Below are 126,448 nucleotides of genomic sequence, written 5' to 3'. Positions count from 1 at the left end.
TAGTCGCTCAGTCGTGTCCAACTCATTGCAACCCCATAGACTGTGTCATGCCAGGCCTCCCTGTCCATCACCAACTTCCGGAGTTTACCCAGACTCATGTCCATTGAGTCGGTGATGCCATCCAACCATCTCCTCTGTCATCCCCTTCTCCTCTAGCCTTCAATCTTTCCCAGCATCAGGGTCTTTTTAAATGAGTCAGTTCTTCACATCAGGTGGCCAGAGTATTGGAGTTTCAGCTTTAGCATCAGCCCTTCCAATGAACACTCAGGACTGATCTCCTTGAGGATGGACTGGTTGGATCTCTTTGCAGTCCAAGGGACTCTCAAAAGTCTTATCCAACACCACAGTTCAAAAGCATCAATTCTTTGGTGCTAAGCACAATGATGTATTACATTAATTGATTATCTGATGTTATACCCATATTTGCCTTCCTGTGATAAATCTCACTTGGTCATGGTGTAGAATTCTTTTTATGTGTTGCTGGAGTCAGCTAATATTTGGTGAGATTTTGTTTTGTTTTGTTTTGCTTTTATTTTACTTATTTGGCTGTGCTGGTTCCTCATTGCTGCATGGGCTCTTTTCTAGTTGTGGCGAGCAGGAACTACTCTCAGTTACAGTGCATGGGCTTATGGTGGTGGCTTCTCTTGTTGCCAAGCACAGGCTCTAAGGTATGCAGGCTTCAGCTGTTGTGGCTCCTGGACTCCAGAACACAGGATCAGTAGCTATGGCTTAGTTTTTCTGTGGCATGTGGTATCTTCCCAGACCGGGAATTGAACCCATATCTGTTGTATTGGCAGGCAGATTCTTTACTACTGAACCACCAGGAAACCCCTGTTGAGGATTCTTATGTCTCTATTCATAAAGATATGGTTGTTTTGTAGTTTTGTCTGTTTTTGTAATATCTTTGTCTGCTTTTAGTATGTAGGTGATACTGGCCTCATAGAATTAGTTGGGAAGTGTTTCCACCTTTTTTGTTTATTGGAAGAGTATGAAGAATTGGTGTTCATTCTTTTAATGTTTGGTAGTGTTCATCAGTAAAACAGTTTGGATCTGGGCTTTTCTTTGTTGGTAGTTTTTTGTTTACTGATTGTATTTCATTGCTTATTATGGAACTATTCAGATTTTCTGTGTCATCCCGAGTCAATTTTAGTACATTGTGTCTTTCTAGAAATTTGGTCATTTCATTTTTTTTTTTTTTTGACCATTCCATCTTAAGTTGTTCAGTTGGCACAGAATCATTCATAGTATTCCTTTAAACTTTTTTTTTCCTGTAAGATCAGTGGTAATTCCAATGGGGGTAACTTTTATACTTAGTTTTTAAGCCTGTAAGTTTGGGCAGGTAACAAATTGAGAAGAGGAAGAGCAAATTCAGAAAGAGAAAGGGGCATGGGCAGTGATCGGGAAGTAAGCAAAAACATGACATGTTTGGGCATCTGTACATAGTTTTCCATGCCTAGAGTCTATAGGCATACTGCTACTGCTGCTAAGTCACTTCAGTCATGTCCAACTCTGTGTGACCCCATAGACAGCAGCCCACCAGGCTTCCCCATCCCTGGGATTCTCCAGGCAAGAACACTGGAGTGGGTTGCTATTTCCTTCTCCAATGCATGAGAGTGAAAAGTGAAAGTGAAGCCGCTCAGTCGTATCTGACTCTTAGCGACCCCATGGACTGCAGCCTACCAGGCTCCTCCATCCATGGGATTTTCCAGGCAAGAGTACTGGAGTGGAGTGCCGTTGCCTTCTCCGAGAGTCTATAGGCATAAAGGGTACTAATAAGAAGTTAAGCCAGAAAAGTAACAGATAGTGGAGGATAGCGTCTCTTGGGCTGTTCTTGTCATTTGTGCATTATCCTATAGGCAATGAAGCATTGTTTGTTTTGAGCAGGTGAGTGATATGATCAAATATACGTATTGGAAAGATAATTAGCAATGGAATGGACATGGATTAGAGGATTGGGGTGGATTGGAGGTAGGGAAGCCTGTCTTTTTCTTGCCTGCTTAACCAAAGATTGCAGAAAATAATCAGCTCTGTCTATCATTCTGATATTTTTTTCCCAAGTCCCTTAAAGCTCATTAGGCCCACACATAGTCTGATTTCTATACTAAAATTTCATTTATCCAGCTAATTAGCTAGTGTATATATAAGTCCTTCATTCTTAACCATTTTCCATTTCTGTTTAACCACTTGCAACACTTCTATTTCTTAAAATGCTTCTATAAAGAAAGGAAAGAAAGAAAAGTTTCCTTAAAGAAAGAAAACTTTCCTTTCAACCAGCATTCTGCTTAAATTGTAAAACCAGTCCATTAACACTCCTTTCCTATGTATTTTCTCTCTATTTAGGTAGAAGAATATTGTTTTTATACTCAAATAGAAGATAATGTTATTATTATTTATATAATTTTATTTTATTAGATAATTTGGGGAACTAGTTCATAATTTTTCTCACATTTGGATGGTGAAAATGAGTTTCCAAAACATTTAAAATATACATCATTTCATATTTTAAAATATTTGAGAATATTAGAGTCATAAAGAGGTTAACTAGTTTAGCCTCATTATTTTATAGATGTTTTCATAGTTTTTAATGTCTCTATATTTTTTCTTTTCATTCAGTATTTTTTATATATAACTACATGATGGAGTCTAATGTAGACCTAGTTTTTTGTGAAATTAATTTAAAAATTTCATTTCTCAATTTTAAAAGAAGAATTCGAAGTGTTAAGTTGCTTTTTAATAGATTTTTTCCTGTAGATTAATTACTTTCAAGTAATTGAAAAATGTTGATGCACTTGACTCTTCAAAAGTTAAAGATGGCCTTCAGAGTTTTTAGGTATATTTTCTTTCTTTGAGAGTTTCCATCTTCTTAGCATGAAGAAGAAAAAAAAAGATAGTTCTTTATAAGCCCCATCCAGCTTCATGAGCTTATATGTGAACCACCTGTATTAAGATCTTCTCTAGTTCTTCTTACATCTGTTTATTCAACATCCTTTCTATGTTTCCATCTGCTCCCTGAAGGCAACAAGCTTAGAAGTATCTCAGAATGAATTCCGTGTTAATCCATTTATAACATTCTGTCAGTGTAGCATTCTGCTTTGTACTCCCATTTAATGAAAAGCTTTTCCTTTTTGTGTGCATGTAAAAGTATCCTTCTAGTTGTTTTAAAGTCTTTTGAAGATCTTGTTGCTGACAAGGATATGGTAATATTTGCATTTTTAATTTCTTTTACCAGAATGGGAGACCATGACTGAGAACGAGGAGGTGACATCCAAGTTGAACATATCTCAAAGAGCAGATTCTCAGAGAGGAATATCAAAAAGATTTCAAGGAGGTGTTCCATATCTTCTTGACTTTGAGGAAGAGTGTGAATGGCAAATTTTTTCAAGTCAGTGGAGAAATGAAGCAAGGGAAAGAGATACACTGAAGAAAGGTTCCCTATGTGAACGAGACAAGAAAAAAAGGACTCCACCAGAAAAACGAGGCCAAAAGTGGAAGGAATTTGAAGAAAGCTTGGCTTCAGATTCAGCTTTTTCTGAAAGTTTAATAGGTGCTGAAGGAAAGAAGCTGTATAAATGTGATATGTGTTATAAACATTTCAATAAAATCTCCCATCTTATAAATCATCGGAGGATCCACACTGGGGAGAAACCTCATAAATGTAAGGAGTGTGGAAAAGGCTTTATTCAGCGCTCAAGCCTTCTAATGCATTTACGAAACCATTCTGGCGAGAAACCTTATAAATGTAATGAATGTGGGAAAGCCTTCTCTCAGAGTGCTTACCTTCTAAACCATCAGAGAATCCACACTGGGGAGAAACCTTATAAATGTAAGGAGTGTGGAAAGGGCTTCTATAGGCACTCAGGCCTTATAATACATCTAAGACGCCATTCTGGGGAGAGACCTTATAAATGTAATGAGTGTGGCAAAGTTTTTTCTCAGAATGCTTACCTCATTGACCACCAGAGGCTCCACAAAGGAGAAGAACCTTATAAATGTAACAAGTGTCAGAAAGCTTTCATTCTGAAGAAGAGCCTCATTCTGCACCAGAGAATCCACTCTGGGGAAAAACCCTATAAATGTGATGAATGTGGAAAAACTTTTGCCCAGACCACTTACCTGGTTGACCATCAGCGGCTCCACAGTACAGAGAACCCATATAAATGTAAAGAATGTGGAAAAGTTTTCATTCGAAGCAAAAGCCTCCTCCTACACCAGAGAGTTCACACAGAAAAGAAGACTTTTGGTTGTAAAAAATGTGGGAAGATTTTCACTTCTAAGTCAAGTCTCATTGACCATAAGAGGATGCATAGCAGAGAGAAGCCTTATAAATGTACTGAATGTGGGAAAGCCTTCACTCAGAGCGCTTACCTTTTTGACCATCAGAGACTCCACAATGGGGAGAAGCCCTATGAATGTAATGAATGTGGGAAAGTTTTCATTCTGAAAAAGAGCCTCATTTTACATCAGAGGTTCCACACTGGAGAGAATCTCTATGAATGTAAAGACTGTGGCAAAGTCTTTGGTTCTAACAGAAACCTCATTGACCACGAGAGACTCCACAATGGGGAGAAGCCCTATGAATGTCGAGAGTGCGGGAAAACCTTCATTATGAGCAAAAGTTTCATGGTCCATCAGAAGCTCCATACACAAGAGAAGGCCTACAAATGTGAGGATTGTGGGAAGGCTTTCAGTTACAATTCAAGCCTGCTCGTACATCGGAGAATCCACACCGGGGAAAAGCCTTTTGAATGCAATGAATGTGGAAGAGCTTTCAGTTCTAACAGAAACCTCATTGAACATAAGAGAATCCACAGTGGTGAGAAACCATATGAGTGTAATGAGTGTGGCAAATGCTTCATTCTGAAGAAAAGCCTCATTGGACATCAGAGGATTCACACAAGGGAAAAATCGTACAAATGTAATGACTGTGGGAAAGTCTTCAGTTACCGCTCAAACCTGATAGCCCATCAGAGAATCCACACTGGTGAGAAGCCTTATGCATGTAATGAGTGTGGGAAGGGCTTTACTTACAATAGAAATCTTATTGAGCATCAAAGAATTCACAGTGGAGAAAAAACCTATGAATGTCATGTATGTAGAAAAGTGCTTACCTCTAGTAGAAATCTTATGGTGCATCAAAGAATCCATACTGGAGAAAAACCTTATAAATGTAGTGAGTGTGGAAAAGACTTTAGTCAGAACAAAAACCTTGTTGTACATCAGAGAATGCACACTGGGGAAAAACCATATGAATGTGAAAAGTGTAGAAAATCTTTTACTTCTAAGAGGAATTTAGTTGGCCACCAGAGAATCCACACAGGAGAGAAACCATATGGGTGTAATGACTGTAATAAAGTTTTTAGGCAAAGAAAAAACCTGACTGTACATCAGAAAATTCATACAGATGAAAAAAACTGTGAATGTGATGAGTCTGAAAAAGAATTCTCTCAGACTTCAAACCTTCATCTTCAACCAAAAATCCATTCTTTGGAGGATTTTCGGTCCTATTCTCTTGGGTCCAAATTCTCTTGGGTCCAAAATGCCAATGAGTCCAAGATCAAGATTCAGAAAATCTAGTATTGTGTAAAATGGAATACCATCCCTGCCTCTGTAAGTGACTGTTGGATAAATGGCAGCATAGGGTTTTTATAAGGAAAAAAAAGTCATGATTGACCCTTTTGTAGACAAGTGTGTTGCATGAGGCAGAAAGTTAATCTAGACTTTCAAGACTATGAAAACATAAGCCAAATTCTAGTTAAAAGATACTCTGTTCCAAATCATTTCTTATGAACCTATAAAAGGACCTTGAAGCACTTAAAGATTCTGAAGAAACTGAATTATGATTTATAAGATATAATGAAGATGTTGTAAATGATGGCAAAAATATCTTTGTATTAAAAAGTGTATGTTTTGAAAAGATACGTATATTTGGTACATCTTAAAGATAGTATCACTGTTAGAGAATGTCTATACAGACAGTGTGATTAAGACATACAAAACATGAAGTTGGGTGGGTAGGACTGCTCTTTGAGGACAATTTAAGTACACTGGATTTGGAATCTGAAAACCTAGGTTTGGATCCTGGCTCTTTCACTTACGAGCTCTGTGATGTTATTAAGTCAGTCTCTAAGTCTCAGTTTCTCTGTCAGTCAAATACTGGCATAACCCCTACTTCATAGAATTGTTTTGAGCATTTAGTAAAAGGATCATGTGACAGTACTTTATGAAATAATTTAATTGTCAATAAAATTGGATAAAAGAGATATGGTCAAAATCTGGAAAATGGCATAATGTAGTGTTTGTTCATCAAGTTAATATTAGGACTTCATGAACCTCAAAAGTTTAATTTTTATAGTAAGGAAGTATGGTGGATGGTTAACTTTGGAATTTAGTACTCTAAAAAAACTTTAAAAACAGCTTTTTAAATGTTTAAGGGAGATAATATATAATATACCTAGTTTGTTTTTATGGAAAAAAAATATTGGCTTACTAAATAATGTCTGGCCATTAATTTGATGCCAAGAAAAAAAAGTTTATTTTTTCAACCTTTGGATTTTAAACCTAGTGGATGTAGAGTGTCAAAATAGAAAGACAGTCCTATGTCACTTGCCTTGCTGACCGGGAAAAATCCTTAACCTCAACCTCAGAGCTGATTATCTCTGCTACTGTCATTCTCACTTCTAATCAATATTTCATTGGTAAACATACAAATGGCTTGTTACTCAAGAGACAACATTCTATCCCAGCACTCAACTTACCACATAAGTTTTTTTACACAGCCAAGCCCTTCAAATCTCTGATTATACCAATTCAGAATCCATCTCTGAGTGGTCAGGCCCATTTACTCCCACTGAACCAATCATTATTCATTCTGTACCCTTTTGTACATTTGTAAACTTAATTCTTGTATTCTTGGTTTGGTAATTTTATGTTGTAATTCTCAGAACGCCAGTTCTGTCACTGAAGTATAAATACCTTAATATTGGGATTTTGTTTTCTGATACTTAGCAGCATTGCAGTGGTGTGTTGATTATAGTAAGTGTTATGAATTCAACCCTGAAGTTCTTTGAGGGCTGGTTCCTTTTTAGACTGAAAGGACCAAGAGTGAAAACTGGAAGGGGCCTGAGTTAAAAGTCTGAAGGCCTTAAGAGTCAGATTCTGCCACTTTTCCTTGGACAAATGGTTTCATTTCTTGGAGCCTTGGTTTCTTCATTTGTTAAACAGAAGGAAGAATATCTACCTCCCTAAGTTTTTATGGGGTAATGAATATGAAGATGCTTTTTGTCCATACTGAAGAAAAATTACCCCCATTATGTAATAATCACAACTACTTTAACAATGAAGAGATCTGGCATTTACCTCTTAATCAGTTTAACAAAATGTAACATTGCTGAGACAACTCACATAATGTGCCTCCCTCCACATGTAATGCGATAAGCCAAAAGTATAACCTGAATTCATCAAGCTTCTTAGACCTGATTGCTAGTTTACAGGAAATACAGGAAGCAAAGGAACAAGATAAAAGACATCATAAGAAACAAGTTCAGAATGCGGCATATTGTCTAGGAAAACTGCATTGTTGGAATCCCCTGGCCGCCCAGTGGTGAGTCCTCTGCTCTCATTGCGGAGGGCGAACATTCAATCCTTAGTTCAGTTGGGGAACTAAGATCCTACAAGCTGGGCGGTGCAGCAAAAAAAAAAAAAAAAAAAAAAACCACCACTGCACTGGATTCTTCAAAGATGATGAAAAAGAGAAGGGAGTGATAATAATTGTTGATGCTGGGTGAGTATTGAGAGTTTATTGTACTACTTTTGTATATGTATGAAATTTTCCATAATGAAAGATACAACTAGTGGAGGGGAGGGGGGTTTAAAAGATACTAAAGAGCGAGGATGAAAAGGCATTACACACTGGGAGAAAATGTCTGCAAATCATATATCCAACACAGAATTTGTATCTAGGCTAGATAATTCTTAAAACTCAGCAATAATAAATAGATCCAATTAGAATATGGGCAAAGGACATGAACAGGTATTTTACCAAAGTATAAATTGGCAAGTGAAAAGATACTCAACATCATTAGCCACTAGGGAATTGCAAGATACAAATCTGTACAGCTATCAGAAGAGCTTTTAAATATTTTAATGCTAAATGCTGGCAAGGATGCAAAGGAACTGAATCTATTACATTGCCAGGAATGAGAAATAGTACAGCCACCATGGGGAATAATTTGGCAGTTTTTTATAAAACCAAACATGCATTTACCATATGACCCAGTATTTGCACTCTGAGCATTCATCTCAAAAAAATGAAAACTGTTACACACACACACACACACACACACACACACACGCCTGTATGTGATTGTTAAAAGCAGTTTTGCTAGTAATAGTAATTTGTAATAACTCATCAAATATCCTTCAACAGGTGGTTAAAAGAAACTGCCATATATCTATACCATGGAATACTTACTACTGTGCAGTAAAATTGAATGACCTATTGATATCTGCAGTGACTCAAGTGCATTCCAAGAGAATTATGCTGAGTGAAAAAATCCAATCTCAAAAGGTCGTATACTGTATGGTCACATTTATATAATACTCTAAAATAACAAAAAAAGTATAGGGATGAAAAAAACCAGATTAGTGGTTGCCAGAGGTTGGGGATGGAGGGACAGAGCAACAGAAGAGAGAGGGGTTGCCCTTAGAGAGGTCTTGGTGTTGGAAACATTGTGTATCTGAATTGTGATGGTGGTTCCACAAATCTACACGTGATAAAATGACAAGTACACACACACATTGTACCAATGTCAGTTTCCTGATTTTTATCTTAAATTATAATTATGTAAGATGTACCCATTGATGGAAACTAGTTGAAGGTTATTATTATCTTTGCAACTCCTGTGAATCTGTAAATTCATACTAGAAAGCAAATCTAAACAGCCATACCAAATATAGTGTGTGAAGCTGACTTGGAAAAACAATTAATGAAGTCTATATTTTAGGACAGTTGAAAATTTAAAAATGACTGATAATAGATGATATTTGGGAATATTTGTTAATTTTCCTACCTGTAATGATAGTATTGTTAGTGTCAAGATTCTTATTAAAGGATACATGTAGAACTATTTGGAATGAGTATTTTGATGTTTACAACTTTAAAAATGTTTTCCAGTATGCATAGAGAGAGAAGGCAAACGTTGTTTAGTTACTCAGTAATGTCTGACTCTTGTGACTTCATGGGCTATAGAAGCCTACCTGGATCCTTTGTCCGTGGAATTCTCCAGGCAAGAATACTAGAGCGGATTGCTATTTCCTTCTCCAGGGGATATTTTGGACTCAGGATCTGATCCTGTCCCCTGCAGTGGCAGGCAGATTCTTTACTACTAAGCCACCAGGAAAGTCCAACGCAAAGAGAGTGAAGTGTTTTTGTTGAGTACAGGCATTCACTGTACCATTCTCTGTACGTTTGATATTTCCAAAATAAAACATTAGGGTCAAAATGATCAGGGCCTTCTACAGATGGATACTCTGTAGCTTCAGGCTCCCAGCTGCTCTCCTCACTTCATTGCTCTTGCCAGGCGTAGGAATGCCCCTTGCCCTGAGGTTCAGGGTCCCTAGTCCACCTGCACTCTTCCTCTAAGCTTGTTCTTCCATCCCTGATCCGTTGCGAAATTGGACACCCAACGAGAAGACAGTACCTCCGAGATTCCTAGAGAGGCTGGTCTGGCGACTTGGGGAGCCGGAAGCCCATCCCCAGGCACTTCCTGTCCGGTCATTGTTCTTGTGCCGGTAGGCGCCGGGGTCCAGGCCACCCGCCTTCTGCTCCAGAGCTCGCGAGCTCCGGCCGTGCTTCTGCTCCGCGCACGGTGAGCGGGGGTGGTGTGGCCTGGGCGCGAACGTCGGGGGCGCGGGAGGGTCCATTCCAGGGGTATGCCCCCCTCGCCCTCCGTTCAGGGATCCCAGCACTGTCTGTCTGTCCCGGGGCGGCTCCGCGCCCCGGCACTTCGGAAATCCGCTGTTGCCTACCTACCGGGGGCCTAGTCCCGGGGTAGGTTGGACACGAACCGCCCCAGGGGCCCGGCTTATCCCAGGATCTGGGCTGTGTGGCGTCTGGAGGTGGAGGAGATGGGTTGCCACGATTGGAAATAGGGAAAGGACGTTGAAAGAAAGCCCATGATAGGAGACTGTGCTGTCTAGGGCTGGAGGCCAGTTAGAATATCAGCAGTCTGATATCAATGCCCAAAGTAGGCGATCTTGTGTATACACGGGTGAAACGAGTATTAAGGACCTTCCTCCCTGATAAAATTCAACTAGTCATGGAAAGAAGAATTCTCCAGAATTAAGATTTGTTGCAGGACTGAAATATTGCACTACTCAAGAGATGCAGGGTATGGAATAAGTTGCCAATAAGTTTAATGCAGAATAAAGTATATGATCACTTCAGTAGTAGCAAAAGAGAACTTAATGAAATTTAGCACTTTTCTCCTAATAAGACACCTAAAGGGAAATAGGAAAATTTCAGTTTCTCCATAATCAGTTATAATGGTAGATTAATACTCACAGATTAAGAACAAAAAAATCTGTTGGCTTGGCTGTGATACTGGGGAACTGTTAGTTCATGGTGATATGATTTGTTTCAGTCCTTTTAGAAAGCAGTTTGACAATATATGTCACCTATAAAATCCTTTGGTTAGTAATCCCTCTATTCTAAAGGAATAATTCAGCAGCAGAAAAAACTATTTGCATGAAAAGAATCTTAAAAATTATGTTAAGAAAATAAACTGGAAACAAGGTTCTTTTACTAAAGCAGTGATTAATAAATAGGGGCTGGTTTAGTAAATTATAATATTATGGTGGTGGTGGTTTAGTCGCTAAGTCGTGTGCAACTCTTGGCGACCCCATGGACTGCAGCCCACCAGGCTCCTCTGTCCATGGGATTTTCCAGGCAAGAATACTGGAATGGATTGCCATTTCCTTCTCCAGCAGATCTTCCCAACCCAGGAATCGAACCCAGGTCTCCTGCAGTGCAGGCAGATTCTTTACCGACTGAGCTATGAGGGAAGTCCTATAATATTATAGGTATTATATAATATATAGTATTTATATTGTTTTTAAATTATGTATATTATAATATTTAGAGTACCATGCCAGAAGGAGGTGGCATTGTATGTACTTAACATTAAAACATTTACCATCTTAAGAGTGCTGTTTTGTCTCACAGTTGAAAGAAATAGAAAAATATAAAAATCAAAGGAAGAGGACCTTAAAACCACCTGTGATTACATCACCCAGAGATAACCTCTCCTAACATGGTGGTGTCTAGTGCTAAGTTGCTTAGCAGTAAGTCATGTCCAACTCTTTACGACCCCATGGACTGTAGCCCACCAGGCTCCTCTGTCCATGGGATTCTCCAGGCAAGAATACTGGAATGGATTGTTGTGCCCTTCTCCAGGGGATCTTCCTGACCCAGGGATTGAACCTGCATCTTTTATGTCTCCTGCATTGCCAGGCGGGTTCTTTACCACTAGTGCTACCTAGGAAGCACAGTTGGTGTCTTTTTCTTGAGAGTCTTTTGTTCATACTATTGTTCTTGGTGCTTAAAACAAACAAAACAAAATCTTTGCATTGTAATGACCCTTCTTAAAAAAAAAAAAGCCCATGGTGATAATTGTGAAAATATGCATCCCCTAAATTAAAAAGTTCAAGTCATAATTGTCAGTATGGTTGGAGGTTTTCCCTCAAAATAAGTATTTTAAATTCTTCAATATACAGTGATTATCTCTCTGGAGATGAGCAAGGGGTAATTTTTTTTAATCATTTTCTGTTTTTTTAAGTTTTTACAATTATATTAACTGTATAATCAGGGGAAATCAATAAACATTACATAAAAGTGTTTGTAATGTGATCATTATGGAGATAAATTGCCTATTTACAGTCCAACTCCTTCCATCCTGTTGAGGAATAGAGCAAACCCTGTGCTGTAGTGGCTGCTGCCTGGACACTGGTAACCTGTGGTCTTTGTGGCATCCAGGGAAACCTCTGCTCTACTAACAGTGTTTTCTGATTTCCCAGTAGATACTACTCATCATGTCCCTGGGAGGAAACTCAGGAAGAAGCTTTTGAAACTTAAAGATTAGATGGGGCTTGACTTCTGCTGGGCAACCCCCAGCCATAGGAATTCTGCTGAGCAGAGACGATGACCACAGAATTGAGAGAGGCTGTGGCCCTGGCTCACTGGGGCCCAGTGACAGTGAAAAAAGAGGAAGAAGAGGAGGAAGGCTTTGTGGGCCAGGCATCCAGCCAACAAGTGCACTCTGAAAACATCAAAGTCTGGGCCCCTGGGGAAGCTCCTCAGACATGCCTCCCTGTGTCAGAACAGGAGGAAAAGGTAAGCAGTGGTCGGGGAGGAGAGAGGGAGGATGGTCCTAAAGATTGCACATGATTTCAGGAGGGACCCTGTCCTTCCGCTTCCACACCTAGAGTCTTATTTCCTGGTGAGGGCTCTGGCCTTTAGTCTTTTGCAATTTAATTGAAACATACTATTCTATTGATGTTGACATTCAGTACTTTATATAAACCAGTGCTTCTCAAACTGTGCTACAGTTTGCAATTAGCTGGGGAGTTTTTTTATGAAATCATGATACCTATGTCATATCTCATGTAAGTTAAATCAGAATCTCTGGGGAGGTGGGCCCCAGATCTCTGTATACAAAAAAAAAAAAAAAAAAAAGCTCTTCCAGTGAGTCCAGGCATGATTTGATAACTCTTACTTGTACTTCTCAAACTAATATATGTAAGAATCACCAGGGGTTGGGGTCAGGGGATATGAGGTCTTGTCAAAATGAAGATTCTGATTCAGGAGATCTGGGGTATTGGTCAGAGACTCTGCAGTTTTCACACACTCCCAGTGATGGTGATTCTGCTTGTCCACAGACCACAATTTGAGTCGTGAGGCTGTATGTTTTCAAACCTACACCTCACCATGACTAGCTGTATGAGGGCAGAGGTACCCCAAAGACTCTCTGTAATAATATGACCAGAACCTTGCTTCTTTGATCTTTAGGCTTTAGGAAGATCTACTCTGAAAAATCTCCCCATGTCTTGTCATGCACTCACTGACAAGTTAGGTTTGGGCAGTGAGATGAAGTCAAAGTGATAGGGGAAAAGGTAGCAGGCTTGCTTCTCTGCCTAACTCACCTTGGGGATTAGGGAAGACTCTCTGGCTTCCTTTTCCCTTTTTTTAAATATTTGGTGTTTTTCTTTCTTTCTTTTTTTTTTTATGGCCTTGAAGAATAGGTGCTTATGTTCTTGTCCTCAAAGTTATGATCATACCACCTTCCACCGACAGTCTCCTCAGAAACCCACCTGTGCCTGCTTGTTTCTAGGGTCAGAACATGTTCTGGGACATGGCTGTAGTCCTGAAACCAACACAAGAGGCACCTGCTGCTTCAACCCCAGGCAGCTCTTCATTACCAGGGACTCTGGCCAAGAGCGAGCTACTGGACACTCATGGGAACATGGCCTGTCTAGGTGAGGTCAATTCTCTGATTCAGAATCTGACTGTTGAGGTTTCTCAAAATCTTTTCAGAGGCTGCTGGTGTGGTCTCCTAGCCTGAGCAACAGAGAGTACTGAGGTGTTGAAGGTGTCAGGGAGAGCTGGGCAGAGGAATACTGAAAGATGCCTATGCATTTGTCATAGGAAATGGCTTGTTTTGCACACAGTTTGAAGACACCACACCAGGCAAACACAGGTAAACTCCAAATTTAGTTTTTTAAAAAATAATTTTACATATTTATTTATTTTTGGCTCTGCTGGGCCTTCTTCCTGCAAAGGCAGTGGCTTCTCTGTTGCAGATCACAGACTCTAGGGAGCATAGGCTTTGAGAGCTGTATAGTTGTGGCGCACAGGTTTAGTTGGTCCTCGGCAAATGGGATCTTCCCGGATCAGGGGATCAAACGTGTCACCTACTTGGCAGGCAGATTCTTTACCACTGAGCCACCAGGGAAGTTCTCCAAATTTAACTTTTGATTACATTTATTGTTCAGCAAGTTTCATATCTATGCACACATGTAGACACATGTCCTCTCCCTATGCTTCGTGTTTGTTGTAGCTTGGTGAGCCTGCAAGAGAAGCTAACTAAGATAAGAAGGGTCACCTTTTGTGGTGATTTTTTGAGGTGTTCCATTTTCATAGGTCTTTGTGGACTTTCTAGAGGATTTTGAACACTTGTGTCAGCCATGATGATGTCCAAAGTCAGTCATGATGGCTGACTTACCACCTGGTTCTCCAGGCTGGGACTCAGGATATGCCTGGCTAGCAGTGGTGGAAGCTTGTGAAGTAGGGACATGTAACTGGGTCAAGTGTGTGGTCACCATAAGTCCTGTGTTGTGGAAGCAGTCCCTGCATGCCTGCCAAGGCCCCTCTGGCACTGGCATGCTATGAGTCTGCCTGGCCAGGGCTGTGGCTGAATATTCTGAACCCTCTCTCCTCCCTAGCCAGTTCCTCAAGCATTTGCAAACCAAGTCCCTTTCTTAAACCAGTGTTTTGGGGAAGGTTAGGACGGCCACCTTTCATATTCCTGTGTCTTCTTTAATTCCCCAAACTCTCAGTAACTTCTGTTTCCTATCTTTGCTTTCTGTTCTAGTCCTTCTGGCACATTCCCCTTATATCACTGCTTTTCTGTTTCCCTGCTTTATCAGACATTCGTGGTCTGAACTCCAACAGCTGCACCCATCCACTAGGAATGGCCACTGTTTTCTATTTTTCTTTTTTTTGGCTGTGCGGGTCTTTGTTGTAGCAAGTGGGCTGTAGGCTTTCACTAGTTGTGGTGCACCAGCTTCTCATTGTGGTGCAAGGGCTTTTCTTGTTGCAGAGTATGGGCTCAGTGGTTGCCTCAAGGGCTTCTCTACTTGTAGCATTCAGGCTCTCTAGTTGTAGTGTGCAGTCTTAATTGCCCTGTGGCATGTGGGATCTTAGTTTCACAACCAGGGATTGAACTTCTGTCCTTTGCATTGGAAGACTGAGTCTTAACCACTGGACCACCAGGCAAGACCAGACAACTATTTTCTTTCCCTGCTTTTCCCAGCCAGGACTCACCTTTCTGCCAGCCATTTCTGTTGTTACAGGTAATGGCGAGAACACTGACTTCTAGCCATTGAGGGGGGAACCCCAGTGTAGTTGCTGCCATATCTCTGAGAACTCTTTGACCTTGAGCAAGTCCATTCTTTTTCTGAACCTCCATTTTCTGTTCTATGAACTGGGGTCTGTTCATTCAGTAAATATAAGATTTGTTGAGGTACTGCTTCCTGTGTGCCCAGCTGTGTAACAGGTGCTGGACATATAGCAGTGAGTGAAAACAGCCTTGCACTTTTTTAGCTCCCATACAAGTGAAGGGAAATACTTTCATCTTGATAATAAAATTGTATAGTATACATGAAAGTACTTTGGAAATTTTGATGTGAATGTCTGAGAGTTTTATTTACAGTTTGGTGTGTACTCATTAAAATTGAATTTATTAAGGTTTATACATTAAAATAAAAAAATTTTTTTTTTTAATTTTTTAGCCATACCACGCAGCATGTGGGATCTTAGTTCCCTGCCTAGGGATCAAACCCTTGCACCCTGCATTGGAAGTACAGAGTGTTAACCCCTGGACTGCCAGGGAAGTACTTAAAGTGTATATATTTAAAACAAGTTTTTAAACTTTTTAGTATAACTTGTTTTTATTTCCTTTGTACATCTGGAAAAATTCAGAAGATGGGGCTTCCATGGTGGCTCACTGGTAAAGAATCCGCCTGCCAATGCAGGAGACACAGGTTCGATCTCTGATCCAGAAAGATAACTATTGAGCCTGTGCTCTAGATCCCGGGAGCTGCAGCTACTGAGTCTGTGCACCCTAGAGCCCATGCTCCGAAATAAGACAAGCCATGGCAATGAGAAACCTGAGCATCACAACTGGAGAGTAGCCCCCGCTCGCCACAACTAGAGAAAAGCCCAAACAGGAGCGAAGACCCAGCACAGCCAAAAATAAATAAAAATATTAAAAAAAAAAAAAAAGAAAAGAAAAAGGAGAGGGGGATTCCCTGGTGGTCCAGTGGTTAGAACTCCCCGCTTCCACTGCTGAAGGCCCAGGTTCGATCACTGGTCAAGGAACTAAGATCCCAAAAGCCATGTGATGTGGCCAAAAAACCAGGAAAGGAAGAGTGAAGAGGTAGTAGGGGAAAGAGATAATAAGGAGAAAGTAAGATAAGAAGGAAGAAAAGAAGATATAAGAGCAGTTTTAAACTACAGGGAGAAAAATGGAGTAGAGTTTAAAAAAAAAAATCACAACAGTAGAAATAGATATAACCAAAAAAAGATTAGCTTTTCAGGGTTTTCTGTTGTCGAAGTCAGGGCTTTGTTGTATCCAGGGCTCAGCCATTCTCTTTCTCTGACACTGCCCTTCCTGAGTGACTGTGCTGGAGTTGCATTACCATGGTCTTAGCCAGCAACCAAACTGGACTGTCCCCTTGCCCAGTATTGCTCTGTGCCTTAAACATCCCCATGCCACCCACTCCCTTCTTGGTTGGAGAGTTGCCCTGGTCTGTGCCAGTAGGGTGTCTGGATGCTCGATTCCCCTGTGCAGTTGCTCATGACCTGCAGCTTACAGCTGAATTCAATATACTTCCCCATCTTTATGAATTGACCATCCTATTCTTTTTCTAGATCTTAAAAATCTGAAACTTACATTTTCTGTTTTTGTTTGTTTGTTTCAGGTGCTGAAACCAAAAATCGACAGTTATTGGTTCCAAAAATTGAAATATGTGATGAAACAGAAAAATCCTTCATCGTTTCAGGAAGAATCCAGAAAGTTGACCCGCAAGGACCCAAGTTAGGAGAAGCCTGTGAAAATAGGAACATGTTAAAGAGGCAAAGAATAAAGAGGGAGCAGAAAGATTTTGGACAGGTGACAGTGAAGGACTGTCACCTCCCTGAAAACCTCAAAGAAGAGGAAGACCAGAAGTGTCCCAAAGCTGAGGAGCGATACACCCTCAGTTCTGGCTCTGTTAAAAATCAGAAAAGCCAGCCTGGGCAGAAACCTTTTACATGCGGCGTGTGTGGGAAAGGCTTTAGCCAGAGCGCAAATCTCGTGGTGCATCAGCGAATCCACACTGGGGAGAAACCCTTTGAATGTCACCAGTGTGGGAAGGCCTTCATTCAGAGTGCAAACCTTGTTGTGCATCAGCGAATCCATACTGGACAGAAACCCTATGTTTGTTCAAAGTGTGGGAAAGCCTTCACCCAGAGTTCAAACCTGACTGTACATCAAAAAATCCACTCCTTAGAGAAAACCTTTAAGTGCAACGAATGTGAGAAAGCCTTCAGTTACAGCTCACAGCTTGCCCGGCACCAGAAAGTCCACATCACAGAAAAATGCTATGAATGTAACGAGTGTGGGAAAACGTTTACCCGGAGCTCCAACCTCATTGTTCACCAGAGAATCCATACCGGGGAGAAGCCATTCGCCTGTAATGACTGTGGCAAAGCCTTCACCCAGAGCGCCAATCTTATTGTGCATCAGCGAAGCCATACTGGGGAGAAGCCATATGAGTGCAAAGAGTGTGGAAAAGCCTTCAGTTGTTTTTCACACCTCATCGTGCACCAGAGAATTCACACTGCAGAGAAACCTTATGACTGCAGCGAGTGTGGGAAGGCCTTCAGTCAGCTCTCTTGCCTTATCGTGCACCAGAGAATTCATAGCGGGGACCTTCCGTACGTGTGCAACGAATGTGGGAAGGCCTTCACGTGCAGCTCGTACCTGCTTATTCATCAGAGGATCCATAACGGGGAGAAGCCATACACATGCAATGAGTGTGGCAAGTCCTTCCGGCAGAGGTCGAGCCTCACGGTGCACCAGAGAACCCACACGGGGGAGAAGCCCTATGAGTGTGCCAAGTGCGGTGCAGCCTTCATCTCCAACTCGCACCTCATGCGCCACCACAGAACCCACCTCGTGGAGAGCACATAGAGGGCAAGGGAGACCTCCAGGTGCCGATCCAAACCTCCCGCTCCCCAAGTCGGATAGAAACCTCTTGGCTGTTTCCTCCTCGGCAAAAATGAAGCCTGCTCTGTCCTACAAAGTTACGGTTTTGGACTTGCCTGGTGGTCCAGTGGGTAAGACTCAGCTTCCAGTGCAGGGAGCACGGGTCTGATCCCTGGTCGGGGAAGTTCCATATGCTCTGCAGCCAAAAAAAAGAAAAAAAGCAACAGTTTTCAGGAGTGCAGCACAAAACACAAGACAGACATTTCAGAGGCTAGTTTAAAGAAAATGAAAACGAAGGCCTCAAGGCAAGGATTTTATGTTTAACAGTACTCCAAGTGATCATATTGTTTGAAGTGGGATGTGGCCTTCTTAGAAACGGGTCATACAGAGCTCCGTGATAAAGATCCTTCTGGGGAAAAGGATTTTTCACTTAATTTTGTTTTTGAAAACTCTGGTAATTTTCCTGGGCAACATGCAGGTTACTGGTGTGTCTGACTGATGGAATTCGGGAGCTTTGAACCTTGTGTTCTAGTATTTTGGGTTTAAGCAGTGACTCATGAAGGAAACCACTTGGGGTAGCAATTCAACAACTCTCACCTATGAACATGATAAGTTTTCCATTCCCTGGGTAATTTTTTTTTTTAATTAAACAAAAAACTGTCTGCCACTCCTTAAATGGATGGAAGTAGGAACTGGTTGTTTCCCTCATGGTCTGCACCTCATGACAGTTGGAATGGTAAAGCTCTGGAGACTGCTGATGAGTCTCTTCTGATCATTTCCCAGCCTGCATGGCAGTCACTTGAGGATGGATGGAGACTGCACAGCAGAGCCACCGAGACTGCTGGGCTGTGTTCCTTTGAGAAGATCAACAAGTCTTCTAATAACAACCCTGGTTACCATTGCATTCCATTTGAGTGAGACGCTGCTAACAGACCCCTTCCCAGATAAGAGAAGTCACAGAATAAAGCTGGAGGCATGCCCACTTTGTCTGTTCTCATTCCGCCCAGGCCAGCCAGAGGGCTCAGTTTGGGCGTCATTGTCACTTTCTGAATGATCTGGTCATTAGAAGAAATAATGGAGCCCTTGTAATTCTGAGAGGACCCAAGAGGAAAATGAACAGAGAGGGAGGGGGCAGAGTGGAATTCCTAAGATCTTAATTTGTGTTTTTTTAGAAATTCAGAGGTATTGGCATATGAAAACTTTTAGGAGGAGGAAGAAACTGGCTGAGGTAAGATACCTTTGTTACCATTTGAGCCTTTATTCCTGGAAAAACAATTTCTACAACTATGCAATAGGTAGAGTCATATAATAATATTGCCTTGTGTTCATACAGAACCTGATTCCTTGTGTACCTTCTTGTGTAGAGTCATAATACCTGGCACTTATATCATGTTTTCACAGAGATCGTTACCTTAATCCCTGTTACACTGAAAGAGCTGTTTGTCCCCCTTACCTGAGAGAGGTCATTTAACCAAGACTAAGTAACAAGCCTGTGTTCAGACCCAGGTCCTAAATCCAGGTTCCCTTTGTTCTGCCCTGTTCATTCTGTCTTGCACATGTAACCCCACCTGAATCTGTGGCAGAGTCTGAGAAAGGGGTAGATAGTCTCATTTTTAGGTGAAGAAGCAGAGCTGACAGATTTGGGGGTGTGCCTTAGAGTGACCAGCAAAACAGCAAATTTAAGATAGGGTTTGAGTCTCTTCTCTTGATTCCTGGGTCTATCTCCATCCTACTTTCAGCATACAAGCATTTATTGTAAATGTTATACCTAGTGAGAGCACTTGGGGGCAGCTCTTGTGCGTAAGTCCATGCATTTATTGTCTCATTTCTACAGGACTAAATATTAGTTACACAGCATTCTGTAGTTTATAGAGTACTTTGCCATACAAAAGGCATACACAAAAAGCTTATTAACTTCTTAACTTGTTTTCCCCTTTAATCAGTCTTTCATCAAAGTATGTATGACTTCTCTTCCATCAAGTCAGTGATGCCATCCAGCCATCTCTGTTTTAGGCCTCAATATTTTTTAAAACTTTGGAAGGGAGTGAACCACTGCAGACAAGTAAAACCTGCAGGTCACAGATGTGTGTGATCAGAGGTGGAGGGGAACTCTAGTATAAGGCAGTGTTCTGCTTCAGCAGAAAAGGACACTGACTACATCGGCTTCTGTGCCTCTAACGACCCTTGGCTGCTGAGACTCTGTGACCTGACTCACTGTATTTGTGTTTCAAGTGAATATACCAAACAATTTATTTGTATGAGTGAAACAAGTTCTATATAACATGCTTTTCTGTTCCCCATTCTACAAAGTGACTTTTTACATTTTTGTTTGTATTTCATCTCCAAATCTGGGTTTCCACAAATCACACCCAGGTTCAGGACTCCTGGTCCTACACAAATTACGTGAGCTTAGTAGGTTGCACCCCACTCCAGTACTCTTGCCTGGAAAATCCTATGGACAGAGGAGCCTGGAAGGCTGCAGTCCATGGGGTTGCTGAGGGTCGAACACGACTGAGCGACTTCACTTTCACTTTTCACTTTCATGCATTGGAGAAGGAAATGGCAACCCACTCCAGTGTTCTTGCCTGGAGAATCCCAGGGACGGGGAGCCTGGTGGGCTGCTGTCTATGGGGTCGCACAGAGTCGGACACGACTGAAGTGACTTAGCAGAGTTGGTTGCTAAACAGATCAGATCCTTCCCCACCTCATAACAACTTTCCCTCCCAATTCAATTCCAACCCTCAAAATAAATTACCATCTACTTTTTCCAGTAGGGTTTCTGGTAGGAGAGGAGTGACTACCCTTTGTTATGAAACGTGGCTTAGGTTGTCCTTTTCCTTGGGGTCATTGCCCTTCTTGTTTTTTTTCATGCAAACTTAGATCTCCCACCAAAAATCGAATCTTCCCTGCAGTGGAAGCTCACAGTCTTAACCACTGCACTGCCAGGGAAGTCCCTTCATCTCCCTTCTTCCTAGGCTGGTCTTGCCAGAAGTAGATGTGAACTCTGAAGCCCCATTTTCTTAAGTTGCTGAGAACTATCAGTCTTTCAGCTCTCAGAGAGCTAGGCCTAACAACGAGCATTAAGGGTAGAATGCAGAAATCTGTTTTTACCCTTAAGTGAGACCAACAGATGTATGTTACATGGAGCAAAGGGATGCAAAAGTGAATCATGTACGGGTGCTTTGGGGGCCTGGGGGAGAGATTCCTCATCAGCATACATGCACATAAGCACACACAGCCCCCTCTCAAACACAATTGGCTGTGAATCCTCCAGGCTCAGGAAGCTAGCCCTTCCACCATGCTGTGGGTCCCCTCTCTAGGTGGCTGTCCTCCCACTTCTGTCACTGTCCCACCTTGTGCCTAACCTTTCTGGGGTCACGGTCCATTTGAGAATCTGGTGGAGGTTGTGGATCCTCTTTAGGAGAAACTAAGATTGCACGCTCAGTTTTGCGTTCATTTGTGGAGGCATATAAACTCCCAGAGGCCAATCCGAGAATCCTTTGGGGTCTCAAGTCACACCTGGGGATGTACTATGTAATCACCCACACCTGCTACAGAATGGTAACTTTATTTTTTGGCTGTGTGTGACTTAGTGGGGTCTTAGTTCCCTGACCAGGGATTGAACTCCAGCCCCTGCAGTGAAAGTGCTGAATCCTAACCACTAGACTGCCAGAGAATTCCCAGTGACATTTTTCAAAATTAACATCAGACTACGGAATCTCTAGGGATGTTGCCCAGACACATAACCTTTTCAATCTTGCTCCTCCTGGATTCCCCCCCTCCCCCCGTCAGCAAATGGTGGCATCATCCAACACCCAGACCAGAAACCCAGGAGCCATTTCTGGCTTCCAGTGTATCAGGCATTGATGACAAAAATAGTTGTTATGCACTCTCTTTGTGGCAGACATGGTGCTAGGTCCTGGGGTACCAAACCAAGCAAGGCCTGCGTTTCCCCCTTTTCATGTCTCTCACTGGAAAGCTGGATCCCTTAACATGTTTATTTACCAAGTTCTTTATCATCTCTTTCCAGCCTATGGGTTTCGTTTCTCAGGCACCTTTACTGCGGCCTGGAGGCAACTTGCTCTCGTGGTGCCTGTGACCTCTCATCACCACGCCCCACAGCCCCCTTCTGCTTTGCCTAATATTTGGTTTCTTTTAATATTTGGCTCAGGCCCATCTCTGGAAAACCTCTGACCTCCCCATGGCCAAGAAGTATATTTACAAGTCTAGAAGGACATGATACTTGTATCCAGAGTTTTACTTTGGGCTTTAAAGTGAAAAGCATCTGGATTCAAAATTGTGTGTATATTGTGCAGTTCTCATAAAATGTTGTTACATACACTGTATACTCTTTAAAAGTATATAGATAAAAGACATGAAGGAAATATTAAAAAAAAATTTACAAATGTTTAAGTGACTTTTTTGGAGCCATACAAATGGTAAATTTCAGAGCTTGGGCTCAAACCCAGGTCCTAGGGATAATGGAATTATAGGTGATTAAAATTTTTTTAAATAATTTTTGTATTTTTTATAAGGAACAAAAATTTTATAATCAGGAAAAATATTTATTATAATCACAAACTTAGTTTTATTGTATTAACTATAAACAGTATCTCTAATTCTCCATTTGGTAAAATGTGGGATGTAGAATTTGGTAGAATGTGGGATGCTCCGTCTCCTCCCCTTGTCCACCTCTCTGCCTCTGAAAGTGTCAAGTCTGACAATTCTTAAATTCTGTTCTGTAACCATAGTCATTTATGCTTTGTTTATTGATTTGTTCTGAAAGTTGAAATAAACAGCATGAATGTTATTATGACTGTATACATGTTTCTGCAGATGTAAGTAATTTATTATGATTCTGTTTTCTTTTTGGAGCAGCATTTTGTTTTTATTGAAGTTTCTAGTTGTCTTTCTTTTCCCCTTGTGCTGGTTGCTTTTAACACATCCTCCGTTATTTCCAAATTCTCCATCCAATTAGACGTTCTTTGAGTCCCCCTTTCTCCTGTATATATCCCTTCCAGAGACCTCCAGCCTCCTGTTTTAGTCTGTCCATGATGTTTGTTTGTTTTTAATTAAAAAAAATTTTTTGGCCACACTACGTAGCCCATGGGATCTTAGCTCCCTGACCAGGGATCAAACCCATCCTCCATGGAAATGCAGTGGAAATGCAGAGTCTTAACCACTGGACCACCAGGGAAGGCCCGGTCCTTGGTATTCTCTATGCCTACTATGCAGTTGTTACACTGGTACATAGCATCCTAAATTCCACATCTACCTTCTATTTACACTCTCATTTCACTGCAGAGCATCAAGTCACTTACCAAAAAGAGTATGTGGAAGGCAAAAGAGTATGTTGGGTGCCTACGTATGTAAAACAACTTTTCCTGCCCTCACACTTGCTTGGTAGTTTGACTGGCTGTGAAATTCTAGGTTGAAAATTTACCCCCAGAGCTTGTAGGCATTGCTTCACTGACGTATAGAATCCGACATTGTTAATTAGATGCCTGATTGCAGTCTGATTCTTATTTCTTTGACAATCAATAGAACTCACATTTTTGTGATCTCTTTCTCCACCCTTTTCAAGCTCTTAAAGTCTCCTGTTTATCCTTGATATACTCCATTCCCTAATGGACTCAGATTAAATTTTTCAATCTAGCGACTCAAGTACTTCTAGGAAATTTTCTCATGTTATTTGTGACAGTTTTCCCTTTCCATATATTTTTTTTTCCTATTTTCACTGTTTTTGCAATTCCTGTCAATCAAATGTAACTTCTGGATTGATCCTCAACTACTTACTATATTACTTTCATTTCCTTGTCTTAGATACCATTTTCTGGGAGAGTACCTTGATTATTTTTCAACCTTTCTAGTGAGTATTTTGGCAGTAATTAATTTGTAAGAGCCTTTTCTTGTTCTCACGTTGTTCCTTTTGTGTAGCATACTATTCTCATTTTACAGATGCCTCTTAAATCTGAGTATTCTAATTAGAAGGATTTTCCTTAAAGTCTCTTCTGTCACTGAATTGCCTCACCACCTTCATTCCCCTGCTCTGGGTCCTTTTTACTTTTTGTTTATCTTGTTGACTCTCTGGAGGATTTCCTCAAATATGTTGTGATTCTTATACACTCAGATATGAACATGCATATATTTGTGTGGTGTGGAGGCAGGTAGTAGGCTTGGCTCAGTAAAAGGCTTCCCTCTTGAGTGGTTGGTAGGAAGAGGTTGTTTCCCTGAAGACTAAATGCCAGGATGCAGACATCTTTTGGCAAAAAATCATCTCATGTTTTTGTCTGGGGTTTGGATAATGTAAGTGATTCTCTAGAGTGAGAGACAAGGGGATCAAATGTTACTGCAGGTTTTCAGTTTATGCTCTTATTTTTTTATTCTTTAATTTTCTTTTTTTTTTTTTTTGCGGCACTGCACTGCATGCATGGATCTTAGTTCCCCAACCAGGGAGTGAACTGCCCCCCCCCCCGCCCCCTCCCCCGCAGGGGAAGCTTGGATTCTTAGCCACTGGACCACCAGAGAAGACCCCTGATGCACTTATTTTTAGCCCTATTCCACCTTACCCTTCATTGAACCAGGGGTTTCCAAGTCCCAAGTCATCTGGAATTTGGCAGGTAGACAGCTGCCTCCTTTCACTGCATTGCCCTCAACAAGTATTTCAAGTTGTCACTCCCTCCATCTAATTTTATTGTTGATGAAACCACCATTTTATCCATTTTCTATCCTCTAGAACTTTGTTTCCCTGTCCCATCATTGTTGTTCATATATTTTAAACCATTTTAACTCATTATTGTTTTATTGGAAGCTAAATGATTTAAAAAAGAATGTTGATAATCCTTTGATACAGTAGTACCACTTTTAGAAAACTAAAACTAATTATTTTAGTTTTTGACAATGGTTTATATACTTGTCAGTGTTAATATTTTACAAAAAATGAAAACAGTCCAACTGACTAACAATAGTAGAATGATTATATGTGGTGGAATGTTCTGCAACCACTAAATATCATAATTTAAGGAATATTTAGTGATATGATAAAATATTTGCAATAATATTAAGTGAAACATGCAAAGTATAAAATCCAGTGGTGTGTATAGACACTTCATTTTTCTTAAATATATTAATACATGCCTAGAAAAGACTGGAAGGAAATAAATACCTGAGGTATTAACAGTGGTTAAATTTTCCTGCATTGTCTATATTTTCTACAGTGAGCCTAAATTACTTACATGATCAGAAGGGAAAATTTAAGAAAAAGATCATGGCTTATTTGGAGTGGTAAGATGTTCTTTTGGGGTGTGGAATGGGTAGTGGGGAACAGCAGAATAAGAGTCAGGGGAAATACAGTGGTCAGTTACCAAGGACCTAATGCCAGGCGAGGGGATTCAGCTGGAGAATATGTATAACCCCAGTGTTTGTGACATGCAGTTAAAGCTGTGGAGAGTGGAGGCTGGGCTGGTGAGGGAAGAAAGGCCTCTGGAGATCATACAGACCACTTCTGTCAGAGTCCAGGAGAGACCCTGGATTCTGACCCAGGCAGCAGCAGGGGCCAGAGGAGAAGACAGATGGAATGAGCAGGCCTTCGGGGCACGGAGGATCAATCCAGGCTTCCACACCCTGTGACACATAATCTCTGACAACTGGGGCCTAGCCCAGACCCGAGAGGTCCTGGTTTCTGTGTGCCTCTCTGGGGCTGCCCTGTGTCACCCTGGGTGTGAGGAGGCAACCTAAGTCCTAGCAGGCTACTTGGCTACCCAGGTCCCCGTGCTGGGCCAGTAGCAAGGTTGTAACTGCTGTTAGTTGGAGGGGTTTTCTGTGTGCTAGGCACTCTGCTAAATGCCAAATGTTTTTTTTTAATCTCATTTAGACTTCACCTGAGGAGGGAAGTTCTCTTATTGTCTACATTCTCTTTATTTATTTTTTTTCTTTGAAGTAAGTTTTTATTGGAGCATGGTTGCTTTACAATGTTGTGTTAGTTTCTACTATACAGCAAAATGAATCAGGTGGGTATACATATGCCCCCACTTTTTTGGATTATCTACATTTTCATAGTCAGTAGTCACAGTCAGGATTAAGATAACTAAGGCTAAAGGCCATTATCTCCTCACCCAAGCTATCTTCTCAGTGTGCCTCCAAGAACCCCTCTCCTCATCTAAAAGTGCTTTATTTAATTAGAACAACAGTGCTTGCCTGTGGTAAGAAGTTCGGTGGTACAAGAGCAGACAATAAAGAAGTTGTGTCCCTCCCAGCCCAGAGTACCCCAGTACGTGCATCACAGAGATAACTGTTGTCAATTTCTTGGGGATCCTCCCAGACATGCATTTATAGTCTTATATATTCCCCCCCACACACGCACACACACGACCTTAGGATACTTTTTTTTTTCTTAACTCAGTGTGTCTTGGAGATGGTTTGTTTGCCTGTAAGTTCTAATTCTTTTTCACTGCTGTGTGATATTCTGTTATATGGATGTACTGTGATTCATGGAGCAAGTGCCCTACTGGTGGTCATGTAGGTTCTTTTCTATCTTTTGCTTTTACAAACAATGCCATGATGAATATCCCAGCATACTGTCCTTTATCAATTTATCCTGCAGACAAAATTGTATGCATACAACTTTGTCTGCAGGATAAACTGATAAAGGGTATGTGCATTTGATATTTAGATAGAAATTGCAAAAGCAGTTCCCAGTATGTGTGAAAATGCCCACTTCCCTGAATCCTCTATGATACTATTGTTGTCTTTTCTGCTCTGATAAATGAAAAATGCTCTCATATTTTAGTTTGCATTCAGTTAAAGTGAGGGAGAAGGCAATGGCACCCCACTCCAGTGTTCTTGCCTGGAGAATCCCACGGACGTAGAAGCCTGGTAGGCTGCAGTCCATGGGGTCGCACAGAGTCGGACACGACTGAAGTGACTTAGCAGCAGCAGTAACATGAGTGAACCTGAAAATCATGTCTTGTGTTTAAAAGTCATGTGTATTTCTTTTTGTGTGTGAATTCCCTGTACATGTTCTTTAAGCATTTTTTTTTTTCTGTTGGGTTGTTGACCCTCTTAAGAATTTATTTCTAAAGTGAAAAGTGAAAGCGAAAGTTGCTCAGTCGAGTCCGACTCTTTGTGACCCCATAGACTATACAGTCCATGGAATTCTCCAGGCCAGAATACTGGAGTGGGTAGTCTTTCCCTTCTCCAGGGGATCTTCCCAACCAGGGGATCAAACCCAGGTCTCCTGCACTGCAGGCGGATTCTTTACCAGCTGAGCCACAAGGAAAACCCTAAGAATTTATTTCTACCAATTCTGTAGTAAAGAAATGACACTTCTCATCTGCCATATGTGCTGCAAGTATTTCCCCCAGTTTACAGTCAGTCCCTTTACTGTGATCTTTGCTGTTTGGATATTTACCATTTATTGTCAGATCAAAGACTTGCCCTCTTAAAGATGCTTCATTCTCCCATGATTTCACCTAGTCCTTTCAGACAGGTTCATTGGAAATCCATTTTATAGTAGGGACCGAGTTGGGTCCTGGCCCCACAGCCGGCCGCTTTTCCCCGGGTTCCAGCAGGAGGAACCGAGCGGGAGAACCGCAAAGATGGTGACCCGGCCTCGCTTCCTGGAGCTGCGGGGCAAGAGCCTGCAGCCTGGCGCCTGAGGGTCCGGGATCTGGGTTGGACTGGCTGGCGCCTGGGATACCCGGAGGTGAGGGTCTCACTGGGGAGGGGCAGTTGCAGAGGGAAGAGCGGGAAGGGGCGGGGTGAGCCAGCAGTGCAGAGGATGGAGGGGAAGGAGGGATTGGCAGTTTGGCCAAGGGAGGATCTGGCTATAGTCAGGCGCTGGGAGCGGGTGTGTTGGGAAGGAAAGCGGAGAAGAGGCTGCAGCCTGAGGTCAGCTACTGAGAGGAGGAGGCTGCCACCGGGGAGTGGGCGCTGTGCTGGGAGCTGGGGACGGGGCCAGGGCAGGCAGGAAAAGAATAGGTATGAGGGTGGGGAAGAGCAGAGAGAGAAGGGAGCGGGGCGGCCTAAGGAATAGACAAGGTGGGAGGGTGAGGGGAATGGGTTGGAGAAGGAAGGGCTCGTACCAGCGCAAGGACAGCTTCCTCCAGACCCTGGGACTCCGGTCCTGCCGAGCTGACTTCTCTCGCCTCGGGCCGCTGGAAACAAGTCAGACGTGCCACTGTGGACAAGATTATTTTCCCAAAGTTCCTGACAGTATGCTACTCTGGCCCTGCTGCTCACTTACCTCCAACCCAGGACAAATCCCTAACTTCTCTGAACGTAAATCCTCTCTTCCACTCAGGGTTAGGCGGTTGGGATGAAATGAGGCGATTGAAAGGGATTTGTAACCCTTTATTTAAAGGCTGCCTGGTTGCAGAAGCCTGCCATAGTTCTGTGGATGTTGTTTAGTCGCTAAGTTATGTTCAACTCTTGCAGCTCCTGGGCTGTAGCCTTCCAGGCTCCTCTATCCATGGGATTTCCCAAGCAAGAATACTGGAGTGTGTTGCCATTTCCTTCTCCAGGGGATCTTCCGGACCCAGGAATCAAACCGGAGTCTCCTGTGTTTCCTGCATTGGCAGGCGGGTTCTTTACCACTGAACCACCAGGTAAGCCCATTCCTGTGGATAGATGTGGGTGAGAGAGACCAACCCTAACTTGACTGGGAAAACATTTTTACTTTTACAGTTCAACATGGAGTACAGTGCCAGTTGACTCCCTCATGCATAGACGTCAATGGCAGGAGCTGCTGAGCCACTGTTCTTTTTTGTCCCCTGGTGGTGGTGAGCCCTCAACTGGGCAGACTGGGGCCAGCAAAGCCCTTAGTCAGGCTCAGTCCTGCCTCTCGAGCTGGTCTGGATTTACCATCACCGCTGCTGGGAGTTACACCAAATCTACTTGAAGCTTGAGAGTAAGAAGCAGAGAGGTCTTGGCTGTTGAGAGGAAACAGGTCAGAGGGAGGAGATGTGAAGTTATAACTCAGTTCCCAAAAGTTAGAGTCTGTTTAGATGCAGTCCAAGGAACCATTATGCTGAGGAAGGAGCCAGCATTTATGGGCTGTCCCCATTGCCTATAAGCCAAGGGAAGGGGAGAAGGTAGGGCCAGCATTAAAAAAAAAAAAAAAAAAAAAAACCTACTTATTTGGCTGCCACAGGTCTTAGTTGAGCACACAGGATCAGTTGCAGCATGTGGGATCTGGTTCCCTGACCAGGGATAGAATTTGGGTCTCCTGCAATGGGAGGACGGAGTCTTAGCCACTGGACCAGTAGGGAAGTGCCACGAGTTATCCTGTAGCAGATGCGATGTATTACTCCCTTGCTGAGATGGCCCGTTCTGACACCCACCTAGTACTTTTTCCAACCCTAACGCCCCCATCTACAGTTTTCCCGAGGCATGAGGTGGTCACTGTATTCCGGGCAAGGCAGTCTTTCATGGGACAAGCCCTCCACTGGGCTTGGAGGGAAACCGACGGGGATCGCCTTCTACGAGGGTGCTATCGAGAGGCTCCTCTCAATTCCTAGACAGCCGAGGGCTGCGCCGGACAAGAGCCGCCGGGCCTCTGATGACGCACTACCGGCCGCGCCGCTGTTCTTCCGGCCTCGGCAGGTGACTCTAACCCCTGGGTCTCCGTGTACCTCACGGACAGTGGTCGCTGCCCTGTGGGGAGCCCCGGACATCACGGTGAGCGGGCGGGACCCAGGGGAAGGGAAAGACAGACACCGCACGCCTCTCGGCAGTGGCGGCAGCCCTGGTTTATGTGGAAACCCGCCCGGGCCTCGTTCTCCCCGAATATTTGCGTACCGGGACGGCCCCGAGCTCCTGGCAGCCCATCCCCGCTTGCAGCTTCAGCACTGCACTCACCAGGGCCTGGCACACAGAACACGCCTAAGAAGATGATGGCGTGAATGAGTGAATGATGATTGAGTAACGGATAAATGACCGAGACCTAGGACCCGAGTTCGGAAACGAAATCCTGGGGGTCAGAGTTCTCCGTTTGGGTACAGCTGTTTCCCCCAAAAGTCCTGCAGCTCAAACTTAAAAAAAATTTGAAGGGACTTAAGAGGAGAAAGCAAATAGTGTGAAACCCACTAGCGAGAGAGTTTGGAGACCTGAGCTGTAATTCCCTGGGATACCGAGCCGGTTTCTTGATCTCTACTGTTGAATTGTCACTGCCTTCTTTTCTCTACAAAGCTCATTTGACAGTATGTACTCTGAAACGTTTATGTCTAACAACAAAAGTTTACTATCCATTACTTGCCAAATATTACGTAGAATTTAGAGGCGGGACTACAAGAGTGAGTGACCTCGGAGCCTTGCCAAGTGGGAAGTCACTTCCCAGTGTAGTACTGGAAGATATATATGTGAGCAGACCTGTGATAATATTTTAAACCTCGTTTATTTGGCAGTTAACGAATACCAGGCACTGTTTGAAACAGTTGTGCATTTATTTAGCCTTCACAACATCTAATTTTCAATGAGGAAATCGAGGTCCGCAGAGAATAGATGACTTATCCGAGGACGCACTGCTATTAAGGACCCAACGCTGCAGAAAATGTAGGTCCAGGGTGCTTTTGCAACCTGGAGGAATACTTTACTTGGGGCCAACAAGCAAATCAGGAAGGGCTTCACAAAACAGTACATTTAAGTGTGGTGTTATGTAAGGAATTGTGGTTTCAGTTCTTGAAAAACACCTGGCTTCCCAGAATCCTTCAGCCGCTTCTAGAGGAGTAGCAAAGTAGCAGCAGGGAGAAACCTTACAAGACATGAGGAGGATGCTAGGTCCCTGTAAATTTTAGCAAGATGAAGTTTTTTATATATATATATATGTATATATATATATACCTGTTTTCCCCAAATATGGATTAAGTTTGATCCTTTTAGCATCTTAAAATCATGAACAGATATTTCACATTACTTATTTGTGTAAGCATTCCATTCTGGCCGACTTAGAAGCCAGGTGTCAGCCAACTGTGACCCATGGGCTAAATTTTGGTCTACCACCTGTTTTTGTTAAAAAAAAAAAAAAAAAAATTGTTGAAACAAACAAGCTCACTTGTTTACATATTGTCTAGTTCTGTTTTCAAACTACAAAGGCAATGCTTGCCAACTTTTGATTTAGACAAACAGCTTAGATGATCCACAACTGGAGAGTATATGTAACAGACTTGTCCTTCTCAAACGTGATATTTCTGAACTTATGTTGAGTGCTTGCTATGTGGCATATATTTTTATAAGTCCTTTATGTGAACTCATTTAGTCAAGGGTTTCACAGAGCGTTGGAGCTGGAAGGACTTGGAATATTACCTGATTTGTCACCTTTTTCAGATAAATAGCCTGTTCACATGGTCTATGTCTTGAGTTTCAGTACAGCTCACTTTGCCACTTTGATCTTATTCTGAATGGGAAACCTATACCATATCCATTAGATGTGGCATTTTTTTAAAAAGAGTTTTTTTGGGGGGGCGGGGGATTAAAACTCTGAGCCAGATCTTTCACTTTAAGATATTTTTTGGATTATGAAAGTAATTCATGTTTATTGCAGGACAAGTGAAATATGTAGAAGAATATAAAGGACAAAATAAAGTAACCCATTAAATGACCTAGAGATCAGTTGTTGACATTTTGGAGGGTCTTCTACTGTCCTTTTTTATGTGTGTATTTTGTGTATATCTGTGTAGTTGATAATTGTTTCTGATTATTGAATGCTTACTTTAGTACTGGTATATATGTGCATGTTTTTTGTTTTTAGTGTTTTGTAGTCTCCTGTTTTAACATATGTATTCTCATGAGTATTCTTTGAAAACATGAGTCTTAGTAATTTCATAATCTGTTATATTGGTATACCGTCAATTTTTACTTGCCTGTATTTTCTTAAAATTATAGTAATAATGTGATCCTTGCACATAAGTCTCATCTCTGATTATATTTTTCACTTTTTTCTGTGATTACAGAGTTATTTATTTCTACAGGAAAACTTTCAAGCATTACAAAAAGAAAGGCCTTAAGACAACAAAAGTTTCAGACTTCTCTGGTGGTCCAGTGGTTAAGACTCTGTGCTCCCAACCCAGGGGCCAAAGGTTCAATCCCTTGTTGGAGAAGATCCTGCATGCCCCGTGGCGCAGCCAGAAAAAAGAAAAAAGTGTCCCATAATCTTATTCCTCAGAGATGATCGTGGCTAACAAATTGATAGATATTGTGAGAGATTTAAGTTATTTATTTATTTCGGCCATGCTGTGCAGCTTGTACGACCTTAGTTTCCCAACCTGGGATTGAGCCAGGCCCTCAGCAGTGAAAGGGCAGAGTACTAACCACTGGACCACCAGAGAATTCCTTAAGTTAGTTTTTAAAAAATAAAGCAGAATATAAATAATTGAGGAAATATGGGAAATAGAGGGGGGAAAATCATTCATAATTCATATCCCCATGGTGATGATTAATTTTCTTTTTTGGTCTTATTCATATGCATATTTTAAACATACATATATGATGCTACATTTGTATCTGAAATTATGACATATTGATAAATTTGAGGATCTTCTGAGATACATTGCAGGTGTATATAGTATACACCTGAGAATTTTGAGACTGAGAATTTTGTTCTGAGTTCCTGTACCTACAAAATGGTGATCATGGTGTCCCAATTGACACTCAGCATACAACTTTAAGACCTAATATATATAACTGGATTATCTCTAGAAAGATGGTACCAGATTACATTCCCACCAGTCGTGTGTGAGAGGCTCTTTTCCTGACCTTTGCCAGTTTTTGAGTTTTAGCATTAAAGAGAAATTTTCCAATTTGATATAAAAGTTAATTCTTCATTCTTTCAGTTCTCATTTTTTTGATTACCATGAAGGTGGAGCTTTGTTTTGATATGTTTATTGGCTTTTTGTAATTCTTGGAGTATTTGTTATACTACCCATTTTTCTGTCAGTTCATCTTTTTTCTTTACTCATTAATAAGAATCTTTTTATTTATCAGGTCCATCTACTTTTTGATGTGTAAATTTAAAAAATACATTTTTAACCCTTTACTCAATTTAGATTTATTTTGGTATGTGGTATGAAATAGGAATCTCACTAAGTGTTTTTTCCAGATAGTTAAACAATCTCAGCATAATTGGGGAGAGATCGATTGTTTATGATTAGAAATGCCAATTTTTATCATATATTAAATTATTTTACATATTTCTCTTAGGGGATTAAGAGTCTATAAAATCAAAAGCCAGAGTTTAACTTCCTTGTAAATGTGTAAACTCACTGTTAAGGTTTCCTAATTACACTCTCTTTTTTTTTAAGCTGTGCCACACAGTACGCAAAATCTTAGTTCCCCCACCAGGGATCAAACCCCCACTCCCTGAGTTGGAATGGTGGTCTTAACCACTGAACTGCTGGGGAGATCCCCTAGCTATATACTCTTGATGATTTTATCTGTTACCCCCAGAATTTCAATTACTCTCTTTATGACAAAAATTCTAAATATAAGTTTTCTTCCCATACCTTTCTCCTCTAATATCCATGTATGCCTGATATTTCAAACTGAGTGTATTTTTTCCCTCCCAAACCAGTGTTCCCACTCTCATTAAAGGTTACTGTCATCACTCAAGCTTCAAACCAGCAAATTGTCATTAACCTTTTCTCCTTACATCTCCCTCTAATATTCCTTTTGTCTTTTCTCTTAGTCAGCCCAGTCTCCTTATTGGACTGCTGTAACAACCTCTCAGGGGTACTCCAGCCTTCACCTTGCCTCCGACCTTCCACCCCTGTACACACTTCTTTTCTTGTACTATGGACAAAAGGATGTGTGTGTGTAATAGCAGATCTAATCATGTCACATCTTTTCAAACCTTTTCCGGTCCTTTTTGTGGCTTCCTGCCCAGTTTAGGGTTAATTCCTTAAAATGACCTGCAGGATTGTATTTGCTTGCCTCAGGCTTCATGGCTCATTTCTAGTGTTTCATACTTTGGCCTTACTAGATCTCGTTCATTCTTCTGAAGCATGGGGCTTGATTCCTTTTATATACTCCCTTTCATTTCTCTTGATATCTTCTTTTCCCTCTTCACCCATCTAATCCTTACTTATCTCTTCTTCAGTGAGGCTTTCTTTCCCAGGTTAGATTAGGTCCCCTTTGCTCAGCATTCCACAGTGCCCAATATTTCTGCTTTGGCTCAGACAGTAATGCATCTGTCTACAATGCGGGAGACTCGGGTTCGAGCCCTGGGTTGGGAAGATCCCCTGGAGAAGGAAATGGCAATCCACTCCAGTACTATTGCCGGGAAAATCCCATGGACAGGCGAGCCTGGTAGGGTACAGTCTATGGGGTCTTAAAGAGTCAGACAGGACTGAGCGACTTCACTTTCACTTTCACTTTATTTGTAACTACTGGTGTAATTTCTTTGTTGAGCTGTGACCTAAGCTCTGGGTGGGCAGGGTCATGTCTGACTTTTTCTCCACTGTCTAGTTCTGATTATACCCAGACCCCACTCTACCTCATGAATATCTGTAGGATTCTGCAGTGTGTCCACTTTATGTCCCTGTTATGGAAGAGGATCAGGAGATCCCATCTAGAATCCTCCTAAACCTCTAAAACTCAACACTGAGGCACAGACCTTGATGAGAAGGCCACAGAGCTGGTCTTATTAATTACTTCACCAGACATCCTATTCTTTCATGTTTTCTGAGGTCTTCATTATGATAAACCATCCCCCTGCCTTCTGTTTTTCTTGAGATGTTTCCAGTTTTACTTCTCACTTCAGGCTTATAGGGAGAGAGATTTTTTGATGAACAGTTACAATTTTGACTTTCCAAAAACCAGAAACTTTCTACTATTTTTGCAACTCTTTGTAAGTCAAAAATTATTTCACAGAATGTTTTTTTTTAACTGCAGCCTACAGTTTTATATTGAGCTGTGCCTGAAGAAAAAATTTTTCACTGATAAGACACCTTGAAGAAAGGACAATCAGTGTATCTCTAGATTGTATCAAATAGAGAGAAATCCCTAACTACTATCCAGCTCCTTGACATATAGGGGAGGTGGGTGGATCAGACCTAATGCATTAGCCTTGCTATGAGGCCATTTCCCCCATGTAAATTTTGATTATATTAATTACCTTTTCTTTAGATTATTGTATAATGGACTCATTGACATGGATATTCCCATTCATAGTTATTTTTATCTTTATAAATAACATTCTGATGTATTTATCAAGTGCTTGAGTATTTCCTAATATGTTAGTCTGTCTGGCTGTCACTTGAACAGCTGACAGATAGAGTTTGTGAATCCAGAAAGCTGGAAGCCATCCGTAACACTTGGTGATGCAGGCACATTGCTATCCTGACAGGTTTTGTGTGAGTTATCAGATAGTATCCTCAGACAACAGCTCTTTCTCATTTTTCTGTTTACTGGGACAGTGATATCCCCTCCCCCACCTTTTTTTCCTCTATGAGCAGGGCTCCACTTCCAACCTTGAAGTCTTTTACAATCAAAGCAAAGAGAAGATTTGTGGATGTTGAATATGCAAGGAGCTGAAGAGAGAGTGATTGGAAGAGAGATTTGTCCAGGTGAGTGAGCAAGTGTTCACCAGTGGAAGAAATAGGAGGGCTTTGGAAATTTTACAAGAGAAACTGAATGAAGCTCAGAAGAGAAAATTGCCCTCTCTTTTGGGATGTTGGGGTGAATGTGAGTGAGCATCTCTTGGGGCCAGCTTTTCCCTGGTACTCATTTGATCTCATTTCCACTATTTGGCTCGTTTACATTCTCTCACTGTTTTGCCCTAATCTTAGTCTGTTATTTGTTTGTCTTTTTCCTTTTATCTCCCTTGTCTCTGATTGCCTCACTTCCTTGGTGTCTGCAGCTACCCATTTCTCATTAATGATCATCACCTTATCCTGGTGCAGATCTCTTCCACCGCTTATAATTCTGAATTACTTGCTCACTTGCTCTTATTGACCCTTACTCATAGGCCAGTATTAAGGCCTGTCAAAATGAGGTCCCTCTAAGTTAAGGGACTTCCACTCTGCCCTACACAAGAGACATTTACTGTGGTGGTTTTTTTCAGGTTGGATGAACAAGCCTGCTCCAGAGCAGAATGGCACTGATATTGAGTTGCCAGGGGTAGCATCAAAGAGATCCCGAGAGGATGAATACCAGGATTCTACATTTGAAGAAAAACGTATATATGAGAACATGAAGGAAAACCCTCCCAGAGAGGCTCCTGGACCACGCTTTTTCCGAGAAGGTTTTGGAGCAATAACTTTTATCCATAAGGAAGCACCTCCAGAAATGATTAGCCAGGAATATCATTTTGAGAGAGGCTTGCTTTTGACCTCAAGTCTTGTTACACATCTCAGGGTTTCTACAGAAGAGAGCCTACATAAATGGGAGACAAGTAACATACACACCAATGAGATTTCAGGCCAAAGTAAATGTTTGACCCTCTCTACACAGAAAAAATCTTGGAAATGTGGTGAATGTGGAAAAACCTTTACTCAGCGCTCATCCTTTACCCAGCATCAGAGAACTTATACAAGACCCTACACATGTGAGGAATGTGGGAAAACTTTTAGTCGTAGCTCATTCCTTATTCGACATCAAAGAATTCATACTGGAGTGAAACCATATGCGTGTGAGCAGTGTGGGAAAACATTTAGATGTCGATCATTTCTTACTCAGCATCAGAGAATCCACACTGGAGAGAAACCATATAAATGTAACGAATGTGGGAATTCCTTCCGCAATCATTCACATCTCACTGAACACCAGAGAACTCATACTGGAGAAAAACCTTACAAATGTAATAGATGTGGGAAGGCCTTCAGTCAGAACACACACCTCATTCATCATCAGAGAATTCACACTGGTGAGAAACCTTATTTATGCAACGAATGTGGCTCTTCTTTTCGCAAACACTCAAATCTTACACAACATCAGAGAATTCACACTGGGGAAAAACCGTATAAATGTGATGAGTGTGGGAAAACTTTCCATACAAAGGCAAACCTCTCTCAGCATCAGAGAATTCATACTGGAGAGAAACCCTATAAATGTAAGGAATGTGGGAAAGCCTTTTGTCAGAGCCCATCCCTTATTAAACACCAGCGAATTCATACTGGAGAAAAACCGTATAAATGTAAGGAATGTGGCAAAGCTTTTGCTCAGAGCACCCCACTCACTAAACATCAGAGAATTCATACAGGAGAAAGACCCTACAAATGCAGTGAATGTGGTAAAGCTTTCATTCAGAGCATTTGCCTTATTCGGCATCAGAGAAGTCACACTGGAGAAAAACCCTATAAATGCAATGAATGTGGAAAGGGCTTTAACCAGAATACCTGCCTCACTCAGCATATGAGAATTCATACTGGAGAGAAGCCCTATAAATGTCAAGAATGTGGGAAAGCCTTTGCTCACAACACATCTCTTACTGAACATCACAGAACTCACACTGGTGAGAAGCTCTATAAATGTAGTGAGTGTGAGAAAACCTTCCGCAAGTATGCACACCTTAGTGAACATTACAGGATTCACACTGGTGAGAAGCCTTATGAGTGTGTTGACTGTGGAAAATTCTTTAGACATAGTTCAGTCCTTTTCAGACATCAGAAACTTCACAGTGCTGAATAAATCTGGCATTCGTGTGATGGTTTCTCTAGGGAGAGTGCTAGGAATCTGGCCTAGGGGAGAGGCACAGGAACAGTTCCTAGAGAGAAGGATAAAGGAGACTTGGACACCATACTCAGAAGAATATTCCCAAATATGGAGGTGGGAATTTGGAGAATACAGAGCCTACTCCAGGTGGGCATCTGGGAATACAGGATAGGAAGGAAGTTCCTACTTTTCAGAGAAATCTTGGCTCCTTGCCATTCCTCTCCCTAGGGCACTCTAATAGCTGGAGGTGCCATTTATCAAGTTAACACTGTGTTTCCCTTATTACACTCCTGCCTTACCTCCCCAGCTTGTCACCTGTGTTCACTGCTCACTAGGCTGGGTTGCCATTCCAAACTGGTGCTCAATGTGAAAGTGGCAGCTGTTCTGAGGGGGTGCTGAATAGCCTCTAAATGACCGAGGTGGCTATTGTGGGAAGGCTGCCCATCTGTGGACGTGGCCCCATGAAGGTTAGACAGAAACAAATGAAAACAGAGTCATTATTCATTTATTTATTCAATAAATATCAGGATATATGGCAAGAACTGGGCTGATCGCTACAGGAATGGTGAAGAAGACTTTATCAGGGTGAGGGAGATCTGTCCCAATCCTTTAAAGCTAGAGGGTCACTTGGGGCTAAGAAGGAAATAAGTCAAAGCTTTTCTCAAATGCTGTCAGTTTGTGGGAAGGAAGTCAGATCTGCTCAGAGGGTCACAGAGAGGAAGACCTATCTTTTGTCCCTGTGGAATTATTGGCTTACCCAGAAAGGAAATGGTTTTTGCTGGGTTACCAGTGGTAAGAGGCCTCAGAGCAGGAAGCCTGCCTGTGACTGAGCAAGCCACCCACATATTCCTGACCTGGACTAGGGCATATTCCTGTCCCTTATCAGTTTGACTGGGCGACTAGTACACAGGGACCAGGGGATAGGAGCCCGCTAGGATCAGCTTGGGATTTGGTTTGTTAGCCCTTAGGGTGAGAAAGCATTCATGATAAAGGAAGGCAGCCCCTTTCAGGTTGGCTGGACTTGGGCATTGGTGGGCCAGTCCTTAGAGAAAGCTTCAATGATGAAGTCACTGTACCGGAGAAGGCTAGGTTTTGTGTAATCATGGCATTGGAGGTTTGTTTTTTGCTTTGTTTTGACTGTGCCACTTGGCACAAGGAATCTGAGTTTCCTTACCAAGATCGAACCCGTGCCCATTGCAGCGGAAGCGTGGAGTCTTAACCACTGGACCATCAGGGAAGTCCCAGCACTGGAGATAATCATAGATTCATGAGAGTCGGATGTTTGTTTTTATTAGGACTTTATTATTCCAGGATGTTTAGCATTCTTTGTGAACTAGAGCTATCTAAGGAACCCTTCTCATGGGATGCATTTGGAAAGAATTCTAAAGAGAATTACCTCTTTCAACGCTGAAAATCAAGATAGCATGATTTGCCATGACTGATGGCATTTTATTTTTTGAGTGAAAAGAAGGGCATGTTTCCCCTTTACTTCTCCATTCTCTTTCTTGTTCTTAACTGCTACCCAGAGAGTCAGCTGTGGAAGATTATATGAGGATAGCCTTTGATTGGTATTTGAAATAGTTTTCTATGCTCTGAAGTTTATATAGTTTTAAAAAATATGACCATTAAACACAACTAAAGTAAGTTAATTCTGGAATGGTTCTTTGGAATTCAGCATTGATTTTTTTTTCCCAGAGGAACTGTCTTATAAGCATTAGTAACTACCAATAATGGGAATATGACAGAAATAACGTACTTTCCCCTCTCCAGCTATAAAGATAATGTTCTCAAACCTGCCATAGAGCAGTTCATAATTGAATAAATTAATGTCTTAGGGGAAAAAACAACCCTATGAAAACTGTATGCTCATGGAAAGCAAATGTCTGTATTTTTTCAAACACTAAAGAATTCATTGCTAGCACATAGTAAATGCTCAGTAAATGGTTATTTGTTGAGTTAATATATTTTAATCAAACTTCGCTTACCAAAAACTTTAGGAACTTCTTGACATTTAGAGTGATATTTATATACTGCCATCTTTGGAGTCTTGACTGGAGGTTAGAGAGGAAAGGGAGAGTTTTCTTGAGGAAGAAGTCAGAAAATCTTAAGGGTGAAAGATGCCTCAGTTGTTAGAAAGATTTTCTAAAATGGAATGGACAAACCAAGATTTTAATCCTCAGGCTAAGAAAATCTGGTACCATTTTTACTTCCTGGAGAAGCAGAAAGAAAAAACTCATCAGCTTTACCCTCATCCCATATTCTCACACATGCAGATATTTACTCCTGACTTTGTGTCAGTTGCTGGCCCACCATGTATCAAGTCTCTCCAGCTTGGCCTCAAGCTAGCTTCTTCCTCAGCCTTCCCTCATATCCAATCAACCACCATATCCAGTTGACTTATAACTCCTAAACTAGGAAGCCACCCCCACTGATAGTGCTTTATCCAAGCTCCCTGATTTATTTCCTAGGCTTTCCCCCCATTTTCCCAACTAGTCTTGCAGTTTCTTGTACCACTGGGCCATCTTTCACATGTCTTCTGGATGGTCTTTGCAAGACACAACTGTGGCAGCTCTGTGGTTCTCTCTGAATAAAGTGTTAGCCTCCAGGGGTACCTGAGTCTCCTCATCTGGCCTGTGCCTGTGTCATCATTTCAGAGGGCATTCCTTGCACGTTCTATTCCATGGTGCAAATTCCTGTGACTCATCATCATTGGACTCTAGTTTGGCACCTTTGCACATTCTCTTCCTATCGCCTGCTTCCCTTCCCTGCTTCTGCTTGCTTGGGAGGCTCTCATTTGTCACTTGTGAATGTACTCAGGCAACACCTCTTCAAAGCTGTCCCTGATGTCACATGTTCTGTATGTCTGTACTTTTTGGCTTCATCATTTTATGTATCAGGTTATAATGGTTGATAGCTCAGTTGGTAAAGAATCCACCTGCAATGCAGGAGACCCCAGTTCAATTCCTGGGTCAGGAAGATCCGCTGGAGAAGGGATAGGGTACCCACTCCAGTATTCTTGGGCTTCCCTTGTGGCTCAGCTGGCAAAAACTCTGCCTGCAATGCAGGAGACCTGGGTTGGGAAGATCCCCTGGAGAAGGGAATGGCTACCCACTTCAATATTCTGGCCTGGAGAATTCCATGGACTGTACAGTCCATGGGGTTGCAAAGAGTCAGACACGACTGAGCAACTTTCACTTCAGTTTATAATGGCTAGTTTACAAATCTTTCTCTTCCCACTGTCAGCTCCATCAGGGCAGGAGGCATGTGAAATTTATTCATCTTTGTATCCACAGTTTCTGGCCTTTAGTAGGTGCTCAGTAAATACCTGTTGAGCTCAACTAAAATTGAGTCAGACAATCCTCCATGCCCAAATGCAGGTTGTGACTTAAGTCCACAGTTACTAGCAGAAAGGTACAGTGAATACAAGAGTATGTCATTAAGTGTTTGCCAGAAGTAAGAATTCTGAACCTTCCCCCAAGGTACAGAGTGTGTGGTCCACTCTGATACAGAGAGGATCTCATAAGCAAAAGTAATATGTAGCAAAAAATTTGGGGGGGGGGGTGCTGTTACAAATTAGGCATTTAAATGTCCCATTATAGTTTAACAAAGTGTTTTCAGATATATTGATGTCATGGTCAACAGGAAGAGGAAAATGCATGCAGGTGTAGAAGCGCAGCTATGTGAACTGGAATATCCTTGTGGTAAGAGAGAGAAGCTGAGCAGTGATGCTGGCTTGGCAGGAGAGTAGTTGAGCTTGAAAATCCGAACACGGAAGACCTTGGGGCTCTGGAATGATGAAGAATTAGAATGTGTTGCTTATATTCAGTGTGTCGAAATGTAATTTGTGACTTTAGAAGAACATGAGATGAGGCCACATGAGATCCACAAAATGAGAGAAGGGAAGACAGAAGGATGGTTGAACTTGCCTGAGGTCACACAGCTATTCTCAGGTGAAATTGAAATTCCAGTGTCCTTGCTTTTCCCTCTGATTTCTCTTTATTGTACCTCTGCTCCATGATGCCTCTTTCCTTGTGTCTGTTATGCCCTTATTCTGAGAATGGGAGAAGCTCACTGTAGATCGAGAAGCTTTTTGGCCTGTAGAATAAGACCTTATTGCATGTAAGTAAGGCGGAGAAATAAGTTCATTCTGCATTTTAGCACCATCTTTTCCCCTACATAATGCAGAAATCTAGTCTTGACCCCGGTAGCTCTAGTTTCACTTTCTTGCAGCTGCTGGCTAGAGCAGGGCTAAGGTCATCTTAGTTCAGTGGGATTTTTTGGTGTCCATTCCTCCAATCCATTTTCCACCTCTCATTGAAGAAGCTCATCACAAACTGCAGTTAAGCCCCAGATTCCTGTTTCTAGTAACCTGCTCTGCCTGGGGCACCCCACTGCAGGGTTAGTTTCCACCCAGCAGAGCCTCTTGATAGAGATTCTTTGAAGTCTAAAAGGGAAAAAATATGTAGGCTTAGGATCTCTGGCATGTGGAATGTTAGGGCTATGGAGGAAGAAGATGCTATTTGATTCAAACGAATTGCTGAGGCTGAGACACTGGGTAAAAAGAAAGGCAAGCCCAATGTTGTTCTCTGGCCTGTCAGCTAACAGTTCTACAAAGGGTCCCCTTTTAGCTGAAGATAGCGATGGTTTCAGTCTGGCATTTCCACTCCTGTTTTCAGCATCATAAATGGACTCCATTTTGTGAAAATGGTCCATCTGGGAATTTTTAAAAATTTATTTTAATTGGAGGCTAATTACTTTACAATATTGTCCATCTGGAAATTTGAGCAGGTAACTCTGTTGCATCTCATTCACTTAACTGCTTCCTGAAAGCTTACTACTGCACACTAGGGATATGATGGTAAGAAGTGTTAGTCACTGTTAGTCACTCAGTCGTGTCGGACTCTTTGTGACCCCATGAACTGTAGCCTGCCAGTCTCCTCTGTCAATGGTATTCTCCAGGCAAGAATACTGGGGTGGGTTGCCATTCCCCTTCCAGGAAATCTTCCTGAAGGACTCGAACCTGGGTGACAGCCCTATTTACCTGAGCTTGCAGATCATTGGAAATGCCTGGAAGTGGGTCAGGTGCCCTGCTGCCCATGGCTTCATTCCTGGAATATGTAAATATTGCCTGAATGAAGATCAGCAAGATCTAAAGTTTCTCAGAAGGGGGGCAGGGGTGCTACCTTGAAGGCAGGAAAGTCCTGTAAGTCATTGCAGTCAATGGGGCTTGGAGCTGGGATTAACTTCATTTAATCCTGACAGCAACACTATGAAATTTGGTATCTTTGAAATTAATATCTTTCTAAGTGAGGAAAGTGGCACAGAAGGGTAGGTAACTTGACCAGGTTCACACAGTGAGAACCTGGGACTTCAAGGCAAAGCAGAGCTCTTGTCTTTTGGCCAATTGTGGATTAAACAGCCGAAGCAGTAGGGTGTTTTTGGTTCCTCTGAGGAGACCAAGTATCTGACGGTTGAGAATGTGTAGCAGGAATGGTTGAAGCCAGGTTTAAGGAAACTTTCAGAAAACCTTCAAAGGATGATGACCTGGAACAGAATTTTGGGGAAGGGGTGAATTAACCTGGGGTGAGAGTTCCCAGGGATGACCCCGACTCTCACTTGACTTCAGCATCCTTATTAGGGGAAGAGGTATACTGAGGTGCGTTTGCGACTGTTTTGGGGCGGAGGAGGAAGCCCGGCGGCTTGCCAGGGAGGAGACGGCTGCATTTGCTGGTGCGGCGTATTGGCGTCAGGCTGGGCCGGAGCGCAGGCGGACCTGCGCCTGGGAACCCGCAGACGCGAGAGGGCGAAGAAGTGCGGCGGGCGGTGCCTCGCGGTTCGCTTGGTGAGCAGATTTAGCCGTCCCCGGCTGCGGCTGGTCCCAGGAGTTGAGCTGGCCTCAACGCCTCTTCTTTTCGGGCGAGCCAGGCCTTTGGAGCACAGGCCGGGGGGTTGGGACCGGCTCCCTTGGAGAGGGAGGGACGAAGGCTGTACCAGAGCCCTGGTCTGGGAGGCCGGGCTCCATTTATTTGTACTTGAGTGAGCGAACTCGTGGGTTACTTCCGTTTTCTGTCTCCTAGAAACGAATACTATCCCTCGTTTTGCCACTTCACAAAGTTGTGCGGGTTGAATAAGTGAATGTGCAAGTTATCTCTTTCCTTTCAGTAAGTTTTTATTCCTAATAGCAACAGGGTAGGTGCTGTGTGAAGACCTCCAGACTCAACAGTTTAACAGCGGGTACTATGTATTGTCGGAGAAGGCAATGGCACCCCACTCCAGTACTCTTGCCTGGAAAATCCCATGGACTGAAGAGCCTGGAAGGCTGCAGCCCATGGGGTCGCTGAGGGTCGGACACGACTGAGCGACTTAGCAGCAGCAGCAGCAGTATGTATTGTATGCTTATCAGCCGGTATTATTCTAAATACGGTCCATGCATTAAATCGTTTATACATCATCTCAACCCTATGAAGGTAATTAGCAGCTCCATTTAACATTTAAGAATGGAACACATAAAAGGTAAAGTAACTTACCCAATACCACTTGTTGGCTAATAACTGATGGAATGTGGATTCAAACCCAAGAGACTGCCAGCTTCGAGCTCATGTTATATACTTGTCTTCAAAGTTTAGTGGAGGGAGATGGAATGTAATCAGAGTGTTAAACACAGAATGGAAAGTACTACAGTAGATATGTGTGACATTCTTTTAGAATGTTGAGAAAGTGCCTTGGAAAGATAAAGAAAACTTTTCTAGAGGAAGTAATGTGGTTCATACTTGACCTGAATATTAAAATTGTTTAGAGGTGGGAATTAATCTAATTAGAAATTTGAAGGTAATTAATTTGTTCGGTGTCAAGAGGTGCTAGTGGATTGGGACAGATTAGACTGGAAATCCTGTCACTGTCTTCTGATACAGTATTCTTTCCTTTTTCTTCATAGGGGTTCCTAAAACCTTTCCTCTTAGGTGAGATCCCTAACATCTTCCAATAGGCTTCCCCTGTCTTTTGTTGGAGATTCTGCTTCACACTGAGACTGTCTTATTTTCCTGAAATTCATCAGCCTCTGATTGTGAGACACTTAAGTGCTGGGGTGTTGTCCTGTTGTTCACTTTGTAAGGCAAGTGCAGAGAAAAAGAAACGAGCCGGGCAGTCACGCAAGAAAAAGAGATTTATTAGAGGGAAAAGAGGATGACTGGCTCTTAAGGAGAACCAGCATTCTCCCTTTCTGATGGAGTCCTTCTTATACTTCACCAATGAAAAATTCTCTGAAGGGATAGTCATGTAGCCAGAGGTCTGGAATCTGGTGGTCTCACAGCTTTGAGAAGATAGACTCCAGTGAGATAACAGGATGACATTTGGGCAATTTGGTCAGTCTCACAGATCACCTGATTTATTATCTGTTTTCGAGGTTGACATAACAAGCTATCTAATCAATGAGACCCCATGTGGGCCCTATCACACTTAGCCTATTTGTTTATTTATTTTGGCCATGCCAGGCAGCATGCAGGATCTTAGTTCCCTGAGCAGGGATCAGACCCATGCTCCCTGCTGTGGAAGCCCAGAGTCTTAACCACTGGACTACCAGGGAAGTCCCTCAGCTTATTCTTAACAAGAGGCCATCTCACTGCTTGACAAATAGTGGCTGCTCACTTAGTACTTTTCAAATAAATGAATAACGAGCTTCAATCAAAGAGGGAGTGAAAGGGCTTGATTTGAGATTTTTGCTTTTTCCCCATCTATCTTTGGAGTCAAAGGATCACAAAATGTTGGTACTAGAGGAAGCTTTAAATATTTTTTTTTTCCACAGATTAAAAAAATCTAATTTTTCATTTCACAGATTTAAAAAAAAAATGAAATCACAACTGAAGTTGAGTGACTTGCTTCAGGTTAGCAAATGAGATAGTGGAAGAGCAGAGACTAGAACCCAGACATTTTGATTCAGTCTAGTGCTTGTCTCATTGCCTTTCACTATTGCCCCACAGTCTTTGATTTTTGAAATCAGGGACTTCTCCATTAGGTTTGGAGTGTGTGTATGGGGTAGGGTGGGGGATGTTGGTTGGTGGGCTCCAATCTTATTCCTGGTGGAGAAATTTTACCCCAGGATGCTTGGTCCTTAAGGGCACCAGCCCTCTTTTTTTGTGCATTGTGACCTCTCCCTGACTTTTCATCATTAGTGATACTCTCCCAGGAGAATGACATGCTTTCATTTAGACTTAAAATAGTCATTTTGGGTATGGATGGGATATTCCTGGATTCCCCTGAATCTAGAGTATGAAAGAAGTAAAGTAAGCTAACAGTTTATGGGTAGTCTTTCTCGTCCCTCTGCACCTCAGATTCCTACTCTTCCTCATGGGAAGTGTGTCCAGGAGGCAAACCAGTGTTGCTTGCATCCCTAACAACTTGTCTCTGGGTAAGTGAAATCTAACTAGAGCCCAGGATGGGTTGCTATGGGAGTGTTATGGGCCATCATTAGGCAGACTTAAGGTGGAAACCACCAAGTGACCGCTAAACCTAGACCTTGCAGACTGAAAACACAGAACTCTCCAGAAATGGGACCATCTTACTCAAATTAGCGTGAGAGTGGCTCGTTGTGAAAGAAGGCTCTGGAGTAATTGGTTACAGGATAGATCAGAGTGTGCAGTAATTTATTATCATGGATACTTAAACTCAAGTCAGGTGGAACACCCTGAAACCACTCACTGAATTGCTAAGTATGATGGTCTAATCATGTAGTGGTCAGAAACTGATAGTAAGGACATCCCTGGTTGGTCCAGTGGCTAAGATGCTTTGTTCCCAATGCAGGGGCCCCAGGTTCCATCCCTGGTCAAGGAAATAGATCCCACATAGTGCAACTAAGTTTCCATGCCACAGCTCAAGATCCCACATGCCAAAGCTAAGATCTGGCACAGCCAAATAAGTAAATAAAAAGAAACTGATATAAATTATTGGAAGACCCATTGTAAAGGTGAATTAAATGTTTCCCCAGAGGGTATGCAATGGGTTCCTGGCTTTGTTTGGAACAAGAGCTAGAGTAATCACAACCATTGTTATTGGCCATCAGAAGGCAATGTGGAGCCTGGGTATCTGTTAAACTTAGTAAGAATAGTTCTAGGTGAACTGGATTTTTAGGTAATGGGAACTCTGTGAATAGATACGACTATTTATTTCCCAAAGAATTCATTCTAGTCTAATATGTACACGCAATACATGTATACGTATGTGTCTATGTGTGCTCTGAGAGATCCTAGAAGAAAAATGTCAACAGTTTCTTTTGGATGGTAGGGTTTCAGGTAATTTCATTTTTGGCCTAATCATTTTTTATGATATGTTTCATTCTATATAATTAAGAAAACAAAATGATTTTTGTTTGGGGACAATAAAATTAGAGGAAATAAAGATGTGCTTAGAGTTTTGGTTTTCTATTTAGCTGTGTGAACCACTTAGAGTTTATTTTTGTGTTTAGTATGTCCATAATGGAAGTTTTATACAGCAGATAAAGATAAATTCACACAAAATAGTCACTTTATTAACAACCATTGTGGTACAAGACTGCCCAATCAGATCAGTCTCTGACCATAAACCATTTAAAAAAATGTATTATAGTTGACTTACAATGTTATGTTAATTTCAGGTGTACAGCAAAGTGATTCAGTTATACATATACACATATTCAGTCTTTTTCAGATTGTTTCCTCATATAGGTTATCAAAGAATACTGAATAGAGTTCCCTGTGCTGTAGAGTAGGTCTTTGTTGGTTATCAGTCTTATAAATAGTAGTGTGTGTATGTTAATTCCAAGCTCCTGATTTATCCCTTCTGCCCACGTTTCCCTTTTGGTAACCATACATTTGTTTTCAAAATCTGTAAGTCTGTTTCTGTTTTGTAAATAAGTTCATTTGTATCATTTTTTTAAAATTAGAGTCCACATATGAGGATATCATATAGTATTTGTCTTTCTCTGTCTACTTTACTTCACTTCAATTCAGTTTAGTCGCTCAGTCGTGTCTTTGCGACCCCATGCGCCAGGCCTCCCTGTCCATCACCAACTCCCGGAGTTCACTCAAACTCACGTCCATCGAATCGGTGATGCCATCCAGCCATCTCATCCTCTGTCGTCCCCTTCTCCTCCTGCCCCCAATCCCTTCCAGCATCAGAGTCTTTTCCAATGAGTCAAATCTTCACATGAGGTGGCCAAAGTACTGGGAGTTTCAGCTTTAGCATCATTCCTTCCAAAGAAATCCCAGGGCTGATCTCCTTCAGAATGGACTGGTTGGATCTCCTTGCAGTCCAAGGGACTCTCAAGAGTCTTCTCTAACACCACAGTTCAAAAGCATCAATTCTTCAGCTCTCAGCTTTCTTCACAGTCCATCTCTCACATCTATACATGACCACTGGAAAAACCATAGCCTTGACTAGACGGACCTTTGTTGGCAAAGTAATGTCTCTACTTTTCAATATGCTATCTAGGTTGGTCATAAGTTTTCTTCCAAGGAGTAAGCGTCTTTTAATTTAATGGCTGCAGTCACCATCTGCAGTGATTTTGGAGCCCCCAGAAATAGTCTGACACTGTTTCCACTGTTTCCCCATCTATTTCCCATGAAGTGATGGGACCGGATGCCATGATCCTCAGTTTTCTGAATGCTGAGATTTAAGCCAACTTTTTCACTCTCCACTTTCACTTTCATCAGGAGGCTTTTTAGTTCCCCTTTACTTCACTTAGTTCATCTTTAAGTCCAAACATGTTACTGTAAAAGGAATTATTTTGTTCTCCTTTAGGACTGAGTAATATTCCCTTGTATATGTGTATCATATCTTCTTTATCCGTTCCTCTGTTGATGGACATTTAGGTTGCTTCCATGTCTTGGCTATTGTAAATTGTGCTGCAGTGAACATTGGAGTGTATGTACCTTTTCCGATTATGGCTTTCTCTGTATATACCCAAGAGTGAGATTGCTGGATCATATGATAGGCCTACATTTAGCTTTTTAAGAAACTTCCCTACTGTTCTTCATAGTGGCTGTTACCAATTTCCATTCTCACCAACAGTACAGGAGGGTACCCTTTTCTCCACACCCTCTCCAGCATTAATTGTATTTCAATGATGACCATTCTGACCAGTGTGAGGCTATACCTCATTGTAGTTTTGATTTGTGTTTCTCTAGTTAGTAATGTTGAGATCTTTTCATGTACTTTTTGTCCATCTGTAATTCTTCTTTGAAGAAATGTCTATTTAGATCTTCTGCCTATGTTTTGATTTTTTTTTTGACATAGAACTGCATGATCTGTTTGTGTATATTGGCCATTATGACTGTAAACCATTTGTGCAGATATACCAGTGTATACCAGTTGACTCTCAGCCCCAGTAGATCCATATGTATAAACATGAAATGATCTCAAAGACATATTCCTTAGTGAAAAAAGCATCAAATTGCATAGCAGCATCTAGAAACAATTTTATTTATGTAAAAAAATCAAATGCTATATATGTGTAAAAAATATGTAGAAAAAAGACTACAAATTATCTCTGGGAAGGAGATGGGTTTGTTCTGGTAGAGTGGAGTGGTGATGGTTATACAAATTACAGTTTTATCCTATATACCTTCGTGTTATTATAATATTTTAAAATGAGGATACATTCATGTGTAACTTGTATAATTAAAATAGAAGGTGGCCTCAGGAAATAAGAATGTGTTTGTGTCTCCAGACCATCTAGAGAAGAGATTGCTCTGATGGTGGGGTGCCTGAATATTTGTTCTCTGATTCTGTGCAGCTTTATGAGTGCATCAAAGTTTGATGCTATTAAGATTGTCTAAGTAGTCCACTCTTTCTCCACTTCTGTGCTTCCTGAGGCGTGTCCTGATGACAATTTGGTTGTCATACAGTTTTTCTATAGTGGGGAGAATGAATTAACCAGCTGGATGTTAAGCATAAAAAATTTTCACTGTAAACTAGTAAAGTGACTTTGTGTTTGCTACATCATTCTCCTTGTGAATTTGATTAGTACATGTCAGATAATGAAGAATTTTTTTGGCTTCAAAGGTGAGGGCCAGATCCTGGTTGTAGTGAAGTTACTATCCAGTAGGGTCTTCTTCCCTAAGGACCACCTCTATCTTATTTTTCTGTAAACAAAACAGTGGTATATTAGTTTCTTTCATTGAGCAGAGCTCTAGTTTCCAAACCTATGAGATTTCCCAATTGTATGTAGGGGGAGAGCAGTGGATGCTGAATGTTTTGGAGAGAGAGAGGTCCAAAGAGACATTATCAAGGTGAGTGAATAGGGAAGGATTGGTGAGATGGACCTAGCAAATGTTACAGCCTGGATGACCTTTGAAATCTTGACAGAGAAGCTCTTCAGTTATCACTAGTCTGTGAAGATACTACTTATAGGCAACCGAAGGAAACATCATTACTTTTCACCCATTTTTTTGAGGACTAGAGACTAGGTGAGTAGTAATTTTCCCCAACACTTAAGTTACCCAAGATTCAGTTCAGTCCAGTCTCTCAGTCGTGTCCGACTCTTTGCGACCCCATGAATCGCAGCACGCCAGGCCTCCCTGTCCATCACCAACTCCCGGAGTTCCCAAGATTAGTATCTTATTATTCTATTTATCAGTCTGGATAATCCTAAATTACTGGATCAGGTTTTACTATTTGTGTGTTTCAGAATAAATCACAATAGGGAAGTTTACAGATTTCCCAAGACCTGTCATTATTTAATCTCTTTCTGCCAATCACCTATTCTAATCCCTGCTCCATCATTGTAATCTTCCTCTGTTATTGACAAGAGGATAAAAATCAGGGCTTTACAATGCAGGTCCTCTGTTCTGCACGTAGGATATTTTCCTTTGTGAATTTTTTTCAGGTGAGAAAACCAAGCCTGATGGCACAGTGTTAAATGACTTGAAAAGATGTGGAAGATCCGAGAACCTGGTCATCTGAGGTTTGCATTAGGAGAAGTTGAAGATGCATGCTGAACAAGGACTAGGAGGGGAAACTGTGAGGAATGACTGGGAGGACACCACAGGCACACAGACCTTTTACAGGAGAGCAGTGTTACTCTAAAGACAATCATCTTCGAGAAAGTACCTTGTAAATATTATGAATTTGACAGAACATTTCTTGTAAACTGGAGCCTATCAGACTCCTTTTATTGTTACACACAGCATGAGTTCCAGCCAGATTTCACTGCACATGAAACATCAGAGATTTAACAGGTAGAAGAAACCTTCAGAATGTAGTGAATTTGGGAAGTGTTTTACTCAGAGATCATCTCTTACCCAGCATCAGAGGATTCACACAGGAGAGAAGCTCTATGTATGTACTGAATGTGGAACTTGTTTCCGTAAACAGTCAAATCTTACTCAACATCTTAAGATTCATACAGGAGAGAAACCTTATAAACGTAATGAATGTGAGAAAGCTTTTCAAACAAAAGCAGTGCTCATCCAGCATCTGAGAATTCATACTGGGGAAAAAAACCATATAAATGCAGTGAATGTGGCAAAGCCTTTTATCAGAGTCCATCCCTTATTAAACACCTGCGAGTTTACACTGGAGAGAAACCCTATAAATGTGATGAGTGTGGCAAAGCCTTCAGTCAGAGTATATGCCTTACTCGTCATCAGAGAAGTCATTCTGGAGATAGACCTTATAAGTGTAATGACTGTGGGAAAGCCTTTAATCAGAGAGCATGCCTCATGCAGCATTGGAGGATCCACTCAGGAGAGAAGCCCTATACATGTACCAAATGTGGTAAAGCTTTCACTCAGAACTCTTCCCTTGTTGAACATGAGAGGACTCACACTGGAGAGAAACTTTATAAGTGTAGTGAGTGTGAAAAAAACTTCTGCAAGCAAGCACACCTTAGTGAACATTACAGAATTCACAGTGGAGAGAAACCTTATGAGTGTGCTGACTGTGGGAAATCCTTCAGGCACAGCTCAGCACTTGCGCGACATCAGAGGCTTCATGCTGGAGAATACACTCGAGATACAACCAGGGTGAAATATGAAAACAAATTTTTTTTCAAATTTCTTAGGAGATTAGGATTCAGCACTAGCTTAGCACTTGCATGACATCAGAGGCTTCATGCTGGAGAATAAACTCGAGATACCACCAGGGTGAAATATGAAAACAAATTTTTTTTTTCAAAATTCTTAGGAGATTAGGATTCAGTCTTTGGCTGGGATGAATATTTCATGTGTTGCACAAGAGGCAATTGTGTCCTAAAAGTTAAGAAAATAGAACTAGACAGTCTTGAGTTTGAGGGCTTCTCTGCCACTTAATGGGTGTCTGACCTTACCTGTCTGAGCCTCAGTTTTTTCCATCCCCCCTAAAAAATAATGATGATACTTACTATGGTTATCTTGAGAATAAAATGAATTGTATATAATAAATAACTGCCGTTAGTTGATTTTGAATGATAGATGTTCCAGAAGTTAATAAATTTGTTATTGAAAACAAAGTTCAACACCCTTTTTCTTTTGGTTCCATAATGTATTTTTTCTAAAGAATATTCTTGTAATTGGTCTGTGATTTCATACTTAATCTACAGAAGGCTATTTAAGCTATGATGTGAAGATTTAAATAGGAGAACACGTTTAAGACCAGTTTTTCCTTGAAAAAAATTCAAATTTAATCAGAGAAGGAAGAAATTACTGAGATTTGAGTGAACATTTTGGGTACTCTAAAGAGCTTTATGTATAGATTTTTAGATCCATTGTATGTATGCTGTGCTAAGTTGCTTCAGTTGTGTCCGACTTCGCAAACCTGTGGACTGTAGCCTGCCAGTCTCCTCTGTCTGTGGGATTCTCCAGGTAAGAATACTGGAGATACAGAGATATGCGGATGGGAGTGCCTCACAACAATGAATGGCTTCTTAAAGCTCAAAGGGGAAAGAGAAGTCGCTTAGTCGTGTCCGACTCTTAGCGACCCCATGGACTGCAGCCCACCAGGCTCCTCCATCCATGGGATTTTCCAGGCCAGAGTACTGGAGTGGGGTGCCATCGCCTTCTCCAATGAATGAGTCTACCTATTTGTAAAAATGTGACTGATGAAAACAGTGCAATCACTAGGTTATCACACTGTGCGAGTTCAGTTGTCAAGAGGGAACAACTCAAAGGACATCACACAATCTATAAACCAGCTGGAAGGAGCCATCCAGACTTTGCCCTGCTGAACCCTTTCTGGGTGATGATTAGACAAGTCCTCATAGATGATATACTGTGTGCAGAAGCGCTGATCAGAATCAGGTTTGGCATGGTATGCGACTGTATTGATGGTTTGAGTCATGTCAGTGTCTGGCTTGGGCTTTCTAATGAGGATCTGGCCACCACCAGCAGCTCAAAAGAAGCAAAGAAATCAAAGGATACTTTTGATTGTGCTTCATGCAATACTAATAAGCTGCTCAATGTAAACAAGCATATCTGACACTAAAATGTACCCTTGTAAGAAAAGTAGGAGCTGTTTTCCAAATTCCAGAGTCAAGAAAAAAGAGAAAGGAACTTGATTTCCTTGAAGTCAAATAGGTAATGTCAGAGTTGATTTTCAGTCTAGATCCTGGTTTTTATAGTACCAAACTCACAGGTACTTTTCCATCACTGAACCTTTCCATTATGTGAGATGCCAAAATTGTGAAAACCATTAAAGAAAAAAAGGGGGGGGTATTTTTTTCAACTTACAGTAGTGTGTACTTACTGAAACACAATTATAAGAGTGGAAAATTAAAATTATATGCTTTTATCAAATAAATACACTAAAATAATAGTTACTTTAGTATATTTATTCTAGCCTTTCTTCTCTGCTTAGTTTTTCTTTCTTTCATTTAAAGAAAGTAACTGGGGGATTCCCTAGTGATCCAGTGGTTAGGTCTCTGCATGTCCACTGCTGTGGGCCCAGATTCAATCCCTGGTCAGGGAACTAGGGTCCCACAAGCTGCATGGCAAGAAAAAAAAAGTAACTATGATCATTGTGTTATATCTTGCTATTGATTTAACATAAGAATTTAGCCATACTATTAAAGACTTCCTATAAACCTTGTTTCAATGGCTGCCTAACATTTTACTGAATTATTCATAATTTAGTGACTTGTTTCTCGTTTGATATTTAAATTAATGCCAATTTTTTCTTATAAATCCACTCGTCCACTTAGTGCATTGCCTGACACATGGTATGTTCTCTTGTTAGTAATATTATTAATTCACTGGTGACACATGTTTGTATATAAAGCTTTTTCATCATTTTAAGTTATTGCCTTAGGATTTAATTTTATTTTTAAAAATTTCATTAATTTTTTTGACTGGATGATACAAGCTTATGGTTTAAAGTTTTAAAAGTACAAAAGAAAATAGTGAAAAGCCTTTTTGCCAGCCATTCCAGATAACCAATATTATCAGTTTCTTGTTTTCCTTCCAGAGATAGATGATTATAAGCAAGGAAATATGTTTTCTTCCTTTTTTGGAAACAGACCTTTTTTTTTTCTCCTTTTGGCTGTACCATGCTGCATGCAGATTCTTAGTTCCCCAACCAAGGGTCAAACTCATGCCCCCTGCAGTGGAGGCATGGATTCCCAACCACGGAGTCTTACCCATTAGACTACCAGTCAAGTCCCTGAAAACAGACTTTTAAAGAACAGTTTTGGGTTCACAGCAGGACTGAATAGAAAGTACATGGAGTTCTGATACATGTAAAATCTCCCCACTCCCAGTGTCCTGCATCTGGGTGATACAGTCGTTACAGTCATGAACCTACATACCATGAACTAAAAGTTCACAGTTTTAAGTTAGGGTTGACTCTTTAAAAAAAAAATTGAAGTATAGTTGATTTACAATGTTGTGTTAGTTTCTGGTGTACAGCAAAATAATTCAGAAATATATGCACATATGTGCTCAGTCACTCAGTCATGTCCGACTCTTCTGTGTCCCCTGGACTGTAACCCACCAGGCTCCTCTGTCCATGTGATTTCCCAGGCGAGAATATTGGAGTGGGTTACCATTTCCACCTGGGAAGGCCACATTGTGTGTGTGTGTGTGTGTGTGTGTGTGTGTGTGTGTGTGTGTATAAACGTATATACACATATGTATGGGCTTCCCAGGTGGCTCAGTGGTAAAGAGTCCACCTGCCAATGCAGGAGACTTGGGTTCAATCCCTGGGTTGGGAAGATCCTCTGGAGAGGGAAATGGTAACCCACTCCAATAGTCTTGCCTGGGAAATCACATGGACAGAGGAGTCTGGTGGGTTACAGTCCAGGGGACACAGAAGAGTCGGACATGACTGAGTGACTAAATAACAAAAACAACACATATGTATATACATATTCTTTTCCATTATGGCTTATCGCAAGATATTGAATATATTTCCCTGTGTTATGCAGTAGGATCTTGTTGTTTATCCATTCTATATATAATAGTTTGAATCTGATAGCCCCAAACTCCCAATCGAACCCTCCCCCTTCCCCCCCTACCCCCGCCGCAACCACAAGTCTGCTCTCTATTTGTTTCTGTTTTGTAAAAAAGTTCATTTGTATCATTTTTTATTGGATCCCACATATAAGTGGTATCATATGATACTTGTCTTTCTCTGTCTTACTTTACTCAGCATAACAATCTCTAGATTCATCCATGCTGCTGCAAATGGCATCACTCTGTTCTCTGTTATGACTGAGTAATATTCCATTGTCTGTATGCACCACATCTTTTTTATCCATTCATCTCTTTTTGGACATTTAGGTTGTTTCCATGTCTTGGCTATTATGGTTTTTCTATGAACATAGGGATGTGTGTATCTTTTCGAATTATAGTTTTGTCTGGAGTGGAATTGCTGGATCATATGGCAACTCATTTTTAGAGTTTTGAGAAACCTCCATACTGTTCTCCATGGTGGCTGTACCAATTTACATTCCCACCAACAGTATAGGAGGGTTCTCCTTTCTCTGCACATAAGGGTTCTTAAGAGTCACGCATCCTAAGGGCTTGGATAAATATATAATGACATGTATGCACCATTATTGTTTCATACAGAATAGTTTCACTGCCCTAGAAGTCTTATGTGCTCCACCAGTTTATCCTCACGTCCTCCCCATCCCTGGCAACCACTTATCTTATTGTCTTTATAGTTTTGCTTTTTCCCAAATGTCATGTAGTTGGAATTGTAGTTTTGTAATTTTTGAATTAGTTATTTTCACTTAGTAATATGCATTTAATTTTCTCCATGTCTTTTCATGGCTTGACAGCTCATGTCTTTTTAGTGCTGAATAACATTCCATTGTCTGGATGTACCACAGTTTATTCATTCACCTACTCAAGTATATCTTGGTTGTTTTCAGAGTTTGGCAGTTATAGCTGCAATGAACATCTGTGTTCAGGTCTGTGTGTGGACATAAGTTTTCAAGTTCTTTGGGTACATACCTTGGGGTGTAATTGCTGGATCACATTTAGTTTTGTAAGAAAGGGCCAAACTGTCTTCCAAAGTGGCAATACCACTTTGCATTTCCCACCAGCAATGAAGAGAGTTCCTATTGCTCCACATTCTTGTGAGCACTTGGTGTTGTCAGTGATCTGGACTTTAGTAATTTTAATATGTGTGTAGTGGTAGCTCATTGTTTTGTGTTTCAATAACATACAAAGTGGGACAGCTTTCTATGCCTATTTGCTGTCTGTACAGCTTCTTTGGTGAGGTATCTGTTCAGGATGTTTCCTCATTTTTAATTGGATGTACAGCTTCTGTTGCATACAATTTTATAGAGAACTATCTCCAGGAGGTAGACAATACTGCCGCAGTTGCACCAGAGACCCAGCTTGACTTGTTGACCCAGGGAGAGGTAGGGGCAATGGGAAATGGACTCTCTGATACCGTCTCCTCAGGGCACCAGGTAGGAGGGGAAGAGTGTAGTGGTGCACGGCTGGATTGGTGTAGGGAGGAGAAGGCTGGGAATGACTCAGTGTCAAGGTGGTAGGACAGACAGTTTGTGTTCTCAGACCTGACACTGCAGGTTCAGAAGGACCCAGGCACTGGAGAGAATGGAGGCTGTGATGGGATGAGTAGCACGAGAAGGTATGACTAGACTTGGAGAATTTGGGGAATCAGCTATATGGATACAAAGTTCAGGGTCCCATCCTGCAGCTGACAAAGTTGTTCAGCTCTCCCCAGCAGCTCCTGGGACCAGGACTGTGCTGTCACTGTTGCCAGTCTCTAAGGAAACATTCAAATCAATGATGATAACTAAATGGCCCTTCTGTGCCAGCTTCTGGGACCACATATGCCTAAATCACATTAAACTTGGGGCTGCCATTAGCCTAGAATGATTGTGAGGCAGTGGAGAGTTCCTAACCTGACACTTGGACAGATGCCTTCTGTCTAGCCTTTCTCCTGTCTGAAAGACCTCATGTATGTCTCGGGAGAAGCAGTAGGTTGGTGCGAGTAGATACAGTGAAGAGACTGTTTCCATAGCAGTGTGAGGCTCTGAAAGCAACAACCTCTGGAGAGACAGGGCCCAGGACTGGGGAAAGGGTCACAGAAACGGGAGCCTGCTGCCTGATTTGACTGTATGGGCCTGGTTATCTTGAGCCACATAGTCAGATATAATTGCATTTTGCACTGTTTCATGTTAAATATAGAAACATCTCTGACCTTTACAAAGTAGGACAGACTTCCTCATGAGCTGCAGGACTCCTAATGAGTTAAAAAATTCCTGTCTACCTCAGTAATACCTAAAACTGTACTGTCCAATATAGTGGCCGCTAATTACATGTAAATACTTTGGCTTATGGGATTTTAGTTCCCTGATCAGGGATTGAACCCCAGTCCTTGGTAGTGAAAGTGCTGAATCCTAACCACTGGACCACCAGGGAATTTCCTATATGTAAACTAATTAAAATTAACAGAAGGAAAAGTTAAGTTTCTCACTCTAGCCACATTCCAAGTGCTCAATGGACCTGTGGCTAAGGATAGCAAAGCTACTATATAAAACATTTCTGTTACTGTGGAATATTCTATCAAACAGCTGGCCTTGATGTTTGGCTTTCCTTGGCCATAAACTTCAAAATATTTTTTGGAAGCTGATACAGATTTATTGCCTTTTAATTTGAAGAGTAAGCATATTAAATTAACCTACCATTTATTATAAACATTGTTTCATAGAAGAAACACCAGAGATAAGAAACCTATAATCTCAGAATAAAGGACTTCCTCAGAAGAAAGTATACGTGTGTGTGTGTGTTAGTTGCTTAGTCGTGTCCAACTCTTTGCAACCCATAGACCACAACCCACCAGGTTCCCTCGTCCATGGGATTCTCCAGGCAAGAACACTGGAGTGGGTTGCCATTTCCTTCTCCAAAAGAAACTATAGAAAGAAAGTGAAGTCGCTCAGTTGTGTCCGACTCTTTGTGACCCCATGGACTGTAGCCTACCAGGCTCCTCCATCCATGGGATTCTCCAGGCAAGAACACTGGAGTGGGTTGCTATTTCCTTTTCCAAGCAGAAAGTATAAGCTGGCATCTTTGCACTGACACTGGCAGAGAAGCTCTGGTGTCTGTATTGACATTCTGTGCTTTGTCAGCTGCTAGGATTTGGGTCTCTTCGGTATTAAGACTTGCGCTCTTTGAAAAGGGCATCAGGAAGGCCGTAGGGGAATCTTCCTGGCTTTTGGAAAGTGATATGCCCTTCTCAGTTCATCATTTCAGGAAGTCATGATGTCAGTATACTGGTGATGTTACTTTGATCATTTAGATAATGTGGCACCTGCCTGGTTCTCCACTCTAAGTGACTAGTTTTCTTTTTGTAATTAATCAGTCTCTGGTGGAACTATACTTTGATACTATGCAAATATTGTTTTTCAGCATATTTCTGGCAAAAAAAAAAAACTTCTTTTTTCCCTTGGCTGTGACATGTGGCATGTGGGATCTTAGTTCAGGATCCCTGAAAAGGAATCGAACCTGAGCCCCCTGCAGTAGAAGCATAGTCTTAACTACTAGACCACCAGGGAAGTCTCTAATTTTGATATCTTTTGATGAATCTTGCCAACACCACGTGTTGGTTTTCCATGGCCACTGTAACAAACTGTCACAAACTCACTGGCTTAAAAGAACAGAAATGTATTCTCTTAGAGTTCTAGAAGTCAGAAGTTTGAAATCAGTTTTGTTAGGCTGAAGTCACAGTGTTGGCAGGTCTGCTCTCTCTCTGAAGACTTCCGGGGGCATCGTCTTCTTACAGCTCCTGGTGGCTGTGAGCATTCTCAGCCTCTCTTTGTAGTTTCTTGTCTATGTCTAAATCTGTCTGCCTCTCTCTTATAAAGAGATGTGTGATGGTTTTTAGAGCCTATCCAGATAATCCAGGATTCTTTATCTTGAGAACCTTAATCATACCTGCAAAAACTTTACCACATAAGGTAACATTCCCAGGTTCCAAGGAATTAGGACCAAACTCTTTGGAGGCTACCATTCAGCCCACTGGAACTTATTACTGTGGAATTTGCCAATTTTTTTTTTTTTTGGTGGCCACACTACATGGCACATAGGATTTTAGTTCCCCATCCAGGGACCAAACCAGTGTCCCCTGCATTGAAACTGGAGTCTTAACCACTGGACCACCAGGAAGAACTGTGATTTTTGTATTCCCATCATTCCTCCTACACTGATTAATTAGGATTCCTTTGCAAGGAAGACCTATCCCTTCTCTTCTCCTTCCATCCTTTTGACATACCCCCATTATCCCCTGAGGACCTCCTTACTTTGGGGCACAAGATGTTCCAGGCTTCTTTTGTTAACTAACTTGGATGCACTGAGTCTTAGCTGCAGCATGCAAACTCTTAGTTGCAGCAACTAGGATCCAGTTCCCATCAGGGACTGAACTTTGGTCCCTTGCATTGGGAGTGTGGAGGCTTAGCCACTGGACCACTACGGAAGTTCCCAGGCTTGTCTTTTTATTAATAGGTTTCCTGCCTCAGCCTTGGGATCACATTATTGGCCTAATTGTCTAACCTGTACATATGGTCCATTCATGAGAAGCAAGGAGGCACTCTGGGGCTGGTGAGGGGAAAGGATTATCCTCTCCCCTCTGGCCCCAAACTCACTCATCTTTCTCAGAAAACTAGATTCTGCAGTTAACAGGACCCACTGTTCTTAGAAAGCAGTTTACGGAGGTCAAACAGTGTTGTGAAGGCTGCTCAGCATATCTCACCTGCCACTCTACCTTGATCTTGGGCTTTCTTCAGATGTGCTTCCTGGCTGGTACCACTTACATTGTCAGAAGTATCACCTACAGTCAGGACTTCATCAGTATGATAAATTTTAAAATTTAAGATCTTTTAAACAGTCTTCCATGTTACTTGTTTAAATTTTTGGCTTCATCTCCCTTACTATAGGCTTTTATCAGTATTTCTCAAATTTGAGTGAGCATCAGAACCTTCGAGTGGGCTTGTTACAGAGAATGCTGGGCCCTACACCTTAAATTTCTGGTTCTCAGGCAAGGCATACAAATTTGCATCTTTACGTTCCCAGAGGTGCTGATGCTGCTTGTCTAGGATCTATACTTTGAGAATCACCAGCCTATTGAAAAATTAGAGAAACAGTCATTCTCATTGTATTTATTATGCTCTTAATATGTTGGATACTGTTCTGGGTACTAAAGATACAGAGATAAGTAAGACAAGGTCCTTGTCCTCAAGACTCCCACCTGTAGATCCTAAGACATATTAAAATTTACAGTAATTAAAGCAGTGGGGTGTTGGTACAAGAATAGATATAGCAGTGATACAGACTAGAAAAACCCTGGTTTATATAACAAGTTGGGTACACATTAAAGATAGCACTGCAGAATGGCTTTGGGACTAGTCTGTGTAACTTACAGAGCCTATTTCAAGACTTGTGAGCCCACTCACTTGAATCACTTTTGAGACTCTTTACATTAGGTCTTAAAATAACTGAAAGACAGATGTAGCACCAAATTCATAACATGGAAGCTCTGAAATTCCTAATTTCTGGCTGGTGAAGAATGGGATCTTGATAAGTCTCCAGATGTGGTGGACTTGCTGTAATGAGGAAAATTTTTAGGTAACATGAAAAACAGTTGGGCTTCCCTGGTCAGAGAAAATGCTGGTTAAATAGAACTATTAAACACCATTTTCAATATATCAAATTGACAAAAATATAAAGGTGCCAGTCCAATGGTGGTGCAGTTACCAGAGATGAGGTGATGTGGCTTCTTGTAGGTGGTATGAATAAAATGGTAAAACTACATAGAAAGCAATTTGAAAGAAAGCATCAAAAGCTTTAGAAATATTCAAATACTTTGATCCAGTAATTCTGTTTCTAGCAACTCATTCTAAGGAAATCATCAGAAATACACTTGGAGGTTTCTATACACACACATTCTACCATTGTATCATTAGGCTGCGTGTCACAGAAACCCGACTGAACTTTAACTGTGGAGGTGTTTATCCTCATGGATCAGTAAGTCCAAGGCTGGTACAGCAGATCCTCCAGGCATGCCATCATGATCCAAGCTCCTGGAGTCTGTCCAGTGTACCAGCTGGAACAAGTGGCTGTCTTTTTCATGCCCCCAAATGGCTCTGGAACTTCTTGGTTGCATGTTTGTGTTCCAGGCAGGATGGAGAGAGGACAACCGTTCATGCTTGCCAAATCTGTCCTTTTGTATCAGATACATAGGAAGCAGATTTCCACTTGTACTTTTTTTTTAAATCATGTAACAACTATAGTCACCATGTGATACAGTAGATCCGAACTTGTATCACGGTCCCCTGTATTAGATCCTTGCTCAAGATCTACTTGTATCTCTTAATTTATCGGAGCTATCACAAGGCTGTCCTTAGCAGGAGCTGGGGAAGTACTGGTAACTAGGCCCATGATCATTTCCCTCATCCAAACTGAGGTTCTGCTGAAGAGGACGATAAAACATGGGACCTGTTTAATTACAAAATCCTCTGTAGTTATTAGTGTCAGGATTTTGATTTTTACTGACCTGGAAAAATACTCATGATACAATGTCAAGTGAGAAGCAGGACAGAGAACATACAGAATACAGTAAAAATTTGGTTACAAAAATATAATTTACATACACACACATCCCACATCAGGAAATAAAATGTTAGTGGTAGTTAATGTTAGAGAATTAGCAGTTCAGGTCAAAAGGGTATTGATGGATAGATAGTTTTTATCTTGCTGAACGTTTTCTGAATTTTCTAAATTTTCTTCAATGAACTTATATTACTTTATAATAGGAAAACAGATGTTATTTTCTAAAAATCCCATATGTTTTTAAAGAAGTCCAAAATATGTATTTATTCATTTTCATCTTCATTGTCAAAAGAAAGGAGGCTACTGTTTTTTATTTGCTTTTGTGAGTTCTTTTTAACCGAGTCCTGCTTATTTATTTCATCTTCTTCTTTTGTCTTTTTCTTTTTTGAGCTTGCTGATAAACCTGAATGTTTTTCGTCTGAGGAACGCTTGACTGGTTTTCGATACATAATTCTTCCATCAGCTGAAGGTGGCTCTTCATCTGCACCAAAAAACAAAGTTAAAACACTTTCTTTCTCTCATTATTTTGACTTTAATGGAGAGTCAGATGGCAAGAAAATCTCATACTGTATTTATGGATGTCCTTGAGTCAATTCAGCCTGTTCTTCTCTGCTCCCTCTAGCTATGTACCCACAACACATGCAGTCACTTAATAAAAAACCTAAAGAAACTCATTTACTGAAGTATACTGTAATATTGGCAGTCCCCAATTCAAAACAATCAGGAGATACACACACACGCACATATTTTAAACTTTTTATTCTGTATTGGAGTACAGCTGATTAACAATATTGTGATAGTCTCAGGTGGACAACAGAATGACTCAGGCGTACATATACGTGTTTTCATTCTCCACCAAACTCCCCTCTCATCCAGGCTGCCACATACCACTGGGCAGATACTACTGTCCTTGTTGGTTATCCATAATCATGCTGTATTTTTAAGTATTTTGAAACGTGATTGTTTGAAACTCCAGCATTTCCTCCTAAAGCAATGTAATAAAAACTTACAAATAATGAATAAAATGCTATATAGCATTCCACACTTCAGGCACTAAATAGACCTCTGCTGACTAGTTTGTAAACCTAACCAGCTATTTAAAAAAAAAAAAAAAAAAGGATGTTTTTACTTAAATTTGCGTTTAATCCTTTTAACAACCCAATAAGGTGGCCACAATTATTGTTCCCATTTTACTGATGAGGTAGCTGAGACTGAGAGGTGAAATAACTTGTTCAGAGTCACAAATCTGGTAAATGAAGTTTGAACTAGGACTATCTCCTTCAAACATACCATCAGTTCAGTTCATTTCAGTCGCTCAGTCGTGTCCGACTCTTTGCGACCCCATGAATCGCAGCACGCCAGGCCTCCCTGTCCAACTCCCAGAGTTCACTCAGACTCATGCCCATCGAGTCAGTGATACCATCCAGCCATCTCATCCTCTGTCGTCCTCTTCTCCTTCTGCCCCCAATCCCTCCCAGCATCAGGGTCAGCAAACTACTTCAGTATTCTTGCCTTGGGAACCCTATGAACAGTATGAAAAGGCAAAATGATAGGATACTGAAAGAGGAACTCCCCGGGTCAGTAGGTGCCCAATATACTACAGGAGATCAATGGAGAAATAACTCCAGAAAGAATGAAGGGATGGAGCCAAAGCAAAAACAATACCCAGCTATGGATGTGACTGGTGATGGAAGCAAGGTCCGATGCTGTAAAGAGCAATATTGCATAGGAACCTGGAATGTCAGGTCCATGAATCAAGGCAAATTGGAAGTGGTCAAACAGGAGATGGCAAGAGTAGACGTCGACATTCTAGGAATCAGCGAACTAAAATGGACTGGAATGGGTGAATTTAACTCAGATGACCATTGTATCTACTACTGCGGGCAGGAATCCCTTAGAAGAAATGGAGTAGCCATCATGGTCAACAAAGGAGTCCAAAATGCAGTACTTGGATGCAATCTCAAAAACAACAGAATGATCTCTGTTCGTTTCTAAGGCAAACAATTCAATATCACGGTAATCCAAGCCTATGCCCCACTCAGTAACGCTGAAGAAGCTGAAGTTGAATGGTTCTATGAAGACCTATAAGACCTTTTAGAACTAACACTCAAAAAAGATGTCCTTTTCATTATAGGGGGCTGGAATGCAAAAGTAGGAAGTCAAGAAACACCTGGAGTAACAGGCGAATTTGGCCTTGGAGTATGGAATGAAACAGGGCAAAGGATAATAGAGTTTTGCCAAGAGAACGCACTGGTCATAGCAAACACCCTCTTCCAACAACACAAGAGAAGATTCTACACATGGACACCACCAGATGGTCAACACACCGACATCAGATTGATTATATTCTTCGCAGCCAAGGATGGAGAAGCTCTATACAGTCAGCAAAAACAAGACCGGAGCTGACTGTGGCTCAGATCATGAACTCCTTATTGCCAAATTCAGACTTAAATTGAAGAAAGTAGGGAAAACCACTAGACCATTCAGGTATGACCTAAACAAATCCCTTATGATTATACAGTGGAAGTGAGAAATAGATTTAAGGGACTAGATCTGATAGAGTGCCTAATGAACTATGGATGGAGGTTCGTGACATTGTACAGGAGACAGGGATCAAGACCATCCCCATGGAAAAGAAATGCAAAAAAGCAAAATGGCTGTCTGAGGAGGCCTTACAAATAGCTGTGAAAAGAAGAGACGCGAAAAGCAAAGGAGAAAAGGAAAGATATAAGCATCTGAATGCAGAGTTCTAAAGAATAGCAAGGAGAGATAAGAAAGCCTTCCTCAGCAATCACTGCAAAGAAATAGAGGAAAACAACAGAAATGGAAAGACTAGAGATCGCTTCAAGAAAATTAGAGATACCAAGGGAACATTTCATGCAAAGATGGGCTCGATAAAGGACAGAAATGGTATGGACCTAACAGAAGCAGAAGATATTAAGAAGAGATGGCAAGAATACACAGAAGAACTGTACAAAAAAGATCTTCATGACCCAGATAATCATGATGGTGTGATCACTCACCTAGAGCCAGACATCCTGGAATGTGAAGTCAAATGGACCTTAGAAAGCATCACTATGAACAAAGCTAGTGGAGGTGATGGAATTCCAGTGGAGCTCTTTCAAATCCTGAAAGATGATGCTGTGAAAGTGCTGCACTCAATATGCCAGCAAATTTGGAAAACTCAGCAGTGGCCACAGGACTGGAAAAGGTCAGTTTTCATTCCAATCCCAAAGAAAGGCAATGCCAAAGAATGCTCAAACTACTGCACAATTGCACTCATCTCACACGCTAGTAAAGTAATGCTCAAAATTCTCCAAGCCAGGCTTCAGCAGTACGTGAACCATGAACTTCCAGATGGTCAAGCTGGTTTTAGAAAAGGGAGAGGAACCAGAGATCAAATTGCCAACATTCACTGTATCATCAAAAAAGCAAAAGAGTTCCAGAAAAACACCTATTTCTGCTTTACTGACTATGCCAAAGCCTTGACTGTGTGATCAGAACAAACTGTGGAAAATTCTTCAAGAGATGGGAATACCAGACCACCTGACCTGCATCTTGAAAAACGTGTATGCAGGTCAGGAAGCAACAGTTACAAGTGAACATGGAACAACAAGCTGGTTCCAAATAGGAGAAGGAGTACATCAAGGCTGTATATTGTCCCCCTGCTTATTTAATTTATATGCAGAGTACATCATGAGAAACGCTGGGCTGGAAGAAGCACAAGCTGGAATCAAGACTGCCAGGAGAAATATCAAACATACCATACCATTATATAAAATGATTTCATACCTAACGTTAAATTGGTGGGAAAACCAGCTTACTTTCAGACATACCTGCTCTGGCAGCCTTTATTTCTGCCTTAATTTTCATGACTTCTTCAGCTGACAGATCTCCCTTTTTTAAAACCACCACTTGGGGCTGTTCATCTTCTTTGTCACTGTGATCACCATCTTCTTCTGGGAGCTGAGGCTGGATTCTCTAGGGAAAAACACAAACACAACATTTAAGTTCTGACCCTGAACTAAATACAACCACTGTCTCTGTGAGAAACTAATCAGTAGAGTGAGAAGAGTAAGCTTATTGACTAAATGTGCTTGGCAGTGAATTTTCAAGTTAACTCTTAAGAATCTAAACCTCGCCAGAGTAGGGAAGAGGTCCACCTGCCAGTTATTCTGGGGTGCCTATCCAGGGGAACCAGTTTCCATCCCAGCAGGACCCCAACTTGCAGTTCCTGATGTCAGGGGCCCTCTGTTCCATGTCCAGTCTATTCAGGGAAGTGCTGGGCTGCGCCAGTTCTTGCTGCTCTTCATCAACCCTTTTCACTTCCATCTCTTCTCAAAGAGTAATGAACAAACAAAAAAACACCACCAAAGTACAGGAAACGGTAGGTAAAAGGTCCTCCTGCTCTGCTCATCTTTCTTCCCTCTCAGCAGCTTGTTTGGTGGGTATCTCATCAGCTGTTCTAAGCGTATAAAAATGTGGAGGTATAGAAAACATTTTGTAAACAAACAGGACGCTAAACATACTACTATATGACTTGCTTTCTTTTTTCTTTTTAAATTATTAAAATTCCCAAACATAAAAAAGTACAGAGAATAATGTAACAGAAACCATGGACTCACTTTACACACGTAACACATGGTAACCTTTGGCTAATTGAGATTTTTAAGAAAAATATCAGACACCATAAAAGCTCTACTTGCCCAACTTTTTTACTCAAAGAAAAACAGAACAAAACGCTTTGCACAATACCCTGAGATACATATGGCATCATCTATTTTTAAAAATTACTATTATTTAACTCTATATATGGTTATCTCATGGTTTATTTGATCAGTTCTTTGTAAGCAAAAATTTTGGTTGTTTCTAGTTTTTTCTACTATGATAAAATTTTTGTATGTTTTTGTTCACCTTTCCAAACTTATACATGGAATTCCCTGAATGGAAATGCTAGGTTTCAAGGCTTGCAAACTCAACACACAGCTGGTCAGTCCACTTCTCACAGAGCCTTCCTTGTCCCCCAGACAGGGCAACAAAGCCCTGCAGGATCTGGCCTGAGTCAATAACCACAGCTAGAAGCACAGTCTTATCTTCTCGCCATGCTCATGGCCTCTGGGCTCCAGACAAGTTTGAGTTTTGCAGATCCCTGAACATATTAGCTCCTCTGCCTACCCTGTCACTGCGTAAATTCCCAGGGCCTAGAAGAACCCACTGACCCTGGCCAACTCCTAATCAATCTGCTTCTAGACTCAAATCCTTCAGCAGTGGCTTCCGAGATCTCACCTCTTCTTTTCATATTGTCTATAGCTCACAGGTGGCATGTACCACACAGTGTCATCAATGTTTTCCTGACTCTACTAGGCAATGCAGTATGTGTTTCTTCTCTGTATCTAAAGGCACAGAGCCTGGCAAACAGCAGGGACAAGAAACATTTGTCAATCTACCCATGAATGACCAACAGGATGATAAGCACAGTCATCTAACCATTGTAACTTCTCACACACTCGTTGAGGTCACAGACACTGTACTAGGAAAATATAGATGGATTAAGATACTTAAAAGAGTTAGATTTAGTGATGGAGATATACAGGAGAGCAAGCAGTTGCAATGCAGAATGGTAAGTACTACAGATAAGATATGGATAGAGTGAAGAGAAGAACAGAGGAGTAACTGTTGTGGGGGAGGTTCAAAGGGCTTCACTGAGATGGTGACCTGTGAAGGTCACAATAAGGCAGGCAGGAAGGTGTTTAAAGTACATGGCAGGGACTTCCCTGGTGGTCCCGTGGTTAAGAATCTGCCTTCCAACAGAGGGGATGTGGGTTCAATCCCTAGTCTGGGAACTAAGATCCCACATGCCATGCGGGGCAACTAAGCCCGCTAGAGGCAACTACTGAGCCCATGCACCCTGGAGCTGCAGCACCACAGCTAGAGAGAGGCTAGCATGCCACAACAAAGATCCTGCGCCCCACAATCCAGACCCAATGCAGGCAAAGAAATATTTAAAAGTTAAAGAACACAGCATTCTGGAAATCCATCTCTTTGTCTTTTCAGAGTCTGGCGCAGTGCCTGGGGCTAACACATACTCACTGGACTAACTGCACTTAAGTCAATCTTGGGTCCTATTAGGTGACATGGGAGTGGGTCTTACTGCAAATGCTAGATAAAATGCTAAATAAATTATTTCTCCACACATGTCTTAAGCATAAGGGTATGTCTCTTTTCTATTAGAAGAGATAGGGCAGGTTTTGATGTGAATCAGTTCAGGAAGGAGCTTGGAAGGACATAGAAATTGACTCTCATGATCGTATTCAGATCTAGGATATGAAAAGTATTTGCTTTCCATCTTTTTTTTTTTTGTAAGAACAAAGGACAGAAGTAGATCTAAGACATTCTTAAAGATGTTCTAGATTCGAGGCTTAGGATATTAAAAAGAAAGAAAGAAAGTGAAGTCGCTCAGTTGTGTCCAATTCTTTGCGACCCCATGGACTGTAGCCCACCAGGCTCCTCCATCCATGGGATTTTCCAGGCAAGAGTACTGGAGTGGGTTGCCATTTCCTTCTCCAGGGGATATTCCCAACCCAGGGATCGAACCTGGGTCTCCCCAGCAGACGCTTTATCGTCTAGACCACCAGGGAAGTATATTAGGTCATTTGATTAAGTGCTCAGTTTCTTTACCTGGAAGGTGGGACGACACTATCACCTACAGTGTTAACTACAGGTTTTGGAATGAGCAAGTGAAAATGAAGAGACAGAAAAATGATCATTCCTTAAGTACTATCTACCAAGGATTGGGCGCTTTACCTGCATCAAGTAATTTTCAGAACACAGCAACACTGTGAAAACGACCAACAGCTTTCTGGGCGCAAGAGGCTGTAGTTGTTTGAAGAGGACCAGCTTGGGGTCCGATGACACTCGGACTGAAGGCCCAGTGTGGGTGGGAAGTGGGACCCATCAGTATTTGGCCTCCAAGGCAGAAGCCGAAAGTAGCGGAGCCGGCCGCGTTTCTGCGGTAACCCGACAGGCCCGGGCTCACCTTGGTTTCTACGGTGGGCCCTTCCTTGTAGCCGACCCGTTCCTTGAAGCGGGCCAGGAAGGCCGGCTCGGCTGGCCGCACATACGACACCTGGTTCCGCTTGCTCATAGCTGCTCTGGGGGAAAACAGGCCTTCCCGGGCGCCTAGAGGATGTACAGAGGCGACGGCGCCTACTCGTGACGTCACATAGCCCCGTCCCCTGACCCAAAGCCGGGCAACATGGCGGCCTCCACGCTGGCGTCAACGTCGGACCTGAGCGCCAAATTTAAATTCGCGGCCATCTTGAATGGGAGGAATCCCCGCGCGCTGCGCGGCTGGGAGTGAGTACTGTCGCTCCGTAGGTCTCGGGACCGAGGGCTGAGGGCACGATGGCGCCCGGCTGCAAAAGTAAGTGAGGAGCCCCAGCTTCGTGACCCCGTTCCCTCCCACAAGTACAAGCTTTCCTGCTGGCCGTGAAGGGCAGGAGCGCACAGAACGGCGAGGGAGGGTGTTTGGCGTCTCTGTCTCGCCAAGACAATACATTAATGGAACAGTTGTCTTTCCGTCTGTGTATTGGGAGCACGCTAAGAGCCTGGCGCAGTTCTAGGCACTGGGGCTGAGCAGCAAAACCAAACGGAGAGCTGTCATCCAGGCGCTCCTAAGCGACGTGCTGAATCTTGCCTCTGTTCTCGGACCTTCCATTCGTCGCTGGTCCCTTCGCGAGTCCCAGTCGGGGCTGCCTCTTTTGTATCCTAACTTGAGGGTCGGCTCACACTCTCCCCACTTTCTGCTTAATTCTAGATTACTGACTTTTCTGAAGGGGAGAACCTACTATATTGTTCTATGCACCTCGTTCTCTTTTGGAGGGTCCGCTGTGGACTCTTCTTAGATAGGAGACTTTTAAAGCACAGAATTCAGTGGTGTATTTACATTCTCACAATCCCGTTTTTCCTTCTCCTGGAAGTTCTTCCTTTTTTCTCACGGAGGGGAGCCTGTCGTTTTTGCTTTTGATAAACCCTTCCATTGTCCTTTGCTGTTGCTGACTACATGCCCCACCTCTTACATTGCCTAACCCTTTAAGAAATCTTGATTTTTAAAGCCAAGGGACTGGATTTTGGACTAATTTGATGTATCTTAGTGAATGGTATAAATGGTAAGGAGGCGATGCCTGTGTTAGAAGATGAAAGAAACGGTGAATTTTTGGTTTGGTGTTTGAGTCTTCCAATAACGTTAATGCTTTTAGCTGTCAATCGTAATTCTTTTCTAATATGTTGTTTCACTTACTTTTTAGGTCGCTCGTACCATTAAAACATCATTATGCTCTCTTTTCCCATCTAAAATGTTCGTTTTCCTCCAACATTTTCAGCATTCAGAGGATATTAGCACACAAATTGGTACATTATTGGACCAAAATGTTCATTGTGCTTTCTGCACAATCACAGTGTTTGTTCAATAAATCTGGACTTAAGCAAGAGAATTGATGCCTGTGCTATAATTAGAGCATCTGTTTCTTTAATGGAAAGTATATTGTTGTCTAATCCACAGCCCATAGTTTACATTTTGTTAGATGTCCCAGTGATGTATTTTTATAGTTGTTTTTCCCTAGAACCAGATCGGATACCAGATTTCTCATTGTAGTTTCACTGCATTTAGTACTCATCTCTGACCTCTTTAAAATAATTTTTTTAGCACATAATTGGGATAGGTCACATATTATCTCATACAGTTTCTTATGTAAAATGTGAAATTCTGTGTTTTTTAATATATTTACAGATATGTGCAACTATCACTGTAGTCAATTTTAGAATCTTTTCATCACCTCAGAAAGAAATCTCATATCCTTGAGCTCTCACCTGCTACCTCCCCATCCCCCACCTGCCCTAAGCAACAACTAATTGGCTTGCTATCTTGTCTAGTTGTAGTCATTATTTAAAGTGGCATGCTGAAGTCTCCAACTATTATTGGTGAAGTTTCCAACTATTAATAGTCTCCAACTAAAATTGTCTTTTCTGTTCATTTCTTGTCAGTTCTTGTATTTTGGTGCTTTGTTATTAGGTAGATATGTTTTTATCTGTGTTATTTTCCTGGTGATTTGACCCTTTTATGATTATAAAATGTTCCTTTTTATCTCTAGTATCTTTGTTTTAAAGTCCCATTTTGTCTGAAACCTGTGTGGCCACTCCCACTTTCTTATGATGGCTGTTTGCATGAGATAATTTTTTAATCCTTTCACTCGCAAAGTGAAAGCATATCTTTGAATCTAAAGGGTGTTTCCTGAAGACAGTATATAGTCTGACAATCTCTGCCTTTTGATTGGGTCTGACAATCTCTGCATTTTGATTGGGTTGTTTAATCTACTCATGTGTTGTTATTGATTTGGTTGGATTCACATCTGCCATTTTACTTTTCTTTTTCTGTGTGTCTCAGGTCTTTCATGGTCCTCTGTTCTTCATTCACTGTGTTTTTGTTTAACGGTTGCTCTAGGGTTTAACATATCCATCTTAACAGCATCAGCTTCAGATTTATACTAGCTTAATTCCAGTGATATAAACATTACTCCTGTGTAGATCTATTCCCTTTTATCCTCTTTTTTGGTGTTATTATTATTGTTATTATCTGGCTGTAATGTCTTGTGGGATGTTAGGTCCCTGACTAGGGATAGAACCCCAGCCACTGTAGTGAGAGCACAGAGCCCTACCTACTGGTCTGCCAGGGAATGCCTGGTATTATTGTTAAACACATTAACATGTATTGTTACAAACTCAACAGTATGTTACTTTACATCTTATTCATTTCCTTAGTCTATTACAGGTTTGTTCCTACTCACCTTCTCTGTGATATTTTGGCAAATATATATATATTATGTTTCTCTATGTTATACATCCAATGATACCTTATCAGTTCAGTCGCTCAGTCTTGTCTGATTCTTTGCGACCCCATGGACTGCAGTACACCAGGCTTCTCTGTCCATCGCCAGCTCCCAGAGCTTACTCAAACTCATGTCCGTTGAGTTGTTGATGCCATCCAACCATCTCCTCTGTCGTCCGCTTCTCCTCCCAACTTCAATCTTTCCCAGCATCAGGGTCTTTGCCAGTGAGTCAGTTCCTCGCATCAGGTGGCCAAAGTATTGGAGTTTCAGCTTTAGCATCAGTCCTTCCAATGAATATTCAGGACTTATTTCCTTTAGGATGGATTGGTTGCATCTCCTTGCTGTCCAAGGGACTCTCAAGAGTCTTCTCCAACACCATAGTTCAAAAGCATCAATTCTTCAGCACTCAGCTTTCTTTATAGTCCAACTCTCACATCCATACATGACCACTGGAAAAACCATAGCTTTGACTAGATGGACTAGCTTTGACCAGTTGGCAAAGTAATGTCTGCTTTTTAATATGCTGTCTAGGTTGGTCATAGCTTTTCTTCCAAAGAGCAAGCATCCTTTAATTTCATGGCTGCAGTAACCATCTGCAGTGATTTTGGAGCCCCCAAAATAAAGTCTGTCCCTGTTTCCTCATCTATTTGCCATGAAGTGATGGGACCAGATGCCATGATCTTTGTTTTCTGAATGTTGAGTTTCAAGCTAACTTTTTCACTCTCTTCTTCTACTTTCATCAAGAGGCTCTTTAGTTCTTCTTTGCTTTCTACCCTAACAGTGGTGTCATCTGCATATATGAGGTTCTTGTTATTTCTCCCAGCAATCTTGAGTCCAGCTTGTACGCTTTCTGCCGTAAGGATGGTGTCATCTGCATATCTGAGGTTATTGATCTTTCTCCTGGCAATCTCAACTCCAGCTTGTGCTTCATCCAGTCCAGCATTTCTCATGATATACTCTGCATATAAGTTAAATAAGTAGGGTGACAGTATACAGCCTTGACGTACTCCTTTCCTGATTTGGAACCATGTTGTTCCATGTCCAGTTCTGACTGTTGCTTCTTCACCTGCATACAGATTTCTCAGGTGGTCTGATATTCCCATCTCTTGGAGAATTTTCCACAGTTTGTTGTGATCCACACAGTCAAAGGCTTATGATACTTTATATGCTATGCTAAATTGCTTCAGTAGTGTCTGACTGTTTGCAACCTACCAACTGTAGCCTGCCAGACTCCTCTGTCCATGGGATTTTCCAGGCAAGAATACTGGAGTGGGGATCTTAGGGATCCCCATGGGATCCAGTGGGGATCTGGAGTGAAGTGAAGAATACTTCTCCAAGGGATCTTCCTGATAGGGTTCGAACCCACTTCTCTTGCATCTCCTGCATTGGCAGGCAGGTTCTTTACCACTGGCACCACCTGGAAGCCTGATACCTTTTATGCATATTATTTTATACATTTTTATTTACAATTTTTAAAAATAAACAGGAGAAAACAGACATTTCTACGTTTTTTCTTTTTTTAATTATATGATTGCTGTAACTTGATGCTCTTTGATTTTTTTTCCACGTGAATTTGAGTTTGATTGTCTGTGATCACTTACCTGGTCTTAGGACTTAATGAAGCTCAGGTTCTTGATGTCTTGTCACAGAAAGAATTCAGTGAGAGACAAAGTGATAGGTAAGAATTGAATTTATTTAAATATAAGCACACTCTACAAATGGAGTGTGGACCATCTCAGGAGGTGAGGGGCCTCGAAATGTGGCAAGTGGTTAGTTTTTACGGGCAGGATAATTTCATAGTCTGTTGAGTGGGTGGATTATTTCAGTTACTTCACAGAAAGGGTGGAGATTTCCAGGAAGTGGGCCACTGCCCACTGTTTGTTCTTTGATTATTGTTCTTGTTCAGTTGGTAAGCCTGCTAAGACTCTTTGCCATTTCACGGACTGTAGCATGCCGGGCTTCCCTGTCCTTTACTATCTCCCAAAGTTTGCTAAAACTCATGTCCATTGAGTTGGTGATGCTATCCAACCATCTCATCCTCTGCTGCCCCCTTCTCCTTTTGCCTTCAATCTTTCCCAGCATCAGGGCGTTTTCCAGTGAGTCAGCTCTTCACATCAAGTTGCATCAAGTGGCCAAAGTATTGGAGCTTCAGCTTCAGCATCAGTCCTTCCAATGAATATTCAGGGTTGATTTCCTTTACAATTGACTGGTTTGATATTCTTGTAGTCCAAGGGACTCTCAAGAGTCTTCTCCAGCACCACAATTCAGAAGCATCCGTTCTTCGGCGCTCAGTCTTCTTTATGGTCCAACTCTCACATCCATACATGACTATTGGAAAAACTGTAGCTTTGACTATATGGACCTTTATAGGCAAAGTGATGTCTCTGCTTTTTAATATGTTGTCTAGGTTGGTCATAGCTTTTCTTCCAAGGAGCAGGTGTCTTTTAATTGCATGGCTGCAGTCACCATCTGCAGTGATTTTGGAGCCCAAGAAAATAAAACCTGTCACTGTCTCCACTTTTTCTTCTATTTACCATGAAGTGATGGGACCAGATGCCATGATTTTAGTATTTTGGATGTTGTGTTTCAACCCAGCTTTTTCACTCTTCTCTTTCACCCTCATTAAGAGAGTCTTTAATTCCTCTTTATTTTCTGCCATTAGAGGTGTTATCATGTGTATATCTGAGGTTGTTGATATTTTTCCCAGCAGTCTTGATTCCAGCTTGTGCTGCATAGAAGTTAAATAAGCAGGGTAACGATATGCAGCCTTGATGTACTCCTTTCCCAATTTTCAATCAGTCAGTTGTTCTGTGTAAGGTTCTCACTGTTGCTTCTTGACCTGCATACAAATTTCTCAGGAGATAGGTAAGATGATCTGGTATTCCCATCCCTTTGAGAATTTTTCACAGTTGGTTGTGATCCACACAGTCAAAGGCTTCCTTGTAGTCAATGAAGCAGCTGTCTTTCTGGAATTCTTGCTTTCTCTGTGATCCAATGAATGTTGGCAATTTGATCTCTGCTTCCTCTGCCTCTCTGAAACCCAGCTTGTACATCTGGAAGTTCTCATTTCATGTACTGCTGAAGCCTAGCTTGAAGGATTTTGAACATAACATTGCTTGCATGTGAAATGAGCATAGTTGTATGGTAGTTTGAATATTCTTTGGCATTGCTTTTCTTTCGGATTGGAATTAAAACTGACCTTTTCCAGTCTTGTGGCCACTGCTGAGTTTTCCAAATTTGCTAACATACTGTGTTCAGCACTTTGACAGCAACATCTTTTAGGATTTGAAATGGAATTTGATATGGAATTCCGTCACCTCCCCTAACTTTGTTCCTAGTACTGCTTCCTAAGGCCCACTTGACTTCAGACTCCAGGATATCAGGCTTTAGGTGAGTGACCACACCATTGTGGTTATCGGGTCATTAAGACCTTTTTTGTATCGTTCTTCTGTGTATTCTTGCCACCTCTTCTTAATCTCTTCTGCTTCTGTTAGGTCCATACCATTTCTGTCCTTTATGCTGCCCATCCTTGCAATGGGTGTGAAATTCATTGCAAGCAATGAAATGTGCCCTTGATATGTTCAATTTTCTTGAAGAGATCTCTAATCTTTCCCATTGTATTGTTTTCCTCTATTTCTCTGCATGGTTCATTGAAGAAAGCCTTCATAACTCTCCTTGCTGTTCCCTAGAACTCTGCATTCAATCGAATATTCTTTCCCTTTCTCCCTTGCCTTTTGCTTTTCTTCTTTCTTCAGCTACTTGTAAGGCCTCCTCAGACAAGCACTTTGCCCTCTTTGTTCTTTGATAATTGGCCTGAAAGATCGTGGCACTGGTTGGTATGTCCCTTAGCTTATGCTAGTATATTACAGTAAGCATATAATGAGGGTCAAGGTCCACTGGAAGTCAGATCTTCCACCATCTTTGACTGAGTTTGTTCTAACCAGTTTTTGTCGTGTCCCGTGTCTGTGTCATTCTTTTAAATGTTGTGCCCTGCCCCCTTCCCTCCTGTTTGACTGAGAAGTCAACTGTTAATCTAAATTAGGTTCTCTCTTAAGTAATGACTTCCAACACTTTTACTGTGATGCATCAGTTGGTCTGTTTGTGTTTATCCTGTTTGGGATTTGTTTAACTTCCTGGATATATAGATCATTTTTTAATGGATTTTGGGAAGTTTGGGCCATTATTTCTTTGACTTTTTTCTGTTCTCTCTCTCTTCTCCCCATTTGTGCATGTTAGTATGCTTAATGTGGGCCTACATTTCTGCAAGTTTCACTTCACTTTTCATTTTTTTTCTCTCTGTTCTTTGGCCTTCATAATCTCTGTTGATCTTAGAGCTTGGTTGTTCTTTTTTTCTTTCAGCTCAAAGTTAATGTAATTATGATTTCCTTTAGTTCTGGACATCTTTGTAATGGCTACTTTAAAGTCTTTTTCCTGATATCAACATGTAAGCACTCTCACAGGCTTTTTATTCTGATTTATGGGTCATACTTTCTTGTTTCTTTGAATTCCTTGCAGTTTTTTTGTTAGAAACTAGACATCTTGGGTAATACGTTGTAGCAACTCTGGGTAAGTGGTCTCTGCATCCTCTAGGATTTATTATGTACAGCAAATAAGGAGAACATCAGAATCTTTCCAAAGCAGTCTCTCTGAACAGCAAAATTGAGGAGGTTTTAAGCTAAGGCTATATGTATATTCATGAAAGCACTTGATTGGACAGATGAAATTTAGCGTAGAGTTGGGGCAGAGGTCAACAAAGTCCAGGCTTTAGTTGACTGAAGTCTGGAGCTTCAACATCATCATTCCATCCTCTCCCTGGGTAGGAGCCTTAGGTCCTCAAGAACTCAAATATATATTGTGTGTTTCCCTTGAGTAGCCAGGAGCATGCCCCAAGGCCGCACTATTGTTTCTTGACTGCTCCTCCCTTGTTTCTGCATTCCCTCCTTTCAGTTCAGTTCAGTTCAGTCGCGTCCAACTCTTTGCAACCCCGTGAATCGCAGCATGCCACGCTTCCCTGTCCATCACCAACTCCCGGAGTTCACCAAACTCATGTCCATCGAGTCAGTGATGCTATCCAGTCATCTCATCCTCTGTCGTCCGCTTCTCCTCCTGCCCCCAATCCCTCCCAGCGTCAGAGTCTTTTCCAATGAGTCAACTCTTCGCGTGAGGTGGCCAAAGTATTAGAGTTTCAGCTTTAGCATCAGTCCTTCCAAAAAACACCCAGGATTGATCTTTAGAATGGACTGGTTGGATCTCCTTGCAGTCCAAGGGACTCTCAAGAGTCTTCACCAACACCACAGTTCAAAAGCATCAATTCTTCGGCTCTCAGCTTTCTTCATAGTCCAACTCTCACATCCATACATGAACACTGGAAAAACCATAGCCTTGACTAGATGGACCTTTGTTGGCAAAGTAATGTCTCTGGTTTTGAATATGCTATCTAGGTTGGTCATAACTTTTCTTCCAAGGAGTAAGCGTCTTTTAATTTCATGGCTGCAAGCACCATCTGCAGTGATTTTGGAGCCCCCCAAAATAAGGTCGGATACTGTTTCCACTGTTTCCCCATCTATTTCCCATGAAGTGATGGGACCAGATGCCATGATCTTCATTTTCTGAATGTTGAGCTTTAAGCCAACTTTTTCACTCTCCACTTTCACTTTCATCAAGACGCTTTTTAGTTCCTCTTCACTTTCTGCCATAAGGGTGGTGTCATCTGCATATCTGAGGTTATTGAGATTTCTCCCGGCAATCTTGATTCCACCTTGTGCTTCGTCCAGCCCAGCGTTTCTCATAGTGTACTCTGCATATAAGTTAAATAAGCAGGGGGACAATATACAGCCTTGACATACTCCTTTTCCTATTTGGAACCAGTCTGTTGTTCCATGTCCAGTTCTAACTGTTGCTTCCTGACCTGCATACAGGTTTCTCAAGAGGCAGGTCAGGTGGTCTGGTATTCCCATCTCTTTAGGAATTTTCCACAGTTTATTGTGATCCGCACAGTCAAGGCTTTGGCATAGTCAATAAAGCAGAAATAGATGTTTTTCTGGAACTCTCTTGCTTTTTCGATGATGCAGTGGATGTTGGCAATTTAATCTCTGGTTCCTCTGCCTTTTCTAAAATCAGCTTGAACATCTGGAAGTTCACGGTTCACGTATTGCTAAAGCCTGGCTTGGAGAATTTTGAGCATTACTTTACTAGCGTGTGAGATGAGTGCAATTGTGTGGTAGTTTGAGCATTCTTTGGCATTGCCTTTCTTTGGGATTGGAATGAAAACTGACCTTTTCCAGTCCTGTGGCCACTGCTGAGTTTTCCAAATTTGCTGGCATATTGAGTGCAGCACTTTCACAGCATCATCTTCCAGGATTTGAAATAGCTCAACTGGAATTCCATCATGTCCACTAGCTTTGTTCATAGTGATGCTTTCTAAGGCCCACTTGACTTCACATTCCAGGATGTCTGGCTCTAGGTGAGTGATCACACCATCGTGATTATCTGGGTTGTGAAGATCTTTTTTGTACAGTTCTTCTGTGTATTCTTGCCATCTCTTCTTAATATCTTCTGCTTCTGTTAGGTCCATACCATTTCTGTCCTTTATCGAGCCCATCTTTGCATGAAATGTTCCCTTAGTATCTCTCATTTTCTTGAAGAGATCTCTAGTCTTTCCATTTCTGTTGTTTTCCTCTATTTCTTTGCACTGTTGGCTGAGTAAGGCTTTCTTATCTCTCCTTGCTATTCTTTGGAACTCTGCATTCAGATGCTTATATCTTTGCTTTTCTCCTTTTCTTTTTGCTTCTCTTCTTTTCAAAGCTGTTTGTAAGGTCTCCTCAGACAGCCATTTTGCTTTTTTGCATTTCTTTTCCATGGGGATGGTCTTGATCCCTGTCTCCTGTACAATGTCATGAACCTCCGTCCATAGTTCATCAGGCACTCTATCAGATCTAGTCCCTTAAATCTATTTCTCACTTCCACTGTATAATCATAAAGAAATTTGGTTTAGGTCATACCTGAATGGTCTAGTGGTTTTCCCTACTTTCTTCAATTTAAGTCTGAATTTGGCAATAAGGAGTTCATGATCTGAGCCACAGTCAGCTCCCAGTCTTATTTTTGCTGACTGTATAGAGCTTCTCCATCTTTGGCTGCAAAGAGTATAATCAGTCTGATTTCGGTGTTGACCATCTGGTGATGTCCATGTGTAGACTCTTCTCTTGTGTTGTTGGAAGAGGGTGTTTGCTATGACCAGTGCGTTCTCTTGGCAAAACTCTATTAGCCTTTGCCCTGCTTCATTCCTTATTCCAAGGTCAAATTTGCCTGTTACCCCAGGTGTTTCTTGACTTCCTACTTTTGCATTCCAGTCCCCTATAATGAAAAGGACATCTTTTTTGAGTGTTAGTTCTAAAAGGTCTTTTAGGTCTTCATTGAACCATTCAACTTCAGCTTCTTCAGCGTTACTGAGTGGGGCATAGGCTTGGATTAGCATGATATTGAATGGTTTGCCTTGGAAACAAACAGAGATCATTCTGTTGTTTTTGAGATTGCATCCAAGTACTGCATTTTGGACTCTTTTGTTGACCATGATGGCTACTCCATTTCTTCTAAGGGATTCCTGCCCGCAGTAGTAGATACAATGGTCATCTGAGTTAAATTCACCCATTCCAGTCCATTTTAGTTCGCTGATTCCTAGAATGTCGACATTCACTCTTGCCATCTCTTGTTTGACCACTTCCAATTTGCTTGATTCATGGACCTGACATTCCAGTTTCCTATGCATTTTTGCTCTTTTACAGCATCGGACCTTACTTCTATTACCAGTCGCATCCACAACTGGGTATTGTTTTTGCTTTGGCTCCATCCCTTCATTCTTTCTGGAGTTATTTCTCCACTGGTCTCCAGTAGCATATTGGGCCCCTACCGACCTGGGGAGTTCCTTTTTCAGTATCCTATCATTTTGCCTTTTTATACTGTTCATGGGGTTCTCAAGGCAAGAATACTGAAGTGGTTTGCCATTCCCTTCTCCAGTGGACCACATTCTGTCAGACCTCTCCACCATGACCCGCCCTTCTTAGGTGGCCCCACACGGCATGACATAGTTTCATTGAGTTAGACAAGGCTGTGGTCCATGTGATTAGATTGACTAGTTTTCTGTGATTATGGTTTCTATGTCTGCCCTCTGATGCCTCTTGCAACACCTACCGTCTTACTTGGGTTTCTCTTACCTTGGATGTGGGGTCTTTCTTCACGGCTGCTCCAGCAAAGCGCAACCACTTCTCCTTACCTTGGATGAGTGGTATCTCTTCACAGCTGCCCCTCCTGACCTTGAACGTGGAGTAGCTCCTCTCAGCCCTCCTGCCGAGATCATTAATTATCCCTCCCTTAAGATCATTAATTACTGAGACCTGTTGAAGGGCAAACATTGGGCCAGGCTTAGATCACAAAATGGCTTTAGCCACAATGAGTTCTTTTATGTTGAGAAAGCCATTTTTGGTTCACTTTCTGCAGGGACCCCTTAACCAGTCTGCTCACAGTTAGAATAGGTAGGAAGATCGAGGCCTGTCCCCTGACCTGCCCAGGCCAGGGACCCTGGAGACTGATGAGTGTGAGCAACTGAAGAACAGGCTAGAAGAATGGGGTTTTTATATTGCACTCTAAAAAATCTTTACTGACTTCTTATCTTTTTTTCTAGCTGAGTTACGCAGTGTGACAAACTGTCAGTCTAACCAACCAAGGTAAGGAAAAAATATTAAGAATGAGGCCGAAAGAATTAAGGGTGTAGTATTCCAAAAACAACCATTTAGCATAGTAAGGGATCCTTGTTTCAGTGTTAACCTTTGTCCTCAGCTACTTGGAAATACAGAACAATCATGTCTCCTCTCTAGCCCTATCTTCTCAATTTCCAGGTTAAAAGATGAAATCAATAACATAGTTCTCCTTTAGAATGACTCAGTTTATTATTGCTTTTAAGAGGGAAACCAGAGATAAGCAAAGTTTCGAACTACGTTTCAGTTAGTTTCAAGTAGTAAAGTCTTGAAAATGGCAATTGTGAAGAGATCAGAGGAAGTTATAAATCAGTAAAGGGTTTGGGTCATGTGTGACTCTTGAAAAGCGGTCAGTGTCAACTGACAGATTTTGGGCTTGTTGGGGAAACTTGACCCAGGAACAGTAGAGGCAATAGGAGGCTCAGATTCTTTTTCTCCTGTAAATTGAGCTACTACGTCTTTTGTCTTTAGTAATGAAGGTGATGCTATCAAAGTTTTCGTACGAATACGCCCACCTATAGAGGGTTCTGGATCAGCTGATGGAGAGCAAAACTTATGCTTATCTGTGCTCTCTTCTACGACTCTCCGGCTGCACTCCAACCCTGAGCCTAAGACCTTCGTGTTTGATCATGTGGCCAACATGGACACGACTCAGGTAATGATAATTCGGGGAGCTCCACTTATCATTTGGGACATACAAGATTCTGTTACTTGGGAGAATTTCATTTCTGATTTCATCAGTTCAACAGATCTCAAGTAAGTAAGGAAGCGCACATATTCCATTAGCATTTTAGATTTAATTTCATTAAATATTTTTCTGCCTCCGTCAAAGTTTGAACAGCATGACAAGCCTGTTTTACTTTCCCTCTCCAACCAGTGATGGAGGTTATTGAAAGTATACTTTTGAGAACCCCTGGATGATTGAAAAGTAAAGTTGAACTGCCTAGTTTAAGAATATCTTAGTTCTGGCTGCTGTTACACAAATAGAAGACTGGGTGGTTTAAACAATAAACATCTATTTCTCAGAGTTCTGGAGGTTGGGAAATCCAAGAGCAAGTGCCAGAGATGCAGTGTCTTGTGAGGACTCACTAGATTGTAGATAGCTTCCTTCCACTGTGTCCTCACGTGGTGGAAAGAGAGAATCCTGTGTGTCTTTTGTTATCAGGGAACTCAGGCATACCTTGTTTTATTGCACTTTGCAGATACTGGGTTTATTTATATACAATTGAAGGTTTGTGGCAACTCTGCATTTTTCCAACAGCATTGCTCACTTCATGTCCTTGTGTCACACTGTGGTCAATATTTCTTGAAATATTTCATACTTTTTCATTTGTGACCCCATATCCTTTGTGACTATATATTTGTAATGGTGATCTGTGATCAGAAATGTTTGATGTTACTGTTGTAACTCTTTGCATTTTTTAGCAATAAAGTATTTTTATATTAAGACCATATACATTGTTTTCTTAGAAATAATCTGTCCCACACTTAATAGACTATAGTATAAATTTAACTTTGATATGGACTGGAAAACTGAAAAGTTCATGTGACTCGATTTGCTGCTATATTCACTTTATTGAGATTGTCTGGAAATGAACCTACAATATCTCCAAGGTGTGTCCATACTGGATCACTAGGGCTCCAGTCTCATGATTACTTACTTCCCAAGGACCCCATCTCCAAATACCATCACACTTGGGCTTAGTATTTCAATGTGGGAATTTTAGGGAGGTTACAGAAATTCAAGGGCTTCCCACACAGCTCACTGGTAAAGAATCTGCCTGCCAAGCAGATGTGGTTTCGATCCCTTTGTCGGGAAGATCCCCTGGAGAAGGAAATGGCAACCCACTCCAGTATTCTTACCTGGAGAATCCCATGGACAGAGGAGCCTGGTGGGCTACAGTTCATGGGGTTGCAAATGAGTTGGACATGACTTATTGACTAAAACCACTTAGAGAGTGATCAACGTAAGATTACTATGGTGTTGGGACTTCCTTGATGGTCCAGTGGTTAAGACTCATCCCTCGTGGGGGAACTAAGATTCCCACCTGCTGCAGGGCACAGCCAAAAAAATAATTACTATGCTTTCAATAACTTGCTAATTAAGAACAATTTGGTTAAAATCTAGTCAGCACTGTTCACTGAAACTTTCTGTGGTAATAGAAATGTTCTGTATCTGTGCTGTCCATTGCATTAGCCTTTAGCCACACATGGTTATTTAAGTTTAAATTAATTAAGATTAATTAAAATTTAAACCCACCTTTTCAGATTATTAGTTTCTCAGAGTCCTAGCCACATGTGGCTAGTCATGTGTGATATATGAATAGTGTGTCTGAGGACCTGACTTTAATAGCCACATATGGCTAATGTTTATTGCATTGGACATCACACATATTGTGTTCCCTCGTAATACACATGATTTGCGTTTTTGGTGACACATAGATTTTTAGATCTTTTTTTTCATCTAGGACATGTCTGAAAAATGGAAATAGAAAGTGAGTCACATATATATTAATAATTTAAAAAATTTTAATAGCTACAGTTTTGGCTGTTCTGCATACCTTGCAGGATCTTAGTTCCCTGACCTGGGCCCTCAGAAGTGAGAACACCGAGTCCTAACCACTGGACCACCAAGGAATTTCCTAGTAACTACATCTTTAAAAAATTAAAAAGAAATGGGTAAAATTAATTTTAATTCTGTATCTTATTTGACCTTGTATATCTAAAATGCATTTCAACATGTAATGAACATAAAGCAAGTTATTAATGAGGTATTTTCCATTGTTTTTTTCATGTTCAACCTTTCAAAACTGATGATTGTTTTATATTTACAACACATCTCAAATTGAACTAGACACACTTCAGGTGCTCTGTAGCCATGTGTGACTCACGGCTGCTAATACTGGGCAGTGCAGGTGTCTAATTCATGGTTTGTTAATACAAGTGCATCTGTTGTTGTACAGTCACTCAGTTGTGTCCGACTCTTTGCGACCCCATGAACTGCAGCCTGCCGGGCTTCCCTGTCCTTCATCGTCTCCCAGAGTTCACTCAAACTCATGTCCATTGAGTCAGTGATGTCATCCAACCATCTCATCCTCTACTGTCCCCCTCTCCCAGCTTCAGGGTCTTTTCTAATGATGCATCTACTTGTATATAAAAAAGAAAGGAAAAATCAGATAAAAGTTTGTGGGAAAAGTACTGAAGAACATATAGGGTTATGTATTTTATGCTAATAGCAGTATAATATTGTGTGCAACATGCTAATTTCTATATAAAGTCTAGATGTGGGGTTTAAATCTATAATTGCATAGCAGATTAATGGATATAATTATGTTTACAGCTTTATCATCTTAGATATTTTAGCCTTTTTTTGTATAGTGGATATAATTTTCACATTGCAAATGACAATTTACACACAAATTTTATTATATTTTAGAATGTCATTTAGGGAAAACATTTTCATTTTTATAAAATGTTAACATATTTGGTGCTTACATTTATAGGAGTCTATGTTCTCAACTGTGGCCAAAGGCATTGTGGAGTCTTGCATGAGCGGTTACAATGGCACCATCTTTGCATAGTAAGTTGTCTCCTGTGTTCTTATACAAGGTTACAATAGTAAGTGCTTCTATTTGTTTCCTATGGCTGCTATAACAGATGACCACATACTTAAGTGGCTTGAAACAACACAAATTTATTATCTTACAGTGTTGTGAGTCAGAAGTCCGACAAGGCTCTCTGAGCTAAAATATAGGTGTCAGCAGGACTGTGTTTTGCTTTTAGGCCATCTCAGCAGACAGAGCTTGGTAATATGTGCACATATACTAAGTCATGTGTGGAGACATATCTACAATTGTTTCTGTTCTTGTCTGTTTCTTTTGAATATATACAGTAAGCTAGACTTGAGTTCATGCTGCTGCTGCTGCTGCTAAGTCGCTTCAGTCGTGTCCGACTCTGTGCGACCCCATAGATGGCGGCCCACCAGGCTCCCCTGTCCCTGGGATTCTCCAGGCAAGAACACTGGAGTGGGTTGCCATTTCCTTCTCCAATGCATGAAAGTGAAAAGTGAAAGTGAAGTCACTCAGTCATGTCCAACTCTAGCGACCCCATGGACTGCAGCCCACCAGGCTCCTCCATCCGTGGGATTTTCCAGGCAAGAGTACTGGAGTGGGGTGCCATTGCCTTCATGCTAATGTCTGACTAATCCAAGGATTGAGAATTGACGTGGGTTCATTCTAACCTTCCTTTCTTTTTTATCTGTAACTTCCTGGCTGACAGAAATCTGGATTCCTATTGCTATCATCCATTTATTTATTTGTTCAGCCCTAGTACACATGCAAAGCAGTTTCCAAATTGTTATCGTGGATCCCTGTGAGAAACAATTTTACTGAGTACATTGTTGATGCACAGATCCTTTTTTTCCCTTAAGTCCTACAATTTCTAATCAAAACCTCCTTTTGTCAACTTAGGTCAGCTCCTTTTCTGCCTACTGCCTTCAGTGCAGTGTGTCATGAACTTGTAATCAGTTAGATGCATTTCATCCCAGGGTCTCTGACATCCTAGTTTGATGTGTTTTGCTTGTTTATTGGTCACCCTTTGTGATGTACGGTTTCTTAGTGTATTGACAGTTGCAGAGTCATGTTTTTGGCACACCTACTGAAGAGAGCAGTCGCTTTCCCTTCAAAGTTCCTCTTGTTGCATTCATAGTCAACCACTTCTTTTTCTCCCAGCCGCTGGATACACTAATATATTTTCCATTGCTCTTTTGCCTTTTCCAAAGAAATCACACAATATGTAGCCTTTTGCTTAGTAAAGTGTACTTGGGATTTTTCTGTGTTGTTGCATCCATCAATAGCTTTTTCTTTCTTTCTGTCTTTCTCTGATTGCTTCCAGTTTTTAGTGATTATGAGTGTTAGTACAAACATTCAAATATTGGGTTTTATGTGAACGTAAGTTTTCAAATCACTTGAGTAAATACCTGGAGATACAGTTGCTGGGTCCTATAGTATGAGGAACTATGAAACTGTCTTCAAGACGTATATTCAAAGTGCATGATGATGGGAATTCCCTGGTGAGCCTGTTATTTGGACTTGGTGCTTTCACTGCAGTGGCCTGGGAAAGGGAACTAAGATCCTGTAAACCCCTCAGTGCGGCCAAAATAAAGTGCACAATGATTGTGAATTTCTAAGTATTGGCAGCCTTCAAATATTGCTCTAGATTTAATATTAGAATGTAAGCTGACAATCTTGGCAGGTATACAAGGTGAATTTTATAATTATTTTTTCCTTTTCTCCTAGCAACAGACTTCCTAATTTTATCTAGAACCAGAAGTTTTTAATAGAATGTAGTGAATTTAGTGAATTATATAGTTCATTTTGAATAGTTGATTTTTGTGTGTGTGTATGTACCCTTGGTTTATCCATAATAGGCTCAAAATAAAAGAAAATAAAAATCCAGAAGTCTGAAGCTTGTGTTCATCTTGCATACACTTTCTTCCTTGAAAATTTCCCTTTGCCTTTCATGCTTGCTTTTCAGTTGTGTTCAGCAGAACTAAATGTTCTCTCTTCATCTGTGAAGCACTTAACCATTTTCTCATATTTCTTCTCAAGAGAAGAAAGGATTTTTTCTCACAGAATATTTTGAGTGGTAAAGCTCGAAAATGAAATCCCCAGTAACCAGAGATTATGTATCTTCAAAGTGTTTCCTGTAGGCATACTAATCATAGATTTAGTTTGAAAATTACTTTTGGTAGTTGAGGGTAGAAAGGAGAAGTACATGGAGAGAAGTGAGCATTGATTTATTGGTTGAATGAGCATACTTTCTGGTTCATGAGCTATTTTTAAAAATATTTATTTATTTAATGTATTGGCAGCACCAGTTGTTAGTTGCGACATGTGGGATCTTGTTTCCTGCCCAGGGATCGAACGTGAGCTCCCAGAATTGGAAGCATGGAGTCTTAGCCACTGGACTGCCAAGGAAGTTCCTAAAGTTATTGTTAATAGTGTCCCTTTCACTTTCAAGCAGGGCACGCAGCAATATCCATTTCTCATTCTAAGTTAACTAAAGAACTTATCTCCAACCTGCTTCCAAAAGAAATAGGTAAACAAGCAGATTATGCTGTTTTCTAGCTCTTGGGGCATTGAACCAAAAAGTAAACTCAAAATTTTATGTTTGTGCTATGAATCCAAGCTAAACACATTTATCATCCTAACTGACAACTATATTCAACTTAAGTTTTTATTTTTGTATTTTGTTTGTTACCCCTGTTTCTCAGGGTACCTGAGAAATCATGACACTACCCAAAATAAGCCTATAGCCTAAGGATGTTTTTAATTGTTTTATTTTTAGTATGACAATATCTTGGTTCCTTTTAAAGGCAGAATTTAGGAGAATTGCTGCATTATTTAGAACAGAAAAAATTAGGAAAAAAATCCAGTTGGTTCTGGTTCAATAAATTATGATACATTCGTGGAGTACTACGTAGCCATTAAACATAAAGAGGTAGATTTCTATTTACCCATGTAGAAAAATGTCTGAAATTAAGGGGGAAAAAAAACAGGTTGCAGAGAAGTATGAATAACATCATTCCAATTTTATAAATAAAAATTAAATGAAAACTCTGATGGCTGTGTTTGTGTACTCTGGAAGGACTTATCAGACAATTAAGAGTAGTTAGCTCTTAGTAGTAGAATAGGAGAGAAAGAAAATGGATCATTCACTTTTTACCTGGTATAAATTTTAAGAAAGAAAGAAAATTAGTTCTTTGTGGGGAAAATTTATATACTAGTAGACTGTATTAAAATTAGGTAGTCTGCCGTCTATGGGATCGCACAGAGTCAGACACGACCGAAGTGACTTAGCAGCAGCAGCAGACCATATTAAAATTAGGTAGTCTTCTAAATTATACATGTGAAAATAATATATAAAACATTCTTTTTTACAGTGGACAGACTGGTTCAGGGAAAACATTTACCATGATGGGTAAGTAAACTAGAGATTAACATTTACTGGCTTAGTCTACTCTTTCGTGATAACAGAACTTAGCATGTTTTTTGGAAAGTCATACTTTCTGTGTATGATGTTGAACTCATGAAATTAGGGTCATTTCCCACATTCTTGTCAGATTACGACTTCCATTATATAACAGTGAAATCAGTGTTTTTGGCTATTTCCAGTTTAAAGCTTAGCACAGAATATGTGCTTAACTAACAACTTTTGAAGAGGGTTTAATGAATTTTTACATATTTATATACCCGTATAACCACTCTTCTGATCAAAATTCCTAATCAGTAACTACTCCCACTCCACCCCATGATGTATGTATTACTCTGACTTCTGTGTCACTAGTTTCGCTGGGTTTTGCACTTCTGTGAGTGACATTTTACTGTGTTTACTCTTTTATGTCTGGAGTCTTTCTGTCAGCATGAAGACTCTGAGATTCACTCATGTTATTGCATGTAGTAGTAGTTTATTTCCATTACTGTATAATATATTATTGTATGAGTAGACCACATTTTCCATTCTGCTGTTGCTAGAGAGTTTTAGACCCCGTGAATAATGGTGTTATGGACATTTTTTTCTTGTATGTGTCTTTTAAAATTCATTTCTGTTGAACTTTAAACTTCTGGGAGTGGACTTGCTGGGTCACGGTATGTGTACGTTCAGCTTTTGTAGGTAGGGCCATGATAGAGATGTGTCACCATGATAGAGATGTGTCACCGTGGAATTTCCCAGTGCTCCACGTACATGTCCACACTTCATATTGTCCTTTTTAAAAATTTTAGTTGTTCTGGGGTGTGTGTAGTACTGTCTCATTGTGTTTTTATTTGCACTTCCTTGATTTCCATTGACCACCTTTTATATATTTATTGAACATTTAAATAGCCTCTCTGTTAAATGCACAGTCAAGCTTTTTTTCTTATTTAAAAATTAGCATATCGTTTTCTTACTCATTTGTGGGGATTCATAAAATAGGTTAGCTCTTTGTCTATAATATAGATGACAAATTTTTCTCTAGTTTTTTTCTGTTGGCTTACTTAAGTATTTCTTATGCCAAAATTTTAATTTTTATATGGTTGAATTTCAGGGTTGTTTTTTTTTTTAATGGTTTCTGAATTGTGAGTTTTAGTAAGAAAGGTCTTCCTTTCTCTGAAATTACAGCAACATACATATAAGTGAGTACTAAAAATATGCCAGGCACTCTTCAAGGCTCCGGTGGTCTGTTCAAATAAAAGGCAATGTCAAAGCTCTCTTGGAGCTTATAATTCTCATGGGGAGATGTACAATTGAAAGCAAATAAATATCTTAGCACTTATGCCAGAGGTAATAAGTAATATGGGCTTCCCTAGTGGCTCATTTGGAGAAGGCAATGGCACCCCACTCCAGTACTCTTGCCTGGCAAATCCCATGGACGGAGGAGCCTGCTAGGCTGCGGTCCATGGGGTCGCAAAGAGTCAGACACGACTGAGCCACTTCACTTTCACTTTTCACTTTCATGCATTGGAGAAGGAAATGGCCACCCACTGCAGTGTTCTTGCCTGGAGAATCCCAGGGACGGGGGAGCCTGGCAGGCTGCCGTCTCTGGGGTCGCACAGAGTCGGACACAACTGAAGTGACTTAGCAGCAGCAGCAGCAGCAACAGTGGCTCGTTGGTAAAGAATCTGTCTGCTGAGCAGGAGATGCGGGTTCAGTCCTTGGGTCAGGAAGATCCTCTGGAAGAGGAACTGGCAACCCACTGCAGTATTCTTGTCTGGGAAATCCCAAGGACAGAAGATCCTGTGGGCTATAGCCCATGGAGTTTCAGAGTTGGACATGACTTAGTGACTAAACAGCAGCAGTAATAAGTGCTGTGAAGAAAAATAAGGGGATAAAAAGGAGCAGGGGGTACTGTTTTAGGTTGATGAGTCAGAGAGGCCTCTTGGGGTGACATTTGAAGAGACTTAATGAAATGAGAAGGAACCTTGAGACCATAGGAGGAGAATCTTCTGCAGAGGGGCTGTCCCTGCAAATTCACAGGCAAGCCCTAAGTTGGGAGTATGCTGAAAAGTATTCAGGGAACAGCAAGAAGACACATGGGGCTAGAGTGGAATTTTCCAGAATTAGGGGCAGGTTGGAAATATAGCCAGAGGGCAAGTCATGGATTTTGGATTTTTTTTTTGAGGGGATGTGAAGTCATGGGAAGGTTTGTTGTTTGTTTGTTTGTTTTTAAGAAGCATTGCACGAAGTGATGTTAAATTAAAAGTACTACTCAGGCAGCTGAATGGAGTAGAGACTATAAGAAGGGGTTAGAACAGAAGCAGGATTGCGAGCTGAGTCAGGAGACCAGGCAAGAGATGATAAGGTAACTGTAACGAGTGTGCTGAATATCTTTGTATAGGATTTAGCAGGAAAATGTTAAAAAATTATCTGCACATACTCTAATATTCTGTCCTCTGTGTTCTTTACTTCCATTTTTCTACCGTTTGTGTATATATACATATATACACACACACACACACACACACACACACACACATATATTTAAGGTACAGTTTACAGGATCCATTTAATATAATTTAGATATAGCACATCAAGATGATGATAATATTTTAAAATTTATTTTCTGTAGCTTTCTTGCATACACCAGCATTTTCTTAGTTCCTGTGGTCTCTAAGGTATAATTATCTAATACGTACAGTAACTTTTAGATCTTTTCTAGCTATATAATTTTTTCTGCTAAACATAGCTAGTTTGAATTAATATTCCAAAAACTCCTACTACTTACATATCTACATATTTTTCTCCAGTGTTAACAAAATAAGGGTAGGATTCCTCTTCAGTTTTCTCTCTGTATAGAAATCTTGTGACATATTCCTACAGTATCTTTGTTACCACCCTGGCTTTTATTGCCCAATTAAGAAAATGCTAGCTAATGCTAATTTTTATACCCTGTGAGTTAGTTATTTCCATTATTATCTCCATTTTATAGTGAAAGACTCAAAGAGATTAAGTATTTAATTAGCCCGTGGCCACACTGCCAGTTGTCATCCTAGACGACTGAATGTCTTATGCACCAGTAAAGTAAATTGCTTATTATTTCTGCTAATTTTGATATCTGCAGAAGGAAACATTTCAAGCTTGGGACTTCAATGGATTTTTTAATTTATCAAACAACAGCTGCTTTTTCAAATGGCTTAGTGACTATCATGCACCTATTGATAGGCTGGTTCTCTTATGCCGTCTCTTACCACAGATTAACTTGTTTGGGAGCCCAGAAGAAACTGATTATACAATGTATCTTCCGTTAAATTGTCTTTCACTGTTGCCATTTTGAAGGACTTCTGTTACAGAATAAAAATGAGCAGTTACATATCTGTGTTTTTTTATGTTTTTCTTTAGGACCATCTGAATCTGATAATTTTTCTCATAATCTGAGAGGAGTAATCCCTCGAAGTTTTGAATATTTATTTTCCTTAATTGAACGTGAAAAAGAGAAGGTAAAACTTACTGTAAAAATAAAGGGAATTCCATGCAATATCTACTTTTGAGTAGTTAACTACTAATAATAGTTCATGATACATGGAGGGGTATAACTGGTCATCTACACGTGGATAGGCTAGAGTGGTATAAAAAATCCTTCAGTTCTCAAGATAAAATTAAGGATTCTGAGTTTTCTATTTCTAAAGGTTTTAGTCTATAAAACATGCATCATCCTTGACCTGACATTAAAAGAAAGTAGAAAGTAGTGCTTCTTTAGACACTCAGATTTTACAAAAGAGAAAGTGTAAAGAAAATCTTAACTGAGGAAAACAGATTCATGAATCCGTATCACCTACCTGCACCTAGGCTGACAGTAGTAACGGGCCATCTTTACCTGCTACCATCTGACCATGATCTTGCTTCACACTTGGTGTGGCTCTGTTGTCCTGGCTATGTGGGCTTCCATTTTGCATTAGCTCCCAGATTGGGCCATTCTCTTTATTGTGCATTGTTACCTTAGTGAATTCCAGGCTTAAGGGCCATTAGTGTTCTGTATTCTATTACCTATGTGCCAGGGAGACTGATATATAACATTGAGTTACCACTTAACTCCTTTGCAGAAACTATCTCTTACCATTGTGGTTAGACAAGCATATTATGTGCCAGTGAAATAGATTTAGTGACGTGCATTTCTGTGGTTAGAAATCCTATAGCAAGGCTTTTTATTTTTTGTAAGAGAGGCTTTTAAAATGCCTTATTTTCTGTCATTTGGAAAATATAACACTTGATTCAGATACACTTATGAGGAAGTCCAGTATATGACCGATGAAACTAGAACTGCTATTTTCATCACAAGGAAAAAAAGTTATGTAACTATGTATGGTGATGGATGTTAACTAGACTTATGATCATTTTGCAGTATATACAAATATCAAATCATTGTGTTGTATGCCTGAAACTAGTGTAATGCTCTATATCCATTATACCTCAATTAAGCGAAAAATGGAATTGCCCGTTTGGCATGCTCAAGTCCTAGTTCCCTATCTTGGTTCTCAGGTACTGTTGGAAATGTCAGGGCTCCTGGGACCACGGTTTGATGCTGCTTAAAACTGTTAATGATGTGTTGAAACTAGTAACCTATGTTTTTAAACTGACTTTGAAGTATCTTGTATTGTGTAAAGGATAATATTGTAGGAAATTTATATGTTGTGAAGTGAGTGAAAAGATGAGTGCTCAGGAGAGGTAGGGATGAACTCATGACAATATCACTAAACCAGGCTTCTCTTTTACAGGCTGGACTTGGAAAGAGTTTTCTTTGTAAGTGTTCATTTATTGAGATCTACAACGAGCACATCTATGACCTGCTGGACTCTGCATCGGCTGGACTGTACATAAGGGAGCATATTAAGAAGGGGGTCTTTGTTGTTGGTGCAGTAGAACAGGTGGTGACCTCAGCAGCTGAAGCCTATCAGGTACCCTACATCGAATGATTGCTCCGTAGACAATATAGGATGCTGTGAAGAACGCCTTGACCTCAAAAAAAAGAAGGAATTGTGTTACTAAAGATGTTTTTTTAAGCCATAGCCAGGATGTTCATGAGAAGGAAAGAAAAAGAGTATGACCATATTTTATAAATTTCCCCTTTGTTAAAATAGATGTTTGACTCCTTGATTTTGGGTTAGTTTGGTATTGTTCATTCTGTTCATTCACTATCTGTCTGTCTGCACCGGGCCTGAGTTGTGGCCTGCAGAATCTAGTTCCCTGACCAAGGATTGAACCTGGGCCCCTTGCATTGGGAGTGCAGAGTCTTAACTGCTGGAGCACCAGGGAAGTCCCACACTTTTTTCAAGCTAATAGTATTTTGAAATTTGTCTCATGTTTGAGTGAGGATTCTTCTTTCACTTTGCAGCTGTGTAAATGTCATTATTTATCTAATATTTAATATACAGTATTTGGTGTTATGAAAAGGAAGCATGAATTAATTAACCAAAAAATAAAAGGTATAAACAATTTCATTTTTATGCTGTGACTGCTTAATAGGGTTATAACAGCTCTATTCATTGAGTATATATGCTGAAGCCTATACTAACTTCTTTGTATATATTATTTCATTTAATTTTTTATCTGCTTTTGAGGTAAGCTAATAATTTCTTTATTTATCCAATACATATTGTGACCTTGCCACTCAAAAATGTAGTTCTCATACTATCAGTGTCACCTGGAAGCTTGTTAGAAATGCAGGATCTCAGCCTCTACTTCACGTCTATTGAATCAGAATCTGAATTTTAATGGGACTAGGTGGTTAGCGTGCATATTACAGTTTGAGATGTTCTGCACTGTGAGGGAGGTACCCACATTCCCATTTTACACATATGGGACTGAGCCTTGAAAAGGTCACTTGGCCCCAGACCACACAACTGGTAGATGTGGAGACAAGGGTTGAACTGGTATTCATCTGATTTTAGAGCCTGCTATCTGAACCTTCATGTAGCCTGCCTGCCACAGGGAACAGGAAGTAAAAACAAATACTCTGTAGACCAAAAGGACTGATAAAGCTTTGGGCTTGAAGGTAATTTTGAGATTTATCTGACTTCTCATAGTTTTGGTTAAGAAAAGGGTTTAGAGAGATTTTACGACTTGCATTAATACAAATAGAGAAATGGCAAAACCCATTCTAGATCCTATGCCTTCTGATTTCCTGCTTGTTTGGTCTCATGACCTAGAGAAGAAACAAAAAAGGAAAGGGAAAGGAAAATTAGCGTGTGTACTTGCGTATGTTGCTCAGTAGACCAGTAGTCTCACACCACCCTTTACAGATTTCCTGCTGATGTTTGTAGCTGTTGTGAAAATGTGGAAGTTGTGATTGTGTATTTTCCTTTTGCCTAGGTGTTGTCTGGAGGGTGGAGAAACAGACGTGTCGCCTCAACATCAATGAATAGAGAATCCTCTAGGTCTCATGCAGTCTTTACAATTACAATAGAGTCAATGGAGAAAAGCCATGAAACTGTGAATATACGCACCTCTCTTCTCAATCTGGTGGATTTGGCAGGATCTGAAAGGCAAAAGGACACCCATGCAGAAGGCATGAGATTAAAGGTAAGATTGGAATTACGGTCTTCAATTCAACTTGACTGAGAATTAGAAGTCAATACCAAGCTCAGTATTTTGATGGCTACAAAGTGTTAAGAAATTGGTTCTATCCTAAAGGTATAGAAACTTTTGTGGTAGTGTAGGGACAGTAAACATAATGGGATATGACAAGCGTCAGGAGCAAGAGTATTTGAATTCACTGTCACCCGAAAAGGCCGATGGTATGAGTGGTAGAGGAAGAAGGATATGACATGCCCCTTACTTGGGGGAAGCGTGGGAAAGAAGTAGTTCTGGAGTTAAGGGTTAAAGACTTCATTCTAGGCTAAGGCATTACCAGAGGTCCTCAGTAATATGAACTACTAATGTATATACGTATTGTGGTCTTCCCAGGTGGCTGAGTGGTTAAAGAATCTGCCTGCAGTGCAGACGTGGGTTCAGTCCCTGGGTCAGGGAAGATCCCCTGGAGGAGGGTACAGCAACCCACTCCAGTATTCTTGCTTGGAGAATTCCATTGGATTGAGGAGCCTGGCAGGCTACAGTCCATACAGTCGCAAAGAGTTGGACGCAACTGAAGCGACTGAGCACACATGCATATGTATTGTGACATGTACTGTCAACAAAATGTGTGGATTCTACATGTTAGGATATATGGGTGCAGAGAGCGAAGAGTCAGCAACGGTAGAGGAGAGTGTGCTGTTTGCCTTGAAAGCAAGGATTTGAGCCTCCTGAGCTCTCAGACAGCGTCAGGCTGTCTCACATTTGTGTTTATACGGTGACATAAAGCAAAGAAAAATAGCATATGTTCATAATAGGATATATGCTGGGTCTTTTCTAAATGCTTCATATAAAACTATTTAACCTTCCTAAGAATTCTAGGACATGATATTATTATCCTTTCTATTTTGAAGAAACAGAAGTAAATTTTCCAGGGGCACGTGATTGAGTTGAGCTGAGATTCAAGCAGTAGTCCAGCTCCACAGACAGTGGAACCGTGGGCCTAAACCACTTTTAAGGATGGTAACAGTGGAAGCTCTGAGCTCAGTGCATCTTGTTAATAATTTCCATTTCTCCTCTCTTTTTTCTATACTCCCATCTCTGCAGACTCAGTTATCAAAAATACGCTGCCTAAAGTAAAAGGTTTAACCCAAACATTTTTCTCCCCAAACCACTCTTTTAAAGAAATTTTATGTTTACATATAATAAATGTAAATTCTAATTGACATTTGATAAGTGTAAATTCTAATTTACAGAATTAGAGTGAATGTTCTCTTATCTATAATATGTTCATTAATAGCTTTGTGGGACATGGGAGTGGGACGTTAGTTACCATACCTTTATAACGTAGCAAACATTTTAACATAAAAGGCTTGAAAAATATGCTTATAATTTACTGCTTTACCATGTTTTCCTCTATTCTCTTCTTGATTTTATCCCTGCCTATAGGTCAGTTGAAAACTATTACAATCATGAGTTGATAACAGTATTTTTCTCCTTCAATGACTTTTGTGTTTGAATTTGAATAGTATTAGAATTGCAGTGTGTGCCTCAATAGGAAAAGGTTAGGGGACAGTTGAGGACATCTTTTTGCTGAAAAGTTACCCTTAACTAACGTTGTCCCTGTCTTGCCTTTCCATTCAAACTTACCACCCTGCTAGGTATATTTTAATTCAAAATACTAAAAAGAAATCAGTGCACCTCAATTTTTGTTCCTTTTCCCTAACACCCTAGGAAGCAGGTAACATAAACCGATCATTGAGCTGCCTGGGCCAGGTGATTACTGCGCTTGTCGATGTGGGTAATGGAAAACAGAGACATATTTGCTACAGAGACTCCAAACTTACCTTCTTACTCCGGGTAAAGCAGATCACTGGGTTCCTGAGCCCCTTTTTTAGTTATGTTCACTATGAACAAAACTATGTTAGGTTATGTTTTTTTATGTTCTTTTGCGTTATGGTTTATCACAGGGTATTGAATATAATTGCCTGTGTTATATAGTAGATTTTGCTGTTTATCCATCCTACCTATAATAGTTTACATCTGCTAATACCAAACTCCCAGTCCTTCCTTCCCCCACCCACCTTCCCTTTGACAGTCACAAGTCTGTTCTCTATGTCTGTGAGTCTGTTTCTGTTTCATAGATAGGTTCGTTTATGCCATATCTTTTGGTTTCTCCCTTGAAATGTGTGCCATTTGTATCATTAAACAGGATTCCCTTGGAGGTAATGCCAAAACAGTCATAATTGCAAATGTTCATCCTGGATCTAGGTGTTTTGGTGAAACCCTATCAACGCTTAATTTTGCTCAAAGAGCCAAGCTGATTAAAAATAAGGTAAAATACTGAGTATATTTAAGTAAATTAAAAAAATATTGAAGCTTGCAGTATCTCACTTTTGTAATTGCCCTGAAATTAACATTAGCTTTTATTTATTTCTCTGTTGTGAAAGCCTAACTTTAAGCAAGGTTTCTGTTTTCATCTTTCCTAGCCTTCTGTATAGATCATGTAATTTGAGACCTAGATGAGGTCTTATGGTCATTATTGTTTGGCCTGTTTTTTCTTAAGGGAAGGGAAAGTTTTTCCTTTGTAATTGGGTTGGAGACTAAATTTATGTACCTAAACCATGCTAGCAGAGCTGGGTGCTAAGGGTGAGAGGATCCACTATGAAAATAGTTTTGACGAGCTTGACAAACTGTCTTTCAAGTTGTCTGTAACTCCAGGGATTTCTTGTCTTTCTTTCTATACCAGAAGTTTCTGGGACTCCCCTGGCAGTCCAGTGGTTAAGACTCTGCTTCCACTGCAGGGGATGTGGGTTTGATACCTGATCCAGGAACTAGATCCCACATGCTGCACAGCATGGCCAAAAAGAAAGAGAGAGAAAAAAAAAAAGTTTATTTGATATTCTTGTACATCGGTGGTCCAAAAAGTTTTCATGTAAAGGGTCCAAGTGATAAATAATTCCAGCTTCTTGGACTGTGGATTGTATGGTCTCTGCCCCCACTACTCATCTCTGCTTTTTGTAGTAAGAAAGCAGCTGTAGATGCTGTGTAAACACATGAGCATGGCTGTGGTCAAGCAGCACTTGGCTAACCTCTGGTGCAGACTGTCAAAAGACCAAGGAGTTCCCCACTTGTTTTGGAGAGGTTGGTTGGAGGCCTCTTTGGTTCTAAACAGAAGAATCAAAATGCATATATTGGCAAATTAATTTCCTTTCTCTTTCAAAGGAGACAGTGGTTATTCTTACCCCACAAAATAGACTCCCTGATCATCTCATCATGGTAAAAGCAAAGAGGTTCATGATGCCTTTTCCGTTGGATAAGTCAGAAGAGTATGGGTCTGGTTATTCATTCATTTACTGGATTACTACTACTACTGCTACTACTACTACTAAGTCACTTCAGTCATGTCCGACTCTGTGCAACCCCATAGACGGCAGCCCACCAGGCTCCCCCGTCCCTGGGATTCTTGAGGCAAGAGCACTGGAGTGAGTTGCCATTTCCTTCTCCAATGCATGAAAGTGAAAGTGAAGTTGCTCAGTTGTGTCGGACCCTCAGCGACCCCATGGACTGCAGCCTACCAGGCTCCTCCATCCACGAGATTTTCCAGGCAAAAGTACTGGAGTGAGGTGCCATTGCCTTCTCCGTTTATTGGATTATGACCTCTTTATAGGATATATGTAATACAAGGAGGAGAAATCATTAGCATTTCCTGACCCTATCTCTTGGGACTTACTATAAGTTTTTGGAGAATGGAAAGCTGCAGGGATGATTAGAATTATGACATCACCAATGTGAGATTGTGATGTCATAGTGTATAGGACTGCCTTGTGATGAGTCTGTCCTTAAGAAGCAGAAACAACTGGAAATGACTTCTTAACATATGAAATAAGAAAAGTAGGAACCTTGTACTAGTCACTATCAATGGTAAGTCCTCTGCTGCAGCCTCCCAGGGGAAAGTGACTCAGATATTGGGGACTTAAGAGTGAACAGTCCTTCCCAGTGGGCAGACCCAGCCTAAGAGAGGAACATGGGAAGCTTGGGGCTGTCAGAGATTTCCCTCTCACTCTGGAGTATTGGGTATTTGATTTGATTGGTACTCAGCTCTTGGCCTTTTTTTTTTATTATTATTATTAAAAAATTTTTTTGACTCTGCCAAGTCTTAGTTGTGGCATGTGGGATCTAGTTCCCTAATCAGGGATAGAACTCAGGCCCCCTGCATTGGGAGTACTGAGTCTTAGTCACTGGACCACCAGCGAAGTCCCCATTAGCTCTTGAGTCTTGCTAACACCATGTGGGTTTTGTGAGACTGTGAACTCCTTAGAAGTCTTCTGATAGACATTTATTTGAAAGAGCATTTACTGTGATAATAAAACACAAATGGAGTTGTCAAACCACCTCCCCCTTCTATGAGGACTGTTAGGAAGACACAGGGTTGAATTTCTCTGAAGAGGGTGGAGCCAGGGGAGCTCAGGCCAGCCATGCAGTTCCTCACCCCTCTTTAGTGAGCAAAGACAGGGGAAGGTGATACCAAGGGAGGTGTTTGCCCTTCTTCATGGGGTGGGGCTGTCAGTCACAGGAAAAAGCAGTATTAGGTGCATATATGCTGACCCCAGTAGTGAATCGGGATTCCCTGATAACTCAGTTGGTAAAGAATCCATCTGCAATGCAGGAGACCCCGGTTCGATCCCTGGGTTGGGAAGATCCCCCGGAGAAGGGAAAGGCTACCCACTCCAGTATTCTGGCCTGGAGAACTCCATGGACTGTATAGTCCATGGAGTCGCAAAGAGTCAGACACGACTGAGCAACTTTCACTTCACTTCACTTCAGGAGTGAACCAGCCCAGCAGGGCCCAGGGCTGCTGCTGCTAAGTCACTTCAGTCGTGTCTGACTCTGTGTGACCCCATAGGTGTCAGCCCACCAAGCTCTCCTGCCCCTGGGATTCTCCAGGCAAGAACACTGGAGTGGCTTGCCATTTCCTTCTCCAATGCATGAAAGTGAAAAAGTGAAAGTAAGTCGCTCAATCGTGTCCGACTCTTAGCGACCCCATGGACTGCAGCCTTACCAGGCTCCTCCATCCATGGGATTTTCCAGGCAAGAGTACTGGAGTGGGGTGCCATTGCCTTGTAAACAGATTAGAGACCTAAGTGGGGCATAGGGAGGGGAAGGAAAGAGTCTCTGGTTCTAGGCATGATGGCACAGGGAAAAGAAGCCTCCCCTCCCCTCCAGCACACCAATTCTGGAAGCCTTCGGACTCTTGGTGGGATGCAAGTGTCAATTTGTTTGGTCTTCATCACTCCAAACCATACAAACAAATATATGATTCAAAAAGCATTCTTTTAATGGTTAAAAAAAAAAAATTCTTGAACAGGCAGTAGTAAATGAAGACACACAAGGAAACGTGACCCAGCTCCAAGCTGAAGTGAAGAGACTCAAAGAGCAACTGGCCCAGCTTACTGCAGGGCAAATGCTACCAGAAAGCTTGCGCACCGTAGGTAAGATGAGCTCAGTGTCCTTTAAGCTGAGGAGATCTAGGTGTGGATGTAGTATGGGAGCCCTCCGATGACAGGCACAGCACTGTATGGCTATCCAGATTGCCCACGAGTATCTGTTCGTGTTTATTTCACCTGCATAGAAACCAGACGTGGTTACTACAGATACTGAATTCACAGTTACTGCAGGTGCTGAGTTCTGTGAGAGGTGTTGTAGGGGGCGGTGTAGAAGCAATTTTGAAAATGCATCCCTAATAAGTGCTAAAAAAAGAGATACTAGTAAATCACTCAGATCCATTTCCGGATTCTGTCATATGTAATCTTTATATGTTTACTAAATTGGATATCAGAGACTTACTTTTCTTCAAAGAATAGCTAACTTGTAGACTGAGTTAATTTGAAATTCATCATGTGGGGATGAGAGTCTGATTCTTTTAGAGTAATAGAGAGCAGTCCATCAAAGGCTATTCCAGCTCATTGCTGATTCTTAAAATTTTAGAGATAAAACATTTTTCCTATTTCCTTTTCTTTTTTACTGGACCCATTACAGATAAAGATGAGACTAACTACATCAAGTATTTCCGAGAGGCAATGTTATTCTTTAAGAAATCTGAACAGGAAAAGAAGGTAGGAAACTTTACTATAAAGGGGATTCAAGATATTTTAGGCTTTCACTGTCTGGAACTTTTCTGAGTAAAATATATGGCAAAAGTCAGTAAAACAAAGGAAGACTGAAACACTTAATTTTGACTTTGAGATTAAATGTGAAGTTAGTGTTTGTTGCTTGGTTTGTGGAAATTTAGGGAAGCCCAGTTATTTTTTATGTCTAATCAAATTTTGAACTTCTTAAGTCTCTGGTAGAAAAAGTTACGCAATTGGAAGATCTCACCCTCAAAAAAGAAAAATTCATTCAGTCGAATAAAATGATCGTGAAATTCCGAGAGGATCAAATAATGCGCTTGGAAAAGCTCCACAGGGAATCCCGGGGAAGTTTTCTGCCCGAGGAGCAGGACCGTTTGCTGTCGGAACTGAGGGATGAGATTCAAACTCTGCGAGAACAAGTGAGTACGTGACATTCACAGTAATTCTAAAAATAAGAGATTCAGGATAAGTATAAGTCAGTCACCAGACTGGTCAGCAAATTCTTGTAATATAATGCAAGAGAAAGTGTTTTAAATGAATTGAACTGACAGTATCATTATATAATTCAAACACTCCCCCACCCCACTACTTATGTGCGTGCACACACACACACACCCCATTTTTCTAAAATAGTAAAACCTGAAGGGAAAAGGGAGAAAGTTGTGATATTGCTGCTGTGGCACTCAGCCCCGGCAGGCCAGGTACAGTTCCTTCCAGGGGCCAGTTGGGGTTATCAGAGTCAGTTTGCAGTTGAGCTCATCAAAGTTTTGTTGTTTTTCCTTTTCCCTGGGAGGATGGATAGTTGACACCAGGCACATTATTAAGAAACAAAGATAATCTCTTATCAGAGTGTACATTTTTCAAGAGGTCTTTATGCATTTTCAGACCAATACAGATATTTTGGCTTTTATTCCTTTTGTGCACAAAAGACAGCTGCCATATACACTTCTTTGCACCTCACCCTTTTCATTTACTGAATCTTGAGTGGCATTTCGCTGTAGTCATTGGAGAGCTTTCTTATTGTGTTCAGTGTGTTGAAGCAGTCTCCCTTGCATGAAGAGTCTGCCACAGGGTACACCCCATATGCTTATTGAAGATGTCTGGGTGAGTTTCAAGAGTAGATGGAGAAGTTTCAAATTTTCAGACCCAAATGTGGACTTGAGAGTTGTAGGATATGCACATATTCAGTCTGATCATAAAAACTGAGGTGCTCTCCATAGTTCCTGTGGTGTCCACAGTGTTTTCTGTTGGTTTTTAGAAAAACTTGTTCTCTAAAATGGTCACGTTTGTAAATATATGTCTCTGATTCTTCCATGTCAAAGATAGAGCACCACCCCAGAGTGGCAAAATATGCTATGGAAAATCATTCCCTCAGGGAGGAGAACAGAAGACTGAGACTGTTAGAGCCTGTGAAAAGAGCCCATGAAATGGACGCCCAGACCATTGCAATCCTGGAAAAAGCCTTCTTCGAAGTGTCTGGAACAGAGAAAAATGACAAAAGTAAGACATGATTGTGTAAACATGTCTTCTAGGGGCAGGGAGATTGTTTATAAGGACCTTGATATTGCCTTGCCCTGAGGGTTTGCACTTAGCCTCCAGACTTGGTGTGCAAATTTCCTATGTACATACTTATTCTTCATGTAGGCTAATAGATACCCACGAGCAAGGGAATACTCCTATATCTCTGTCTTGCAGATCTTGATACTTTACATTTTTATTAAATGGAATTTTCCTGTGTTAAGTATTTGAAAAGTGCTTAACTAATGACAATCTGAATGACTGTAGAGCTGACATCTTTATCCCCCTGATTAACAACTATATGGTGTGAGAGATTGGTCAGAGCGGTCAGACTCACGGTCCAGCCAGCACAGTTTTTGATCCTGATGTCTTGTTTGCGGGTCATCTTGCCACTGTCGGTTCTGTTAGTTATACATTAGTTCTTTAAGTTTACTGTTACTTTCTGAAAAGTGGTTTAGTTAGTACTAATCTAACTTACAGGCTCGGCAGCTATTGGTATTAATGCTATGGGATTTGGTGACAGAATGTTTGCTCATTCTTTGAGTAGTTTCGTGGCCTTTTATCATATTCTGTTTCAGTCCTTGTTTCTTTTTAGGTTGAAATGAATTCAGTTGAAATGAAGATACTTCTAATCTTTTTATACTGCAATGATAAAGAAAAAAAAAGTTTTATGAATTTCCTTTTCCAAGCCTTTTTCCATTCTGTTATGAATTAACAAAAGAATAAAATTCTTGGAATATGGCTTGTAGAGAGACCATGATTTTGGATGCAAAGTTAAAATCAGATTTTTTGTATTATATATCCTACAGTGCTCTATATTTCATTGGCCATTTTGGCCTCTATAGTACCTTAACTTACTATCTTCCAAAGATACTAATGGTAATTTCTGGACCTCACTATCTTCTAAACATCAGTCTCTGAACAATTTTTATGTGGTATTTTCCCATACTGAAACTTAGTGGTACTCTCTTCAACAAATTCAGTCATCTAAGGAATTCCTAAAAATTAGTATTTTCTACTTGGTAAATGATACCAAGTTCTTTGAACTGGCTGCCTTTGCTGTTTATCTCCTTTGCTAAAAATTCATTGACTGCTGACACTAATTCATGCAAAATTCAACTGGTGATACTTCTCTATCCAGCAGTGTGGGTGTTATACTTCAGTCATTATTTGTTCTTTTCTCTTAATGGAAAAAGTGTTGCTTTAAATATGCCCCTTCATCCTGTTGCTTCACAACTTCACAAAAACAACTTTTAATACTCTTCAACACACTCTGTTGTGTCTTATGTCTCCTCTTGAGTTATAGGCTCTTGTATTTTAGGGTTCATTTTCCAATGATTTCTCGTTTTCCCTCCTTGTGCTTCAAAATTGATACTTGGCAGAGAACTTAGAAATTGTATTCTGTGATTTTCTGTCTTTCAAAGGCCAGGTTGTTTCCTTATTATCAGGTCAGCAAGGATTCTCCCCAAAAGCTCTGAAAGAGCCGTGTTCATTAGCAAACACTGAGAAGTTAAAAGCACAACTCCTGCAAGTTCACACAGAGCTGAATAATTCAAAGCAAGAGTATGAAGAATTCAAAGAACTAACTAGGTAAAGTATAAATACATATTCATACTTACTGTTTCAATGTCCTTTAATGTTGATTTGTCTAGTGTTTAGCCTGGTTAGGATTTTAGTTGAGCATTTACCTTAAATATTCTAATATAGCAGCTAACTTGTTTTGACATGAAGCAAAAGGGCTTGCATCTTGCTCTTTTCTTTTTCTTAAGTTATTTTTTAAAAACTGAGGTAAAATTGACCTAAACTTCTAGTCTTTAATAATATATTTAGTAAACTAGATGATACAAATCTTTGAAGGGATATACCTATTGAGATGAGTATCTGTTAAACTTATTTGTGAATTCTTTATCTGAGCACAAAATTTAAATCATTGCTGTTGTGAATTATATTGGTATTTTTAGAAATTACAGTTTTGTTAATATTCTTGATATACTGTGTAAAAGAAAACAGATAAACCACCTTCATATATGCAACTAAGATTAATCCTATTCTAAAAGATAAAGAAATATTTGTTTTAAAAATAATGTAACATGGAATTGTTGTTGAATTATTTGGGCTTTTGAGTTGGAGCATACCATTTGCTAGTTGAATACTTTAAACAGTCATCAATCTCTGAACTTTACCTCACCCAATTGGAAAATGAGGGTAATAATCTGCCAAAGTCTCTGATTAAATGGATAATTATATGTTATGTGAGAGTATAAACTACTCTACAAATGTATGACATTACTTATTACCTGAAATACTGCATTTTATCTTATCTATTAGAAAAAGGCAGGTGGAATTAGAATCAGAGATTCAGTCTTTGCAAAAAGCGAACCTTAATCTTGAAAACCTTTTGGAAGCAACAAAAGTCTGCAACCGGCAAGAAGTTTCTCAACTGAGTAAAATTCATGCGGAAACACTGAAGGTAGGTAATCTGAAGCTTAAATCAATGGTGTCTAATTTTTTTTTTTAACATTTATTTATTTGCTGTGCTGGGTGTTAGTTGCAGCATTCAAACTCTTAGTTGCGGCATGTGGGATCTAGTTCCCCGAGCAGGGAATGAGCCTGGGCCCCTTGCATTGAGAGGGCTGACTCTTAGCCACTGGACTGCCAGGGATGTCCCTGCTATTTTATTTTTAAGTGGCATGGCCTCTGGGTTTACCTTTCTTTAAGTCAGCCTTACTTTCCTCACTACTTTGAACTTTCCACGTATAAAGTGTCCTGTTTCTGGACTTTGTCTTTTCTTCCAGTGTTCTGACTGTCCGCATGGTAATGATGCATTGTTTTAATGACCATACCCTTTTATTTTTATATTGACCAGGGAAATCTTCCTAAATTCTTCTTTTTAACAATGACTTATTGCACATTTATTTTTTTGAATGAAGTTTTTGTGTTGACTTATCAAGTTTTATTTTTAAAAATCTTTTGACAGTTTTGCTTGAGATTGCTTTGAATTGATAAATTTGTTTCCACATGGGCCTTTCTTCTGTGCTGGCTCTGAAGGATACTTTTTCTTTTCTTTTGATGAATTTTCACTTGATAGAATTGTAATTTTATCCTCTGTTCACACAATTACTAAATAAGTTATTCTTTTCATGTGTGCTAATGTTGTTTTCCTAATAATTTTTTGCTGCAGATCATAACAACACCAACCAAGGCTTATCAACTTAGGTCTCGACCACTACTGAAGTTCAGCCCTGAACCAGAGAGCTTTGGCTCTGCGCAAACCCAGAATTCTAGCAACTTGGATAATGATATCTTAAGTGAGCCAGTGCCTCCTGAGATGAGTGAACAAGCTTTTGAAGCCATTTCCGAAGAGCTGAGAATGGTGCAGGTAATGTTCAGTTTTAGAAAGAAATAGACTTTCACTTCAATAAATTTTCTTTATCATTTTAACTCTTGGTAATCTGCAGTGTTTGAACCTGTTTAATATCAAAATCATATCTTTTTAAGGATGTAAGGTCCTTGGGTTAGAAATCAGCCTACTCTTGTTCTTTTAATCCAGCATTTAGCGAGTCACCTTCTGCTGTCCTTGGGGTTTGGTTCTCTTGTGTGTAAAAAGACCAGTTTGCCTCTATCTTTTAGTTCCAGAACTGATTTATAAGACACACTGTTACATATGCTAAAGAAGATGACATAGTTTGAAAGAATCTTACGATAGTTCAAATTTTAGACAGCTTTCTGTGTATTTGAAATAATGCATGAAGTTTGTTTACCTCAGAATTCAGTGATTTATTTTTTTGTACAAGTTTTTCTACTCTCTAGTAAGACTTGAAGCTACATCACCCCAAATTCTGAAAGTTTACCTTTCACGGACAGGGAGGCCTTTCTGGTGAGGTCACTCGATAGAGGCTTGAGGAAGCATCAAAGAAGTCTTAAGATGGCTCTGATGTAGTCTTTGATTTTAATTTTAATCTCTTCTTTCCTTTGTGCTTCAAATTACCAACTTTGACAGGCCACAAGTATAATTCTGAACCATGAGAAATCATCAATATAGTCTGCTTGTTGGCTCCATACTGGCCATACTTGATACCTTTGTCCATATGAGGTTTTGCGTTGTGTATTTTTTAATGCAGGAGAAATGGTGGAATGTTTAAGATGTTCATTAAAAGAATTTTTGACCCCTGAAGTTCTTGTGTTGCAGGAACAAATGAGTGCCCTTCAAGTCAAGTTGGATGAAGAAGAGCATAAAAATGTAAAGCTTCAGCAGCAGATTGACAAACTGGAACATCATTCTACTCAGATGCAGGAGGTGAGATTGCAAGCATGACCTCAGAAAATGTCTGAACCTCAAAGTAAGGAAGGAAGGAAGAGACTTTAGAAAGCTTGGGTCAAGGTCTATTTGAGTTGTATTCTCTTATTATTTCAGCCACTCCTCTGATAAGGAGACACACACCCCTAGTCTGAATTTAAAACTGCATTTGAAAAACAGAAACAAAGTGATTGGTGTGTGTTTTAGCTTGTTAGTATTCCTCTTCCAGTAAATTGATCTCTTTCCCAAAGCTTTTCTCATCAGAAAGAAATGATTGGACCAAACAGCAGCTGGAGCATCTCTCTCAGTTGAACGTCCTTGAAAAGCAGCTTCAAGACACACAGACCAAGAATGACTGTGAGTCTGAACACTGGGAGCTTCCTGATCTGAACGCTGTAACTCAGTAACTTTTTACTGATACGGCTTAGTGTTGTGTCTGTGTTTTTAGTTGGTTGGTCCTGTTTCTTTTAAATTAGACTAGATGAGTAATAGTAATATAAAGGGTCATTTTCTCCAAGACTGCTCTCAAAAAAATGATACAAATATTTGCTTGAAGTTTGAAGACCACTTTGAAAATGCAGTGTCTTAAATGCATGTGATGAATGTTTTAAGAGTTTTAGTAGTGACAAAAAAAGCATAAATTATATATTTGTATATATTTGTAGATGTGGGAGTGTCATTTAATTCCCAGTTTTTCCAGTTTATGTCTCCTTTTATCAAAGTATTTACAGTAGTTTACTAAGACAAAAAAGAGAGCCATTCTCTTTTGTTTGATCTGTTAAAAAGTTGCCCAGTTTTAATTCCAGTTGGAGTTTTTTTAAGAAGACCAGAGTGTTTAATCTATGTTCGAAAGTTCTGGTACATCTCCAAAGGGTTTTCAAAAAGTAAAGATTAGGTCACCTAAAGTATGTTAAAATCTCTTGCATTTTTTCTTATATTAAGAATTTTGATGCACATTCTACAGGAGAAATGTAGAAAAATCAAATGACCTACACGTGAGGGTCAGATATTAACTTTTTTTGGGGGTAGGAATATATCAGAATTCAGGCTTCCTTGGTGGCTCAGTGCTAAAGAGTCCACCTGCCAATGCAGGCGATGCAGGTTCGATCCCTGGGTCAGGAAGATGCTCTGGAGAAGGAAATGGCAACCCACTCCAGTATTCTTGCCTGGGAAATTCCATGGACAGAGGAGCCTGGCCGTCTACAGTCCATGGGGTCACAAGAGTTGGACACAACTTAGCGACTAAAACAATATACCAAAGTCCATGGGTGAGGAAGAGGAAGAAAATGGAAATCCCAGTGTTCCTGGGTACCTCCCAGTTAGTAGTTCAACATTTTACACTCAAAATGGTCTCTTCAGCTTGTTTTTGCTGATTGTGTGAAGGGTACCTATCAAATTTATTTGTCTGTTTTGTAAAAATGCATGTGACAAAAAGCCTGTTTAGATTTATTTTGTGTTTCTTTGTTTTAGTTTTGAAAAGTGAGGTACATGACCTGCGAGTCGTTCTTCATTCTGCAGACAAGGAGCTCTCTTCAGTGAAACTGGAGTACACTTTATTCAGAGAGAGTCAGGAGAAAGAACTCAACAGCCTTTCCGAGAGACACATGCAGGTCCAGCTTCAACTGGATAATGTCAGGTAGAGTTCTGTTCTGCTTTCAAGTTGCCTGATTGGCTTGTCACCTAGGACTACTTAAAGCACAAGTGCTGTTTACCTAGCTCAGGCTAGTTTAAAAAATTCAGGGGTAATTTATTGGGACTTCCCTGGCTGTCCAGTGGTTAGGACTCTGTGTTTTCACTGCTGAGGGCCCAGGATTGACACCTGATCAGGGAGCTAAGACCCAGCACTCTGTTCCAGGTGGGGCCCAGCGTGTGGGGCCACAGGGGGGAAAAATGGTACTTTATTGATACTGGGAAGCCCCAGAGGTGATTTTGGTTTCAGGGACAGACTAGATTGAGTCTCAAACAACATTGTCAGTATGCACTCCCTTCTCTGCCCACCACCCCTGCCAAGCTTTTCTTCCTGTCTTCCTCACTCCTTCGGTGCTCTGTTTCCCTCTGTGTATTGCCCTCGTTCTCTTCTCCTGTTAAGAACCTTCCTCTTTTTGACAGGGAACAGACTGCCTCAGACAGCTCCATCTTCTGTCTTCTGGTGTAACAATCCCTGCAAAGAAATAGTGTCTTTCAGTTGCCATATGTCAATCCCAGAGAAAATTGCGGTTATTCTTACTGGAGTCATCTGCTTACTTTTGGACCAGTCATTTACCAAGGGTTGGCCCAGCCTGGGTGATGTGCCTGTTCCCTCTCTAGAGGGAAGGGTGTGCTCTTACTGGACAGTACAAGGTAGACCAGATCAGTAGTAGTCCCCGTTGTCCACCAGAACGCCAGAGGCTGGCTAGTCAGTCAAGTGCTGGTCATCTTAAAACAAAATAATCTTAAAGATGTAAACTGCTTGTTTCCACTTTTTTTTTTTTTTTTCTTACTAATTTCAGCCTTTTGCAAAATATAACTTAAAGCTATCCTATGGTTTTGATGCTGCTTCCTGAGTATCGCAATAACTTAATAGTGGACATTTTGATCATGATACTCTGAGTGTGATATGAGTGTGACTCCTCACTCTAGAAAGGCTACTAATAGACAACCTTGAATTTAATTTTTATAGACTTTGCAAAGACAAAAATCTGTAATGCTTGAGTGGTTTATGAATATACAATAAGGAATTAAAAATAGAGGACAAAAACTTGAGGCCTGCAGGCCAAATCATCCATAGACATGTTTTTGTGGGACCTAACCAGTGTGGTGGTCAGGGTTTTTTTTTTTTTTTTTTTAACTTCTTTTTATTTTATTTTTTTAAAATTTTTTGGTCACGCTGCACAGCATGTGGGATCTTAGTTTCCCAACCAAGGATTGTAGCTCGGAGTCCAAACCACTGGGCCACCAGGAAGGTTCCCCAGTGTGACTTAAAAAAAAAAAGCATAACATTTAAAAAATTGAGATCTTTCCTGTAAAGATCCATATTTCAGCATCCTCTTAAAAATCCAACAAGTGGGTGGCTCTGGGCCCACATTCTTGCCTGGCAGCCATCCTTTAGTGGAGGGGGACCCTGTGTTGAGTTCGTGCAACCTCCACTCCCCTGCACCATCTGCCGGCACCAATGCTGGTGATCAATGGCCATTTATCAACACTGGTGCACTGTTCCTTTTTCTTAGACCTGGCATTTGTTTTGAACATCTAAATCACGAAATCTTATCTTGGCTCTGTCATCAATGAATTTTGTGTGATCTTTTTGCACTCTTGAATTATTTGATGTTTTATATATACAATTTGTATCATAAACACGTATGTTCCCCTTTCCTATATGTATGGTCTTTAGCAATTTATAATTTGCTGTTTCTGCTCTGCTTGGAGTTTGTGGAACCAGATAGTTCCAGATCTGTTAGCCTTCTGTATACAAGCTGGGACATCTGTTTTGAGTGGTCCAGAGATCAGTTCATTGTTCACTAGTTCTTGGATGAACTCTTGATGTTTGAGTGTGTCACTGTATGTTGCGAAGCAGAATGAGAGGGTGAAAACCTAAAAAGCAGTAAATAATAATCATGTGACTTAAAAAGATAGTTCTATCCTGAAGGAATTTATTCTCTTGTTCAGATCGAAGCCACATTTGCCATCTTGAAAAGTCTTTCTGGATTTGGAGAATATGTGCTGAGTGAATAGAGTTGAGCTAGCAATAAAATTAAGTCAGTGGCCAGTCTTTGGTTTACAAAGGGGTTAGGTCTGGACCTCCCTAAATGAGTCTCATCACCCGAAATTACCGATCAATTAAGCATGTCTGGTTGACTCCATGGGAGAAAGAATGAGGAAATAGGTGGCTACAGGCTGACACACTCACCCTGTTTTCTCCATCCCCCTCACACTAATGTTTGTGCATCATGACCATTTCACACAAGTCTGTGAGAAGCTTTACATCAGTCAGGCTTCTGTAAGTTGGGAATGGTCTGTAAATGGGATCAGTGAACTGCAGATAAGTCTGGCGAGCAGAACTTCATTTAACGTCTCTATTTACATTTGTAAAAATGTTTTCCTGATAAAGATTAGAAAATGAAAAGCTGCTTGAGAGCAAAACCTGCCTACAGGATTCCTATGACAACTTACAAGAAGTGATGAAGTTTGAAATTGACCAACTTTCAAAAAGCCTCCAAAACTGCAAAAAAGAAAATGAAACTCTGAAATCTGATCTGAATGTAAGTTAAGAAAGGTACTGGTTATTGATGAATTTGTCCTGGATGTATGACTATTTGACCTATTCCTGACTTGTGTAATGGCCCACTGTGGCTACCACGTGGAAGGTATTCCGTGTGTTTGTTGACTACACGTTAAAATCTAATATAACATTGTCTTTTAGAATTTGATGGAGCTTTTTGAGGCAGAAAAAGAACGCAATAACAAATTATTATTACAATTTGAAGAAGATAAAGAAAACAGTTCTAAGTGAGTGCTATTTATCTTTCCCATGGTTGACTAGAATATCATTTACTACTACATTCTTTATCTTGTGGGGCCTTTTTTTTTTAATTGCTATAGCCTGTTAGGTTTTTGTTTTTTTTTTTAATTTCAAAATGAATACCAGATTCTTTTGTATAAACAGATATATAGAGAAACTTGATTTTTCAAAACATTTAATAACTGTCTACAGTATTTTTTAAATGAATAGTATTTTTTAAATGAATTGGTGGTGATTAGAATTCGGGACCTTCTGTAAATAAATCACGGTATTTATTATTGGAAGATGGGAACTGGTTTATTTCTACTATAAACCAGTGGAAATTATTTCTGTTCTTTTCTACTATTCTTTCTCTCTCTGTTCCTTTATTCTTCTGGTCCTTAACATGAATGCAGTTGTCTTTCTTCCCTCTCTCAGAGTCCTTCTCCTTGGTGATCTCTCTCAGTCTCTTCGTTTCAGCCAGCAGTAGGATAATGACTCTAGTAAGAAGAATTTGTGTTAGTTTATTCAGCAGATACTTGTAGAGTTCTTACTATGAGACAGATTCTTCTCTAGTTCCTGGTATACAGTAGTGACTCTTAATCTATTTGGGAAAGATAGTTAACATTTAGTCATTCATTCAGATGCTTAGTGATAGCCAGCAAGCCAGGCACTATTCTAGTAAATGCCAGGACATTTAGAGGTAAGACGATGAACAAAATATCCCCACCCTTAGGAGGTTTAAATGAGAGATAGGTGATAAGTAAATGCTTCATGTTATGTTAGGGAGTCCTAAGTACTCTGGAGAAAAATAAACTGTCCTGGCACGAAACTGGGTTCTCGTTAAAATAACTACTGAAGAAACTAGTTTAAATTTCTGATCCGAGTGAAATGCAATTCCTAACACTGTGTAGGAAGTTCAGTTGCATTGAATGTCTTTTTCATGAATGGACTCAGTTCCCGTTTCCATTGAATGAGTCATGACTAGAAGATAATTCTTCTTTTCCAGAGAAATCTTAGAAGTACTTGAAGCGGTACGTCAGGAGAAACAGAAAGAGATGGCCAAGTGTGAGCAGCAGGTAAATATCCTATACTCTTAACTATGAAATTTGAAGTTTGTAACTTTTATTCCTGGTATCTAAATAGTTTTGTTATAAAAATTGTTCCAGGTTTCAGATATTGAATATTGGTAATAAAAAGATGGAGTTGGTTATATTATTTTCAGCTCTTGTTTTTCTAACCCCCAGATGGCTGTAATATTAATTTGTTGGTGGCTTCCTGATGGAGACCACAAAATCATTGTCTTTTGGCTCGACTTTTTATTTTCAAATATTATACCTTAGTGTACACTGTTTAATACGAAAAGCAGATTTCAACTCTTTTTTTTTTTGGATATATATGCACGGTTAACTTTGTGATTTAATTCTCTTTCTAAAAATATTAATTTCCCCCCATAGATGGCAAAAGTACAGAAACTAGAGGAAAGTTTGTGTGCTAATGAAAAAGTAATCAGTTCTCTGGAGAAGTCTAGAGACGCTGACAAGGTAGGTTGAGGTTGAGGTTATAGCCCCCTGTGTATTCCTTATAAATGCTGCCTTCACATGCTGGTTTCCTGCTCCCAAGGTGATAGGTAGCCAGCATTTCTGTATGCATTTAGGCTGTGCTCATCTTCCAAAGTTCCTGGAGAATGAGGTCTTTTAAGTTAACTTTCCTCATAACTTGAAGTGCCAACTGTTATGTCACAACTGCAGTGTTTCTAAAACACATCCCTGCCCCCTTTAACTAAGATGCCGTTAATGCAACCTTTTCTCATTGATTGTCAGTCCCCTGATGTGAATAATTAGATATACATTCCTTTTATGTTCAGCTCTTATTCATTCATAAAACCAATGCAAATGATGAAAATATTAGAAAATCATTAAAATATAAATTGATAATATAATGTGATGATATTAATAATGTAATGTGACACATGATATTCTGCTAAAATAAAATTGACTTCTGTTGTCCTTTGGAAAGGTAAACTATTTACCATTAAAGAATGGTCTCTTTGCTGTCACTCGGTATGAAGATACCTTTCTGTCCTTGTCAGGAAGTTGTAACTGACCTCATGAGCCAGATCCAGGAGCTAAGAACCTCAGTCTCTGAGAAAACAGAAACAATAGACACCCTGAGGCAAGAACTGGAGGACATCAATGTAAGTTCTTTCGCCAAAAAGATATTAAAATTGAGCACAAGACACAAATGCTTCACACAAAAGCAAGGTTCTGTGTTCACCCAGGTTTGGAAATATGTATTGGTGAGAGCTCAGCATGCTTGGGTATCTGCAGAACCTGCAGAGCCTTTAGTATGCTGACATGCTGTGTGCTTCTCAGGAAGGCAAAGTCACTTTGTAGTGTTCTCAGACCTCACTGACCTGAGAGAGTGCCCTCTCTGCACAGTAGGACATTGCTGATCCAGCCCAGATCAGAAACAGATTGGCTGTTGTCTCTGATTCTTAAGGGTATGTGGTGTTCCTTAATTGCTTAAAAAAAAAAAGCATATTTTAGTGATGTTCAGAAATGTCAGTGATTTAAAAAATGAGTTTGTTTTTCTATTATTGGACTTTATCATTTCCTAAAGTAAAGACTTAATCTTTCTGCATATAAACGGTGATGCTTCCTCCGTGCCTTGGGTCAAGGTAAAGTTTTTTGTTAATGTCCCTCACTCCTCTGCTCCTGATGACAAAACCAGGTGTATTTTCACTGATACCTGCAGGATATCAGGTATCAGTGATACCTGATATCATTTCCTAAAGTAAAGACTTAATCTTTCTGCATATAAACGGTGATGCTTCCTCCGTGCCTTGGGTCAAGGTAAAGTTTTTTGTTAATGTCCCTCACTCCTCTGCTCCTGATGACAAAACCAGGTGTATTTTCACTGATACCTGCAGGATATCAGGTATCAGTGATACCTGATATCATTTCCTAAAGTAAAGACTTAATCTTTCTGCATATAAACGGTGATGCTTCCTCCGTGCCTTGGGTCAAGGTAAAGTTTTTTGTTAATGTCCCTCACTCCTCTACACCTGATGACAAAACCAGGTGTATTTTCACTGATACCTGCAGGACTTTTCCACTTCTCTTTTGGAATTTATACATTTACTGTTCCATTCCTTCATTCAACAAGTAGTTATTAAACTCATTTGTGTTAATCTGGTCAACATCTTAGAACTGAGACTCATTCTTCAGTTACCTAGAGTATTATTACTCTAAAAATAAACTGATAATAAGGCAGACAGATCTTGTATCATAATTTTCTTTTCTGTAGGGCAAATACAACTCTGCTTTGGCTGACAAAGAAGAGAGCAAAGCATTGATTAACAGACAGGAAGCGGACATTCTGGATCTCAAAGAAGCCCTGAGACTGAGAATACTCTCTGAGGACATAGAGGTAGATGTTAACACATCATGACTCTTTTTGCTTTTTTTAGTTGTCAGTATGTTTATGTGTATATTCATGAATAAATATAAGACTTTTTAAAAGGAGTAAGTCATAATTAGGACCATTTTCCCTAAGGTATTACATAATTGGTAGATAACACTGAGCTTGTTATATTTTGTTTAGTTGATTTATCTTCATTCATTTGTGCTAACACCATGCTAAGTTCTTGTAACTAACTCTGTTCTGAAAAGGAAGCAGAGTGGAAATTACACTTACTTGGATGTAGTGGCAACAACAGGGAGCAAAGAAAGGGCTGATTAACTTCAGAGTGGCTTCTTGTGTTTTAGCTGAAACAGATTTTGTTTTGTTGTTGATGTAAATGTATTTTTTAAAATTAAGCAGTACTGTCATGTGGTTCAAACTTAAAAATATATAAAGCAATATCCTTGTGTATCCTTCCAGAAATATTTTTGGCTAGTCCTGTATACCTTGATGAGAACTCACTATGTATACTGCTTTGCACTTGCTTTACAAATAGTTCTCTTGCTACCCATGAAACAAATTCAACGAGTATTTACTGAACCCTCCTGTCATACAACCTGTACTTGTTTTGCATTTGGGAATAGAAGAATGATTGAAACACAGTTATTTACCATGAAGCATGCAGTCTAACTTAAGAGGTAGATGTGTTACAAGGTAATAAAAGACTTGGGATCCCAGAAAAGGAAGCAGTTATGCCTGGAGAATTCCTAAGAGCTCCCAGAAGGAGATAGTATTTGTACAGGACTTTGCTAGGGAGGGAAGCATGGCAGTTGTGAATGTTTGTGGAGGATCCCCATCAAGGGGAATAGTTAGTTGTGAGTGGCTAGAGATGCAAGAGCTTAGGCGGAGTAGTTTCCCGAAGGAGAACTGTAGTGACCCAGGAACCGCTCTGAAGTCAGCAAAATGCAAATTGAAATAAGAATTATTTTTTGATGTTATAACTGGTGAATATTAAGACTTGAAGATATGCAGAGAAAGAGGATTACTTGAACTTTTGGTGAAGTTTAAGTTCAACCTTTCGGGAGGTGATCTGGTAATAACATGTAGCCTTAAATTTTTTGCATATGCTTCAAATTTGCACAGTTAGAAATTTAGCCTAAAAGTAATAATCTAGATCTGGAGGGGGGCATGGCACCCCACTCCGGTATTCTTGCCTGGAGAATCGCCATGGACAGAGGAGCCTGGCAGGCTACAGTCCATGGGGTCAAAAAGAGTTGGACATGACTGAGTGACTAAGCACATCACAAAATAATCTAGATATTAGAATAAGATGCATATAGTAGTGAGAAATTCAGGTCAATTAAAATATTTAGTGGAAGGTTAAATGGTACATCCATAAGATGAAATAGAGCCCACTCAATGAAAATTATATACAGTAAGTCACCTACATATGAACGAGTTCCGTTTCGAGAGTGCATTTTTAAGTCCAAAAAAGATTTTTTGGCCGTGCTGTGTCTTTATCGCTGCATGTGGCTTTCTGTAGTTGTGGCGAATGGTGGCTACTCTCTAGTTGAGATGCTTGGGCCTCTCATTGCAGTGGCTTCTCTTGTTGCAGAGCCCGAGCTCTAGGGTGTTTGGGCTTCAGTAATTGTTGCACATGAGCATCACTCCTGCTTTTACACTTGCTTCTGGACACCCTGGGCTTGAAATAAAGATACTGTACTGCTACTACTATATACAGTAGTATACAGTGAAGTGCACAAAAGCACAACCATTTGCAGAGGATGCACACCTGTGACAATGTGTGCCAGACACCTGAACTAACTTCCATGATTGGACATGCAAATATACATTTACACCTTTGAAAGGTCACAACTTGAAGGTTCATATGTAGGGAACTTATTGTCATAAAAATAAGTATATGGGGAGATCTTGTGATCTATCAAGTATATGTGTGCATACTATGATGTATATGTAATATTGTATGTTTAATGTATATGTAATATACACTATTATACACACACACACACGCACACATACATGCACAGGGCTTCCCTGGTGGCTCAGATGGTAAAGAATCCACCTGCAATGTGGGAGACCCAGGTTTGATCTCTGGGTTGGGAAGATCCACTGGAGAAGGGAATGGTTAACCACTCCAGTAGTCTTGCCTGGGAGAATCCCATGGACAGAGGAGTCTAGCAGACTACAGTCCATGGGGTCTCAAAGAGTTGGACACAACTGAGCAGGTACCACTTTCACTTTCATGCATGCATATTTGGAAAGTTAGGTGGAACAGATGCTGCTCTAATTTGGTAGAGATTACATACACTGTGGATGTAGGAATTGTGCATGCAACCTCTGGGACTTCTAATTCTCTCTGCCATTTTCTATCAAGCTGCTCCCCGGAAACTTTGATGGCCTGTGACACTCTAACACAATTAGCTGAGGAGTACTTGTCTTTATAACTGTTTACCTTCCCATGTATAGAATCTATTGGAGAGACAACAGGTAAACTAGAGACCAATGCCTGGAGTCCTCCCAAGGTGAGAGAGATCAGCTTTGATTCCATGGGGGTGAGGGGAGAGAGGAGCAGAGAGCAGTGAGACTTCAGTCTGGCTACTTAAATGAATTTACTGTAATATTTATCTCTAGATGTGATGACTTAAATATTAACTGCTTGGTTTATCTTAAAATGGATTAGCATACAAGCCAAAAAAAAGTTTTCACTTAAAACTTTCCTAGCACTTTAAAAATCCTGCATAGTAATGATTTGTAAATTGATATTGGAGTGGCACAATTAAGAGAGTCTTCTTCCGTGGGCCTTGTCCCCTAACAGAAGGACATGCTCTGTGAGGACCTGGCTCATGCCACTGAGCAGCTGAACATGCTCACCGAGGCCTCGAAAAAGCACTCAGGGCTTCTGCAGTCGGCCCAGGAGGAGCTGACCAAGAAGGATGCCCTCATCCAGGAACTTCAGCATGAGGTGAGATGCAGGGGGACCATTACTCAGGATGGGCATGGGGGTGGGGGAAGCAGGGCTGCATTGTGGTTGAGCTATGAGGTCCCCACCTTGGGTAATTCTCCTCATTCAGAAAAGCAGGCTAGCAGGGTGTGTAGCTGGGCTCTTAACAGGTTGCTTCTTTGTGTTCAGACTTGCATGGCTGTCCTTCTACCCACCTTCGACCCTTGACACATGCCAGCAAGTTCTGACTACTATGGCAAAAGGTTATGGCTGACTTCCATCCTCATTTTGGCTATTGTGGTTTTATATTTTGTAATTTTCCTCAGATGACCCTGTGATTACTTGTGAAGCTTAAAAAGAAAGTTTCTTTTAAAGTGGAAATAAATTTGTGAGAGAAATTTCAAATTATCAAACAGGTCATGAAAAAAATAACATAAGAAGTCCATTTCCACATGCCCAGGGAAGATTGTCTATTCTAATTGGATCATGTCCCCATGTTATTATCTAATCTGTAAACTCCTGTTCAATTTTCCCCAGCTAAATCAAAAGAAAGAGGAAGTAGAACAGAAAAAGAACGAATATAACTTCAAAATGAGGCAACTAGGACATGTGATGGATTCTGCTGTCAATTATCCCCAGGTACTTTTCGTAAACGAGTGCATTTCAGGAGGAATAAGCGATTTTGTGAACAACGAAAGCTGAAAATTGCTAAGACTAGCTTTGTCTTTACAGAAAAAGATTGTCACAAACACCTTCTCTGTTTTTTTGTTTTTGATGAAAAGGTACCAGTGTTTTATTTGTTTTACTTGGACAAGAATTAGGATAACAAACGATGTGTGGCCTGTGTATTTTCTTCATGTGTGACATATACATTTACCATGAAATCTTTGTAACTACTTCATCAGGTATTTGGATGAAATTTGATTTTATTTTAGAGCCCTAAAACACCACCACATTTTCAAACACATTTGGCAAAACTCCTGGAAACGCAAGAACAAGAGATAGAAGACTGGAAAGCCTCTAAGATTTCTTTGCAACACCTGATAACAAAACTCAATGAAGAGAGAGAAGTCAAAAATGCTGAGATTCTCAGGATAAAGGTAACTGGGTAATTTTTTTCAATGAATTTAATGTTGCAAAATAAGCAGTATCTTTCATGATGACTGAGGATCCACAATTCAAAAGGAACAAAACTGAAGTGTAAGATGCAGAAAAGTTTTCCTCTCAGCCCAACTCCAAGCTACCTGGTTTGCTGTCCCTGAAAGTTCTGGGTGGAGTCAGTTTCTGAGAGCTTTTCAATGCATGTATAGCCAGGTGTTAAAACAGTCTCCCTGTCCCTTTTTTTTTCCCTTGTGATGGTGTCATATCATACAGGCTGCACCAGCTACTCTCATGACAGTGCTGTGAGGCTTTTAGATCTTTGCTGGTTTAATAGCTGGAACACATTATCTCGTATTTTTTAATTTGTGCTTTTATTATTAAGAGTCAGATTGAGCATCTTTTAGTTTTTTGCTTCTATGAGCTATATATACTTCATCCATTTTTCTGTTGTTGAACTTTTTCTTAATGAGCTACAGGTGTTCTTCGTATATTAGAGAGATTTGCTTTTGTCTGTGATAGTGAAAAAGTGCTTTTCTCTTGTTTGCCATTTCTTTAAAGTTCCTTCTAAGGTTTTTCACCTCACTCGTGGAGGGTATGGTTTTTGTGTGTGGGAGAGTGTGTTTAGGGCGAGGTTATGGCTAGAAGGTGTGTGAAGGAGTGCCTGGGTAAGTGTAGTGTGGGTGGGGGGGGCGGCGGGTAGGGAGGGTGTGATGCTCCATAGAAGATCGTCTGTGAGCTCATCGCTCTGCAGTGAGTATTTGTTTTAGAACAAAATTACCTTACTATGCTAATAGGATAGAGGGGATCATTTTTATTACCCAGATCAATACAATCTTGGTACTTAGAAGAAATTGGGTCAGGTTAAAAGAAATAAAAGAATAGATAAGCAGAAGTAAATCAATATGGTTGCTCCAGGATTTAACCTGGTAGGTAGTCCAGGGGTTAAGAATCCCCCTGCTAATGCAGGGGACACAAGTTGGATCCCTGGTCTGGGAAGATCCCACATGCTGCGGAGCAGCTAAGCCCATGCACCACAACTGCTGAGTCCATGCGACCTTGAGCCCATGCTCTGCAACAAGAGAAACTTCCACCATGAAAAGCCCAGGCACTGCAACTAGAGAAACCCCTTGCTTAGCAATGAAGACCCAGCACAGCCAAAAATAGATAAATAAAATAAAAAAGAACACTCCTTATAGACAAGTATTTATTTCTTCTGGATGGTTGTGCTCATGATTTTCAAGTTAGAATACAGTTAAGTATTTTGAGGCTGTGGCACATCAGTTTTTTTAAAAAATTAGAATCTATGAAATAGAATCAAGTAGAATATTTACCAAAGTAGATAACTTTTGTTCATCTTTTCTCATAAAGGAATTTTAATGATTTAATTAAATCATTAAAATCCAGTTTAATTTTGATGTGATTTTTTGTTTTGGTGCCACAACAAGGTCTTCCTTGCAGCACACGCGATCTCTTGTTGTGTCACGCAGGCTCCAGAGCCCTTATGTTTAGTTGTGGTGGCTCACAGGCTTAGTTGCCCCATGGCATGTGGGATCTTTGTTCTTCGATCAGGGATCAAACCCATGCCCCCTGCAACGGAAGTCTTAACCACTGGACCACTAGGGAAGTCTGATTTGTGTGATATTGATAAAGGACTATGTTTAAGACAGTAGGGATATGAAAATCAATCACATTCCCAGCCCCCAAGAGCTTCTCATCATCTCCTTTTTAATCCAGTGATATACAGAACAGTGTTCAGTGCGTGGAGGGAACTTAAAACACAATACCTGTCTTAATATGGCCTGGGGAGCAGAATAATGTCTACTATCATATGTTTTCTGAAAAGACCTGATTTGATGTTTTTAGGAGCAGTTGTGTGAAATGGAAAACCTACGCCTGGAGGCTGAGCAGTTAAGAGAGAAAAACTGGCTCCTGCAAGGTCAACTGGACGATATCAAAAGACAGAAGGACAGCAGGTAAGAAAGAGCCTCAAGAGCTCTGTGGGCTGAATCTTGGCCTGCCTGGGTACCACTGAGTGAATGAGGTCGGAATAGGTTTCACAGCGTGTGCGACGTTTCTCGATGATCCAGGAGCTGCTTCATCAGTTGCTTCTCCATCAGGTCTAATGAGGGGGTTTTTCAGAGATGGAGAAGGTCATCATGATCTTGCCCACCCTGATGACCTTTTTATTGCTGTAGAGCTGTTGAAATTAATTTCAAATATGTGAAATAAATACTTGAACTAAACTGTCTACTTGTATCTGAAAGAGGGGTTGGAGCTTGGGGAGCAGATATGTCAACAAGATAAGGCTTAAGGTTCTGCCTGCAGAAAAAGAATTTCCTTGGTTTTGCTTCATGGCTTCCAGTGGAGAGAAAGCTTCTGGGAAGAACTTTATAGAGGGGTGTTCTCTTAGGTCTGGGTAGGTGAGTGTGTGTGTGTGTGTTGGTTTTGACTCAGGCAGCTTTCTAGTTGTATCTGCTAATGGCCCAGCATCTTGTCAGGGGCAGCCACACCCGGGCTATGTCCTCTCTGTTGCTTGAAAGCCGTGTGATATTGGACTAAACCTGAGTCTTTAGCACTGAAAGCACAGAGTCCTAACTACTGGACCACCAGGAAGTTCCTCCTAGATGGTTCTTTCAAGTTTTAATGAGCAAAGGAGATGGTCATTTTATTAAGCGTCCTCTTCTAGGGATTTACCTTCCCCTTCTGAGTGATTCTGATGTAGGTAGCTCCTAGTCTGCTCACCTAGTTTCCATATGCTCCACCCCCATGTCCAGGCACATTAAAGAAAAGCATTGTACATCGTATACTGTTTTTTATCAAGAGTTAGTTTAAGCATGGAACACAGAACATTTTCAGGTCATTTATAAAACCACAATTTAAAATACTTCATAGCCTTGTGTTCCTTATATGAGGAGCCATACAGAACCTTCTTCATGAAAGATTAGAAGAAAGTTACAGCCCAGGGGTCAGCCTGTTTGATAACTTATGTTTCATTGGAGCAGTCAGATTCCTTCATTCAAATACCACACACCTTGGCATTGTTGTATGTGTAGTAGATGTGAAATTGACTCTTGAATAAATTTGACAGTGTTTTCTCATCCTCCCTTCCTAATCTATGTAGCAAACAGAATCATTCAGACAGTCAACAGCTGAAGAATGAACAAGAAGAAGTGATCAAAGAAAGACTTGCTAAAGTATGATTTTTTTTTTTAATATAATAGTTGTTTTCCTTGTCTGAGACATGCTTTTATAATTAGCATTCATGGTTATATATTTTAGAAATCATTTTATTATTGAAATTTTGTCTTTTTTGTATTCCCACTGTTAAGTTTGATATTTACCATCATTATTTGGCTATAGTTGAAAATTGAGAGTGAAGTAGTCTTCATGCCTAAATAGTAAGCCCATTGTTCACATAGAGTTCTCCATTTAGAAGCAAGTATCCTATTTGAAGCATTAAAGGGCACAGTATGTGTGTGTATTTGGGATTATGGAAAGGGATATCCCCCCCATTTTTTTTTTTTTATTTGAAGTATAGTTGATTTACAGTATTGTGTTAGTTTCTGGTATACAGCAAAGTGATTGTTATATCTATATGTGTATTCTTTTTCATATTCTTTTCCATTGTGTTTTATTATAAGATATTGAATATAGTTCCTATACTATACAGTAGGACTTTGTTGTTTATCTGCTTTACACACAGTAGTCTATATCTGCTAATCCCAAATTCCTAATTTATCCCTCCCCTCCTTTCCTTTTTGGTAACCAGAAATTTGTTTTCTATGTCTGTAAGTCTGTTTCTGTTTCATAAATAAGCTCATTTGTATCATTTTTTTAGATTCTATCTATAAGTGATACCATAAGATGCTTGTCTTTGTTTGACTTACTTCACTTAATATGATAATCTCTAGTGGAGAAGGCGATGGCACCCCACTCCAGTACTCTTGCCTGGAAAATCCCATGGACTGAGGAGCCTGGTGGGCTGCAGTCCATGGGGTCACTAAGAGTTGGACATGACTGAGTGACTTCACTTTCACGCATTGGAGAAGGAAATGGCAACCCGCTCCAGTGTTCTTGCCTGGAGAATCCCAGGGACGGGGGAGCCTGGTGGGCTGCTGCCTGTGGAGTCGCACAGAGTCAGACACGACTGAAGCGACTTAGCAGCAGCAGCAGCAGGTCCATCCATGTTGCTGCAAATGGCAATATTTCATTCTTTTTTTATGACTGAGTAATAGTCCATTGTCTATATGTACCATATCTTCTTTATCCATTCCTCTATTGATGGACATTTGGTTGTTTCCATATATTGGCTGTTGTAAATAGTGCTTCTATGAATACTGAGGTATGATTGTATATTAAAAAGGATGTTGCTTTTTTTATTATTTATCAGTATTTTATATTATTATAAAATAATATTTTATTATCATGGTTTTATTACCATGAGTGGACTAGTTACTTTCAGTGTTTTGTTTAGCAATGTTAATAACTTAAGCCATTTTTTCTTTTTCTTTCTTTAATCCTCTTATAGAATAAATTGGTGGAAGAAATGCTGAAAATGAAAGGAGAGTAAGTACACTCTTGTAATTCAAGTTGTTGTTGACCTTTTCTTTATTAATACCAAGCAGTATTCCTCTAAAGGAAGAAATAATTATTATAACCACAAGGTAAGAAAATTCTTTGCTTTCTGTAATAGTGAACACAGTATGTGAACACAGTAGGTGGTTACAAAATTCTTGCCTTAAATGCCTCTTGCCAAAGGGGTTCCTCGTGTGAAGCCATTAAAAAAATATATATATCTTAAAGAAGTAAGTGCCAGGAAAACTTTAGTTTCCCTGGGGCAATTGATGGGTTTTCGCTTCTTGGACAGTGTGACCAATGAGAACCAACCAGATTTCCTTCTCAACTTCATTTAAAACCTTGAGGCCCTCTCAGACCCATAGATGAATACTCTGAATTCTTCTGGTCTTGACTTTAGGTTTCTTTATATGTTCTCTATGGACATAATTTTATTTTATTCATTTAGTTTCATGTTTTAACTTATGTAATCTTATAAACTGCCTCAGTTCAGTTCAGTTCAGTTCAGTAGCTCAGTCGTGTCCGACTCCTTGCGACCCCATGAATCACAGCACACCAGGCCTCCCTGTCCATCACCAACTCCCGGAGTTCACTCAAACTCATGTCCATCGAGTTGGTGATGCCATCCAGCCATCTCATCCTCTGTCATCCCCTTCTCCTGCCCCCAATCCCTCCCAGCATCAGAGTCTTTTCCAATGAGTCAACTCTCTGCAATGTGGTGGGTTCAAAAGGACTTTATCAGGGGAAAAATACTCAGAGGAGTGCTCAAGATTGTGCCTTAGCCAAAATTAGCATGCCTGCAGGACAAGTTGAGAAAAACCAGTATCTGGCAGTGGCATAGAGATAACCATGCTCAGCTCAGACCGGTTATTATTTACTAATTTTGGGGAACTGGGTGTGCTTCTCCTCTGCCTTTGTTCTCCCAAACTGAGTTTTTATAAAAATTAAATGGGTAGGAAACTGTAGTGTCTGCCATGCCACAAAGCCTTTTTTTTCATCAAACAAAAGCAAAGTACTTAAGACAAATGCAGAACAGCTCCAGGTCAATTAGGAAAACATCAGTGCCACCCACACTGTCCTGAGGTTCCACGGAATGTAGTCTGAAAACACTGCCCCAGGAATTGTTGGCTCTAAATGATATATTCTGTGTATTACATCATTTAAATTATCAGTGTTGTATTCCATATGCATTGTAAAATAAATTAAAAGTATTTCTTTGGGAAGGTTATAGGATTAAGTTAGTTTTGTGAAATTCTGTATAATTTTTTGGTAATCCTTTTTCCTTTCCCTTTTGAACACTTAGTTGTTTTTGAACACTTTTTCTTCAACTTTTTTTTATATTGGAGTATAGTTGATTAACAATGTTATGTTAGTTTCAAGTGTACAGTAAAGTGATTCAGTTATATGTTTCTGTTCTTTTTCAAATTCTTTTCCCATTTAGATTATTACACAATATTGAGCAGAGTTCTTGTGCTATACAGTAGGCCCTTCTTGGTTATCTGTTTTAAATACAGTGGTGTATACAAGCCCGTCCCACACTCCCCGTCTACTTCTCTCTGCCACCCTTTCCCCTGGTAACTGTAAGTTCATTCTTCAAGTCTGTCAGTCTGTTTCTGTTTTATAAGTAAGTTCATTTGTATAATTTTTTTAGATTCCACATATAAGCAATATCATAGGTTATTGGTCTTTCTCTGTCTGGCTTATTTCAATCAGTATGACAATCTCTGGGGTAACCCTTCTTTTTAATGTTTATTTTCAAGTGATAGTTGCATAAAGTGCACATCCTTGAAGAAATGACTACTCTCCCATCGTCTGAGAACCAGTTTTTGAAATCAGAAATGATTACTCTAAGGGGCACTGAATAAATCTTGCAGACTCTAATAATACTTAAGTAACAGTTTCCTCCAAGGGCTACATCTAAAAATCTGCATTCTAACTTTTTGTTGTCTAAAAAAATGGATTATGGAACTTTGAAAAATTTAAGTTTGGGGTAAGCAAGCATTAAAAAAAAAAAGCTTATATTGCAACTCTTGCTGTCTTCCTGTTCTGTCAGAAGGGGAGGACTGAATATTAGTGATACTTTCAAATCAAAATCCTGGGCTTGGGTGACAAATGTCTGATTTGAGTACTGTCTTATACTTGTGTCCCTTTGGAATATTATAACTCAATAGTTACCATTACAGCCTGGAGCAGCTCCAGAGCACCCTTCAGAACAAAGAGACCGACTACCTGACGATGACTGAGGAAGTCAAACGAGTCAGAATGTTGGAGTTTAAAGCATTCCAAGAAAAGGAACAACTGAGATCAAAGTTCGAAGAGCTGAAAGAAGAAAAAGAGAGAACATGCCAGGTGCATTTGTGTGTTGGTTTTATGAACAGAGCCGATCAGCATAAGGGTGCTGGCTGCGATTGGGCACCCTGTAGTTGAGAGTTGCTCAGAGCACGTAGAGATGTGTGGTCACGAAAGCTGGGAGCCTGGGCTCTGTCTCTCCCTCCCTCTCCTCCTGGAAGGCATGCAATAATGTTATTTTAAATGAAAAATTCAAAGCAGCTCATTTTTACCTTCCCTGTATTGATTTCCCTACAGGAGATGGAAATGTTAAGGAAACAGGTGGAGTGTCTGGCCGAGGAGAACGGAAAGTTGGTGGGTCACCAAAACCTCCATCAGAAGATCCAATACGTAGTGCGGTTGAAGAAGGAAAATGTCAGGCTTACTGAGGTAAACTCCTGATTGTTCTAAATAGGCTCATTCTAATTTTTAAATGATTATTTAATTAAAATTTAATTATTGAATCATTCAACTACTTGGAAAAAAAGTTGGCCACTGCTAGTCCAAGCGTAATTCGGTTATCGTACCCATGAGATTCTTGTTTACCGTTAAGAGTTTATCAGTGGAAATTTAAACTTAATGCATTCTGAGAATACTTCTTCCTATAAGAATTAGAGCCTAAATTTTTTTTTCTTTTCTTTTTCTAACCAGGAGTCAGAAAAGTTGCGTGCTGAAAATTTATTTTTAAAAGAAAGGAAAAAGAATGAGCCATAAAGATCCTGATCAACTGCCTACCTTGTTGGGAGAATTTTTTTCCCCTTTTATAAAAGTAAGAGCTACCCATGCCTACTTAGTAGAGCTGAATTAAGAGCCATGACTATTAATGGTGTACCTGGGGGCAGGGGGTGGGGGTGGTGGCTGACCCTCAAGTTTCTGAACACCGCATCTGTACATACCTGTGGCAACTGGCAGTCTGCAGTTAGAAGCTGCCATTTCAAAGCTTTTAAAGTCACCTGTAAATATTGGAAAACCTTTTCCTTTTTAAAATAAAAGCCTGTAACTGAGGCTTTACAGGGAAACAGGGATGTTGGCCAGATTAATTTTTTCCTTTTATACTGCCATAATCTCCTTTGAGTCTTGCATCAGAAACTCCAACAATATTACAGGGGTTTCAAAACTTCCAGTGAAGTTAGTGACTCCGCAGTGTGTATGGATAGCAGACTTGTTAATATAGATTATTTTTATATTCCTTGAAGTGTTCTCAGGAGCCTTTTTTGTGACTGTAAATATGGCCTTTTTTAAAATATAATAAAATACTTTAAAAATATACATTTTAATAATGTAATTTATAGTGTTCATTCATCATATACTTATTGAGTATATATACTTACTGAGCAGCTGCTATATGCCAGGCACTGGTCATCAGTGATCAAAGCCAACAGAAACCCTGCCCTTGTTACAGGGAAGAATTGAGTCCATGTTGGATCTGTTTCTTTCACTTTAACCTTTGCTTCCCATTAGTTTTGTTCACTGAAAGATATTGTCCGTACATAATAGCCTGCCTCAGAGAACCCTGTCCCTCTGGCCTGAATGTTAAACCAAAATGCCTTTGTTCAGGATCCTGTCTACCTGTGGATGACTACAGAAAGGAAGGAATTAACACATCCCCTCCCGGGGCTGGCCATTCCAGGAGATATTTGCCAGAATAATGGTCTTTACTTCTTCACCTCTCCCACTCTGTTCTATAAAGGAAACTGGCATCCAGACCCCAATAAGATGGTAGCTTTGAGACTTTAGTCTACCATCATCTCAGTCTGCTGGCTTTCCAAATAAAGTCATATTCCTTGCCTC

At 40.5% G+C, this 126,448-nt stretch overlaps 5 protein-coding genes and 1 long non-coding RNA gene across 9 annotated transcripts in view; 4 read left to right on the top strand and 2 right to left on the bottom strand.

Moving 5' to 3' along the window:
* The window catches only part of ZNF197 (zinc finger protein 197), a 19,014-nt gene extending 11,315 nt beyond the window's left edge, over positions 1-7,699 (top strand). For both annotated transcript variants that reach the window (XM_027522436.1, XM_027522437.1), the window contains exon 6: positions 3,230-7,699. In XM_027522436.1, coding sequence (XP_027378237.1) covers positions 3,230-5,574 — 2,345 coding nt within the window. In that variant the 3' untranslated portion in view covers positions 5,575-7,699. The remainder of the gene's footprint in view (positions 1-3,229) is intronic.
* Positions 7,700-9,431: 1,732 nt separating this feature from the next.
* ZNF35 (zinc finger protein 35) lies at positions 9,432-22,844 on the top strand. Of its 2 annotated transcripts, none has more exons than XM_027522453.1 (4): positions 9,432-9,866; positions 12,073-12,388; positions 13,386-13,530; positions 16,756-22,844. In XM_027522453.1, the coding sequence occupies exons 2-4, from the start codon at positions 12,197-12,199 to the stop codon at positions 18,006-18,008; spliced, it is 1,590 nt and encodes a 529-aa protein (XP_027378254.1). In that variant the 5' UTR covers positions 9,432-9,866; positions 12,073-12,196; the 3' UTR covers positions 18,009-22,844. The 2 variants fall into 2 exon arrangements, with proteins under 2 accessions (XP_027378254.1, XP_027378253.1); XM_027522452.1 differs by having other exon boundaries at positions 12,076-12,388; positions 16,756-19,005.
* Positions 22,845-28,352: 5,508 nt separating this feature from the next.
* On the bottom strand, positions 28,353-29,556 carry LOC113880385. Its single transcript, XR_003507732.1, has 2 exons — positions 29,156-29,556; positions 28,353-28,951 (listed from the first exon to the last, which is right to left on the bottom strand). It is a non-coding gene; the product is annotated as an uncharacterized LOC113880385 (long non-coding RNA).
* A 37-nt stretch (positions 29,557-29,593) lies between these two features.
* On the top strand, positions 29,594-52,119 carry ZNF502 (zinc finger protein 502). Its single transcript, XM_027522455.1, is given in 5 exon segments — positions 29,594-29,699; positions 35,468-35,578; positions 36,076-37,601; positions 50,922-51,131; positions 51,134-52,119. Coding segments are annotated over 4 exon segments (2,391 nt in total). The 5' UTR covers positions 29,594-29,699; positions 35,468-35,523; the 3' UTR covers positions 51,734-52,119.
* An 8,102-nt stretch (positions 52,120-60,221) lies between these two features.
* KIAA1143 (KIAA1143 ortholog) lies at positions 60,222-68,912 on the bottom strand. Its single transcript, XM_027522626.1, has 3 exons — positions 68,724-68,912; positions 65,524-65,668; positions 60,222-62,168 (listed from the first exon to the last, which is right to left on the bottom strand). Exons 1-3 carry the CDS (start codon positions 68,829-68,831, stop codon positions 61,951-61,953), a joined length of 471 nt encoding a protein of 156 aa, XP_027378427.1. The 5' UTR covers positions 68,832-68,912; the 3' UTR covers positions 60,222-61,950.
* A 70-nt stretch (positions 68,913-68,982) lies between these two features.
* KIF15 (kinesin family member 15) lies at positions 68,983-125,928 on the top strand. Of its 2 annotated transcripts, none has more exons than XM_027522625.1 (35): positions 68,983-69,110; positions 80,249-80,291; positions 80,793-80,976; positions 83,825-83,901; positions 87,265-87,302; positions 90,699-90,796; positions 92,072-92,251; positions 93,666-93,875; positions 95,598-95,723; positions 96,076-96,198; positions 99,232-99,355; positions 99,903-99,979; positions 100,204-100,413; positions 101,317-101,494; positions 102,961-103,102; positions 103,841-103,982; positions 104,694-104,891; positions 105,702-105,809; positions 106,061-106,166; positions 107,280-107,445; positions 109,897-110,047; positions 110,209-110,294; positions 111,296-111,365; positions 111,744-111,830; positions 112,379-112,483; positions 113,596-113,718; positions 116,528-116,674; positions 117,191-117,292; positions 117,589-117,753; positions 119,618-119,727; positions 120,876-120,948; positions 122,283-122,320; positions 124,513-124,678; positions 124,916-125,047; positions 125,309-125,928. In XM_027522625.1, the coding sequence occupies exons 1-35, from the start codon at positions 69,092-69,094 to the stop codon at positions 125,369-125,371; spliced, it is 4,167 nt and encodes a 1,388-aa protein (XP_027378426.1). In that variant the 5' UTR covers positions 68,983-69,091; the 3' UTR covers positions 125,372-125,928. The 2 variants fall into 2 exon arrangements, with proteins under 2 accessions (XP_027378426.1, XP_027378425.1); XM_027522624.1 differs by having other exon boundaries at positions 102,937-103,102.
* Positions 125,929-126,448: the final 520 nt, after the last annotated feature.

This window comes from Bos indicus x Bos taurus, chromosome 22 (genome assembly GCF_003369695.1).
Source record: "Bos indicus x Bos taurus breed Angus x Brahman F1 hybrid chromosome 22, Bos_hybrid_MaternalHap_v2.0, whole genome shotgun sequence".
Lineage (NCBI taxonomy): Eukaryota > Metazoa > Chordata > Mammalia > Artiodactyla > Bovidae > Bos > Bos indicus x Bos taurus.
Note: the sequence above shows the minus strand (reverse complement) of the source record. Positions and strands in the feature narration are given on the sequence as shown.

Coding starts and splice junctions, on each gene's coding strand:
- ZNF35 (XM_027522453.1), top strand. CDS start 12,197: ATGACCACAGAATTGAGAGAGGCTGTGGCCCTGGCTCACTGGGGCCCA. Junction 12,389..13,385: donor TGTCAGAACAGGAGGAAAAG/GTAAGCAGTGGT, acceptor GCTTGTTTCTAG/GGTCAGAACATGTTCTGGGA. Junction 13,531..16,755: donor TGGGAACATGGCCTGTCTAG/GTGAGGTCAATT, acceptor TGTTTGTTTCAG/GTGCTGAAACCAAAAATCGA.
- KIAA1143 (XM_027522626.1), bottom strand. CDS start 68,831: ATGAGCAAGCGGAACCAGGTGTCGTATGTGCGGCCAGCCGAGCCGGCC. Junction 65,669..68,723: donor GGCCCACCGTAGAAACCAAG/GTGAGCCCGGGC, acceptor GTTTTTCCCTAG/AGAATCCAGCCTCAGCTCCC. Junction 62,169..65,523: donor AATAAAGGCTGCCAGAGCAG/GTATGTCTGAAA, acceptor TTTTTGGTGCAG/ATGAAGAGCCACCTTCAGCT.
- KIF15 (XM_027522624.1), top strand. Junction 117,754..119,617: donor CTGAGATTCTCAGGATAAAG/GTAACTGGGTAA, acceptor TGATGTTTTTAG/GAGCAGTTGTGTGAAATGGA. Junction 120,949..122,282: donor TCAAAGAAAGACTTGCTAAA/GTATGATTTTTT, acceptor ATCCTCTTATAG/AATAAATTGGTGGAAGAAAT.